Source organism: Tympanuchus pallidicinctus, unplaced genomic scaffold (assembly GCF_026119805.1).
Source record: "Tympanuchus pallidicinctus isolate F22 unplaced genomic scaffold, pur_lepc_1.0 scaffold47, whole genome shotgun sequence".
NCBI classification, from domain to species: Eukaryota; Metazoa; Chordata; class Aves; order Galliformes; family Phasianidae; genus Tympanuchus; species Tympanuchus pallidicinctus.
The window spans coordinates 753,020-897,198 of NW_026294766.1; the positions used below are offsets into that span (position 1 = coordinate 753,020).

The 144,179-nt window shown below is 41.8% G+C and overlaps 2 long non-coding RNA genes across 4 annotated transcripts; one reads left to right on the forward strand and one right to left on the reverse strand.

Annotated features, from left to right (window-relative positions):
* Window positions 1–11,375: 11,375 nt before the first annotated feature.
* On the reverse strand, window positions 11,376–75,882 carry LOC128090536 (uncharacterized). Of its 3 annotated transcripts, none has more exons than XR_008210971.1 (4): window positions 75,384–75,882; window positions 62,527–62,834; window positions 38,032–38,310; window positions 11,376–11,679 (listed from the first exon to the last, which is right to left on the reverse strand). It is a non-coding gene; the product is annotated as an uncharacterized LOC128090536 (long non-coding RNA). The 3 variants fall into 3 exon arrangements; XR_008210972.1 differs by lacking the exon at window positions 62,527–62,834 and adding an exon at window positions 66,708–67,015 and having other exon boundaries at window positions 11,377–11,679; XR_008210973.1 differs by lacking the exon at window positions 62,527–62,834 and adding an exon at window positions 58,346–58,653 and having other exon boundaries at window positions 11,378–11,679.
* Window positions 75,883–109,971: 34,089 nt separating this feature from the next.
* Window positions 109,972–114,832, forward strand: LOC128090537 (uncharacterized). The gene is made up of 2 exons (XR_008210974.1): window positions 109,972–110,619; window positions 114,800–114,832. It is a non-coding gene; the product is annotated as an uncharacterized LOC128090537 (long non-coding RNA).
* The last annotated feature ends 29,347 nt before the right edge of the window (window positions 114,833–144,179 follow it).

A 144,179-nucleotide genomic window follows, 5' to 3' on the forward strand; every position in this document is an offset into this window, starting at 1 on the left:
ATAGCTTTTACCTGAAATGAGCGTGTTTCTGAAGAAACAAAAATTGGATATGCTACTTTTGAACATTTTCTATTTTTTCTTTGTCAAATCCTAACCATTTTAAATGCATAGGTTTTCTTCAGTTTTGTTTATTTTGCTTGCTAAGTCAGGGCTTGAAACCGTGATTGAGCACCTAGTAGTAAGGCAGGGCCAAGCCAGGGGAGCTCAAGTGTATGCAGTGCACATGAATGACCAGTATGGGTATTGACAGGATCTTCCTCTTCCCAGACCTCATTTAAGTGTTGGCAGTGGAGCTGAGGGTATCTCATCTGGAGATCCCTGCATAGCTGAGGCCTTCCAAGGATAAGCAGGTTTTTTTTCCTTATTTCTGTCTCCATGACTGCTCTGTTTAGCAAGTTTTCACTCACTGCAGCCTGGGGTCTTGCTACTCTGCTATCACTGTCGTGCTTTTCATTGTGTTACAACCACTAATTTAAGTGACTTGCTAAAACTTACAGGGCAAGGACAGTATTTAAGTGAGCCAGGAGATATTTGGCCTTGTATTTCATCTTCTTCTTCTTACAAAGTACCCTTGTGTGAGGAAGTTTGTGTGAGGAACATTTGTTTTGTGGAAGCTGATTCAGGAGAACTCAATTTTTAACATTCCAAAGGGAAATCTCTCTGGAGTTATGACTACAAGCAGGCAAGCAAGAACTGAATCTAATGTAGAAGTTTAGGACCATATGAAAAGACAGCTACATTAGTGAACTGGACTGCCTGCATGAGTATGCTCCCTGGGATTCAACAAAATCTAAAGTTGCACTTTATTTCTTTGATTACCATTCACTCACTACTTCAAAATCTCAATTTTAATTCTATACAAATTTTCATTTTTCTGCTCTATGTGCAGATTTCCAGAAGAGTGCAATGCAACCAGCAACAGGTTTTGCAAGAATGGGATTTATTTATTTCTTTGATCCATAGTCCAACAATAATTTTTGTTTTGTCACAGCCAATTTTCCTTTCTCTTAATAATCTACTTGCACCTTGGAGGCATTTGTTAGAGGTAAACCCTATGGTTATCACTACACAGCCAGTAAACATAGTAGCTGGCACTCCAATTTTCATCACAAAGGGAACATTAAACATGTCCACACGGCAAATTAGAACCCCCACCCCCCTGTAGTACCTGATATAGTGATCCTGCCCCAGATATCAGGACAAAGGATGTTGTACCGAAGGCCAGGACATGCCCCAGCACAAGTGGAGGTGTTTGACTCAAGACAAAAACACAGCCTGTATCCTACCACTGAAGGCAGACCCACCACTCCTCATACCTTGTAAACACCTGTACTACTCCCCTTGAGGCTGTGAAGTCCACAGGACCACTGGTAGGAGCATCAACACTTCAGCGTGCTTCAGTGTCTGTGAGGGTATGTCATGACACCAGGTGGTGGAGTGCTGAAGTTCTGGGAACCAGTGAACCCAAACCTGAACTGAAGAAGATAAGCCTCCAGAAGCAACATCAAGTACTGTTCCAACACAACCATAAGAAGACCGTCAACAATCACCTTGCAACAATCACCTGTCAATCACATCATTGATAAGTACTGTACCTGCATCACGCACGATACACCTTGTACTTCATGTTTCCAAAACAGCAGGAGTTTACCCCTGACCTATTCAATCTTTGGCTCAGGCTGTGACCTGGCAACTCTGCTGCACTCCATCCCTTCCCAGCCTGAACCAATCATTGAACATTAGTTGAGAGGTCAAGGCTATCCCAGGGAGCTCAGGTGCAAGCAATGATTGGAAAAGGTGCTTTTATTTAAGTGTTAGCAGCAGAGGGAGCAGTATCTCTCTGAGTTTGCCCTTCTTTTGAGTTGTTACTAGTTTCTGGAAGGGGTGAGCTAATTTTTCTTCATTACCTGCTGCTATGGTTCTTGTAGGTTATGTATGGTTACCTGTTAGGTATGGTCATATGGTCTTGTATGGTTACCTGCTATGGCGCTTCTATCCCATTAGAAAGCACTGTCATGACATTCTTTTGCCATGTGACTTAGTTTAAAATATTTCCTTAAGGTGACAGCCTTTTCTCAGTTCTGTTGCTTTATTTGTCAGTGCTGCTCTGCAAACCTTGCTGTGACTCCGGGCTAGGCCTGGCCACTCATCAGGGTAGAGCTGCTGCCATGATAGATACAGCTGTAGGGGGTGCAAGTTGAGTTGGGATACACGTAGCATGTGGGTTACAGGTTGTGTATGCCTGAGTATCTAACTCACACTAAAATGTCTTGGCTGTATGCATGTGGTGGCTGGAATCCCTTGGCATTGTAGAAGCAAAGTTCAGAGCCAGAAAGTAAGGGAACGCAAAATTATGAAAAAAAGAAGAAATGATCTATGGAAAACTAATTGTTACAGATGTTCTTTGATCCTTGAAAATCATAAAAATAGTCTTGGGGAAAAAAGAAAAAAAGAAAAAAGCTGGTTTGGACTAACGGGCTTAAAGCAGGTCAGAAAAAGACTCGTGTAAATACTAAGGACAGAGAACTTTCTAAAAAGTAAGCAGCTAATCAGCAGTATTTAACCTGTAGGAAAAAATATTACTGTGATTTGACTAATTATAGAAATATTTATAAGGCCCCATTCATTCATTCATTCATGCATTCATTCATGCATTCATTCAGCCTGGCCCCATCCACCCCTTGGCCAGGCTGGGCTGCTCCAGGAGGCAGATGATGTGGCAGGGTGAGCAGGTGGAAGTGTGAGCAAAATTGTTTTAGAGGCAGAATGTTCTTGTTTCACAGTATTGCATATATGCAAGCCTGCATTCAAGATGGAAGAAAGGGGCCTAGAATTTCAAAGAGATATGATGCAAAGTGGACAATGAGGGTCATTGCAAAAACTGTCCTTCTTTAGGGAACAAAACTTGCCTCCTTTTGAGTTTAATGACAGTCCTGCTATTGATTTGTGCGTGCTCTATCTATTCATTTTTCTGCCTCCCTGATTTTTTTTTTTTTTCCACTTTTGCTCAGAGTAATGACTTGCTTCATTCCTTAACTTTATCCTCTCTTCCCAAAAAGTGTTGTCACTTAAACTGGCTTAGCATAGCTACTCTATTTATTCTATAACACCCCGAGTTTTACATTTCAGTTGAAAAATTCACTATCACTATAATCACCAGGAAGAAGAAATAGTTGCTTTAAACTTGTACAGAAGTAAGATCACTTCTGAAGAAGTAAGATCTCAATCCTGTCAGTCCTCCAACTGAGAGTGTGACAAATGGATGTCACAAAAGGAGAAAAAACACAATCATCTAGGAAATGTAAGGGTTAATGAAAGGTAATATGTCACTTCATGGCAATAGTAACACTTTTCTGATCATACAAAACAGGGACAGTCAGCAGTATGCTAGGGTTGCATTCAGGATGCAGTACTCCAGATGTGGTCTCACCAATGCAGAGCAGAGGGGCAGGATCATCTACCTTGACCTGCTGACCACCATTCTTTTGGTGCAGTCCAGGACAGGAGTGGCTTTCTGGGCTGTGAGGGTACACACTGCTAGTTCGTGTCCACTTGCTATTTACTAGTATCCCTATGCCCATTGTGGCAGGGCTGTTCTCTGTCCTTACATCCTTCAACTTGTACTGATACAAGGGGTTGGTTGCCATTACCCATGTGCAGTAGCTTGCACTTGGATTTTTTGAACCGCATGAGCTTCTCCTTGTCCCACTGACAAAGCTGTCTAAGTCTCTCTGAGTGGCATCCCATCCCTCAGTCATCTTGACCTTATCACATAGCTTGTTGTCATCCACAAACTTGATGAGAATGTACTTGATCCCACTGTCAATGTCACTGCTGAAGATATTAAAGAGCATTGGTCCCACTACTGACCCCTGAGGAGCACCACTTGTTACTTTCTCTAGCCAGACATTGAGCCCATGACCACCACTCTCAAGGTATGACTAGACTAAACTTTGTTCATCAGTCCACCTTTCAAATCCACACATTTTGAATTTGAAAAGAAGGATATGATGGGGACTATGTCCAAGTCTCTACTGACATTAAGATAGATGACATCAAGCATTTTCCTCATCCGCTCATGTAGTTATGCCATCATGAAATGCACTAGTTCTCTTTTCAAAATTAGTTCTTTTTTGTAACACTGAACAGTATGAATTGTATTTTCTTTACGTAGCAGTAGCTAATAGCTTTTACCTGAAATGAGCTTGTTTCTGAAGAAACAACAATTGGATTTGCTACTTTTGAACATTTTCTATTTTCTCTTTGTCAAATCCTAACCATTTTAAATGCATAGGTTTTCTTCAGTTTTGTTTATTTTGCTTGCTAAGTCAGGGCTTGAAACCGTGATTGAGCACCTAGTAGTAAGGCAGGGCCAAGCCAGGGGAGCTCAAGTGTATGCAGTGCACATGAATGACCAGTATGGGTATTGACAGGATCTTCCTCTTCCCAGACCTCATTTAAGTGTTGGCAGTGGAGCTGAGGGTATCTCATCTGGAGATCCCTGCATAGCTGAGGCCTTCCAAGGATAAGCAGGTTTTTTTTTTCCTTATTTCTGTCTCCATGACTGCTCTGTTTAGCAAGTTTTCACTCACTGCAGCCTGGGGTCTTGCTACTCTGCTATCACTGTCGTGCTTTTCATTGTGTTACAACCACTAATTTAAGTGACTTGCTAAAACTTACAGGGCAAGGACAGTATTTAAGTGAGCCAGGAGATATTTGGCCTTGTATTTCATCTTCTTCTTCTTACAAAGTACCCTTGTGTGAGGAAGTTTGTGTGAGGAACATTTGTTTTGTGGAAGCTGATTCAGGAGAACTCAATTTTTAACATTCCAAAGGGAAATCTCTCTGGAGTTATGACTACAAGCAGGCAAGCAAGAACTGAATCTAATGTAGAAGTTTAGGACCATATGAAAAGACAGCTACATTAGTGAACTGGACTGCCTGCATGAGTATGCTCCCTGGGATTCAACAAAATCTAAAGTTGCACTTTATTTCTTTGATTACCATTCACTCACTACTTCAAAATCTCAATTTTAATTCTATACAAATTTTCATTTTTCTGCTCTATGTGCAGATTTCCAGAAGAGTGCAATGCAACCAGCAACAGGTTTTGCAAGAATGGGATTTATTTATTTCTTTGATCCATAGTCCAACAATAATTTTTGTTTTGTCACAGCCAATTTTCCTTTCTCTTAATAATCTACTTGCACCTTGGAGGCATTTGTTAGAGGTAAACCCTATGGTTATCACTACACAGCCAGTAAACATAGTAGCTGGCACTCCAATTTTCATCACAAAGGGAACATTAAACATGTCCACACGGCAAATTAGAACCCCCACCCCCCTGTAGTACCGGATATAGTGATCCTGCCCCAGATATCAGGACAAAGGATGTTGTACCAAAGGCCAGGACATGCCCCAGCACAAGTGGAGGTGTTTGACTCAAGACAAAAACACAGCCTGTATCCTACCACTGAAGGCAGGCCCACCACTCCTCATACCTTGTAAACATCTGTACTACTCCCCTTGAGGCTGTGAAGTCCACAGGACCACTGGTAGGAGCATCAACACTTCAGCGTGCTTCAGTGTCTGTGAGGGTATGTCATGACACCAGGTGGTGGAGTGCTGAAGTTCTGGGAACCAGTGAACCCAAACCTGAACTGAAGAAGATAAGCCTCCAGAAGCAACATCAAGTACTGTTCCAACACAACCATAAGAAGACCGTCAACAATCACCTTGCAACAATCACCTGTCAATCACATCATTGATAGGTACTGTACCTGCATCACGCACGATACACGTTGTACTTCATGTTTCCAAAACAGCAGGAGTTTACCCCTGACCTACTCAATCTTTGGCTCAGGCTGTGACCTGGCAACTCTGCTGCACTCCATCCCTTCCCAGCCTGAACCAATCATTGAACATTAGTTGAGAGGTCAAGGCTATTCCAGGGAGCTGAGGTGCAAGCAATGATTGGAAAAGGTGCTTTTGTTTAAGTGTTAGCAGCAGAGGGAGCAGTATCTCTCTGAGTTTGCCCTTCTTTTGAGTTGTTACTAGTTTCTGGAAGGGGTGAGCTAATTTTTCTTCATTACCTGCTGCTATGGTTCTTGTAGGTTATGTATGGTTACCTGTTAGGTATGGTCATATGGTCTTGTATGGTTACCTGCTATGGCGCTTATATCCCATTAGAAAGCACTGTCATGACATTCTTTTGCTATGTGACTTAGTTTAAAATATTTCCTTAAGGTGACAGCCTTTTCTCAGTTCTGTTGCTTTATTTGTCAGTGCTGCTCTGCAAACCTTGCTGTGACTCCGGGCTAGGCCTGGCCACTCATCAGGGTAGAGCTGCTGCCGTGATAGATACAGCTGTAGGGGGTGCAAGTTGAGTTGGGATACACGTAGCATGTGGGTTACAGGTTGTGTATGCCTGAGTATCTAACTCACACTAAAATGTCTTGGCTGTATGCATGTGGTGGCTGGAATCCCTTGGCATTGTAGAAGCAAAGTTCAGAGCCAGAAAGTAAGGGAACGCAAAATTATGAAAAAAAGAAGAAATGATCTATGGAAAACTAATTGTTATAGATGTTATTTGATCCTTAAAATCATAAAAATAGTCTTGGGGAAAAAAGAAAAAAAGAAAAAAGCTGGTTTGGACTAACGGGCTGAAAGTTTGGTTTCATTATATTATTGAAGTTAAGGGAAATAATGTAAAATTGATTTTCAAATGGATTCTAAGATTTCATATGTGTTTTTAATCCCTCTTTAGAGGAAGACAGCATGTCAAGTGATGCAGTTTTACACAGTCGATTGAGGCCATGATCTTGGCTTTATAAACAAATACAGCAACAGTGGTAGTGAGAATCCATGATTTTATTTTCATGCAGCTTGAATGGTCTTTTCGTACTTTTATTTAATTATTATTACTAGTTATCATTTTTATTTATTTATTTTTTTAATTGATGCAAGTTCTGAAAATAATCAACTGGTTTTCCTTGGCCAAAACAAAACACCATGAGGTTTCCCTCAGGTGGCCGTGGCCTCTTTATTGTTAGTTACTACTAGTGGCTTCTTCTCTACTAATCAGTTTGTGGATGACCTGTTGAAGGATAATGAAGTTTCCTTAGTTGAGTGAAGTATCAGAATATCAGTGAAAAAGGTGTCTGTAGTAAATATTTTTCATGTTTGCATTAAAAATCATAATACAAGCAGATTTCTGAGATGGACGTATACTGAAGTCACTTGGAAGCAGACACACAAACAGAACAACCAAGCTTAAACAACCAACTCAGCCCTCCCAAAACCCCCTGGCCCACCCCCCCACCCCCCCCACACACACACACACAAAAAACAACAAACAAACAAAAACTAAAGCAACAGCCATGCAGATAGACAAACAAAAATAAAAACAAAAAAAAGAAAAAAAAAGAAATGAAGAACAAGAAAAAAAACACACAGTGGAAACTACGAAAAAGACAATGAGAGATACAGAATGATGGGGAAGAAAACTGTCAGCAATACCTGTAGACAGACAATACCTTCTAGAACTAACAATGCAAAGGCAGATATACATATGCAATAATAACACCAAAAACAAGATCACTACTGTATTATAATTAATAAGCCATTCCCTTCTCTGAGGCAGTTCTTTTGTTTCTTACATAATCCTGGAATGCAATGAAATAGCAAGTATCAACTAGTAACAGTGTTACACTATCTCCAGCTCTAAAATTAGACTCCTTATCTGGTTTGGACTAACGGGCTTACAGCAGGTCAGAAAAAGACTTGTGTAAATACTAAGGACAGAGAACTGTCTAAAAAGTAAGCAGCTAATCAGCAGTATTTAACCTGTAGGAAAAAATATGTATATGCTTTACTGTGCTTTGACTAATCATAGAAATATTTATAAGGCCCCATCCATACAGAATTCAGAGATTTACAGTACAAGGTAGTAAGAATCCCAAATGAATTTTTGTCCTTTTCTCAGAGCTGAAGTTAGAAAAGCACTGGACTGGGCTCCCCAGGGAGGTGGTTGAGTCACCATCCCTGGATGTTTTAAAATCCGTTTGGATGCGGTGCTCAGGAACATGATTTAGCAGAGGGTTGTTAGAGTAAAAGTAGTGTGGTTAGGTTATGGTTGGACTTGACGATTTTTAAGGTCTTTTCCAACCTGAGTGATTCTATGAGTGGAAGTGAGAAAACGACCTGCCAGAAATCACAAAACATACATAGAAATGGTCTGTAGCTCTGTCAAGGGTTGAAGCCTAGCAAGAAACCTTTTTGAACGTCTTTGAACTATTTCTGAAAACTTTCTGAATTCTGCCTCTCCTCCATTCTTTACATAGCTACAATGTATTAGCCAGCTATAATTATCTCAAATTTCTTTTTGTACTGTTTGTAATTGCTACAGTTTTCCAGAGCACATCGTGTATCAAACCTAACTAGATAATCCTCACTGTAAGGGGCTATGAGTCCTTTCCATTTTGATTGGAGAAGGTAAAGCCATGGAGATATTTTATTGAATTTATGATTATCAATTTATGATCAGATATGATACAAACTATGGAGCACTTACAAAGCTTTGCTTTCTGTGCTTTGATTGCTTCTGCATTTGCCAAAACTCTCTGTCCTTATTACTCTAGTTTTCCAACCAAATATGTGATAATCTCCAAGAAATACCAGTTTCCTTGATAATAACTTGCATTTTCTCCAAAAAATGCAGACTTAAACTGTTCAATAGGACATTTTCCGCCAAAAATAGGATACATTCTCCCCAAAGGAACAGTTTTCTCTCATGCATATTCCATTTCCTCCCAAAAATACCGCATTTCAACCCTAAAGACCACATTTTCATCCAAAATATTTTGGATATTTTCTCCCAGAAACACCAGCGTCATCCCAACTTGATGACATCTTGGACCAGCAATACCACTTTTCTCTCCCTAATATTACAGTTTCCTCCAAAAAGAGATCTTCTTCCAGACTTATCGGCATTCTCTCAAACAGATGACATTGCCCCCCAGAAAGAAGACGTTTTCTCCCTGAAATACCAGCTTTCAAAGGAATAGCTCCAATTTCCTCCCTAGTAGACTACTTTGCACACCTTCATATGACACTTACTCCCAACAATACGGCATTTATCACAGAAATGCCACTTGACTCCCAAATGTGGGACATTTCCTGCCAGAAATACCCCTTGGCTCTTCAATAGAGGATGTTTTCTCCCAGAAATACCAGCTTTCTCCCACATAGATGATGACCCCTCCCCCACTCCCCCAAAATATGATACTGTCTCCTGGGAATACCACTTTTCTTAGAAATACCTCAGGCCTTCTCCAAACAATATGACAATACGACAATCCTCAAGGTGACATCTTCTCCCCAAAACATGACATTTTCTCCCAGAAATGCCAGTCTTCCCCCACCCCAGGTACCGCATTTTCTTCCAAAAATAAGACCTTCTCTCCCCGAAATAATGGCTTGCTCCAATAAAAAGACATTATCTCCCAGAAATACCAGTTTTCGCCCAAACATAGGACAGTTTCGACCACAAGTATCACATTCCAACCTGAAAGAGGACACTTTCTTCCAAACATACGGTATTTCCTCCCAGAAATCCCACCCTTCACCCAAATACATGGCATTTTCTCCCACAAGTACTACTTTTCCCTCAAAAATAGGACACTTTCTCCCCAAACAAGGATCTTTTCTCCCTGAAATACCAGTCTTCTCCCCAAAGGGATGACGTTTTCTACCAGAAATACAGGTTTTCTTAGGTATACTTCATGTTTCTTCCACAAAATACTACATGACAGTAGCAAATGTGACATTTTCCAACAAAAACATGATATTTCCTCCCAGAAATACCAGCTTTCTCGCAAATATGTGATCTTTTCTGCCTAAAGAAGACAGTTTCTCCCGGAAACACAGTTCTCTCACAGACATAGGAACTTTCCCCCCCAAGATAAGACATTTTCTCCCAGAAATACCAGTTCTCTTAGGAACGCCTCCCATTTTCTACCAAAAATACGACTTCACACTCCTCAATAGGACACTTATTCCCAGAAATAGGGCATTTTATCACAGAAATACCAGTTTCTCCCCCCAAAGTACGACGACATTTTCTCTCAGAAACAAGACATTTTCTCCCAGGAATACCAGTACCCTTAGAAATTCCTCACATTTCATCCCAAGAGCACTACTTTACACTCCTCAATATCATGTTCACTCCCATCAAAATGACATTTGATCACAGATATTCCAGTTTTCTAACAAAGATGGGACATATTCCCCCGGAAATACCAGCTTATTTTTTAAAATGCGGCATTTTCTCCCCAAAATCCCAGCTTTCGCACAAATAGATGTCATTTTCCAACAAAGCATGCTGTCTTCCCCCAGAAATTGCAGTTTTCTGAGAAATACCTTCCATTTTCTCTCAAAAGGACTACTTTACACTCCTGAAGAGGACATTTTCTCCCATATAGACCCTATTTTCTCCCCAAAGGACCGGTTTGCACTCCAAAAAGAAGACAGTTGCTCTCAAATAGAAGACATTCCTTCCCAGAATTTCCCCCTTTGCTCCAACAAGTAGGTCATTTTCTCACAGAAATACCACATTTCAGTTGCAAAGCTGACCTTTTCTTCCAAAAATAGGATATTTTCTCCCAGAAAATATTCTCCCATTTTCTTACAACTACCACAGGTTTTCTCCCCAAAATATCAGAGGACAAGACCACATTTTGCACTTGCAACCAAGAATAGGACATTTTCTCACAGAAATACTACTCTTCTCCCACATATAGGAGATTGTCTCCCAACTGGATGGCGTTTTTGGTAAGAAATACCACTTTTCTGCCCTGAATAGGACATTCTCTCCCAGAAAAATAGAGTGCTCTTAGAAATACCTCCCATTTCCTCCCAAACAGACTGCATGACACTCCTCATCATGACACTCACTCCCAGACTTTTGGCATTTGATCACAGAAATACCATTTGTACCCTCAATATATGGCATTTTCCCTCATGAAACACCAATTTTCTCACAAATGCGTGGCACTTTCTTTCATTGGTGTCTTGCACAGTGCCTGATCCCCCCCACAGTTTCTTGCCCAGAGCTGTCCATGACCTCTCTGTCTTTGCACTGATGGAGTCACACCGTGGTTCTGAGCTCTTCACGATTTTCTCAAATCTTGTTTTGGATGATCACATGCAGCACAGGAGGCTCCATGCCCTCCATGCCCTTAATGCCTGCCCTGCCCCATTCTACTGGGGCTGCACATTCACCCTAGCCTTCCTTTTACTGCATATGCATTTGCACAAGCCCCTCCTGTCTTTGATATTCTGCCTGGGCAGATTCCGCTGTGTTTGTGCTGTAGTCTTTCTTAAATGCACCTCGGCAGGTACACATAGCAGGACAATATCCAATAGCTGCAATTATACATTAGGTGTCAGAGCATGAGCTTGTTTCAAGCCAGGTAAAGAAAAAGCAAGTACTATTGGCTTGGTGATTAGACAATTGCTGTCAACAGCTAAAGAAGCTCAAATAAGTCTCCAGGCAGGCCTAAGCAAGCTCAGAGCCATGTGTTGCTGGCATATTAGAAAGCTGTAGCCTGTGACAAGAAACTGCAACGCCTTTTTTACTGGCTTGTATAGCCACCATGAGTCCCACTCTGGTGGAATTCACTACAAAAGACAAAGATGAGATTTTGCTGAATTTCCTGGGGTGAAACCAACCAATAGGATAGCACGGTTGTTCTTTCATCGCAGTAGAGACGAGATGAAATGGTGTGGTCACTGCCATCACCCCTGTTGGAGACCATGCAGAAGGCAGGCATCTTGTAAGCTATGTGGCACTAAGGACACACCTGTAAGCTATGTGGCACTAATGAGAGGCATAATGGCAACTTGTAGTCTTTTTTAATTTGGACAAAAATTCATAACTGGTGAGCATTATGTTTTATCAAAATAATTCTGGAATACCAAAATTTTGTATTTATTCATACGTTGTACAAGAGCTGCACTGAAATTAATGCCTCCTGTTCTATTATGTTTGCTCATGGTTTCAGAAGTGGGTGTTTCTGGTTCGGCGGTAGAAGTGGAACCTTTCTGTTCCTATTTCATTACACTTTGTGGCCATCTTGACGGCAGCAGAGGTGCAAGTGTGTGTGACAAAGTGGTGCGTGACGTGGAAGTATCTATGAAGCAAAGGTTTGGATTTGAATTCCACAGCAGGGAAAAAATGGCATCCATTACTATTCCTCAACACTTGCTGAACGTTTATGGAGACCAAACAGTGGATGTGAGCACACGGAGTGCATTTCAACAGTGGCAACAGCAATGTGAAAAGCAAGCCACCTTCTGGATGGCCATGCACAGCTGTCACACCGTGAAATAAAGAGTGTCTCAAGCAGCTCGTCTGCATAAATTGGCTGATGACAGTGATTATGTTGAAAAAAAAAAAAGGCTTTGTAGCTGAGAACTTTCTCTATCAAACTCTGTTATTGTGCCCTTTGTATCAGTTTTCGTTTCCGTGGAAATAAATAAATAAATAGGAACCATTACTTTTAGATGATCCATGTATCTGATTCCAGGTTTCTAGTTTAATCACAGTGCAGTTTTATGCCGTACTGATTTCTTTGCTAGCAGTTTATGATGATGCTTTTCACAGAATTCATAGAGGGGCCTGAATAATTCACAGTCAAGTATACAAAGACACAAAGATAGTACATATCAGAGAGTTCAAAGATCATGCAAGAGGACTAAGGAGGTGATTGTCTGCCTGGTGAGGCCACAACATGAGCGCTGCGTGCAGTTTTGGGCACTCACTCCAAGGAAGACCTTGAGGCCATGGAATGTGTCCGGAGAGGGGCAACGAAGGTGGAGAATGGTCTGGAATCCAAGTCTTTTGGGGAGTGGCTGAGGGAGCTAGGATTGTTGAGTCTGGAGAAGATAAGGCTCCAAGGGAGACCTTATCACTCTCTGCAACTCCCTGAAACATGTTTGAGGTGTGGTGAAGGTCAGCTTCTTCTCCCAGGGAACAGTGTTTCTTAGTGGTTGCGGAGTTTCTCTTTTTACGTATCTATTCATTTCACATAATAACCAGCTCAACTGGAGTGGTTTTAAAGCAGGAAATTGAAGCAAAACTGTCTGATCTCAGGTTTTAGCATACTGTGTATTCTATTTAGAAAAGTCTGATGAGCAGATTAACATCTGTTGAATACATGTAAAATACACGTAAAACGCAGTTTTACTCAACACATAGTAAAAGAAAAGCTCAACATTCCTACCTAAGATGAAGATAGGATATTATAGAATTACCGTGTATGAACAGTATTCGTATGGTGAAATTTCTCTAGTATAGACTTAGGTTTTACTTCTGGGTCCCATTACTCTGCTTACTGTTCAGATAAGTAGCAACCATAATCTTCTGACTACTTTAGAATATTCAGAATTTTTTAATCACCAGGCAGTAACTCACTTCATCTTTGACAGGATACACTGGCAGTAGGCTCACAGAAGTATGAGACTCGGTGAGCATATGGATTTGAAGACATTTGTTTATTCTGAAAACCACATTGGCTTTTGCTGAGATAGTGCAAACTAAGGATCAAATGCTTTCTACAAAGAAATGAGGATCGGGAAAGTTTATTAGAGGACTTAGGAAATCATACACTTTCTTTTACCATCAATATCGAAGTAGCAACTGCATTGACAAAAAATGCCAGTGTTGTTTTTTTTCTCTCATTCATTAGTGTTCTTAGTGACTTTCTCCTCTACATAATTTGCAGCCTTAATTAAAACAGAACAAAACAAAAAGAAAACCCTCTCGTTTACAGAACAAAAGAAGATCTGTTCACTTGCTTAGCACACTGAAATCAGGAATTTCAAGACTTCCATTATTGCAGGCGGAAGCTGATCATGAATGTGTTTTTGTTTCTTGGTGTTCCTTCACCGAAATAGAATTCAAAACCCATGCTGCGACACTGCAATATTGTTCACTGCAAGAAACTAGTTTGCTCTGCCTCAGTGCGTTTCTCTGTCGAATTTGCTCTGGGTATATACAATGCTTGTTTATGTCCTTAAAATATTCCCGAAAGAGATGGATTTCACTGCATCTCTAGTAAATCTGGCCAGAATGATTTAATTCTCTCCCTTATGCAGCAAGACAACATTTCCATTAGAACTTTCGTAGGCTCATTTGACTAGCAGATAATGATGGACATAGTATCTAATCACAAGCATGGAGATATACGCATATATTTATTTCATATCCTCAGATTAGCTATAATTACATCATTTCACTTCAAGTTTTATTTCTAGCCACAGATCACTCTTTTAGCCTTAAGCGCTTTTACCAGATTGACTTCTGGCAGAAATACTCGGTAGGTGATGCCTCGGGTTAAAGAATGGCACGACTTCGCTCTCACGGCTCGAAACCGGCATTCGCGCTGAATCGCTCCGGAGCGTTTGCACTCGCTGCCCGAGAAATCGCGCTTCTCCCCGGGTGCCGATTCCAGCGCTTAGCCGCGGTCTCGATGTTGTTCGCTCGCCGCGGAACAGCGACTGCCGGCGCATGCTTTTCCCCGAGTCGCGGGCTCTTCTCCGCGCATCGCAAAGGAGCGCTTTTGACTTCGCCCGGAGTACGTATATGCAGGACGCCCTTCGCCTGGCTCGGAATGCCGTGTCCGTGCCTCTCCTTTAAGCGACAGTTCGTCGCAGTGTGCTTCTCCGTGGCTCCACTTCTGCGTTCCGTGACGAAGAGTGGCAGGGAGAACTTTCCCTAAAGAGGCAGCTGGACGTTCGTGGAGCGACAGCTGTAGTGCTCTCAGGGAGCACATTCGAAAAAGGCGAGAGGGAGTCTTCCAGCACTGCGCAGAGAAAACCCCCCTTCGGAGGGACCGCGGCACGCTGAATTCGCCCCTTCTCGGCATCGGAGCGGCACGACTTCGCTCTCACGGCTCGAAACCGGCATTCGCGCTGAATCGCTCCGGAGCGTTTGCACTCGCTGCCCGAGAAATCGCGCTTCTCCCCGGGTGCCGATTCCAGCGCTTAGCCGCGGTCTCGATGTTGTTCGCTCGCCGCGGAACAGCGACTGCCGGCGCATGCTTTTCCCCGAGTCGCGGGCTCTTCTCCGCGCATCGCAAAGGAGCGCTTTTGACTTCGCCCGGAGTACGTATATGCAGGACGCCCTTCGCCTGGCTCGGAATGCGGTGCCCGTGCCTCTCCTTTAAGCGACAGTTCGTCGCAGTGTGCTTCTCCGTGGCTCCACTTCTGCGTTCCGTGACGAAGAGTGGCAGGGAGAACTTTCCCTAAAGAGGCAGCTGGACGTTCGTGGAGCGACAGCTGTAGTGCTCTCAGGGAGCACATTCGAAAAAGGCGAGAGGGAGTCTTCCAGCACTGCGCAGAGAAAACCCCCCTTCGGAGGGACCGCGGCACGCTGAATTCGCCCCTTCTCGGCATCGGAGCGGCACGACTTCGCTCTCACGGCTCGAAACCGGCATTCGCGCTGAATCGCTCCGGAGCGTTTGCACTCGCTGCCCGAGAAATCGCGCTTCTCCCCGGGTGCCGATTCCAGCGCTTAGCCGCGGTCTCGATGTTGTTCGCTCGCCGCGGAACAGCGACTGCCGGCGCATGCTTTTCCCCGAGTCGCGGGCTCTTCTCCGCGCATCGCAAAGGAGCGCTTTTGACTTCGCCCGGAGTACGTATATGCAGGACGCCCTTCGCCTGGCTCGGAATGCCGTGTCCGTGCCTCTCCTTTAAGCGACAGTTCGTCGCAGTGTGCTTCTCCGTGGCTCCACTTCTGCGTTCCGTGACGAAGAGTGGCAGGGAGAACTTTCCCTAAAGAGGCAGCTGGACGTTCGTGGAGCGACAGCTGTAGTGCTCTCAGGGAGCACATTCGAAAAAGGCGAGAGGGAGTCTTCCAGCACTGCGCAGAGAAAACCCCCCTTCGGAGGGACCGCGGCACGCTGAATTCGCCCCTTCTCGGCATCGGAGCGGCACGACTTCGCTCTCACGGCTCGAAACCGGCATTCGCGCTGAATCGCTCCGGAGCGTTTGCACTCGCTGCCCGAGAAATCGCGCTTCTCCCCGGGTGCCGATTCCAGCGCTTAGCCGCGGTCTCGATGTTGTTCGCTCGCCGCGGAACAGCGACTGCCGGCGCATGCTTTTCCCCGAGTCGCGGGCTCTTCTCCGCGCATCGCAAAGGAGCGCGGATGATGGACATAGTATCTAATCACAAGCATGGAGATATACGCATATATTTATTTCATATCCTCAGATTAGCTATAATTACATCATTTCACTTCAAGTTTTATTTCTAGCCACAGATCACTCTTTTAGCCTTAAGCGCTTTTACCAGATTGACTTCTGGCAGAAATACTCGGTAGGTGATGCCTCGGGTTAAAGAATGGCACGACTTCGCTCTCACGGCTCGAAACCGGCATTCGCGCTGAATCGCTCCGGAGCGTTTGCACTCGCTGCCCGAGAAATCGCGCTTCTCCCCGGGTGCCGATTCCAGCGCTTAGCCGCGGTCTCGATGTTGTTCGCTCGCCGCGGAACAGCGACTGCCGGCGCATGCTTTTCCCCGAGTCGCGGGCTCTTCTCCGCGCATCGCAAAGGAGCGCTTTTGACTTCGCCCGGAGTACGTATATGCAGGACGCCCTTCGCCTGGCTCGGAATGCGGTGCCCGTGCCTCTCCTTTAAGCGAGAGTTCGTCGCAGTGTGCTTCTCCGTGGCTCCACTTCTGCGTTCCGTGACGAAGAGTGGCAGGGAGAACGTTCCCTAAAGAGGCAGCTGGACGTTCGTGGAGCGACAGATGTAGTGCTCTCAGGGAGCATATTACATTATAATATATATATAGCATACATATTATGTTGAGGAGAAGGTCACTAAGAACACTAATGAATGAGAAAAAAAAAACAACACTGGCATTTACTGTCAATGCAGTTCCTACTTCGATATTGATAGTGAAAGAAAGTGTATGATTTCCTAAGTCCTCTAATAAACTTTCCCGATACGGTGAAGTGAAACATACTCATCAGGTACTCATCTTCCACTTCAGAATCTTCAATTTAGCCTTGAGGATACCCCTTCTGGCTGAAGTTTCAGTAACGCTATAAAAAGGTGCTCTTTAAATCTCCGTTTTCATTATGAAATGATGATTGAAAACTATTTTTTGAAAACTCCCCAAAGCCATGAAGAGTAGCGATCTCAAGATTACAGAGACAATAGACCTGAGAAATGAGTGTTATCAGGAGGATATAAAGGAAAACAAGTTCCCTACTCTTGCTTACCAACACGTGTTTTTTTTCCTATGCACTTCAGGTGCATAACTACAGGAAAACTGAAATGTGGTATTTCTGTGAGAAAATGACCTACTTGTTGGAGCAAAGGGGGAAATTCTGGGAAGGAATGTCTTCTATTTGAGAGCAACTATCTTCTTTTTGGAGTGCAAACCGGTCCTTTGGGGAGAAAATAGGGTCTATATGGGAGAAAATGTCCTCTTCAGGAGTGTAAAGTAGTCCTTTTGAGAGAAAATGGAAGGTATTTCTCAGAAAACTGCAATTTCTGGGAGAAGACAGCATGCTTTGTTGGAAAATGACATCTATTTGTGCGAAAGCTGGGATTTTGGGGAGAAAATGCCGCATTTTAAAAAATAAGCTGGTATTTCCGGGGGAATATGTCCCATCTTTGTTAGAAAACTGGAATATCTGTGATCAAATGTCATTTTGATGGGAGTGAACATGATATTGAGGAGTGTAAAGTAGTGCTCTTGGGATGAAATGTGAGGAATTTCTAAGGGTACTGGTATTCCTGGGAGAAAATGTCTTGTTTCTGAGAGAAAATGTCGTCGTACTTTGGGGGGAGAAACTGGTATTTCTGTGATAAAATGCCCTATTTCTGGGAATAAGTGTCCTATTGAGGAGTGTGAAGTCGTATTTTTGGTAGAAAATGGGAGGCGTTCCTAAGAGAACTGGTATTTCTGGGAGAAAATGTCTTGTTTCTGAGAGAAAATGTCGTCGTACTTTGGGGGGAGAAACTGGTATTTCTGTGATAAAATGCCCTATTTCTGGGAATAAGTGTCCTATTGAGGAGTGTGAAGTCGTATTTTTGGTAGAAAATGGGAGGCGTTCCTAAGAGAACTGGTATTTCTGGGAGAAAATGTCTTATCTTGGGGGGGAAAGTTCCTATGTCTGTGAGAGAACTGTGTTTCCGGGAGAAACTGTCTTCTTTAGGCAGAAAAGATCACATATTTGCGAGAAAGCTGGTATTTCTGGGAGGAAATATCATGTTTTTGTTGGAAAATGTCACATTTGCTACTGTCATGTAGTATTTTGTGGATGAAACATGAAGTATACCTAAGAAAACCTGTATTTCTGGTAGAAAACGTCATCCCTTTGGGGAGAAGACTGGTATTTCAGGGAGAAAAGATCCTGGTTTGGGGAGAAAGTGTCCTATTTTTGATGGAAAAGTAGTACTTGTGGGAGAAAATGCCATGTATTTGGGTGAAGGGTGGGATTTCTGGGAGGAAATACCGTATGTTTGGAAGAAAGTGTCCTCTTTCAGGTTGGAATGTGATACTTGTGGTCGAAACTGTCCTATGTTTGGGCGAAAACTGGTATTTCTGGGAGGTAATGTCTTTTTATTGGAGCAAGCCATTATTTCGGGGAGAGAAGGTCTTATTTTTGGAAGAAAATGCGGTACCTGGGGTGGGGGAAGACTGGCATTTCTGGGAGAAAATGTCATGTTTTGGGGAGAAGATGTCACCTTGAGGATTGTCGTATTGTCATATTGTTTGGAGAAGGCCTGAGGTATTTCTAAGAAAAGTGGTATTCCCAGGAGACAGTATCATATTTTGGGGGAGTGGGGGAGGGGTCATCATCTATGTGGGAGAAAGCTGGTATTTCTGGGAGAAAACATCCTCTATTGAAGAGCCAAGGGGTATTTCTGGCAGGAAATGTCCCACATTTGGGAGTCAAGTGGCATTTCTGTGATAAATGCCGTATTGTTGGGAGTAAGTGTCATATGAAGGTGTGCAAAGTAGTCTACTAGGGAGGAAATTGGAGCTATTCCTTTGAAAGCTGGTATTTCAGGGAGAAAACGTCTTCTTTCTGGGGGGCAATGTCATCTGTTTGAGAGAATGCCGATAAGTCTGGAAGAAGATCTCTTTTTGGAGGAAACTGTAATATTAGGGAGAGAAAAGTGGTATTGCTGGTCCAAGATGTCATCAAGTTGGGATGACGCTGGTGCTTCTGGGAGAAAATATCCAAAATATTTTGGATGAAAATGTGGTCTTTAGGGTTGAAATGCGGTATTTTTGGGAGGAAATGGAATATGCATGAGAGAAAACTGTTCCTTTGGGGAGAATGTATCCTATTTTTGGCGGAAAATGTCCTATTGAACAGTTTAAGTCTGCATTTTTTGGAGAAAATGCAAGTTATTATCAAGGAAACTGGTATTTCTTGGAGATTATCACATATTTGGTTGGAAAAGTAGAGTAATAAGGACAGAGAGTTTTGGCAAATGCAGAAGCAATCAAAGCACAGAAAGCAAAGCTTTGTAAGTGCTCCATAGTTTGTATCATATCTGATCATAAATTGATAATCATAAATTCAATAAAATATCTCCATGGCTTTACCTTCTCCAATCAAAATGGAAAGGACTCATAGCCCCTTACAGTGAGGATTATCTAGTTAGGTTTGATACACGATGTGCTCTGGAAAACTGTAGCAATTACAAACAGTACAAAAAGAAATTTGAGATAATTATAGCTGGCTAATACATTGTAGCTATGTAAAGAATGGAGGAGAGGCAGAATTCAGAAAGTTTTCAGAAATAGTTCAAAGACGTTCAAAAAGGTTTCTTGCTAGGCTTCAACCCTTGACAGAGCTACAGACCATTTCTATGTATGTTTTGTGATTTCTGGCAGGTCGTTTTCTCACTTCCACTCATAGAATCACTCAGGTTGGAAAAGACCTTAAAAATCGTCAAATCCAACCATAACCTAACCACACTACTTTTACTCTAACAACCCTCTGCTAAATCATGTTCCTGAGCACCGCATCCAAACGGATTTTAAAACATCCAGGGATGGTGACTCAACCACCTCCCTGGGGAGCCCAGTCCAGTGCTTTTCTAACTTCAGCTCTGAGAAAAGGACAAAAATTCATTTGGGATTCTTACTACCTTGTACTGTAAATCTCTGAATTCTGTATGGATGGGGCCTTATAAATATTTCTATGATTAGTCAAAGCACAGTAAAGCATATACATATTTTTTCCTACAGGTTAAATACTGCTGATTAGCTGCTGACTTTTTAGACAGTTCTCTGTCCTTAGTATTTACACAAGTCTTTTTCTGACCTGCTGTAAGCCCGTTAGTCCAAACCAGATAAGGAGTCTAATTTTAGAGCTGGAGATAGTGTAACACTGTTACTAGTTGATACTTGCTATTTCATTGCATTCCAGGATTATGTAAGAAACAAAAGAACTGCCTCAGAGAAGGGAATGGCTTATTAATTATAATACAGTAGTGATCTTGTTTTTGGTGTTATTATTGCATATGTATATCTGCCTTTGCATTGTTAGTTCTAGAAGGTATTGTCTGTCTACAGGTATTGCTGACAGTTTTCTTCCCCATCATTCTGTATCTCTCATTGTCTTTTTCGTAGTTTCCACTGTGTGTTTTTTTCTTGTTCTTCATTTCTTTTTTTTTCTTTTTTTGTTTTTGTTTTTATTTTTGTTTGTCTATCTGTATGGCTGTTGCTTTAGTTTTTGTTTGTTTGTTGTTTTTTTTTTTTGTGTGTGTGTGTGGGGGGGGGTGGGACAGGGGGTTTTGGGAGGGCTGAGTTGGTTGTTTAAGCTTGGTTGTTCTGTTTGTGTGTCTGCTTCCAAGTGACTTCAGTATACGTCCATCTCAGAAATCTGCTTGTATTATGATTTTTAATGCAAACATGAAAAATATTTACTACAGACAGGTAGAACATTATTTAAGCATATTGAAATACAACCATTTGAAATCTCCTTTGAACTTCAGAATCGCATGCCTTGTGTGCATTTTATCCTTTACAGAGATCAGCTATCTGTTGGATAGCTGTCATTCACCTGTCATTGACCTGGTAGGAAGTTCCTATATGTGAAGTCTGAAAAACGCTCAAAAATAGGTCTTGGGGAATACCACTATGACTCACTTTCCAAATAGAAATATGTTATTGCTACAACTGGATCATTATCCTCTTCAATAAATTTAAAAAAAAAAAAACCAAACTATTTTCAAAACTCTTTCCTCTCCGCCAAATTTGACTGAAAGGGGCCTAGAATTCAAAGAGATATGATGTCAAGTGTCAATGACGCCCCCTGTCATTGTGGAAGTTAAGTTCTGCAACAAACTGAGAGCAACAGACTAATGTTAATCAAATCCAGACTAAATGGTGTCTTTTTTCTGTCTGCCTTCCTTTTCCAAGACACACAAACTGCATTTCAGGTATTGCTGTCAAGAGCCTCAAAAGTTATGCTTTTAAAAAAAGAGTTATCTGCTCATGGGTAAGGTATTCTGCAATGTATTCATGTAGATTTGTACAGGCAGGTTCTGTCCTTCCATCTGCAATATAAAGGAGTTCATTCTTCTCTCAAACAAATGCCATTGTATGTACTTTGATGAAGCAGGTAAAATAAAATTTGTCTATTTTTTCTTCCAGCTCTCTGAGGTGGTGTATTAAAACATGTTGCTTCTCCTCACAGACACTGAATTGATTACATGGATTTCTCCATTTTGCTGCTGAGAGGTTACAGATCAGTAGCACTATGCTGTTTACTGATGTCGGAGTATCAAACCCTCATTTCAGAAGACTTCTGACAACACAGCATTAGTATACAGCTCCCAGAAAGCTGAAATAACTCAGTACTCAGTAAAGTATCACACATGCTTGTCTTTGCAAGTCAGAGAAATAATGTGTGTGCATCTTAAAGCCAAGCAGAAGCTTAGTTACATATGTTTCCTTGGGACAAATCTACTTTCAGTTATTTTAACATGCTTAATAGAATTGTTTCGTGTATATATATGTTTCATGCATATGTCCATGTTTCCATAGAATAATCAGGCTATAATTGCTATGCCTGGAGTGTTTGCTGATTTTATCACGAAATATCTTGCATTTTACTCATGTTTTTACCTCTTACTCCTGTTAATATGCGACATCATCTAGTAACAACATTCATGTAGACAAGTGATTTCACTATGGGTTAAACAACCGTTGGATAAAAAGCTATCAGACATTCCCATTACTATGTGCTCCAAATACTTTGAGAATAACTGAAAATTCATGAAGAAAAAAAATGGCTGGTGGCTGAGAAAGGTTAAAGATACATGGTGCTGTATGTCCCCTAATGAAACTGCAAAATGAATACAAAGGAAGATACTGAGCAGGCTCCCACCTAGCATCTGCACAGTAAGCTACACAGTAAAAAGCCAATCAACATCTTCATATGGTCATATGGTCTTGTATGGTTACCTGCAAGTAAGCAGCTAATCAGCAGTATTTAACCTGTAGGGAAAAAAATTACTGTGCTTTGACTAATTATAGAAATATTTATAAGGCCCCATTCATTCATTCATTCATGTATTCATGCATTCATTCAGCCTGGCCCCATCCACCCCTTGGCCAGGCTGGGCTGCTCCAGGAGGCAGATGATGTGGCAGGGTGAGCAGGTGGAAGTGTGAGCAAAATTGTTTTAGAGGCAGAATGTTCTTGTTTCACAGTATTGCATATATGCAAGCCTGCATTCAAGATGGAAGAAAGGGGCCTAGAATTTCAAAGAGATATGATGCAAAGTGGACAATGAGGGTCATTGCAAAAATTGTCCTTCTTTAGGGAACAAAACTTGCCTCCTTTTGAGTTTAATGACAGTCCTGCTATTGATTTGTGCGTGCCCTATCTATTCATTTTGCTGCTCCCCTGAGTTTGTTTTTTTTTTTTCCACTTTTGCTCAGAGTAATGACTTGCTTCATTCCTTAACTTTATCCTCTCTTCCCAAAAAGTGTTGTCACTTAAAATGGCTCAGCATAGCTACTCTATTTATTCTATAACACCCCGAGTTTTACATTTCAGTTGAAAAATTCACTATCACTATAATCACCAGGAAGAAGAAATAGTTGCTTTAAACTTGTAAAGAAGTAAGATCACTTCTGAAGAAGTAAGATCTCAATCCTGTCAGTCCTCCAACTGAGAGTGTGACAAATGGATGTCACAAAAGGAGAAAAAAAACAATCATCTAGGAAATGTAAGGGTTAATGAAAGGTAATATGTCACTTCATGGCAATAGTAACACTTTTCTGATCATACAAAACAGGGACAGTCAGCAGTATGCTAGGGTTGCATTCAGGATGCAGTACTCCAGATGTGGTCTCACCAATGCAGAGCAGAGGGGCAGGATCATCTACCTTGACCTGCTGACCACCATTCTTTTGGTGCAGTCCAGGACAGGAGTGGCTTTCTGGGCTGTGAGGGTACACACTGCTAGTTCGTGTCCACTTGCTATTTACTAGTATCCCTATGCCCATTGTGGCAGGGCTGTTCTCTGTCCTTACATCCTTCAACTTGTACTGATACAAGGGGTTGGTTGCCATTACCCATGCGCAGTAGCTTGCACTTGGATTTTTTGAACCTCATGAGCTTTCTCCTTGTCCCACTGACAAAGCTGTCTAAGTCTCTCTGAGTGGCATCCCATCCCTCAGTCATCTTGACCTTATCACATAGCTTGTTGTCATCCACAAACTTGATGAGAATGTACTTGATCCCACTGTCAATGTTACTGCTGAAGATATTAAAGAGCATTGGTCCCACTACTGACCCCTGAGGAGCACCACTTGTTACTTTCTCTAGCCAGACATTGAGCCCATGACCACCACTCTCGAGGTATGACTAGACTAAACTTTGTTCATCAGTCCACCTTTCAAATCCACACATTTTGAATTTGAAAAGAAGGATATGATGGGGACTATGTCCAAGTCTCTACTGACATTAAGATAGATGACATCAAGCATTTTCCTCATCCGCTCATGTAGTTATGCCATCATGAAATGCACTAGTTCTCTTTTCAAAATTAGTTCTTTTTTGTAACACTGAACAGTATGAATTGTATTTTCTTTACGTAGCAGTAGCTAATAGCTTTTACCTGAAATGAGCGTGTTTCTGAAGAAACAAAAATTGGATATGCTACTTTTGAACATTTTCTATTTTTTCTTTGTCAAATCCTAACCATTTTAAATGCATAGGTTTTCTTCAGTTTTGTTTATTTTGCTTGCTAAGTCAGGGCTTGAAACCGTGATTGAGCACCTAGTAGTAAGGCAGGGCCAAGCCAGGGGAGCTCAAGTGTATGCAGTGCACATGAATGACCAGTATGGGTATTGACAGGATCTTCCTCTTCCCAGACCTCATTTAAGTGTTGGCAGTGGAGCTGAGGGTATCTCATCTGGAGATCCCTGCATAGCTGAGGCCTTCCAAGGATAAGCAGGTTTTTTTTCCTTATTTCTGTCTCCATGACTGCTCTGTTTAGCAAGTTTTCACTCACTGCAGCCTGGGGTCTTGCTACTCTGCTATCACTGTCGTGCTTTTCATTGTGTTACAACCACTAATTTAAGTGACTTGCTAAAACTCACAGGGCAAGGACAGTATTTAAGTGAGCCAGGAGATATTTGGCCTTGTATTTCATCTTCTTCTTCTTACAAAGTACCCTTGTGTGAGGAAGTTTGTGTGAGGAACATTTGTTTTGTGGAAGCTGATTCAGGAGAACTCAATTTTTAACATTCCAAAGGGAAATCTCTCTGGAGTTATGACTACAAGCAGGCAAGCAAGAACTGAATCTAATGTAGAAGTTTAGGACCATATGAAAAGACAGCTACATTAGTGAACTGGACTGCCTGCATGAGTATGCTCCCTGGGATTCAACAAAATCTAAAGTTGCACTTTATTTCTTTGATTACCATTCACTCACTACTTCAAAATCTCAATTTTAATTCTATACAAATTTTCATTTTTCTGCTCTATGTGCAGATTTCCAGAAGAGTGCAATGCAACCAGCAACAGGTTTTGCAAGAATGGGATTTATTTATTTCTTTGATCCATATTCCAACAACAATTTTTGTTTTGTCACAGCCAATTTTCCTTTCTCTTAATAATCTACTTGCACCTTGGAGGCATTTGTTAGAGGTAAACCCTGTGGTTATCACTACACAGCCAGTAAACATAGTAGCTGGCACTCCAATTTTCATCACAAAGGGAACATTAAATATGTCCACACGGCAAATTAGAACCCCCACCCCCCTGTAGTACCTGATATAGTGATCCTGCCCCAGATATCAGGACAAAGGATGTTGTGCCGAAGGCCAGGACATGCCCCAGCACAAGTGGAGGTGTTTGACTCAAGACAAAAACACAGCCTGTATCCTACCACTGAAGGCAGACCCACCACTCCTCATACCTTGTAAACACCTGTACTACTCCCCTTGAGGCTGTGAAGTCCACAGGACCACTGGTAGGAGCATCAACACTTCAGCGTGCTTCAGTGTCTGTGAGGGTATGTCATGACACCAGGTGGTGGAGTGCTGAAGTTCTGGGAACCAGTGAACCCAAACCTGAACTGAAGAAGATAAGCCTCCAGAAGCAACATCAAGTACTGTTCCAACACAACCATAAGAAGACTGTCAACAATCACCTTGCAACAATCACCTGTCAATCACATCATTGATAGGTACTGTACCTGCATCACGCACGATACACGTTGTACTTCATGTTTCCAAAACAGCAGGAGTTTACCCCTGACCTACTCAATCTTTGGCTCAGGCTGTGACCTAGCAACTCTGCTGCACTCCATCCCTTCCCAGCCTGAACCAATGATTGAACATTAGTTGAGAGGTCAAGGCTATCCCAGGGAACTGAGGTGCAAGCAATGATTGGAAAAGGTGCTTTTATTTAAGTGTTAGCAGCAGAGGGAGCAGTATCTCTCTGAGTTTGCTCTTCTTTTGAGTTGTTACTAGTTTCTGGAAGGGGTGAGCTAATTTTTCTTCATTACCTGCTGCTATGGTTCTTGTAGGTTATGTATGGTTACCTGTTAGGTATGGTCATATGGTCTTGTATGGTTACCTGCTATGGCGCTTCTATCCCATTAGAAAGCACTGTCGTGACATTCTTTTGCCATGTGACTTAGTTTAAAATATTTCCTTAAGGTGACAGCCTTTTCTCAGTCCTGTTGCTTTATTTGTCAGTGCTGCTCTGCAAACCTTGCTGTGACTCCGGGCTAGGCCTGGCCACTCATCAGGGTAGAGCTGCTGCCGTGATAGATACAGCTGTAGGGGGTGCAAGTTGAGTTGGGATACACGTAGCATGTGGGTTACAGGTTGTGTATGCCTGAGTATCTAACTCACACTAAAATGTCTTGGCTGTATGCATGTGGTGGCTGGAATCCCTTGGCATTGTAGAAGCAAAGTTCAGAGCCAGAAAGTAAGGGAACGCAAAATTATGAAAAAAAGAAGAAATGATCTATGGAAAACTAATTGTTACAGATGTTCTTTGATCCTTGAAAATCATAAAAATAGTCTTGGGGAAAAAAGAAAAAAAGAAAAAAGCTGGTTTGGACTAACGGGCTTAAAGCAGGTCAGAAAAAGACTCGTGTAAATACTAAGGACAGAGAACTTTCTAAAAAGTAAGCAGCTAATCAGCAGTATTTAACCTGTAGGGAAAAAATTACTGTGCTTTGACTAATTATAGAAATATTTATAAGGCCCCATTCATTCATTCATTCATGCATTCATTCATGCATTCATTCAGCCTGGCCCCATCCACCCCTTGGCCAGGCTGGGCTGCTCCAGGAGGCAGATGATGTGGCAGGGTGAGCAGGTGGAAGTGTGAGCAAAATTGTTTTAGAGGCAGAATGTTCTTGTTTCACAGTATTGCATATATGCAAGCCTGCATTCAAGATGGAAGAAAGGGGCCTAGAATTTCAAAGAGATATGATGCAAAGTGGACAATGAGGGTCATTGCAAAAATTGTCCTTCTTTAGGGAACAAAACTTGCCTCCTTTTGAGTTTAATGACAGTCCTGCTATTGATTTGTGCGTGCCCTATCTATTCATTTTTCTGCTCCCCTGAGTTTGTTTTTTTTTTTTTCCACTTTTGCTCAGAGTAATGACTTGCTTCATTCCTTAACTTGATCCTCTCTTCCCAAAAAGTGTTGTCACTTAAAATGGCTCAGCATAGCTACTCTATTTATTCTATAACACCCCGAGTTTTACATTTCAGTTGAAAAATTCACTATCACTATAATCACCAGGAAGAAGAAATAGTTGCTTTAAACTTGTAAAGAAGTAAGATCACTTCTGAAGAAGTAAGATCTCAATCCTGTCAGTCCTCCAACTGAGAGTGTGACAAATGGATGTCACAAAAGGAGAAAAAACACAATCATCTAGGAAATGTAAGGGTTAATGAAAGGTAATATGTCACTTCATGGCAATAGTAACACTTTTCTGATCATACAAAACAGGGACAGTCAGCAGTATGCTAGGGTTGCATTCAGGATGCAGTACTCCAGATGTGGTCTCACCAATGCAGAGCAGAGGGGCAGGATCATCTACCTTGACCTGCTGACCACCATTCTTTTGGTGCAGTCCAGGACAGGAGTGGCTTTCTGGGCTGTGAGGGTACACACTGCTAGTTCGTGTCCACTTGCTATTTACTAGTATCCCTATGCCCATTGTGGCAGGGCTGTTCTCTGTCCTTACATCCTTCAACTTGTACTGATACAAGGGGTTGGTTGCCATTACCCATGCGCAGTAGCTTGCACTTGGATTTTTTGAACCTCCTGAGCTTCTCCTTGTCCCACTGACAAAGCTGTCTAAGTCTCTCTGAGTGGCATCCCATCCCTCAGTCATCTTGACCTTATCACATAGCTTGTTGTCATCCACAAACTTGATGAGAATGTACTTGATCCCACTGTCAATGTCACTGCTGAAGATATTAAAGAGCATTGGTCCCACTACTGACCCCTGAGGAGCACCACTTGTTACTTTCTCTAGCCAGACATTGAGCCCATGACCACCACTCTCGAGGTATGACTAGACTAAACTTTGTTCATCAGTCCACCTTTCAAATCCACACATTTTGAATTTGAAAAGAAGGATATGATGGGGACTATGTCCAAGTCTCTACTGACATTAAGATAGATGACATCAAGCATTTTCCTCATCCGCTCATGTAGTTATGCCATCATGAAATGCACTAGTTCTCTTTTCAAAATTAGTTCTTTTTTGTAACACTGAACAGTATGAATTGTATTTTCTTTACGTAGCAGTAGCTAATAGCTTTTACCTGAAATGAGCGTGTTTCTGAAGAAACAAAAATTGGATTTGCTACTTTTGAACATTTTCTATTTTTTCTTTGTCAAATCCTAACCATTTTAAATGCATAGGTTTTCTTCAGTTTTGTTTATTTTGCTTGCTAAGTCAGGGCTTGAAACCGTGATTGAGCACCTAGTAGTAAGGCAGGGCCAAGCCAGGGGAGCTCAAGTGTATGCAGTGCACATGAATGACCAGTATGGGTATTGACAGGATCTTCCTCTTCCCAGACCTCATTTAAGTGTTGGCAGTGGAGCTGAGGGTATCTCATCTGGAGATCCCTGCATAGCTGAGGCCTTCCAAGGATAAGCAGGTTTTTTTTCCTTATTTCTGTCTCCATGACTGCTCTGTTTAGCAAGTTTTCACTCACTGCAGCCTGGGGTCTTGCTACTCTGCTATCACTGTCGTGCTTTTCATTGTGTTACAACCACTAATTTAAGTGACTTGCTAAAACTCACAGGGCAAGGACAGTATTTAAGTGAGCCAGGAGATATTTGGCCTTGTATTTCATCTTCTTCTTCTTACAAAGTACCCTTGTGTGAGGAAGTTTGTGTGAGGAACATTTGTTTTGTGGAAGCTGATTCAGGAGAACTCAATTTTTAACATTCCAAAGGGAAATCTCTCTGGAGTTATGACTACAAGCAGGCAAGCAAGAACTGAATCTAATGTAGAAGTTTAGGACCATATGAAAAGACAGCTACATTAGTGAACTGGACTGCCTGCATGAGTATGCTCCCTGGGATTCAACAAAATCTAAAGTTGCACTTTATTTCTTTGATTACCATTCACTCACTACTTCAAAATCTCAATTTTAATTCTATACAAATTTTCATTTTTCTGCTCTATGTGCAGATTTCCAGAAGAGTGCAATGCAACCAGCAACAGGTTTTGCAAGAATGGGATTTATTTATTTCTTTGATCCATATTCCAACAACAATTTTTGTTTTGTCACAGCCAATTTTCCTTTCTCTTAATAATCTACTTGCACCTTGGAGGCATTTGTTAGAGGTAAACCCTGTGGTTATCACTACACAGCCAGTAAACATAGTAGCTGGCACTCCAATTTTCATCACAAAGGGAACATTAAATATGTCCACACGGCAAATTAGAACCCCCACCCCCCTGTAGTACCTGATATAGTGATCCTGCCCCAGATATCAGGACAAAGGATGTTGTGCCGAAGGCCAGGACATGCCCCAGCACAAGTGGAGGTGTTTGACTCAAGACAAAAACACAGCCTGTATCCTACCACTGAAGGCAGACCCACCACTCCTCATACCTTGTAAACACCTGTACTACTCCCCTTGAGGCTGTGAAGTCCACAGGACCACTGGTAGGAGCATCAACACTTCAGCGTGCTTCAGTGTCTGTGAGGGTATGTCATGACACCAGGTGGTGGAGTGCTGAAGTTCTGGGAACCAGTGAACCCAAACCTGAACTGAAGAAGATAAGCCTCCAGAAGCAACATCAAGTACTGTTCCAACACAACCATAAGAAGACTGTCAACAATCACCTTGCAACAATCACCTGTCAATCACATCATTGATAGGTACTGTACCTGCATCACGCACGATACACGTTGTACTTCATGTTTCCAAAACAGCAGGAGTTTACCCCTGACCTATTCAATCTTTGGCTCAGGCTGTGACCTAGCAACTCTGCTGCACTCCATCCCTTCCCAGCCTGAACCAATGATTGAACATTAGTTGAGAGGTCAAGGCTATCCCAGGGAGCTGAGGTGCAAGCAATGATTGGAAAAGGTGCTTTTATTTAAGTGTTAGCAGCAGAGGGAGCAGTATCTCTCTGAGTTTGCTCTTCTTTTGAGTTGTTACTAGTTTCTGGAAGGGGTGAGCTAATTTTTCTTCATTACCTGCTGCTATGGTTCTTGTAGGTTATGTATGGTTACCTGTTAGGTATGGTCATATGGTCTTGTATGGTTACCTGCTATGGCGCTTCTATCCCATTAGAAAGCACTGTCGTGACATTCTTTTGCCATGTGACTTAGTTTAAAATATTTCCTTAAGGTGACAGCCTTTTCTCAGTCCTGTTGCTTTATTTGTCAGTGCTGCTCTGCAAACCTTGCTGTGACTCCGGGCTAGGCCTGGCCACTCATCAGGGTAGAGCTGCTGCCGTGATAGATACAGCTGTAGGGGGTGCAAGTTGAGTTGGGATACACGTAGCATGTGGGTTACAGGTTGTGTATGCCTGAGTATCTAACTCACACTAAAATGTCTTGGCTGTATGCATGTGGTGGCTGGAATCCCTTGGCATTGTAGAAGCAAAGTTCAGAGCCAGAAAGTAAGGGAACGCAAAATTATGAAAAAAAGAAGAAATGATCTATGGAAAACTAATTGTTACAGATGTTCTTTGATCCTTGAAAATCATAAAAATAGTCTTGGGGAAAAAAGAAAAAAAGAAAAAAGCTGGTTTGGACTAACGGGCTTAAAGCAGGTCAGAAAAAGACTCGTGTAAATACTAAGGACAGAGAACTTTCTAAAAAGTAAGCAGCTAATCAGCAGTATTTAACCTGTAGGGAAAAAATTACTGTGCTTTGACTAATTATAGAAATATTTATAAGGCCCCATTCATTCATTCATTCATGCATTCATTCATGCATTCATTCAGCCTGGCCCCATCCACCCCTTGGCCAGGCTGGGCTGCTCCAGGAGGCAGATGATGTGGCAGGGTGAGCAGGTGGAAGTGTGAGCAAAATTGTTTTAGAGGCAGAATGTTCTTGTTTCACAGTATTGCATATATGCAAGCCTGCATTCAAGATGGAAGAAAGGGGCCTAGAATTTCAAAGAGATATGATGCAAAGTGGACAATGAGGGTCATTGCAAAAATTGTCCTTCTTTAGGGAACAAAACTTGCCTCCTTTTGAGTTTAATGACAGTCCTGCTATTGATTTGTGCGTGCCCTATCTATTCATTTTTCTGCTCCCCTGAGTTTGTTTTTTTTTTTTTTCCACTTTTGCTCAGAGTAATGACTTGCTTCATTCCTTAACTTTATCCTCTCTTCCCAAAAAGTGTTGTCACTTAAACTGGCTTAGCATATCTACTCTATTTATTCTATAACACCCCGAGTTTTACATTTCAGTTGAAAAATTCACTATCACTATAATCACCAGGAAGAAGAAATAGTTGCTTTAAACTTGTAAAGAAGTAAGATCACTTCTGAAGAAGTAAGATCTCAATCCTGTCAGTCCTCCAACTGAGAGTGTGACAAATGGATGTCACAAAAGGAGAAAAAACACAATCATCTAGGAAATGTAAGGGTTAATGAAAGGTAATATGTCACTTCATGGCAATAGTAACACTTTTCTGATCATACAAAACAGGGACAGTCAGCAGTATGCTAGGGTTGCATTCAGGATGCAGTACTCCAGATGTGGTCTCACCAATGCAGAGCAGAGGGGCAGGATCATCTACCTTGACCTGCTGACCACCATTCTTTTGGTGCAGTCCAGGACAGGAGTGGCTTTCTGGGCTGTGAGGGTACACACTGCTAGTTCGTGTCCACTTGCTATTTACTAGTATCCCTATGCCCATTGTGGCAGGGCTGTTCTCTGTCCTTACATCCTTCAACTTGTACTGATACAAGGGGTTGGTTGCCATTACCCATGCGCAGTAGCTTGCACTTGGATTTTTTGAACCTCATGAGCTTTCTCCTTGTCCCACTGACAAAGCTGTCTAAGTCTCTCTGAGTGGCATCCCATCCCTCAGTCATCTTGACCTTATCACATAGCTTGTTGTCATCCACAAACTTGATGAGAATGTACTTGATCCCACTGTCAATGTCACTGCTGAAGATATTAAAGAGCATTGGTCCCACTACTGACCCCTGAGGAGCACCACTTGTTACTTTCTCTAGCCAGACATTGAGCCCATGACCACCACTCTCGAGGTATGACTAGACTAAACTTTGTTCATCAGTCCACCTTTCAAATCCACACATTTTGAATTTGAAAAGAAGGATATGATGGGGACTATGTCCAAGTCTCTACTGACATTAAGATAGATGACATCAAGCATTTTCCTCATCCGCTCATGTAGTTATGCCATCATGAAATGCACTAGTTCTCTTTTCAAAATTAGTTCTTTTTTGTAACACTGAACAGTATGAATTGTATTTTCTTTACGTAGCAGTAGCTAATAGCTTTTACCTGAAATGAGCGTGTTTCTGAAGAAACAAAAATTGGATTTGCTACTTTTGAACATTTTCTATTTTTTCTTTGTCAAATCCTAACCATTTTAAATGCATAGGTTTTCTTCAGTTTTGTTTATTTTGCTTGCTAAGTCAGGGCTTGAAACCGTGATTGAGCACCTAGTAGTAAGGCAGGGCCAAGCCAGGGGAGCTCAAGTGTATGCAGTGCACATGAATGACCAGTATGGGTATTGACAGGATCTTCCTCTTCCCAGACCTCATTTAAGTGTTGGCAGTGGAGCTGAGGGTATCTCATCTGGAGATCCCTGCATAGCTGAGGCCTTCCAAGGATAAGCAGGTTTTTTTTCCTTATTTCTGTCTCCATGACTGCTCTGTTTAGCAAGTTTTCACTCACTGCAGCCTGGGGTCTTGCTACTCTGCTATCACTGTCGTGCTTTTCATTGTGTTACAACCACTAATTTAAGTGACTTGCTAAAACTCACAGGGCAAGGACAGTATTTAAGTGAGCCAGGAGATATTTGGCCTTGTATTTCATCTTCTTCTTCTTACAAAGTACCCTTGTGTGAGGAAGTTTGTGTGAGGAACATTTGTTTTGTGGAAGCTGATTCAGGAGAACTCAATTTTTAACATTCCAAAGGGAAATCTCTCTGGAGTTATGACTACAAGCAGGCAAGCAAGAACTGAATCTAATGTAGAAGTTTAGGACCATATGAAAAGACAGCTACATTAGTGAACTGGACTGCCTGCATGAGTATGCTCCCTGGGATTCAACAAAATCTAAAGTTGCACTTTATTTCTTTGATTACCATTCACTCACTACTTCAAAATCTCAATTTTAATTCTATACAAATTTTCATTTTTCTGCTCTATGTGCAGATTTCCAGAAGAGTGCAATGCAACCAGCAACAGGTTTTGCAAGAATGGGATTTATTTATTTCTTTGATCCATATTCCAACAACAATTTTTGTTTTGTCACAGCCAATTTTCCTTTCTCTTAATAATCTACTTGCACCTTGGAGGCATTTGTTAGAGGTAAACCCTATGGTTATCACTACACAGCCAGTAAACATAGTAGCTGGCACTCCAATTTTCATCACAAAGGGAACATTAAATATGTCCACACGGCAAATTAGAACCCCCACCCCCCTGTAGTACCTGATATAGTGATCCTGCCCCAGATATCAGGACAAAGGATGTTGTGCCGAAGGCCAGGACATGCCCCAGCACAAGTGGAGGTGTTTGACTCAAGACAAAAACACAGCCTGTATCCTACCACTGAAGGCAGACCCACCACTCCTCATACCTTGTAAACACCTGTACTACTCCCCTTGAGGCTGTGAAGTCCACAGGACCACTGGTAGGAGCATCAACACTTCAGCGTGCTTCAGTGTCTGTGAGGGTATGTCATGACACCAGGTGGTGGAGTGCTGAAGTTCTGGGAACCAGTGAACCCAAACCTGAACTGAAGAAGATAAGCCTCCAGAAGCAACATCAAGTACTGTTCCAACACAACCATAAGAAGACTGTCAACAATCACCTTGCAACAATCACCTGTCAATCACATCATTGATAGGTACTGTACCTGCATCACGCACGATACACGTTGTACTTCATGTTTCCAAAACAGCAGGAGTTTACCCCTGACCTATTCAATCTTTGGCTCAGGCTGTGACCTAGCAACTCTGCTGCACTCCATCCCTTCCCAGCCTGAACCAATGATTGAACATTAGTTGAGAGGTCAAGGCTATCCCAGGGAGCTGAGGTGCAAGCAATGATTGGAAAAGGTGCTTTTATTTAAGTGTTAGCAGCAGAGGGAGCAGTATCTCTCTGAGTTTGCTCTTCTTTTGAGTTGTTACTAGTTTCTGGAAGGGGTGAGCTAATTTTTCTTCATTACCTGCTGCTATGGTTCTTGTAGGTTATGTATGGTTACCTGTTAGGTATGGTCATATGGTCTTGTATGGTTACCTGCTATGGCGCTTATATCCCATTAGAAAGCACTGTCGTGACATTCTTTTGCCATGTGACTTAGTTTAAAATATTTCCTTAAGGTGACAGCCTTTTCTCAGTTCTGTTGCTTTATTTGTCAGTGCTGCTCTGCAAACCTTGCTGTGACTCCGGGCTAGGCCTGGCCACTCATCAGGGTAGAGCTGCTGCCGTGATAGATACAGCTGTAGGGGGTGCAAGTTGAGTTGGGATACACGTAGCATGTGGGTTACAGGTTGTGTATGCCTGAGTATCTAACTCACACTAAAATGTCTTGGCTGTATGCATGTGGTGGCTGGAATCCCTTGGCATTGTAGAAGCAAAGTTCAGAGCCAGAAAGTAAGGGAACGCAAAATTATGAAAAAAAGAAGAAATGATCTATGGAAAACTAATTGTTACAGATGTTCTTTGATCCTTGAAAATCATAAAAATAGTCTTGGGGAAAAAAGAAAAAAAGAAAAAAGCTGGTTTGGACTAACGGGCTTAAAGCAGGTCAGAAAAAGACTCGTGTAAATACTAAGGACAGAGAACTTTCTAAAAAGTAAGCAGCTAATCAGCAGTATTTAACCTGTAGGGAAAAAATTACTGTGCTTTGACTAATTATAGAAATATTTATAAGGCCCCATTCATTCATTCATTCATTCATGCATTCATGCATTCATTCAGCCTGGCCCCATCCACCCCTTGGCCAGGCTGGGCTGCTCCAGGAGGCAGATGATGTGGCAGGGTGAGCAGGTGGAAGTGTGAGCAAAATTGTTTTAGAGGCAGAATGTTCTTGTTTCACAGTATTGCATATATGCAAGCCTGCATTCAAGATGGAAGAAAGGGGCCTAGAATTTCAAAGAGATATGATGCAAAGTGGACAATGAGGGTCATTGCAAAAATTGTCCTTCTTTAGGGAACAAAACTTGCCTCCTTTTGAGTTTAATGACAGTCCTGCTATTGATTTGTGCGTGCCCTATCTATTCATTTTTCTGCTCCCCTGATTTTTTTTTTTTCTTTCCACTTTTGCTCAGAGTAATGACTTGCTTCATTCCTTAACTTTATCCTCTCTTCCCAAAAAGTGTTGTCACTTAAACTGGCTTAGCATATCTACTCTATTTATTCTATAAAACCCCGAGTTTTACATTTCAGTTGAAAAATTCACTATCACTATAATCACCAGGAAGAAGAAATAGTTGCTTTAAACTTGTACAGAAGTAAGATCACTTCTGAAGAAGTAAGATCTCAATCCTGTCAGTCCTCCAACTGAGAGTGTGACAAATGGATGTCACAAAAGGAGAAAAAACACAATCATCTAGGAAATGTAAGGGTTAATGAAAGGTAATATGTCACTTCATGGCAATAGTAACACTTTTCTGATCATACAAAACAGGGACAGTCAGCAGTATGCTAGGGTTGCATTCAGGATGCAGTACTCCAGATGTGGTCTCACCAATGCAGAGCAGAGGGGCAGGATCATCTACCTTGACCTGCTGACCACCATTCTTTTGGTGCAGTCCAGGACAGGAGTGGCTTTCTGGGCTGTGAGGGTACACACTGCTAGTTCGTGTCCACTTGCTATTTACTAGTATCCCTATGCCCATTGTGGCAGGGCTGTTCTCTGTCCTTACATCCTTCAACTTGTACTGATACAAGGGGTTGGTTGCCATTACCCATGCGCAGTAGCTTGCACTTGGATTTTTTGAACCTCCTGAGCTTCTCCTTGTCCCACTGACAAAGCTGTCTAAGTCTCTCTGAGTGGCATCCCATCCCTCAGTCATCTTGACCTTATCACATAGCTTGTTGTCATCCACAAACTTGATGAGAATGTACTTGATCCCACTGTCAATGTCACTGCTGAAGATATTAAAGAGCATTGGTCCCACTACTGACCCCTGAGGAGCACCACTTGTTACTTTCTCTAGCCAGACATTGAGCCCATGACCACCACTCTCAAGGTATGACTAGACTAAACTTTGTTCATCAGTCCACCTTTCAAATCCACACATTTTGAATTTGAAAAGAAGGATATGATGGGGACTATGTCCAAGTCTCTACTGACATTAAGATAGATGACATCAAGCATTTTCCTCATCCGCTCATGTAGTTATGCCATCATGAAATGCACTAGTTCTCTTTTCAAAATTAGTTCTTTTTTGTAACACTGAACATTATACATTGTATTTTCTTTACGTAGCAGTAGCTAATAGCTTTTACCTGAAATGAGCGTGTTTCTGAAGAAACAAAAATTGGATTTGCTACTTTTGAACATTTTCTATTTTTTCTTTGTCAAATCCTAACCATTTTAAATGCATAGGTTTTCTTCAGTTTTGTTTATTTTGCTTGCTAAGTCAGGGCTTGAAACCGTGATTGAGCACCTAGTAGTAAGGCAGGGCCAAGCCAGGGGAGCTCAAGTGTATGCAGTGCACATGAATGACCAGTATGGGTATTGACAGGATCTTCCTCTTCCCAGACCTCATTTAAGTGTTGGCAGTGGAGCTGAGGGTATCTCATCTGGAGATCCCTGCATAGCTGAGGCCTTCCAAGGATAAGCAGGTTTTTTTTTCCTTATTTCTGTCTCCATGACTGCTCTGTTTAGCAAGTTTTCACTCACTGCAGCCTGGGGTCTTGCTACTCTGCTATCACTGTCGTGCTTTTCATTGTGTTACAACCACTAATTTAAGTGACTTGCTAAAACTCACAGGGCAAGGACAGTATTTAAGTGAGCCAGGAGATATTTGGCCTTGTATTTCATCTTCTTCTTCTTACAAAGTACCCTTGTGTGAGGAAGTTTGTGTGAGGAACATTTGTTTTGTGGAAGCTGATTCAGGAGAACTCAATTTTTAACATTCCAAAGGGAAATCTCTCTGGAGTTATGACTACAAGCAGGCAAGCAAGAACTGAATCTAATGTAGAAGTTTAGGACCATATGAAAAGACAGCTACATTAGTGAACTGGACTGCCTGCATGAGTATGCTCCCTGGGATTCAACAAAATCTAAAGTTGCACTTTATTTCTTTGATTACCATTCACTCACTACTTCAAAATCTCAATTTTAATTCTATACAAATTTTCATTTTTCTGCTCTATGTGCAGATTTCCAGAAGAGTGCAATGCAACCAGCAACAGGTTTTGCAAGAATGGGATTTATTGATTTCTTTGATCCATATTCCAACAATAATTTTTGTTTTGTCACAGCCAATTTTCCTTTCTCTTAATAATCTACTTGCACCTTGGAGGCATTTGTTAGAGGTAAACCCTATGGTTATCACTACACAGCCAGTAAACATAGTAGCTGGCACTCCAATTTTCATCACAAAGGGAACATTAAACATGTCCACACGGCAAATTAGAACCCCCACCCCCCTGTAGTACCTGATATAGTGATCCTGCCCCAGATATCAGGACAAAGGATGTTGTACCAAAGGCCAGGACATGCCCCAGCACAAGTGGAGGTGTTTGACTCAAGACAAAAACACAGCCTGTATCCTACCACTGAAGGCAGACCCACCACTCCTCATACCTTGTAAACATCTGTACTACTCCCCTTGAGGCTGTGAAGTCCACAGGACCACTGGTAGGAGCATCAACACTTCAGCGTGCTTCAGTGTCTGTGAGGGTATGTCATGACACCAGGTGGTGGAGTGCTGAAGTTCTGGGAACCAGTGAACCCAAACCTGAACTGAAGAAGATAAGCCTCCAGAAGCAACATCAAGTACTGTTCCAACACAACCATAAGAAGACTGTCAACAATCACCTTGCAACAATCACCTGTCAATCACATCATTGATAGGTACTGTACCTGCATCACGCACGATACACGTTGTACTTCATGTTTCCAAAACAGCAGGAGTTTACCCCTGACCTATTCAATCTTTGGCTCAGGCTGTGACCTAGCAACTCTGCTGCACTCCATCCCTTCCCAGCCTGAACCAATGATTGAACATTAGTTGAGAGGTCAAGGCTATCCCAGGGAGCTGAGGTGCAAGCAATGATTGGAAAAGGTGCTTTTATTTCAGTGTTAGCAGCAGAGGGAGCAGTATCTCTCTGAGTTTGCTCTTCTTTTGAGTTGTTACTAGTTTCTGGAAGGGGTGAGCTAATTTTTCTTCATTACCTGCTGCTATGGTTCTTGTAGGTTATGTATGGTTACCTGTTAGGTATGGTCATATGGTCTTGTATGGTTACCTGCTATGGCGCTTATATCCCATTAGAAAGCACTGTCGTGACATTCTTTTGCCATGTGACTTAGTTTAAAATATTTCCTTAAGGTGACAGCCTTTTCTCAGTTCTGTTGCTTTATTTGTCAGTGCTGCTCTGCAAACCTTGCTGTGACTCCGGGCTAGGCCTGGCCACTCATCAGGGTAGAGCTGCTGCCGTGATAGATACAGCTGTAGGGGGTGCAAGTTGAGTTGGGATACACGTAGCATGTGGGTTACAGGTTGTGTATGCCTGAGTATCTAACTCACACTAAAATGTCTTGGCTGTATGCATGTGGTGGCTGGAATCCCTTGGCATTGTAGAAGCAAAGTTCAGAGCCAGAAAGTAAGGGAACGCAAAATTATGAAAAAAAGAAGAAATGATCTATGGAAAACTAATTGTTACAGATGTTCTTTGATCCTTGAAAATCATAAAAATAGTCTTGGGGAAAAAAGAAAAAAAGAAAAAAGCTGGTTTGGACTAACGGGCTGAAAGTTGGGTTTCATTATATTATTGAAGTTAAGGGAAATAAAGTAAAATTGATTTTCAAATGGATTCTAAGATTTCATATGTGTTTTTAATCCCTCTTTAGAGGAAGACAGCATGTCAAGTGATGCAGTTTTACACCATCGATTGAGGCCATGATCTTGGCTTTATAAACAAATACAGCAACAGTGGTAGTGAGAATCCATGATTTTATTTTCATGCAGCTTGAATGGTCTTTTCGTACTTTTATTTAATTATTATTACTAGTTATCATTTTTATTTATTTATTTTTTTAATTGATGCAAGTTCTGAAAATGATCAGCTGGGTTCCCTTGGCCAAAACAAAACACCATGAGGTTTCCCTCAGGTGGCCGTGGCCTCTTAATTGTTTGTTACTACTAGTGGCTTCTTCTCTACTAATCAGTTTGTGGATGACCTGTTGAAGAATAATGAGGTTTCCTTAGTTGAGTGAAGTATCAGAATATCAGTGAAAAAGGTGTCTGTAGTAAATATTTTTCATGTTTGCATTAAAAATCATAATACAAGCAGATTTCTGAGATGGACGTATACTGAAGTCACTTGGAAGCAGACACACAAACAGAACAACCAAGCTTAAACAACCAACTCAGCCCTCCCAAAACCCCCTGTCCCACCCCCCCCCACACACACACACAAAAAAAACAACAAACAAACAAAAACTAAAGCAACAGCCATACAGATAGACAAACAAAAATAAAAACAAAAACAAAAAAAGAAAAAAAAAGAAATGAAGAACAAGAAAAAAAACACACAGTGGAAACTACGAAAAAGACAATGAGAGATACAGAATGATGGGGAAGAAAACTGTCAGCAATACCTGTAGACAGACAATACCCCATCCATACAGAATTGAGAGATTTACAGTACAAGGTAGTAAGAATCCCAAATGAATTTTTGTCCTTTTCTCAGAGCTGAAGTTAGAAAAGCACTGGACTGGGCTCCCCAGGGAGGTGGTTGAGTCACCATCCCTGGATGTTTTAAAATCCGTTTGGATGCGGTGCTCAGGAACATGATTTAGCAGAGGGTTGTTAGAGTAAAAGTAGTGTGGTTAGGTTATGGTTGGATTTGACGATTTTTAAGGTCTTTTCCAACCTGAGTGATTCTATGAGTGGAAGTGAGAAAACGACCTGCCAGAAATCACAAAACATACATAGAAATGGTCTGTAGCTCTGTCAAGGGTTGAAGCCTAGCAAGAAACCTTTTTGAACGACTTTGAACTATTTCTGAAAACTTTCTGAATTCTGCCTCTCCTCCATTCTTTACATTGCTACAATGTACTAGCCAGCTATAATTATCTCAAATTTCTTTTTGTACTGTTTGTAATTGCTACAGTTTTCCAGAGCACATCGTGTATCAAACCTAACTAGATAATCCTCACTGTAAGGGGCTATGAGTCCTTTCCATTTTGATTGGAGAAGGTAAAGCCATGGAGATATTTTATTGAATTTATGATTATCAATTTATGATCAGATATGATACAAACTATGGAGCACTTACAAAGCTTTGCTTTCTGTGCTTTGATTGCTTCTGCATTTGCCAAAACTCTCTGTCCTTATTACTCTAGTTTTCCAACCAAATATGTGATAATCTCCAAGAAATACCAGTTTCCTTGATAATAACTTGCATTTTCTCCAAAAAATGCAGGCTTAAACTGTTCAATAGGACATTTTCCGCCAAAAATAGGATACATTCTCCCCAAAGGAACAGTTTTCTCTCATGCATATTCCATTTCCTCCCAAAAATACCGCATTTCAACCCTAAAGACCACATTTTCATCCAAAATATTTTGGATATTTTCTCCCAGAAACACCAGTGTCATCCCAACTTGATGACATCTTGGACCAGCAATACCACTTTTCTCTCCCTAATATTACAGTTTCCTCCAAAAAGAGATCTTCTTCCAGACTTATCGGCATTCTCTCAAACAGATGACATTGCCCCCCAGAAAGAAGACGTTTTCTCCCTGAAATACCAGCTTTCAAAGGAATAGCTCCAATTTCCTCCCTAGTAGACTACTTTGCACACCTTCATATGACACTTACTCCCAACAATATGGCATTTATCACAGAAATGCCACTTGACTCCCAAATGTGGGACATTTCCTGCCAGAAATACCCCTTGGCTCTTCAATAGAGGATGTTTTCTCCCAGAAATACCAGCTTTCTCCCACATAGATGATGACCCCTCCCCCACTCCCCCAAAATATGATACTGTCTCCTGGGAATACCACTTTTCTTACCTCAGGCCTTCTCCAAACAATATGACAATACGACAATCCTCAAGGTGACATCTTCTCCCCAAAAGATGACATTTTCTCCCAGAAATGCCAGTCTTCCCCCACCCCAGGTACCGCATTTTCTTCCAAAAATAAGACCTTCTCTCCCCGAAATAATGGCTTGCTCCAATAAAATGACATTATCTCCCAGAAATACATGTTTTCCCCAAACATAGGACAGTTTCGACCACAAGTATCACATTCCAACCTGAAAGAGGACACTTTCTTCCAAACATACGGTATTTCCTCCCAGAAATCCCACCCTTCACCCAAATACATGGCATTTTCTCCCACAAGTACTACTTTTCCATCAAAAATAGGACACTTTCTCCCCAAACCAGGATCTTTTCTCCCTGAAATACCAGTCTTCTCCCCAAAGGGATGACGTTTTCTACCAGAAATACAGGTTTTCTTAGGTATACTTCATGTTTCATCCACAAAATACTACATGACAGTAGCAAATGTGACATTTTCCAACAAAAACATGATATTTCCTCCCAGAAATACCAGCTTTCTCGCAAATATGTGATCTTTTCTGCCTAAAGAAGACAGTTTCTCCCGGAAACACAGTTCTCTCACAGACATAGGAACTTTCCCCCCCAAGATAAGACATTTTCTCCCAGAAATACCAGTTCTCTTAGGAACGCCTCCCATTTTCTACCAAAAATACGACTTCACACTCCTCAATAGGACACTTATTCCCAGAAATAGGGCATTTTATCACAGAAATACCAGTTTCTCCCCCCAAAGTACGACGACATTTTCTCTCAGAAACAAGACATTTTCTCCCAGGAATACCAGTACCCTTAGAAATTCCTCACATTTCATCCCAAGAGCACTACTTTACACTCCTCAATATCATGTTCACTCCCATCAAAATGACATTTGATCACAGATATTCCAGTTTTCTAACAAAGATGGGACATATTCCCCCGGAAATACCAGCTTATTTTTTAAAATGCGGCATTTTCTCCCCAAAATCCCAGCTTTCGCACAAATAGATGTCATTTTCCAACAAAGCATGCTGTCTTCCCCCAGAAATTGCAGTTTTCTGAGAAATACCTTCCATTTTCTCTCAAAAGGACTACTTTACACTCCTGAAGAGGACATTTTCTCCCATATAGACCCTATTTTCTCCCCAAAGGACCGGTTTGCACTCCAAAAAGAAGACAGTTGCTCTCAAATAGAAGACATTCCTTCCCAGAATTTCCCCCTTTGCTCCAACAAGTAGGTCATTTTCTCACAGAAATACCACATTTCAGTTGCAAAGCTGACCTTTTCTTCCAAAAATAGGATATTTTCTCCCAGAAAATATTCTCCCATTTTCTTACAACTACCACAGGTTTTCTCCCCAAAATATCAGAGGACAAGACCACATTTTGCACTTGCAACCAAGAATAGGACATTTTCTCACAGAAATACTACTCTTCTCCCACATATAGGAGATTGTCTCCCAACTGGATGGCGTTTTTGGTAAGAAATACCACTTTTCTGCCCTGAACAGGACATTCTCTCCCAGAAAAATAGAGTGCTCTTAGAAATACCTCCCATTTCCTCCCAAACAGACTGCATGACACTCCTCATCATGACACTCACTCCCAGACTTTTGGCATTTGATCACAGAAATACCATTTGTACCCTCAATATATGGCATTTTCCCTCATGAAACACCAATTTTCTCACAAATGCGTGGCACTTTCTTTCATTGGTGTCTTGCACAGTGCCTGATCCCCCCCACAGTTTCTTGCCCAGAGCTGTCCATGACCTCTCTGTCTTTGCACTGATGGAGTCACACCGTGGTTCTGAGCTCTTCACGATTTTCTCAAATCTTGTTTTGGATGATCACATGCAGCACAGGAGGCTCCATGCCCTTAATGCCCTTAATGCCTGCCCTGCCCCATTCTACTGGGGCTGCACATTCACCCTAGCCTTCCTTTTACTGCATATGCATTTGCACAAGCCCCTCCTGTCTTTGATATTCTGCCTGGGCAGATTCCGCTGTGTTTGTGCTGTAGTCTTTCTTAAATGCACCTCGGCAGGTACACATAGCAGGACAATATCCAATAGCTGCAATTATACATTAGGTGTCAGAGCATGAGCTTGTTTCAAGCCAGGTAAAGAAAAAGCAAGTACTATTGGCTTGGTGATTAGACAATTGCTGTCAACAGCTAAAGAAGCTCAAATAAGTCTCCAGGCAGGCCTAAGCAAGCTCAGAGCCATGTGTTGCTGGCATATTAGAAAGCTGTAGCCTGTGACAAGAAACTGCAACGCCTTTTCTACTGGCTTGTATAGCCACCATGAGTCCCACTCTGGTGGAATTCACTACAAAAGACAAAGATGAGATTTTGCTGAATTTCCTGGGGTGAAACCAACCAATAGGATAGCACGGTTGTTCTTTCATCGCAGTAGAGACGAGATGAAATGGTGTGGTCACTGCCATCACCCCTGTTGGAGACCATGCAGAAGGCAGGCATCTTGTAAGCTATGTGGCACTAAGGACACACCTGTAAGCTATGTGGCACTAATGAGAGGCATAATGGCAACTTGTAGTCTTTTTTAATTTGGACAAAAATTCATAACTGGTGAGCATTATGTTTTATCAAAATAATTCTGGAATACCAAAATTTTGTATTTATTCATACGTTGTACAAGAGCTGCACTGAAATTAATGCCTCCTGTTCTATTATGTTTGCTCATGGTTTCAGAAGTGGGTGTTTCTGGTTCGGCGGTAGAAGTGGAACCTTTCTGTTCCTATTTCATTACACTTTGTGGCCATCTTGACGGCAGCAGAGGTGCAAGTGTGTGTGACAAAGTGGTGCGTGACGTGGAAGTATCTATGAAGCAAAGGTTTGGATTTGAATTCCACAGCAGGGAAAAAATGGCATCCATTACTATTCCTCAACACTTGCTGAACGTTTATGGAGACCAAACAGTGGATGTGAGCACACGGAGTGCATTTCAACAGTGGCAACAGCAATGTGAAAAGCAAGCCACCTTCTGGATGGCCATGCACAGCTGTCACACCGTGAAATAAAGAGTGTCTCAAGCAGCTCGTCTGCATAAATTGGCTGATGACAGTGATTATGTTGAAAAAAAAAAAAGGCTTTGTAGCTGAGAACTTTCTCTATCAAACTCTGTTATTGTGCCCTTTGTATCAGTTTTCGTTTCCGTGGAAATAAATAAATAAATAGGAACCATTACTTTTAGATGATCCATGTATCTGATTCCAGGTTTCTAGTTTAATCACAGTGCAGTTTTATGCCGTACTGATTTCTTTGCTAGCAGTTTATGATGATGCTTTTCACAGAATTCATAGAGGGGCCTGAATAATTCACAGTCAAGTATACAAAGACACAAAGATAGTACATATCAGAGAGTTCAAAGATCATGCAAGAGGACTAAGGAGGTGATTGTCTGCCTGGTGAGGCCACAACATGAGCGCTGCGTGCAGTTTTGGGCACTCACTCCAAGGAAGACCTTGAGGCCATGGAATGTGTCCGGAGAGGGGCAACGAAGGTGGAGAATGGTCTGGAATCCAAGTCTTTTGGGGAGTGGCTGAGGGAGCTAGGATTGTTGAGTCTGGAGAAGATAAGGCTCCAAGGGAGACCTTATCACTCTCTGCAACTCCCTGAAACATGTTTGAGGTGTGGTGAAGGTCAGCTTCTTCTCCCAGGGAACAGTGTTTCTTAGTGGTTGCGGAGTTTCTCTTTTTACGTATCTATTCATTTCACATAATAACCAGCTCAACTGGAGTGGTTTTAAAGCAGGAAATTGAAGCAAAACTGTCTGATCTCAGGTTTTAGCATACTGTGTATTCTATTTAGAAAAGTCTGATGAGCAGATTAACATCTGTTGAATACATGTAAAATACACGTAAAACGCAGTTTTACTCAACACATAGTAAAAGAAAAGCTCAACATTCCTACCTAAGATGAAGATAGGATATTATAGAATTACCGTGTATGAACAGTATTCGTATGGTGAAATTTCTCTAGTATAGACTTAGGTTTTACTTCTGGGTCCCATTACTCTGCTTACTGTTCAGATAAGTAGCAACCATAATCTTCTGACTACTTTAGAATATTCAGAATTTTTTAATCACCAGGCAGTAACTCACTTCATCTTTGACAGGATACACTGGCAGTAGGCTCACAGAAGTATGAGACTCGGTGAGCATATGGATTTGAAGACATTTGTTTATTCTGAAAACCACAATGGCTTTTGCTGAGATAGTGCAAACTAAGGATCAAATGCTTTCTACAAAGAAATGAGGATAGGGAAAGTTTATTAGAGGACTTAGGAAATCATACACTTTCTTTCACCATCAATATCGAAGTAGCAACTGCATTGACAGAAAATGCCAGTGTTGTTTTTTTTCTCTCATTCATTAGTGTTCTTAGTGACTTTCTCCTCTACATAATTTGCAGCCTTAATTAAAACAGAACAAAACAAAAAGAAAACCCTCTCGTTTACAGAACAAAAGAAGATCTGTTCACTTGCTTAGCACACTGAAATCAGGAATTTCAAGACTTCCATTATTGCAGGCGGAAGCTGATCACGAATGTGTTTTTGTTTCTTGGTGTTCCTTCACCGAAATAGAATTCAAAACCCATGCTGCGACACTGCAATATTGTTCACTGCAAGAAACTAGTTTGCTCTGCCTCAGTGCGTTTCTCTGTCGAATTTGCTCTGGGTATATACAATGCTTGTTTATGTCCTTAAAATATTTCCGAAAGAGATGGATTTCACTGCATCTCTAGTAAATCTGGCCAGAATGATTTAATTCTCTCCCTTATGCAGCAAGACAACATTTCCATTAGAACTTTCGTAGGCTCATTTGACTAGCAGATAATGATGGACATAGTACCTAATCACAAGCATGGAGATATACGCATATATTTATTTCATATCCTCAGATTAGCTATAATTACATCATTTCACTTCAAGTTTTATTTCTAGCCACAGATCACTCTTTTAGCCTTAAGCGCTTTTACCAGATTGACTTCTGGCAGAAATACACGGTAGGTGATGCCTCGGGTTAAAGAATGGCACGACTTCGCTCTCACGGCTCGAAACCGGCATTCGCGCTGAATCGCTCCGGAGCGTTTGCACTCGCTGCCCGAGAAATCGCGCTTCTCCCCGGGTGCCGATTCCAGCGCTTAGACGCGGTCTCGATGTTGTTCGCTCGCCGCGGAACAGCGACTGCCGGCGCATGCTTTTCCCCGAGTCGCGGGCTCTTCTCCGCGCATCGCAAAGGAGCGCTTTTGACTTCGCCCGGAGTACGTATATGCAGGACGCCCTTCGCCTGGCTCGGAATGCGGTGCCCGTGCCTCTCCTTTAAGCGACAGTTCGTCGCAGTGTGCTTCTCCGTGGCTCCACTTCTGCGTTCCGTGACGAAGAGTGGCAGGGAGAACTTTCCCTAAAGAGGCAGCTGGACGTTCGTGGAGCGACAGCTGTAGTGCTCTCAGGGAGCACATTCGAAAAAGGCGAGAGGGAGTCTTCCAGCACTGCGCAGAGAAAACCCCCCTTCGGAGGGACCGCGGCACGCTGAATTCGCCCCTTCTCGGCATCGGAGCGGCACGACTTCGCTCTCACGGCTCGAAACCGGCATTCGCGCTGAATCGCTCCGGAGCGTTTGCACTCGCTGCCCGAGAAATCGCGCTTCTCCCCGGGTGCCGATTCCAGCGCTTAGCCGCGGTCTCGATGTTGTTCGCTCGCCGCGGAACAGCGACTGCCGGCGCATGCTTTTCCCCGAGTCGCGGGCTCTTCTCCGCGCATCGCAAAGGAGCGCTTTTGACTTCGCCCGGAGTACGTATATGCAGGACGCCCTTCGCCTGGCTCGGAATGCGGTGCCCGTGCCTCTCCTTTAAGCGACAGTTCGTCGCAGTGTGCTTCTCCGTGGCTCCACTTCTGCGTTCCGTGACGAAGAGTGGCAGGGAGAACTTTCCCTAAAGAGGCAGCTGGACGTTCGTGGAGCGACAGATGTAGTGCTCTCAGGGAGCATATTACATTATAATATATATATAGCATACATATTATGTTGAGGAGAAGGTCACTAAGAACACTAATGAATGAGAGAAAAAAAACAACACTGGCATTTACTGTCAATGCAGTTCCTACTTCGATATTGATAGTGAAAGAAAGTGTATGATTTCCTAAGTCCTCTAATAAACTTTCCCGATACGGTGAAGTGAAACATACTCATCAGGTACTCATCTTCCACTTCAGAATCTTCAATTTAGCCTTGAGGATACCCCTTCTGGCTGAAGTTTCAGTAACGCTATAAAAAGGTGCTCTTTAAATCTCCATTTTCATTATGAAATGATGATTGAAAACTATTTTTTGAAAACTCCCCAAAGCCATGAAGAGTAGCGATCTCAAGATTACAGAGACAATAGACCTGAGAAATGAGTGTTATCAGGAGGATACAAAGGAAAACAAGTTCCCTACTCTTGCTTACCAACACGTGTTTTTTTTCCTATGCACTTCAGGTGCATAACTACAGGAAAACTGAAATGTGGTATTTCTGTGAGAAAATGACCTACTTGTTGGAGCAAAGGGGGAAATTCTGGGAAGGAATGTCTTCTATTTGAGAGCAACTGTCTTCTTTTTGGAGTGCAAACCGGTCCTTTGGGGAGAAAATAGGGTCTATATGGGAGAAAATGTCCTCTTCAGGAGTGTAAAGTAGTCCTTTTGAGAGAAAATGGAAGGTATTTCTCAGAAAACTGCAATTTCTGGGAGAAGACAGCATGCTTTGTTGGAAAATGACATCTATTTGTGCGAAAGCTGGGATTTTGGGGAGAAAATGCCGCATTTTAAAAAATAAGCTGGTATTTCCGGGGGAATATGTCCCATCTTTGTTAGAAAACTGGAATATCTGTGATCAAATGTCATTTTGATGGGAGTGAACATGATATTGAGGAGTGTAAAGTAGTGCTCTTGGGATGAAATGTGAGGAATTTCTAAGGGTACTGGTATTCCTGGGAGAAAATGTCTTGTTTCTGAGAGAAAATGTCGTCGTACTTTGGGGGGAGAAACTGGTATTTCTGTGATAAAATGCCCTATTTCTGGGAATAAGTGTCCTATTGAGGAGTGTGAAGTCGTATTTTTGGTAGAAAATGGGAGGCGTTCCTAAGAGAACTGGTATTTCTGGGAGAAAATGTCTTATCTTGGGGGGGAAAGTTCCTATGTCTGTGAGAGAACTGTGTTTCCGGGAGAAACTGTCTTCTTTAGGCAGAAAAGATCACATATTTGCGAGAAAGCTGGTATTTCTGGGAGGAAATATCATGTTTTTGTTGGAAAATGTCACATTTGCTACTGTCATGTAGTATTTTGTGGAAGAAACATGAAGTATACCTAAGAAAACCTGTATTTCTGGTAGAAAACGTCATCCCTTTGGGGAGAAGACTGGTATTTCAGGGAGAAAAGATCCTTGTTTGGGGAGAAAGTGTCCTATTTTTGAGGGAAAAGTAGTACTTGTGGGAGAAAATGCCATGTATTTGGGTGAAGGGTGGGATTTCTGGGAGGAAATACCGTATGTTTGGAAGAAAGTGTCCTCTTTCAGGTTGGAATGTGATACTTGTGGTCGAAACTGTCCTATGTTTGAGCGAAAACTGGTATTTCTGGGAGATAATGTCTTTTTATTGGAGCAAGCCATTATTTCAGGGAGAGAAGGTCTTATTTTTGGAAGAAAATGCGGCACCTGGGGTGCGGGGGGGGGGAACTGGCATTTCTGGGAGAAAATGTCATGTTTTGGGGAGAAGATGTCACCTTGAGGATTGTCGTATTGTCATATTGTTTGGAGAAGGCCTGAGGTATTTCTAAGAAAAGTGGTATTCCCAGGAGACAGTATCATATTTTGGGGGAGTGGGGGAGGGGTCATCATCTATGTGGGAGAAAGCTGGTATTTCTGGGAGAAAACATCCTCTATTGAAGAGCCAAGGGGTATTTCTGGCAGGAAATGTCCCACATTTGGGAGTCAAGTGGCATTTCTGTGATAAATGCCGTATTGTTGGGAGTAAGTGTCATATGAAGGTGTGCAAAGTAGTCTACTAGGGAGGAAATTGGAGCTATTCCTTTGAAAGCTGGTATTTCAGGGAGAAAACGTCTTCTTTCTGGGGGGCAATGTCATCTGTTTGAGAGAATGCCGATAAGTCTGGAAGAAGATCTCTTTTTGGAGGAAACTGTAATATTAGGGAGAGAAAAGTGGTATTGCTGGTCCAAGATGTCATCAAGTTGGGATGACGCTGGTGTTTCTGGGAGAAAATATCCAAAATATTTTGGATGAAAATGTGGTCTTTAGGGTTGAAATGCGGTATTTTTGGGAGGAAATGGAATATGCATGAGAGAAAACTGTTCCTTTGGGGAGAATGTATCCTATTTTTGGCGGAAAATGTCCTATTGAACAGTTTAAGTCTGCATTTTTTGGAGAAAATGCAAGTTATTATCAAGGAAACTGGTATTTCTTGGAGATTATCACATATTTGGTTGGAAAACTAGAGTAATAAGGACAGAGAGTTTTGGCAAATGCAGAAGCAATCAAAGCACAGAAAGCAAAGCTTTGTAAGTGCTCCATAGTTTGTATCATATCTGATCATAAATTGATAATCATAAATTCAATAAAATATCTCCATGGCTTTACCTTCTCCAATCAAAATGGAAAGGACTCATAGCCCCTTACAGTGAGGATTATCTAGTTAGGTTTGATACACGATGTGCTCTGGAAAACTGTAGCAATTACAAACAGTACAAAAAGAAATTTGAGATAATTATAGCTGGCTAATACATTGTAGCTATGTAAAGAATGGAGGAGAGGCAGAATTCAGAAAGTTTTCAGAAATAGTTCAAAGACGTTCAAAAAGGTTTCTTGCTAGGCTTCAACCCTTGACAGAGCTACAGACCATTTCTATGTATGTTTTGTGATTTCTGGCAGGTCGTTTTCTCACTTCCACTCATAGAATCACTCAGGTTGGAAAAGACCTTAAAAATCGTCAAGTCCAACCATAACCTAACCACACTACTTTTACTCTAACAACCCTCTGCTAAATCATGTTCCTGAGCACCGCATCCAAACGGATTTTAAAACATCCAGGGATGGTGACTCAACCACCTCCCTGGGGAGCCCAGTCCAGTGCTTTTCTAACTTCAGCTCTGAGAAAAGGACAAAAATTCATTTGGGATTCTTACTACCTTGTACTGTAAATCTCTGAATTCTGTATGGATGGGGCCTTATAAATATTTCTATGATTAGTCAAAGCACAGTAAAGCATATACATATTTTTTCCTACAGGTTAAATACTGCTGATTAGCTGCTTACTTTTTAGACAGTTCTCTGTCCTTAGTATTTACACAAGTCTTTTTCTGACCTGCTGTAAGCCCGTTAGTCCAAACCAGATAAGGAGTCTAATTTTAGAGCTGGAGATAGTGTAACACTGTTACTAGTTGATACTTGCTATTTCATTGCATTCCAGGATTATGTAAGAAACAAAAGAACTGCCTCAGAGAAGGGAATGGCTTATTAATTATAATACAGTAGTGATCTTGTTTTTGGTGTTATTATTGCATATGTATATCTGCCTTTGCATTGTTAGTTCTAGAAGGTATTGTCTGTCTACAGGTATTGCTGACAGTTTTCTTCCCCATCATTCTGTATCTCTCATTGTCTTTTTCGTAGTTTCCACTGTGTGTTTTTTTTCTTGTTCTTCATTTCTTTTTTTTTTCTTTTTGTTTTTATTTTTGTTTGTCTATCTGTATGGCTGTTGCTTTAGTTTTTGTTTGTTTGTTGTTTTTTTTGTGTGTGTGTGTGGGGGGGGGGGGGGGTGGGACAGGGGGTTTTGGGAGGGCTGAGTTGGTTGTTTAAGCTTGGTTGTTCTGTTTGTGTGTCTGCTTCCAAGTGACTTCAGTATACGTCCATCTCAGAAATCTGCTTGTATTATGATTTTTAATGCAAACATGAAAAATATTTACTACAGACACCTTTTTCACTGATATTCTGATACTTCACTCAACTAAGGAAACCTCATTATTCTTCAACAGGTCATCTACAAACTGATTAGTAGAGAAGAAGCCACTAGTAGTAACAAACAATTAAGAGGCCACGGCCACCTGAGGGAAACCTCATGGTGTTTTGTTTTGGCCAAGGAAAACCAGTTGATCATTTTCAGAACTTGCATCAATTAAACAAATAAATAAATAAAAATGATAACTAGTAATAATAATTAAATAAAAGTACGAAAAGACCATTCAAGCTGCATGAAAATAAAATCATGGATTCTCACTACCACTGTTGCTGTATTTGTTTATAAAGCCAAGATCATGGCCTCAATCGACTGTGTAAAACTGCATCACTTGACATGCTGTCTTCCTCTAAAGAGGGATTAAAAACACATATGAAATCTTAGAATCCATTTGAAAATCAATTTTACTTTATTTCCCTTAACTTCAATAATATAATGAAACCCAACCTTCAGTTAAAAGGATGGGTAACGTGAGCAAACGTGGATTCATAGCTGGTATAACTAAGTGATATTATTCTGTAGACTTCAAAGGTGTCTGCCTTCTGAATATCACCAGATTTTACAAAAGATCATTCAGATCAACGCTTTAAATGTATGCTATCAAAATAAGCTCAACTAGCTTACAGAAATGACTAGGCATTTTCACTTTCAATACATATGATTTAAAATGATACCTTTAAAGTAGAGACCAAGCTCGGTGTGGCTTCCATCATTTCTAGCCTCGCTATATTAACTACATCTCAAGAAGAAGGATTGCGCTCTTATGGAAAAATTAGGTAGCGAATGTCAGTCTTACTGAGTAGACTAACGGTCATCACTTTATCTAAAAATAAGAAAACACGGATCACACAAATATACGTTTTCTTGTCGGGAAAAAAGCAAGGATTTTCAGAAGGAGCGTGAAATCACAAGCAGCATGGATGTTCAGATTTTGTATATTCAAAGGCACAAAAAGAATTCTCATAGAAAATATCCATAGAAAATATGTAATCCTTTATCGCCTTTGGAGAAACTGCATGTATGCAAGAGCAGTTGGTGAATCAGATGCTAGGGGAGTACTGCTTTGTCTTATCCACAAGTCAGTTCTTTCCACTTAAACACAACAACTTATAAACAGAATTAGGTAATGTTGGAGGAAGATCAAAGAACTGGATTGAGTACCAAAAAACATTCAATGCTGCCAAACTCTTTTAAAACAGCTCAAAGGAAAATATTTGATTTGACTGTTCATCAGAAATACTTGAAGGAAAGATATCTTTATACTCTAGGTCATCAAAAGCCCAAAAGGTAATGCTAAGTCCCAGTGCTACTGATGATACAAAAAATGAAAAATTGTCTTTTAATGCAAATATAAATTACATATTTTTTCTGAGATATCAAAGGAAGAGAAAGAGGCTGGAGGGTCACCTTAGATAGTCAACCTGTCTCCGATATTGTGAGCTCCTCCATCAAGACAAAAAAGAAGGGCTGTTGCTCTAGGTGACAACCTTCTGAGGCAAAAAGAGGGCCTGATATGTAAACCAGATCCAACACATCGGGAAGTCTTTGGTTTCCCTGCAGAATGGGTAAGAGACATTATTAGAAATCTCACAAGCCTAGTACAGTCATCTGATTACCCTTTTGTGTGCGTGTGTGTGTGTGTGTACTGGCAGTAGTTGTCAAATTCACAGGGGTCAGGCAATGTAAACAGAAGTAGGAGGAGGCTTTAGAAGTTAGGAAAAAGTGCTGATACCTTGTACAATTTGGAGATAACTACTTTGTTCCTACAGTATCCTGATTACCATTATTGTGCTAGGATGTAGCTGTCAACTGAACTCTGCACCCCTTTGTGGCCGTGTCTATTAGCACGGATGAGTCTGCTCAGTGTTGTCATGGCTAGTGAAATTGGGCCACATCAGTTTTCTGCAATGAGGAACTATAAAAATGAACACGGGATAAGGAAGGTAAAGCTTATGAATTATTGGAAGGTCTTCTTAAATGAAAAGAAGATAATTACTGAAAAATAGATTTCAGATTTTTCTAAGGAAGTGCAGAATAGGTAGAACATTATTTAAGCATATTGAAATACAACCATTTGAAATCTCCTTTGAACTTCAGAATCGCATGCCTTGTGTGCATTTTATCCTTTACAGAGATCAGCTATCTGTTGGATAGCTGTCATTCACCTGTCATTGACCTGGTAGGAAGTTCCTATACGTGAAGTCTGAAAAACGCTCAAAAATAGGTCTTGGGGAATACCACTATGACTCACTTTCCAAATAGAAATATGTTATTGCTACAACTGGATCATTATCCTCTTCAATAAATTTAAAAAAAAAAAAACAAACTATTTTCAAAACTCTTTCCTCTCCGCCAAATTTGACTGAAAGGGGCCTAGAATTCAAAGAGATATGATGTCAAGTGTCAATGACGCCCCCTGTCATTGTGGAAGTTAAGTTCTGCAACAAACTGAGAGCAACAGACTAATGTTAATCAAATCCAGACTAAATGGTGTCTTTTTTCTGTCTGCCTTCCTTTTCCAAGACACACAAACTGCATTTCAGGTATTGCTGTCAAGAGTGTCAAAAGTTGCGCTTTTAAAAAAAGAGTTATCTGCTCATGGCTAAGGAAGGTGTTCTGCCATGTATTCATGTAGATTTGTACAGGCAGGTTCTGTCCTTCCATCTGCAATATAAAGGAGTTCATTCTTCTCTCAAACAAATGCCATTGTATGTACTTTGATGAAGCAGGTAAATAAAATTTGTCTATTTTTTCTTCCAGCTCTCTGAGGTGGTGTATTAAAACATGTTGCTTCTCCTCACAGACACTGAATTGATTACATGGATTTCTCCATTTTGCTGCTGAGAGGTTACAGATCAGTAGCACTATGCTGTTTACTGATGTCGGAGTATCAAACCCTCATTTCAGAAGACTTCTGACAACACAGCATTAGTATACAGCTCCCAGAAAGCTGAAATAACTCAGTACTCAGTAAAGTATCACACATGCTTATCTTTGCAAGTCAGAGAAATAATGTGTGTGCATCTTAAAGCCAAGCAGAAGCTTAGTTACATATGTTTCCTTGGGACAAATCTACTTTCAGTTATTTTAACATGCTTAATAGAATTGTTTCATGTATATATATGTTTCATGCATATGTCCATGTTTCCATAGAATAATCAGGCTATAATTGCTATGCCTGGAGTGTTTGCTGATTTTATCACGAAATATCTTGCATTTTACTCATGTTTTTACCTCTTACTCCTGTTAATATGCGACATCATCTAGTAACAACATTCATGTAGACAAGTGATTTCACTATGGGTTAAACAACCGTTGGATAAAAAGCTATCAGACATTCCCATTACTATGTGCTCCAAATACTTTGAGAATAACTGAAAATTCATGAAGAAAAAAAATGGCTGGTGGCTGAGAAAGGTTAAAGATACATGGTGCTGTATGTCCCCTAATGAAACTGCAAAATGAATACAAAGAAAGATACTGAGCAGGCCCCCACCTAGCATCTGCACAGTAAGCTACACAGTAAAAAGCCAATCAACATCTTCATATGGTCATATGGTCTTGTATGGTTACCTGCAAGTAAGCAGCTAATCAGCAGTATTTAAGCTGTAGGGAAAAATATTACTGTGCTTTGACTAATTATAGAAATATTTATAAGGCCCCATTCATTCATTCATTCATGCATTCATGTCATGCATTCATTCAGCCTTGGCCCCATCCACCCCTTGGCCAGGCTGGGCTGCTCCAGGAGGCAGATGATGTGGCAGGGTGAGCAGGTGGAAGTGTGAGCAAAATTGTTTTAGAGGCAGAATGTTCTTGTTTCACAGTATTGCATATATGCAAGCCTGCATTCAAGATGGAAGAAAGGGGCCTAGAATTTCAAAGAGATATGATGCAAAGTGGACAATGAGGGTCATTGCAAAAACTGTCCTTCTTTAGGGAACAAAACTTGCCTCCTTTTGAGTTTAATGACAGTCCTGCTATTGATTTGTGCGTGCCCTATCTATTCATTTTTCTGCCTCCCTGATTTTTTTTTTTTTTTCCACTTTTGCTCAGATTAATGACTTGCTTCATTCCTTAACTTTATCCTCTCTTCCCAAAAAGTGTTGTCACTTAAACTGGCTTAGCATAGCTACTCTATTTATTCTATAACACCCCGAGTTTTACATTTCAGTTGAAAAATTCACTATCACTATAATCACCAGGAAGAAGAAATAGTTGCTTTAAACTTGTACAGAAGTAAGATCACTTCTGAAGAAGTAAGATCTCAATCCTGTCAGTCCTCCAACTGAGAGTGTGACAAATGGATGTCACAAAAGGAGAAAAAACACAATCATCTAGGAAATGTAAGGGTTAATGAAAGGTAATATGTCACTTCATGGCAATAGTAACACTTTTCTGATCATACAAAACAGGGACAGTCAGCAGTATGCTAGGGTTGCATTCAGGATGCAGTACTCCAGATGTGGTCTCACCAATGCAGAGCAGAGGGGCAGGATCATCTACCTTGACCTGCTGACCACCATTCTTTTGGTGCAGTCCAGGACAGGAGTGGCTTTCTGGGCTGTGAGGGTACACACTGCTAGTTCGTGTCCACTTGCTATTTACTAGTATCCCTATGCCCATTGTGGCAGGGCTGTTCTCTGTCCTTACATCCTTCAACTTGTACTGATACAAGGGGTTGGTTGCCATTACCCATGCGCAGTAGCTTGCACTTGGATTTTTTGAACCTCATGAGCTTTCTCCTTGTCCCACTGACAAAGCTGTCTAAGTCTCTCTGAGTGGCATCCCATCCCTCAGTCATCTTGACCTTATCACATAGCTTGTTGTCATCCACAGACTTGATGAGAATGTACTTGATCCCACTGTCAATGTCACTGCTGAAGATATTAAAGAGCATTGGTCCCACTACTGACCCCTGAGGAGCACCACTTGTTACTTTCTCTAGCCAGACATTGAGCCCATGACCACCACTCTCAAGGTATGACTAGACTAAACTTTGTTCATCAGTCCACCTTTCAAATCCACACATTTTGAATTTGAAAAGAAGGATATGATGGGGACTACGTCCAAGTCTCTACTGACATTAAGATAGATGACATCAAGCATTTTCCTCATCCGCTCATGTAGTTATGCCATCATGAAATGCACTAGTTCTCTTTTCAAAATTAGTTCTTTTTTGTAACACTGAACAGTATAAATTGTATTTTCTTTACGTAGCAGTAGCTAATAGCTTTTACCTGAAATGAGCGTGTTTCTGAAGAAACAAAAATTGGATATGCTACTTTTGAACATTTTCTATTTTTCCTTTGTCAAATCCTAACCATTTTAAATGCATAGGTTTTCTTCAGTTTTGTTTATTTTGCTTGCTAAGTCAGGGCTTGAGACCGTGATTGAGCACCTAGTAGTAAGGCAGGGCCAAGCCAGGGGAGCTCAAGTGTATGCAGTGCACATGAATGACCAGTATGGGTATTGACAGGATCTTCCTCTTCCCAGACCTCATTTAAGTGTTGGCAGTGGAGCTGAGGGTATCTCATCTGGAGATCCCTGCATAGCTGAGGCCTTCCAAGGATAAGCAGGTTTTTTTTCCTTATTTCTGTCTCCATGACTGCTCTGTTTAGCAAGTTTTCACTCACTGCAGCCTGGGGTCTTGCTACTCTGCTATCACTGTCGTGCTTTTCATTGTGTTACAACCACTAATTTAAGTGACTTGCTAAAACTCACAGGGCAAGGACAGTATTTAAGTGAGCCAGGAGATATTTGGCCTGGTATTTCACCTTCTTCTTCTTACAAAGTACCCTTGTGTGAGGAAGTTTGTGTGAGGAACATTTGTTTTGTGGAAGCTGATTCAGGAGAACTCAATTTTTAACATTCCAAAGGGAAATCTCTCTGGAGTTATGACTACAAGCAGGCAAGCAAGAACTGAATCTAATGTAGAAGTTTAGGACCATATGAAAAGACAGCTACATTAGTGAACTGGACTGCCTGCATGAGTATGCTCCCTGGGATTCAACAAAATCTAAAGTTGCACTTTATTTCTTTGATTACCATTCACTCACTACTTCAAAATCTCAATTTTAATTCTATACAAATTTTCATTTTTCTGCTCTATGTGCAGATTTCCAGAAGAGTGCAATGCAACCAGCAACAGGTTTTGCAAGAATGGGATTTATTTATTTCTTTGATCCATAGTCCAACAATAATTTTTGTTTTGTCACAGCCAATTTTCCTTTCTCTTAATAATCTACTTGCACCTTGGAGGCATTTGTTAGAGGTAAACCCTATGGTTATCACTACACAGCCAGTAAACATAGTAGCTGGCACTCCAATTTTCATCACAAAGGGAACATTAAACATGTCCACACGGCAAATTAGAACCCCCACCCCCCTGTAGTACCGGATATAGTGATCCTGCCCCAGATATCAGGACAAAGGATGTTGTACCAAAGGCCAGGACACGCCCCAGCACAAGTGGAGGTGTTTGACTCAAGACAAAAACACAGCCTGTATCCTACCACTGAAGGCAGGCCCACCACTCCTCATACCTTGTAAACATCTGTACTACTCCCCTTGAGGCTGTGAAGTCCACAGGACCACTGGTAGGAGCATCAACACTTCAGTGTGCTTCAGTATCTGTGAGGGTATGTCATGACACCAGGTGGTGGAGTGCTGAAGTTCTGGGAACCAGTGAACCCAAACCTGAACTGAAGAAGATAAGCCTCCAGAAGCAACATCAAGTACTGTTCCAACACAACCATAAGAAGACCGCCAACAATCACCTTGCAACAATCACCTGTCAATCAAATCATTGATAAGTACTGTACCGGCATCACGATACACGTTGTACTTCATGTTTCCAAAACAGCAGGAGTTTACCCCTGACCTACTCAATCTTTGGTTCAGGCTGTGACCTAGCAACTCTGCTGCACTCCATCCCTTCACAGCCTGAACCAATGATTGAACATTAGTTGAGAGGTCAAGGCTATCCCAGGGAGCTCAGGTGCAAGCAATGATTGGAAAAGGTGCTTTTATTTAAGTGTTAGCAGCAGAGGGAGCAGTATCTCTCTGAGTTTGCTCTTCTTTTGAGTTGTTACTAGTTTCTGGAAGGGGTGAGCTAATTTTTCTTCATTACCTGCTGCTATGGTTCTTGTAGGTTATGTGTGGTTACCTGTTAGGTATGGTCATATGGTCTTGTATGGTTACCTGCTATGGCGCTTCTATCCCATTAGAAAGCACTGTCATGACATTCTTTTGCCATGTGACTTAGTTTAAAATATTTCCTTAAGGTGACAGCCTTTTCTCAGTTCTGTTGCTTTATTTGTCAGTGCTGCTCTGCAAACCTTGCTGTGACTCCGGGCTAGGCCTGGCCACTCATCAGGGTAGAGCTGCTGCCGTGATAGATACAGCTGTAGGGGGTGCAAGTTGAGTTGGGATACACGTAGCATGTGGGTTACAGGTTGTGTATGCCTGAGTATCTAACTCACACTAAAATGTCTTGGCTGTATGCATGTGGTGGCTGGAATCCCTTGGCATTGTAGAAGCAAAGTTCAGAGCCAGAAAGTAAGGGAACGCAAAATTATGAAAAAAAGAAGAAATGATCTATGGAAAACTAATTGTTACAGATGTTCTTTGATCCTTGAAAATCATAAAAATAGTCTTGGGGAAAAAAGAAAAAAAGAAAAAAGCTGGTTTGGACTAACGGGCTTAAAGCAGGTCAGAAAAAGACTCGTGTAAATACTAAGGACAGAGAACTTTCTAAAAAGTAAGCAGCTAATCAGCAGTATTTAACCTGTAGGGAAAAATATTACTGTGCTTTGACTAATTATAGAAATATTTATAAGGCCCCATTCATTCATTCATTCATGCATTCATTCATGCATTCATTCAGCCTGGCCCCATCCACCCCTTGGCCAGGCTGGGCTGCTCCAGGAGGCAGATGATGTGGCAGGGTGAGCAGGTGGAAGTGTGAGCAAAATTGTTTTAGAGGCAGAATGTTCTTGTTTCACAGTATTGCATATATGCAAGCCTGCATTCAAGATGGAAGAAAGGGGCCTAGAATTTCAAAGAGATATGATGCAAAGTGGACAATGAGGGTCATTGCAAAAACTGTCCTTCTTTAGGGAACAAAACTTGCCTCCTTTTGAGTTTAATGACAGTCCTGCTATTGATTTGTGCGTGCCCTATCTATTCATTTTTCTGCCTCCCTGATTTTTTTTTTTTTTCCACTTTTGCTCAGATTAATGACTTGCTTCATTCCTTAACTTTATCCTCTCTTCCCAAAAAGTGTTGTCACTTAAACTGGCTTAGCATAGCTACTCTATTTATTCTATAACACCCCGAGTTTTACATTTCAGTTGAAAAATTCACTATCACTATAATCACCAGGAAGAAGAAATAGTTGCTTTAAACTTGTACAGAAGTAAGATCACTTCTGAAGAAGTAAGATCTCAATCCTGTCAGTCCTCCAACTGAGAGTGTGACAAATGGATGTCACAAAAGGAGAAAAAACACAATCATCTAGGAAATGTAAGGGTTAATGAAAGGTAATATGTCACTTCATGGCAATAGTAACACTTTTCTGATCATACAAAACAGGGACAGTCAGCAGTATGCTAGGGTTGCATTCAGGATGCAGTACTCCAGATGTGGTCTCACCAATGCAGAGCAGAGGGGCAGGATCATCTACCTTGACCTGCTGACCACCATTCTTTTGGTGCAGTCCAGGACAGGAGTGGCTTTCTGGGCTGTGAGGGTACACACTGCTAGTTCGTGTCCACTTGCTATTTACTAGTATCCCTATGCCCATTGTGGCAGGGCTGTTCTCTGTCCTTACATCCTTCAACTTGTACTGATACAAGGGGTTGGTTGCCATTACCCATGCGCAGTAGCTTGCACTTGGATTTTTTGAACCTCATGAGCTTTCTCCTTGTCCCACTGACAAAGCTGTCTAAGTCTCTCTGAGTGGCATCCCATCCCTCAGTCATCTTGACCTTATCACATAGCTTGTTGTCATCCACAAACTTGATGAGAATGTACTTGATCCCACTGTCAATGTCACTGCTGAAGATATTAAAGAGCATTGGTCCCACTACTGACCCCTGAGGAGCACCACTTGTTACTTTCTCTAGCCAGACATTGAGCCCATGACCACCACTCTCAAGGTATGACTAGACTAAACTTTGTTCATCAGTCCACCTTTCAAATCCACACATTTTGAATTTGAAAAGAAGGATATGATGGGGACTACGTCCAAGTCTCTACTGACATTAAGATAGATGACATCAAGCATTTTCCTCATCCGCTCATGTAGTTATGCCATCATGAAATGCACTAGTTCTCTTTTCAAAATTAGTTCTTTTTTGTAACACTGAACAGTATAAATTGTATTTTCTTTACGTAGCAGTAGCTAATAGCTTTTACCTGAAATGAGCGTGTTTCTGAAGAAACAAAAATTGGATATGCTACTTTTGAACATTTTCTATTTTTTCTTTGTCAAATCCTAACCATTTTAAATGCATAGGTTTTCTTCAGTTTTGTTTATTTTGCTTGCTAAGTCAGGGCTTGAAACCGTGATTGAGCACCTAGTAGTAAGGCAGGGCCAAGCCAGGGGAGCTCAAGTGTATGCAGTGCACATGAATGACCAGTATGGGTATTGACAGGATCTTCCTCTTCCCAGACCTCATTTAAGTGTTGGCAGTGGAGCTGAGGGTATCTCATCTGGAGATCCCTGCATAGCTGAGGCCTTCCAAGGATAAGCAGGTTTTTTTTCCTTATTTCTGTCTCCATGACTGCTCTGTTTAGCAAGTTTTCACTCACTGCAGCCTGGGGTCTTGCTACTCTGCTATCACTGTTGTGCTTTTCATTGTGTTACAACCACTAATTTAAGTGACTTGCTAAAACTCACAGGGCAAGGACAGTATTTAAGTGAGCCAGGAGATATTTGGCCTGGTATTTCATCTTCTTCTTCTTACAAAGTACCCTTGTGTGAGGAAGTTTGTGTGAGGAACATTTGTTTTGTGGAAGCTGATTCAGGAGAACTCAATTTTTAACATTCCAAAGGGAAATCTCTCTGGAGTTATGACTACAAGCAGGCAAGCAAGAACTGAATCTATTGTAGAAGTTTAGGACCATATGAAAAGACAGCTACATTAGTGAACTGGACTGCCTGCATGAGTATGCTCCCTGGGATTCAACAAAATCTAAAGTTGCACTTTATTTCTTTGATTACCATTCACTCACTACTTCAAAATCTCAATTTTAATTCTATACAAATTTTCATTTTTCTGCTCTATGTGCAGATTTCCAGAAGAGTGCAATGCAACCAGCAACAGGTTTTGCAAGAATGGGATTTATTTATTTCTTTGATCCATAGTCCAACAATAATTTTTGTTTTGTCACAGCCAATTTTCCTTTCTCTTAATAATCTACTTGCACCTTGGAGGCATTTGTTAGAGGTAAACCCTATGGTTATCACTACACAGCCAGTAAACATAGTAGCTGGCACTCCAATTTTCATCACAAAGGGAACATTAAACATGTCCACACGGCAAATTAGAACCCCCACCCCCCTGTAGTACCGGATATAGTGATCCTGCCCCAGATATCAGGACAAAGGATGTTGTACCAAAGGCCAGGACACGCCCCAGCACAAGTGGAGGTGTTTGACTCAAGACAAAAACACAGCCTGTATCCTACCACTGAAGGCAGGCCCACCACTCCTCATACCTTGTAAACATCTGTACTACTCCCCTTGAGGCTGTGAAGTCCACAGGACCACTGGTAGGAGCATCAACACTTCAGTGTGCTTCAGTATCTGTGAGGGTATGTCATGACACCAGGTGGTGGAGTGCTGGGAGTTCTGGGAACCAGTGAACCCAAACCTGAACTGAAGAAGATAAGCCTCCAGAAGCAACATCAAGTACTGTTCCAACACAACCATAAGAAGACCGCCAACAATCACCTTGCAACAATCACCTGTCAATCAAATCATTGATAAGTACTGTACCGGCATCACGATACACGTTGTACTTCATGTTTCCAAAACAGCAGGAGTTTACCCCTGACCTACTCAATCTTTGGTTCAGGCTGTGACCTAGCAACTCTGCTGCACTCCATCCCTTCACAGCCTGAACCAATGATTGAACATTAGTTGAGAGGTCAATGCTATCCCAGGGAGCTCAGGTGCAAGCAATGATTGGAAAAGGTGCTTTTATTTAAGTGTTAGCAGCAGAGGGAGCAGTATCTCTCTGAGTTTGCTCTTCTTTTGAGTTGTTACTAGTTTCTGGAAGGGGTGAGCTAATTTTTCTTCATTACCTGCTGCTATGGTTCTTGTAGGTTATGTATGGGTTACCTGTTAGGTATGGTCATATGGTCTTGTATGGTTACCTGCTATGGCGCTTCTATCCCATTAGAAAGCACTGTCATGACATTCTTTTGCCATGTGACTTAGTTTAAAATATTTCCTTAAGGTGACAGCCTTTTCTCAGTTCTGTTGCTTTATTTGTCAGTGCTGCTCTGCAAACCTTGCTGTGACTCCGGGCTAGGCCTGGCCACTCATCAGGGTAGAGCTGCTGCCGTGATAGATACAGCTGTAGGGGGTGCAAGTTGAGTTGGGATACACGTAGCATGTGGGTTACAGGTTGTGTATGCCTGAGTATCTAACTCACACTAAAATGTCTTGGCTGTATGCATGTGGTGGCTGGAATCCCTTGGCATTGTAGAAGCAAAGTTCAGAGCCAGAAAGTAAGGGAACGCAAAATTATGAAAAAAAGAAGAAATGATCTATGGAAAACTAATTGTTACAGATGTTCTTTGATCCTTGAAAATCATAAAAATAGTCTTGGGGAAAAAAGAAAAAAAGAAAAAAGCTGGTTTGGACTAACGGGCTTAAAGCAGGTCAGAAAAAGACTCGTGTAAATACTAAGGACAGAGAACTTTCTAAAAAGTAAGCAGCTAATCAGCAGTATTTAAGCTGTAGGGAAAAATATTACTGTGCTTTGACTAATTATAGAAATATTTATAAGGCCCCATTCATTCATTCATTCATGCATTCATTCATGCATTCATTCAGCCTGGCCCCATCCACCCCTTGGCCAGGCTGGGCTGCTCCAGGAGGCAGATGATGTGGCAGGGTGAGCAGGTGGAAGTGTGAGCAAAATTGTTTTAGAGGCAGAATGTTCTTGTTTCACAGTATTGCATATATGCAAGCCTGCATTCAAGATGGAAGAAAGGGGCCTAGAATTTCAAAGAGATATGATGCAAAGTGGACAATGAGGGTCATTGCAAAAACTGTCCTTCTTTAGGGAACAAAACTTGCCTCCTTTTGAGTTTAATGACAGTCCTGCTATTGATTTGTGCGTGCCCTATCTATTCATTTTTCTGCCTCCCTGATTTTTTTTTTTTTTCCACTTTTGCTCAGATTAATGACTTGCTTCATTCCTTAACTTTATCCTCTCTTCCCAAAAAGTGTTGTCACTTAAACTGGCTTAGCATAGCTACTCTATTTATTCTATAACACCCCGAGTTTTACATTTCAGTTGAAAAATTCACTATCACTATAATCACCAGGAAGAAGAAATAGTTGCTTTAAACTTGTACAGAAGTAAGATCACTTCTGAAGAAGTAAGATCTCAATCCTGTCAGTCCTCCAACTGAGAGTGTGACAAATGGATGTCACAAAAGGAGAAAAAACACAATCATCTAGGAAATGTAAGGGTTAATGAAAGGTAATATGTCACTTCATGGCAATAGTAACACTTTTCTGATCATACAAAACAGGGACAGTCAGCAGTATGCTAGGGTTGCATTCAGGATGCAGTACTCCAGATGTGGTCTCACCAATGCAGAGCAGAGGGGCAGGATCATCTACCTTGACCTGCTGACCACCATTCTTTTGGTGCAGTCCAGGACAGGAGTGGCTTTCTGGGCTGTGAGGGTACACACTGCTAGTTCGTGTCCACTTGCTATTTACTAGTATCCCTATGCCCATTGTGGCAGGGCTGTTCTCTGTCCTTACATCCTTCAACTTGTACTGATACAAGGGGTTGGTTGCCATTACCCATGCGCAGTAGCTTGCACTTGGATTTTTTGAACCTCATGAGCTTTCTCCTTGTCCCACTGACAAAGCTGTCTAAGTCTCTCTGAGTGGCATCCCATCCCTCAGTCATCTTGACCTTATCACATAGCTTGTTGTCATCCACAAACTTGATGAGAATGTACTTGATCCCACTGTCAATGTCACTGCTGAAGATATTAAAGAGCATTGGTCCCACTACTGACCCCTGAGGAGCACCACTTGTTACTTTCTCTAGCCAGACATTGAGCCCATGACCACCACTCTCAAGGTATGACTAGACTAAACTTTGTTCATCAGTCCACCTTTCAAATCCACACATTTTGAATTTGAAAAGAAGGATATGATGGGGACTACGTCCAAGTCTCTACTGACATTAAGATAGATGACATCAAGCATTTTCCTCATCCGCTCATGTAGTTATGCCATCATGAAATGCACTAGTTCTCTTTTCAAAATTAGTTCTTTTTTGTAACACTGAACAGTATAAATTGTATTTTCTTTACGTAGCAGTAGCTAATAGCTTTTACCTGAAATGAGCGTGTTTCTGAAGAAACAAAAATTGGATATGCTACTTTTGAACATTTTCTATTTTTTCTTTGTCAAATCCTAACCATTTTAAATGCATAGGTTTTCTTCAGTTTTGTTTATTTTGCTTGCTAAGTCAGGGCTTGAAACCGTGATTGAGCACCTAGTAGTAAGGCAGGGCCAAGCCAGGGGAGCTCAAGTGTATGCAGTGCACATGAATGACCAGTATGGGTATTGACAGGATCTTCCTCTTCCCAGACCTCATTTAAGTGTTGGCAGTGGAGCTGAGGGTATCTCATCTGGAGATCCCTGCATAGCTGAGGCCTTCCAAGGATAAGCAGGTTTTTTTTCCTTATTTCTGTCTCCATGACTGCTCTGTTTAGCAAGTTTTCACTCACTGCAGCCTGGGGTCTTGCTACTCTGCTATCACTGTTGTGCTTTTCATTGTGTTACAACCACTAATTTAAGTGACTTGCTAAAACTCACAGGGCAAGGACAGTATTTAAGTGAGCCAGGAGATATTTGGCCTGGTATTTCATCTTCTTCTTCTTACAAAGTACCCTTGTGTGAGGAAGTTTGTGTGAGGAACATTTGTTTTGTGGAAGCTGATTCAGGAGAACTCAATTTTTAACATTCCAAAGGGAAATCTCTCTGGAGTTATGACTACAAGCAGGCAAGCAAGAACTGAATCTATTGTAGAAGTTTAGGACCATATGAAAAGACAGCTACATTAGTGAACTGGACTGCCTGCATGAGTATGCTCCCTGGGATTCAACAAAATCTAAAGTTGCACTTTATTTCTTTGATTACCATTCACTCACTACTTCAAAATCTCAATTTTAATTCTATACAAATTTTCATTTTTCTGCTCTATGTGCAGATTTCCAGAAGAGTGCAATGCAACCAGCAACAGGTTTTGCAAGAATGGGATTTATTTATTTCTTTGATCCATAGTCCAACAATAATTTTTGTTTTGTCACAGCCAATTTTCCTTTCTCTTAATAATCTACTTGCACCTTGGAGGCATTTGTTAGAGGTAAACCCTATGGTTATCACTACACAGCCAGTAAACATAGTAGCTGGCACTCCAATTTTCATCACAAAGGGAACATTAAACATGTCCACACGGCAAATTAGAACCCCCACCCCCCTGTAGTACCGGATATAGTGATCCTGCCCCAGATATCAGGACAAAGGATGTTGTACCAAAGGCCAGGACATGCCCCAGCACAAGTGGAGGTGTTTGACTCAAGACAAAAACACAGCCTGTATCCTACCACTGAAGGCAGGCCCACCACTCCTCATACCTTGTAAACATCTGTACTACTCCCCTTGAGGCTGTGAAGTCCACAGGACCACTGGTAGGAGCATCAACACTTCAGTGTGCTTCAGTATCTGTGAGGGTATGTCATGACACCAGGTGGTGGAGTGCTGAAGTTCTGGGAACCAGTGAACCCAAACCTGAACTGAAGAAGATAAGCCTCCAGAAGCAACATCAAGTACTGTTCCAACACAACCATAAGAAGACCGCCAACAATCACCTTGCAACAATCACCTGTCAATCAAATCATTGATAAGTACTGTACCGGCATCACGATACACGTTGTACTTCATGTTTCCAAAACAGCAGGAGTTTACCCCTGACCTACTCAATCTTTGGTTCAGGCTGTGACCTAGCAACTCTGCTGCACTCCATCCCTTCACAGCCTGAACCAATGATTGAACATTAGTTGAGAGGTCAATGCTATCCCAGGGAGCTGAGGTGCAAGCAATGATTGGAAAAGGTGCTTTTATTTAAGTGTTAGCAGCAGAGGGAGCAGTATCTCTCTGAGTTTGCTCTTCTTTTGAGTTGTTACTAGTTTCTGGAAGGGGTGAGCTAATTTTTCTTCATTACCTGCTGCTATGGTTCTTGTAGGTTATGTATGGGTTACCTGTTAGGTATGGTCATATGGTCTTGTATGGTTACCTGCTATGGCGCTTCTATCCCATTAGAAAGCACTGTCATGACATTCTTTTGCCATGTGACTTAGTTTAAAATATTTCCTTAAGGTGACAGCCTTTTCTCAGTTCTGTTGCTTTATTTGTCAGTGCTGCTCTGCAAACCTTGCTGTGACTCCGGGCTAGGCCTGGCCACTCATCAGGGTAGAGCTGCTGCCGTGATAGATACAGCTGTAGGGGGTGCAAGTTGAGTTGGGATACACGTAGCATGTGGGTTACAGGTTGTGTATGCCTGAGTATCTAACTCACACTAAAATGTCTTGGCTGTATGCATGTGGTGGCTGGAATCCCTTGGCATTGTAGAAGCAAAGTTCAGAGCCAGAAAGTAAGGGAACGCAAAATTATGAAAAAAAGAAGAAATGATCTATGGAAAACTAATTGTTACAGATGTTCTTTGATCCTTGAAAATCATAAAAATAGTCTTGGGGAAAAAAGAAAAAAAGAAAAAAGCTGGTTTGGACTAACGGGCTTAAAGCAGGTCAGAAAAAGACTCGTGTAAATACTAAGGACAGAGAACTTTCTAAAAAGTAAGCAGCTAATCAGCAGTATTTAAGCTGTAGGGAAAAATATTACTGTGCTTTGACTAATTATAGAAATATTTATAAGGCCCCATTCATTCATTCATTCATGCATTCATTCATGCATTCATTCAGCCTGGCCCCATCCACCCCTTGGCCAGGCTGGGCTGCTCCAGGAGGCAGATGATGTGGCAGGGTGAGCAGGTGGAAGTGTGAGCAAAATTGTTTTAGAGGCAGAATGTTCTTGTTTCACAGTATTGCATATATGCAAGCCTGCATTCAAGATGGAAGAAAGGGGCCTAGAATTTCAAAGAGATATGATGCAAAGTGGACAATGAGGGTCATTGCAAAAACTGTCCTTCTTTAGGGAACAAAACTTGCCTCCTTTTGAGTTTAATGACAGTCCTGCTATTGATTTGTGCGTGCCCTATCTATTCATTTTTCTGCCTCCCTGATTTTTTTTTTTTTTCCACTTTTGCTCAGATTAATGACTTGCTTCATTCCTTAACTTTATCCTCTCTTCCCAAAAAGTGTTGTCACTTAAACTGGCTTAGCATAGCTACTCTATTTATTCTATAACACCCCGAGTTTTACATTTCAGTTGAAAAATTCACTATCACTATAATCACCAGGAAGAAGAAATAGTTGCTTTAAACTTGTACAGAAGTAAGATCACTTCTGAAGAAGTAAGATTTCAATCCTGTCAGTCCTCCAACTGAGAGTGTGACAAATGGATGTCACAAAAGGAGAAAAAACACAATCATCTAGGAAATGTAAGGGTTAATGAAAGGTAATATGTCACTTCATGGCAATAGTAACACTTTTCTGATCATACAAAACAGGGACAGTCAGCAGTATGCTAGGGTTGCATTCAGGATGCAGTACTCCAGATGTGGTCTCACCAATGCAGAGCAGAGGGGCAGGATCATCTACCTTGACCTGCTGACCACCATTCTTTTGGTGCAGTCCAGGACAGGAGTGGCTTTCTGGGCTGTGAGGGTACACACTACTAGTTCGTGTCCACTTGCTATTTACTAGTATCCCTATGCCCATTGTGGCAGGGCTGTTCTCTGTCCTTACATCCTTCAACTTGTACTGATACAAGGGGTTGGTTGCCATTACCCATGCGCAGTAGCTTGCACTTGGATTTTTTGAACCTCATGAGCTTTCTCCTTGTCCCACTGACAAAGCTGTCTAAGTCTCTCTGAGTGGCATCCCATCCCTCAGTCATCTTGACCTTATCACATAGCTTGTTGTCATCCACAAACTTGATGAGAATGTACTTGATCCCACTGTCAATGTCACTGCTGAAGATATTAAAGAGCATTGGTCCCACTACTGACCCCTGAGGAGCACCACTTGTTACTTTCTCTAGCCAGACATTGAGCCCATGACCACCACTCTCAAGGTATGACTAGACTAAACTTTGTTCATCAGTCCACCTTTCAAATCCACACATTTTGAATTTGAAAAGAAGGATATGATGGGGACTACGTCCAAGTCTCTACTGACATTAAGATAGATGACATCAAGCATTTTCCTCATCCGCTCATGTAGTTATGCCATCATGAAATGCACTAGTTCTCTTTTCAAAATTAGTTCTTTTTTGTAACACTGAACAGTATAAATTGTATTTTCTTTACGTAGCAGTAGCTAATAGCTTTTACCTGAAATGAGCGTGTTTCTGAAGAAACAAAAATTGGATATGCTACTTTTGAACATTTTCTATTTTTTCTTTGTCAAATCCTAACCATTTTAAATGCATAGGTTTTCTTCAGTTTTGTTTATTTTGCTTGCTAAGTCAGGGCTTGAAACCGTGATTGAGCACCTAGTAGTAAGGCAGGGCCAAGCCAGGGGAGCTCAAGTGTATGCAGTGCACATGAATGACCAGTATGGGTATTGACAGGATCTTCCTCTTCCCAGACCTCATTTAAGTGTTGGCAGTGGAGCTGAGGGTATCTCATCTGGAGATCCCTGCATAGCTGAGGCCTTCCAAGGATAAGCAGGTTTTTTTTCCTTATTTCTGTCTCCATGACTGCTCTGTTTAGCAAGTTTTCACTCACTGCAGCCTGGGGTCTTGCTACTCTGCTATCACTGTTGTGCTTTTCATTGTGTTACAACCACTAATTTAAGTGACTTGCTAAAACTCACAGGGCAAGGACAGTATTTAAGTGAGCCAGGAGATATTTGGCCTGGTATTTCATCTTCTTCTTCTTACAAAGTACCCTTGTGTGAGGAAGTTTGTGTGAGGAACATTTGTTTTGTGGAAGCTGATTCAGGAGAACTCAATTTTTAACATTCCAAAGGGAAATCTCTCTGGAGTTATGACTACAAGCAGGCAAGCAAGAACTGAATCTATTGTAGAAGTTTAGGACCATATGAAAAGACAGCTACATTAGTGAACTGGACTGCCTGCATGAGTATGCTCCCTGGGATTCAACAAAATCTAAAGTTGCACTTTATTTCTTTGATTACCATTCACTCACTACTTCAAAATCTCAATTTTAATTCTATACAAATTTTCATTTTTCTGCTCTATGTGCAGATTTCCAGAAGAGTGCAATGCAACCAGCAACAGGTTTTGCAAGAATGGGATTTATTTATTTCTTTGATCCATAGTCCAACAATAATTTTTGTTTTGTCACAGCCAATTTTCCTTTCTCTTAATAATCTACTTGCACCTTGGAGGCATTTGTTAGAGGTAAACCCTATGGTTATCACTACACAGCCAGTAAACATAGTAGCTGGCACTCCAATTTTCATCACAAAGGGAACATTAAACATGTCCACACGGCAAATTAGAACCCCCACCCCCCTGTAGTACCGGATATAGTGATCCTGCCCCAGATATCAGGACAAAGGATGTTGTACCAAAGGCCAGGACATGCCCCAGCACAAGTGGAGGTGTTTGACTCAAGACAAAAACACAGCCTGTATCCTACCACTGAAGGCAGGCCCACCACTCCTCATACCTTGTAAACATCTGTACTACTCCCCTTGAGGCTGTGAAGTCCACAGGACCACTGGTAGGAGCATCAACACTTCAGTGTGCTTCAGTATCTGTGAGGGTATGTCATGACACCAGGTGGTGGAGTGCTGAAGTTCTGGGAACCAGTGAACCCAAACCTGAACTGAAGAAGATAAGCCTCCAGAAGCAACATCAAGTACTGTTCCAACACAACCATAAGAAGACCGCCAACAATCACCTTGCAACAATCACCTGTCAATCAAATCATTGATAAGTACTGTACCGGCATCACGATACACGTTGTACTTCATGTTTCCAAAACAGCAGGAGTTTACCCCTGACCTACTCAATCTTTGGTTCAGGCTGTGACCTAGCAACTCTGCTGCACTCCATCCCTTCACAGCCTGAACCAATGATTGAACATTAGTTGAGAGGTCAATGCTATCCCAGGGAGCTGAGGTGCAAGCAATGATTGGAAAAGGTGCTTTTATTTAAGTGTTAGCAGCAGAGGGAGCAGTATCTCTCTGAGTTTGCTCTTCTTTTGAGTTGTTACTAGTTTCTGGAAGGGGTGAGCTAATTTTTCTTCATTACCTGCTGCTATGGTTCTTGTAGGTTATGTATGGGTTACCTGTTAGGTATGGTCATATGGTCTTGTATGGTTACCTGCTATGGCGCTTCTATCCCATTAGAAAGCACTGTCATGACATTCTTTTGCCATGTGACTTAGTTTAAAATATTTCCTTAAGGTGACAGCCTTTTCTCAGTTCTGTTGCTTTATTTGTCAGTGCTGCTCTGCAAACCTTGCTGTGACTCCGGGCTAGGCCTGGCCACTCATCAGGGTAGAGCTGCTGCCGTGATAGATACAGCTGTAGGGGGTGCAAGTTGAGTTGGGATACACGTAGCATGTGGGTTACAGGTTGTGTATGCCTGAGTATCTAACTCACACTAAAATGTCTTGGCTGTATGCATGTGGTGGCTGGAATCCCTTGGCATTGTAGAAGCAAAGTTCAGAGCCAGAAAGTAAGGGAACGCAAAATTATGAAAAAAAGAAGAAATGATCTATGGAAAACTAATTGTTACAGATGTTCTTTGATCCTTGAAAATCATAAAAATAGTCTTGGGGAAAAAAGAAAAAAAGAAAAAAGCTGGTTTGGACTAACGGGCTTAAAGCAGGTCAGAAAAAGACTCGTGTAAATACTAAGGACAGAGAACTTTCTAAAAAGTAAGCAGCTAATCAGCAGTATTTAAGCTGTAGGGAAAAATATTACTGTGCTTTGACTAATTATAGAAATATTTATAAGGCCCCATTCATTCATTCATTCATGCATTCATTCATGCATTCATTCAGCCTGGCCCCATCCACCCCTTGGCCAGGCTGGGCTGCTCCAGGAGGCAGATGATGTGGCAGGGTGAGCAGGTGGAAGTGTGAGCAAAATTGTTTTAGAGGCAGAATGTTCTTGTTTCACAGTATTGCATATATGCAAGCCTGCATTCAAGATGGAAGAAAGGGGCCTAGAATTTCAAAGAGATATGATGCAAAGTGGACAATGAGGGTCATTGCAAAAACTGTCCTTCTTTAGGGAACAAAACTTGCCTCCTTTTGAGTTTAATGACAGTCCTGCTATTGATTTGTGCGTGCCCTATCTATTCATTTTTCTGCCTCCCTGATTTTTTTTTTTTTTCCACTTTTGCTCAGATTAATGACTTGCTTCATTCCTTAACTTTATCCTCTCTTCCCAAAAAGTGTTGTCACTTAAACTGGCTTAGCATAGCTACTCTATTTATTCTATAACACCCCGAGTTTTACATTTCAGTTGAAAAATTCACTATCACTATAATCACCAGGAAGAAGAAATAGTTGCTTTAAACTTGTACAGAAGTAAGATCACTTCTGAAGAAGTAAGATTTCAATCCTGTCAGTCCTCCAACTGAGAGTGTGACAAATGGATGTCACAAAAGGAGAAAAAACACAATCATCTAGGAAATGTAAGGGTTAATGAAAGGTAATATGTCACTTCATGGCAATAGTAACACTTTTCTGATCATACAAAACAGGGACAGTCAGCAGTATGCTAGGGTTGCATTCAGGATGCAGTACTCCAGATGTGGTCTCACCAATGCAGAGCAGAGGGGCAGGATCATCTACCTTGACCTGCTGACCACCATTCTTTTGGTGCAGTCCAGGACAGGAGTGGCTTTCTGGGCTGTGAGGGTACACACTACTAGTTCGTGTCCACTTGCTATTTACTAGTATCCCTATGCCCATTGTGGCAGGGCTGTTCTCTGTCCTTACATCCTTCAACTTGTACTGATACAAGGGGTTGGTTGCCATTACCCATGCGCAGTAGCTTGCACTTGGATTTTTTGAACCTCATGAGCTTTCTCCTTGTCCCACTGACAAAGCTGTCTAAGTCTCTCTGAGTGGCATCCCATCCCTCAGTCATCTTGACCTTATCACATAGCTTGTTGTCATCCACAAACTTGATGAGAATGTACTTGATCCCACTGTCAATGTCACTGCTGAAGATATTAAAGAGCATTGGTCCCACTACTGACCCCTGAGGAGCACCACTTGTTACTTTCTCTAGCCAGACATTGAGCCCATGACCACCACTCTCAAGGTATGACTAGACTAAACTTTGTTCATCAGTCCACCTTTCAAATCCACACATTTTGAATTTGAAAAGAAGGATATGATGGGGACTACGTCCAAGTCTCTACTGACATTAAGATAGATGACATCAAGCATTTTCCTCATCCGCTCATGTAGTTATGCCATCATGAAATGCACTAGTTCTCTTTTCAAAATTAGTTCTTTTTTGTAACACTGAACAGTATAAATTGTATTTTCTTTACGTAGCAGTAGCTAATAGCTTTTACCTGAAATGAGCGTGTTTCTGAAGAAACAAAAATTGGATATGCTACTTTTGAACATTTTCTATTTTTTCTTTGTCAAATCCTAACCATTTTAAATGCATAGGTTTTCTTCAGTTTTGTTTATTTTGCTTGCTAAGTCAGGGCTTGAAACCGTGATTGAGCACCTAGTAGTAAGGCAGGGCCAAGCCAGGGGAGCTCAAGTGTATGCAGTGCACATGAATGACCAGTATGGGTATTGACAGGATCTTCCTCTTCCCAGACCTCATTTAAGTGTTGGCAGTGGAGCTGAGGGTATCTCATCTGGAGATCCCTGCATAGCTGAGGCCTTCCAAGGATAAGCAGGTTTTTTTTTTCCTTATTTCTGTCTCCATGACTGCTCTGTTTAGCAAGTTTTCACTCACTGCAGCCTGGGGTCTTGCTACTCTGCTATCACTGTCGTGCTTTTCATTGTGTTACAACCACTAATTTAAGTGACTTGCTAAAACTTACAGGGCAAGGACAGTATTTAAGTGAGCCAGGAGATATTTGGCCTTGTATTTCATCTTCTTCTTCTTACAAAGTACCCTTGTGTGAGGAAGTTTGTGTGAGGAACATTTGTTTTGTGGAAGCTGATTCAGGAGAACTCAATTTTTAACATTCCAAAGGGAAATCTCTCTGGAGTTATGACTACAAGCAGGCAAGCAAGAACTGAATCTAATGTAGAAGTTTAGGACCATATGAAAAGACAGCTACATTAGTGAACTGGACTGCCTGCATGAGTATGCTCCCTGGGATTCAACAAAATCTAAAGTTGCACTTTATTTCTTTGATTACCATTCACTCACTACTTCAAAATCTCAATTTTAATTCTATACAAATTTTCATTTTTCTGCTCTATGTGCAGATTTCCAGAAGAGTGCAATGCAACCAGCAACAGGTTTTGCAAGAATGGGATTTATTTATTTCTTTGATCCATAGTCCAACAATAATTTTTGTTTTGTCACAGCCAATTTTCCTTTCTCTTAATAATCTACTTGCACCTTGGAGGCATTTGTTAGAGGTAAACCCTATGGTTATCACTACACAGCCAGTAAACATAGTAGCTGGCACTCCAATTTTCATCACAAAGGGAACATTAAACATGTCCACACGGCAAATTAGAACCCCCACCCCCCTGTAGTACCGGATATAGTGATCCTGCCCCAGATATCAGGACAAAGGATGTTGTACCAAAGGCCAGGACATGCCCCAGCACAAGTGGAGGTGTTTGACTCAAGACAAAAACACAGCCTGTATCCTACCACTGAAGGCAGGCCCACCACTCCTCATACCTTGTAAACATCTGTACTACTCCCCTTGAGGCTGTGAAGTCCACAGGACCACTGGTAGGAGCATCAACACTTCAGCGTGCTTCAGTGTCTGTGAGGGTATGTCATGACACCAGGTGGTGGAGTGCTGAAGTTCTGGGAACCAGTGAACCCAAACCTGAACTGAAGAAGATAAGCCTCCAGAAGCAACATCAAGTACTGTTCCAACACAACCATAAGAAGACCGTCAACAATCACCTTGCAACAATCACCTGTCAATCACATCATTGATAGGTACTGTACCTGCATCACGCACGATACACGTTGTACTTCATGTTTCCAAAACAGCAGGAGTTTACCCCTGACCTACTCAATCTTTGGCTCAGGCTGTGACCTGGCAACTCTGCTGCACTCCATCCCTTCCCAGCCTGAACCAATCATTGAACATTAGTTGAGAGGTCAAGGCTATTCCAGGGAGCTGAGGTGCAAGCAATGATTGGAAAAGGTGCTTTTGTTTAAGTGTTAGCAGCAGAGGGAGCAGTATCTCTCTGAGTTTGCCCTTCTTTTGAGTTGTTACTAGTTTCTGGAAGGGGTGAGCTAATTTTTCTTCATTACCTGCTGCTATGGTTCTTGTAGGTTATGTATGGTTACCTGTTAGGTATGGTCATATGGTCTTGTATGGTTACCTGCTATGGCGCTTATATCCCATTAGAAAGCACTGTCATGACATTCTTTTGCTATGTGACTTAGTTTAAAATATTTCCTTAAGGTGACAGCCTTTTCTCAGTTCTGTTGCTTTATTTGTCAGTGCTGCTCTGCAAACCTTGCTGTGACTCCGGGCTAGGCCTGGCCACTCATCAGGGTAGAGCTGCTGCCATGATAGATACAGCTGTAGGGGGTGCAAGTTGAGTTGGGATACACGTAGCATGTGGGTTACAGGTTGTGTATGCCTGAGTATCTAACTCACACTAAAATGTCTTGGCTGTATGCATGTGGTGGCTGGAATCCCTTGGCATTGTAGAAGCAAAGTTCAGAGCCAGAAAGTAAGGGAACGCAAAATTATGAAAAAAAGAAGAAATGATCTATGGAAAACTAATTGTTATAGATGTTATTTGATCCTTAAAATCATAAAAATAGTCTTGGGGAAAAAAGAAAAAAAGAAAAAAGCTGGTTTGGACTAACGGGCTGAAAGTTTGGTTTCATTATATTATTGAAGTTAAGGGAAATAATGTAAAATTGATTTTCAAATGGATTCTAAGATTTCATATGTGTTTTTAATCCCTCTTTAGAGGAAGACAGCATGTCAAGTGATGCAGTTTTACACAGTCGATTGAGGCCATGATCTTGGCTTTATAAACAAATACAGCAACAGTGGTAGTGAGAATCCATGATTTTATTTTCATGCAGCTTGAATGGTCTTTTCGTACTTTTATTTAATTATTATTACTAGTTATCATTTTTATTTATTTATTTTTTTAATTGATGCAAGTTCTGAAAATAATCAACTGGTTTTCCTTGGCCAAAACAAAACACCATGAGGTTTCCCTCAGGTGGCCGTGGCCTCTTTATTGTTAGTTACTACTAGTGGCTTCTTCTCTACTAATCAGTTTGTGGATGACCTGTTGAAGGATAATGAAGTTTCCTTAGTTGAGTGAAGTATCAGAATATCAGTGAAAAAGGTGTCTGTAGTAAATATTTTTCATGTTTGCATTAAAAATCATAATACAAGCAGATTTCTGAGATGGACGTATACTGAAGTCACTTGGAAGCAGACACACAAACAGAACAACCAAGCTTAAACAACCAACTCAGCCCTCCCAAAACCCCCTGGCCCACCCCCCCCCCCCCACACACACACACACAAAAAACAACAAACAAACAAAAACTAAAGCAACAGCCATGCAGATAGACAAACAAAAATAAAAACAAAAAAAAGAAAAAAAAAGAAATGAAGAACAAGAAAAAAAACACACAGTGGAAACTACGAAAAAGACAATGAGAGATACAGAATGATGGGGAAGAAAACTGTCAGCAATACCTGTAGACAGACAATACCTTCTAGAACTAACAATGCAAAGGCAGATATACATATGCAATAATAACACCAAAAACAAGATCACTACTGTATTATAATTAATAAGCCATTCCCTTCTCTGAGGCAGTTCTTTTGTTTCTTACATAATCCTGGAATGCAATGAAATAGCAAGTATCAACTAGTAACAGTGTTACACTATCTCCAGCTCTAAAATTAGACTCCTTATCTGGTTTGGACTAACGGGCTTACAGCAGGTCAGAAAAAGACTTGTGTAAATACTAAGGACAGAGAACTGTCTAAAAAGTAAGCAGCTAATCAGCAGTATTTAACCTGTAGGAAAAAATATGTATATGCTTTACTGTGCTTTGACTAATCATAGAAATATTTATAAGGCCCCATCCATACAGAATTCAGAGATTTACAGTACAAGGTAGTAAGAATCCCAAATGAATTTTTGTCCTTTTCTCAGAGCTGAAGTTAGAAAAGCACTGGACTGGGCTCCCCAGGGAGGTGGTTGAGTCACCATCCCTGGATGTTTTAAAATCCGTTTGGATGCGGTGCTCAGGAACATGATTTAGCAGAGGGTTGTTAGAGTAAAAGTAGTGTGGTTAGGTTATGGTTGGACTTGACGATTTTTAAGGTCTTTTCCAACCTGAGTGATTCTATGAGTGGAAGTGAGAAAACGACCTGCCAGAAATCACAAAACATACATAGAAATGGTCTGTAGCTCTGTCAAGGGTTGAAGCCTAGCAAGAAACCTTTTTGAACGTCTTTGAACTATTTCTGAAAACTTTCTGAATTCTGCCTCTCCTCCATTCTTTACATAGCTACAATGTATTAGCCAGCTATAATTATCTCAAATTTCTTTTTGTACTGTTTGTAATTGCTACAGTTTTCCAGAGCACATCGTGTATCAAACCTAACTAGATAATCCTCACTGTAAGGGGCTATGAGTCCTTTCCATTTTGATTGGAGAAGGTAAAGCCATGGAGATATTTTATTGAATTTATGATTATCAATTTATGATCAGATATGATACAAACTATGGAGCACTTACAAAGCTTTGCTTTCTGTGCTTTGATTGCTTCTGCATTTGCCAAAACTCTCTGTCCTTATTACTCTAGTTTTCCAACCAAATATGTGATAATCTCCAAGAAATACCAGTTTCCTTGATAATAACTTGCATTTTCTCCAAAAAATGCAGACTTAAACTGTTCAATAGGACATTTTCCGCCAAAAATAGGATACATTCTCCCCAAAGGAACAGTTTTCTCTCATGCATATTCCATTTCCTCCCAAAAATACCGCATTTCAACCCTAAAGACCACATTTTCATCCAAAATATTTTGGATATTTTCTCCCAGAAACACCAGCGTCATCCCAACTTGATGACATCTTGGACCAGCAATACCACTTTTCTCTCCCTAATATTACAGTTTCCTCCAAAAAGAGATCTTCTTCCAGACTTATCGGCATTCTCTCAAACAGATGACATTGCCCCCCAGAAAGAAGACGTTTTCTCCCTGAAATACCAGCTTTCAAAGGAATAGCTCCAATTTCCTCCCTAGTAGACTACTTTGCACACCTTCATATGACACTTACTCCCAACAATACGGCATTTATCACAGAAATGCCACTTGACTCCCAAATGTGGGACATTTCCTGCCAGAAATACCCCTTGGCTCTTCAATAGAGGATGTTTTCTCCCAGAAATACCAGCTTTCTCCCACATAGATGATGACCCCTCCCCCACTCCCCCAAAATATGATACTGTCTCCTGGGAATACCACTTTTCTTAGAAATACCTCAGGCCTTCTCCAAACAATATGACAATACGACAATCCTCAAGGTGACATCTTCTCCCCAAAACATGACATTTTCTCCCAGAAATGCCAGTTCCCCCCCCCCCCCCACCCCAGGTGCCGCATTTGCTTCCAAAAATAAGACCTTCTCTCCCCGAAATAATGGCTTGCTCCAATAAAAAGACATTATCTCCCAGAAATACATGTTTTCCCCAACCTGAAAGAGGACACTTTCTTCCAAACATACGGTATTTCCTCCCAGAAATCCCACCCTTCACCCAAATACATGGCATTTTCTCCCACAAGTACTACTTTTCCCTCAAAAATAGGACACTTTCTCCCCAAACAAGGATCTTTTCTCCCTGAAATACCAGTCTTCTCCCCAAAGGGATGACGTTTTCTACCAGAAATACAGGTTTTCTTAGGTATACTTCATGTTTCTTCCACAAAATACTACATGACAGTAGCAAATGTGACATTTTCCAACAAAAACATGATATTTCCTCCCAGAAATACCAGCTTTCTCGCAAATATGTGATCTTTTCTGCCTAAAGAAGACAGTTTCTCCCGGAAACACAGTTCTCTCACAGACATAGGAACTTTCCCCCCCAAGATAAGACATTTTCTCCCAGAAATACCAGTTCTCTTAGGAACGCCTCCCATTTTCTACCAAAAATACGACTTCACACTCCTCAATAGGACACTTATTCCCAGAAATAGGGCATTTTATCACAGAAATACCAGTTTCTCCCCCCAAAGTACGACGACATTTTCTCTCAGAAACAAGACATTTTCTCCCAGGAATACCAGTACCCTTAGAAATTCCTCACATTTCATCCCAAGAGCACTACTTTACACTCCTCAATATCATGTTCACTCCCATCAAAATGACATTTGATCACAGATATTCCAGTTTTCTAACAAAGATGGGACATATTCCCCCGGAAATACCAGCTTATTTTTTAAAATGCGGCATTTTCTCCCCAAAATCCCAGCTTTCGCACAAATAGATGTCATTTTTCCAACAAAGCATGCTGTCTTCTCCCAGAAATTGCAGTTTTCTGAGAAATACCTTCCATTTTCTCTCAAAAGGACTACTTTACACTCCTGAAGAGGACATTTTCTCCCATATAGACCCTATTTTCTCCCCAAAGGACCGGTTTGCACTCCAAAAAGAAGACAGTTGCTCTCAAATAGAAGACATTCCTTCCCAGAATTTCCCCCTTTGCTCCAACAAGTAGGTCATTTTCTCACAGAAATACCACATTTCAGTTTTCCTGTAGTTATGCACCTGAAGTGCATAGGAAAAAAAACACGTGTTGGTAAGCAAGAGTAGGGAACTTGTTTTCCTTTATATCCTCCTGATAACACTCATTTCTCAGGTCTATTGTCTCTGTAATCTTGAGATCGCTACTCTTCATGGCTTTGGGGAGTTTTCAAAAAATAGTTTTCAATCATCATTTCATAATGAAAATGGAGATTTAAAGAGCACCTTTTTATAGCGTTACTGAAACTTCAGCCAGAAGGGGTATCCTCAAGGCTAAATTGAAGATTCTGAAGTGGAAGATGAGTACCTGATGAGTATGTTTCACTTCACCGTATCGGGAAAGTTTATTAGAGGACTTAGGAAATCATACACTTTCTTTCACTATCAATATCGAAGTAGGAACTGCATTGACAGTAAATGCCAGTGTTGTTTTTTTTCTCTCATTCATTAGTGTTCTTAGTGACCTTCTCCTCAACATAATATGTATGCTATATATATATTATAATGTAATATGCTCCCTGAGAGCACTACATCTGTCGCTCCACGAACGTCCAGCTGCCTCTTTAGGGAAAGTTCTCCCTGCCACTGTTCGTCACGGAACGCAGAAGTGGAGCCACGGAGAAGCACACTGCGACGAACTGTCGCTTAAAGGAGAGGCACGGACACGGCATTCCGAGCCAGGCGAAGGGCGTCCTGCATATACGTACTCCGGGCGAAGTCAAAAGCGCTCCTTTGCGATGCGCGGAGAAGAGCCCGCGACTCGGGGAAAAGCATGCGCCGGCAGTCGCTGTTCCGCGGCGAGCGAACAACATCGAGACCGCGGCTAAGCGCTGGAATCGGCACCCGGGGAGAAGCGCGATTTCTCGGGCAGCGAGTGCAAACGCTCCGGAGCGATTCAGCGCGAATGCCGGTTTCGAGCCGTGAGAGCGAAGTCGTGCCGCTCCGATGCCGAGAAGGGGCGAATTCAGCGTGCCGCGGTCCCTCCGAAGGGGGGTTTTCTCTGCGCAGTGCTGGAAGACTCCCTCTCGCCTTTTTCGAATGTGCTCCCTGAGAGCACTACAGCTGTCGCTCCACGAACGTCCAGCTGCCTCTTTAGGGAAAGTTCTCCCTGCCACTGTTCGTCACGGAACGCAGAAGTGGAGCCACGGAGAAGCACACTGCGACGAACTGTCGCTTAAAGGAGAGGCACGGACACGGCATTCCGAGCCAGGCGAAGGGCGTCCTGCATATACGTACTCCGGGCGAAGTCAAAAGCGCTCCTTTGCGATGCGCGGAGAAGAGCCCGCGACTCGGGGAAAAGCATGCGCCGGCAGTCGCTGTTCCGCGGCGAGCGAACAACATCGAGACCGCGGCTAAGCGCTGGAATCGGCACCCGGGGAGAAGCGCGATTTCTCGGGCAGCGAGTGCAAACGCTCCGGAGCGATTCAGCGCGAATGCCGGTTTCGAGCCGTGAGAGCGAAGTCGTGCCGCTCCGATGCCGAGAAGGGGCGAATTCAGCGTGCCGCCGTCCCTCCGAAGGGGGGTTTTCTCTGCGCAGTGCTGGAAGACTCCCTCTCGCCTTTTTCGAATGTGCTCCCTGAGAGCACTACAGCTGTCGCTCCACGAACGTCCAGCTGCCTCTTTAGGGAAAGTTCTCCCTGCCACTCTTCGTCACGGAACGCAGAAGTGGAGCCACGGAGAAGCACACTGCGACGAACTGTCGCTTAAAGGAGAGGCACGGACACGGCATTCCGAGCCAGGCGAAGGGCGTCCTGCATATACGTACTCCGGGCGAAGTCAAAAGCGCTCCTTTGCGATGCGCGGAGAAGAGCCCGCGACTCGGGGAAAAGCATGCGCCGGCAGTCGCTGTTCCGCGGCGAGCGAACAACATCGAGACCGCGGCTAAGCGCTGGAATCGGCACCCGGGGAGAAGCGCGATTTCTCGGGCAGCGAGTGCAAACGCTCCGGAGCGATTCAGCGCGAATGCCGGTTTCGAGCCGTGAGAGCGAAGTCGTGCCATTCTTTAACCCGAGGCATCACCTACCGAGTATTTCTGCCAGAAGTCAATCTGGTAAAAGCGCTTAAGGCTAAAAGAGTGATCTGTGGCTAGAAATAAAACTTGAAGTGAAATGATGTAATTATAGCTAATCTGAGGATATGAAATAAATATATGCGTATATCTCCATGCTTGTGATTAGATACTATGTCCATCATTATCTGCTAGTCAAATGAGCCTACGAAAGTTCTAATGGAAATGTTGTCTTGCTGCATAAGGGAGAGAATTAAATCATTCTGGCCAGATTTACTAGAGATGCAGTGAAATCCATCTCTTTCGGGAATATTTTAAGGACATAAACAAGCATTGTATATACCCAGAGCAAATTCGACAGAGAAACGCACTGAGGCAGAGCAAACTAGTTTCTTGCAGTGAACAATATTGCAGTGTCGCAGCATGGGTTTTGAATTCTATTTCGGTGAAGGAACACCAAGAAACAAAAACACATTCATGATCAGCTTCCGCCTGCAATAATGGAAGTCTTGAAATTCCTGATTTCAGTGTGCTAAGCAAGTGAACAGATCTTCTTTTGTTCTGTAAACGAGAGGGTTTTCTTTTTGTTTTGTTCTGTTTTAATTAAGGCTGCAAATTATGTAGAGGAGAAAGTCACTAAGAACACTAATGAATGAGAGAAAAAAAACAACACTGGCATTTTTTGTCAATGCAGTTGCTACTTCGATATTGATGGTAAAAGAAAGTGTATGATTTCCTAAGTCCTCTAATAAACTTTCCCGATCCTCATTTCTTTGTAGAAAGCATTTGATCCTTAGTTTGCACTATCTCAGCAAAAGCCAATGTGGTTTTCAGAATAAACAAATGTCTTCAAATCCATATGCTCACCGAGTCTCATACTTCTGTGAGCCTACTGCCAGTGTATCCTGTCAAAGATGAAGTGAGTTACTGCCTGGTGATTAAAAAATTCTGAATATTCTAAAGTAGTCAGAAGATTATGGTTGCTACTTATCTGAACAGTAAGCAGAGTAATGGGACCCAGAAGTAAAACCTAAGTCTATACTAGAGAAATTTCACCATACGAATACTGTTCATACACGGTAATTCTATAATATCCTATCTTCATCTTAGGTAGGAATGTTGAGCTTTTCTTTTACTATGTGTTGAGTAAAACTGCGTTTTACGTGTATTTTACATGTATTCAACAGATGTTAATCTGCTCATCAGACTTTTCTAAATAGAATACACAGTATGCTAAAACCTGAGATCAGACAGTTTTGCTTCAATTTCCTGCTTTAAAACCACTCCAGTTGAGCTGGTTATTATGTGAAATGAATAGATACGTAAAAAGAGAAACTCCGCAACCACTAAGAAACACTGTTCCCTGGGAGAAGAAGCTGACCTTCACCACACCTCAAACATGTTTCAGGGAGTTGCAGAGAGTGATAAGGTCTCCCTTGGAGCCTTATCTTCTCCAGACTCAACAATCCTAGCTCCCTCAGCCACTCCCCAAAAGACTTGGATTCCAGACCATTCTCCACCTTCGTTGCCCCTCTCCGGACACATTCCATGGCCTCAAGGTCTTCCTTGGAGTGAGTGCCCAAAACTGCACGCAGCGCTCATGTTGTGGCCTCACCAGGCAGACAATCACCTCCTTAGTCCTCTTGCATGATCTTTGAACTCTCTGATATGTACTATCTTTGTGTCTTTGTATACTTGACTGTGAATTATTCAGGCCCCTCTATGAATTCTGTGAAAAGCATCATCATAAACTGCTAGCAAAGAAATCAGTACGGCATAAAACTGCACTGTGATTAAACTAGAAACCTGGAATCAGATACATGGATCATCTAAAAGTAATGGTTCCTATTTATTTATTTATTTCCACGGAAACGAAAACTGATACAAAGGGCACAATAACAGAGTTTGATAGAGAAAGTTCTCAGCTACAAAGCCTTTTTTTTTTTTCAACATAATCACTGTCATCAGCCAATTTATGCAGACGAGCTGCTTGAGACACTCTTTATTTCACGGTGTGACAGCTGTGCATGGCCATCCAGAAGGTGGCTTGCTTTTCACATTGCTGTTGCCACTGTTGAAATGCACTCCGTGTGCTCACATCCACTGTTTGGTCTCCATAAACGTTCAGCAAGTGTTGAGGAATAGTAATGGATGCCATTTTTTCCCTGCTGTGGAATTCAAATCCAAACCTTTGCTTCATAGATACTTCCACGTCACGCACCACTTTGTCACACACACTTGCACCTCTGCTGCCGTCAAGATGGCCACAAAGTGTAATGAAATAGGAACAGAAAGGTTCCACTTCTACCGCCGAACCAGAAACACCCACTTCTGAAACCATGAGCAAACATAATAGAACAGGAGGCATTAATTTCAGTGCAGCTCTTGTACAACGTATGAATAAATACAAAATTTTGGTATTCCAGAATTATTTTGATAAAACATAATGCTCACCAGTTATGAATTTTTGTCCAAATTAAAAAAGACTACAAGTTGCCATTATGCCTCTCATTAGTGCCACATAGCTTACAGGTGTGTCCTTAGTGCCACATAGCTTACAAGATGCCTGCCTTCTGCATGGTCTCCAACAGGGGTGATGGCAGTGACCACACCATTTCATCTCGTCTCTACTGCGATGAAAGAACAACCGTGCTATCCTATTGGTTGGTTTCACCCCAGGAAATTCAGCAAAATCTCATCTTTGTCTTTTGTAGTGAATTCCACCAGAGTGGGACTCATGGTGGCTATACAAGCCAGTAAAAAAGGCGTTGCAGTTTCTTGTCACAGGCTACAGCTTTCTAATATGCCAGCAACACATGGCTCTGAGCTTGCTTAGGCCTGCCTGGAGACTTATTTGAGCTTCTTTAGCTGTTGACAGCAATTGTCTAATCACCAAGCCAATAGTACTTGCTTTTTCTTTACCTGGCTTGAAACAAGCTCATGCTCTGACACCTAATGTATAATTGCAGCTATTGGATATTGTCCTGCTATGTGTACCTGCCGAGGTGCATTTAAGAAAGACTACAGCACAAACACAGCGGAATCTGCCCAGGCAGAATATCAAAGACAGGAGGGGCTTGTGCAAATGCATATGCAGTAAAAGGAAGGCTAGGGTGAATGTGCAGCCCCAGTAGAATGGGGCAGGGCAGGCATTAAGGGCATGGAGGGCATGGAGCCTCCTGTGCTGCATGTGATCATCCAAAACAAGATTTGAGAAAATCGTGAAGAGCTCAGAACCACGGTGTGACTCCATCAGTGCAAAGACAGAGAGGTCATGGACAGCTCTGGGCAAGAAACTGTGGGGGGGATCAGGCACTGTGCAAGACACCAATGAAAGAAAGTGCCACGCATTTGTGAGAAAATTGGTGTTTCATGAGGGAAAATGCCATATATTGAGGGTACAAATGGTATTTCTGTGATCAAATGCCAAAAGTCTGGGAGTGAGTGTCATGATGAGGAGTGTCATGCAGTCTGTTTGGGAGGAAATGGGAGGTATTTCTAAGAGCACTCTATTTTTCTGGGAGAGAATGTCCTGTTCAGGGCAGAAAAGTGGTATTTCTTACCAAAAACGCCATCCAGTTGGGAGACAATCTCCTATATGTGGGAGAAGAGTAGTATTTCTGTGAGAAAATGTCCTATTCTTGGTTGCAAGTGCAAAATGTGGTCTTGTCCTCTGATATTTTGGGGAGAAAACCTGTGGTAGTTGTAAGAAAATGGGAGAATATTTTCTGGGAGAAAATATCCTATTTTTGGAAGAAAAGGTCAGCTTTGCAACTGAAATGTGGTATTTCTGTGAGAAAATGACCTACTTGTTGGAGCAAAGGGGGAAATTCTGGGAAGGAATGTCTTCTATTTGAGAGCAACTGTCTTCTTTTTGGAGTGCAAACCGGTCCTTTGGGGAGAAAATAGGGTCTATATGGGAGAAAATGTCCTCTTCAGGAGTGTAAAGTAGTCCTTTTGAGAGAAAATGGAAGGTATTTCTCAGAAAACTGCAATTTCTGGGGGAAGACAGCATGCTTTGTTGGAAAATGACATCTATTTGTGCGAAAGCTGGGATTTTGGGGAGAAAATGCCGCATTTTAAAAAATAAGCTGGTATTTCCGGGGGAATATGTCCCATCTTTGTTAGAAAACTGGAACATCTGTGATCAAATGTCATTTTGATGGGAGTGAACATGATATTGAGGAGTGTAAAGTAGTGCTCTTGGGATGAAATGTGAGGAATTTCTAAGGGTACTGGTATTCCTGGGAGAAAATGTCTTGTTTCTGAGAGAAAATGTCGTCGTACTTTGGGGGGAGAAACTGGTATTTCTGTGATAAAATGCCCTATTTCTGGGAATAAGTGTCCTATTGAGGAGTGTGAAGTCGTATTTTTGGTAGAAAATGGGAGGCGTTCCTAAGAGAACTGGTATTTCTGGGAGAAAATGTCTTATCTTGGGGGGGAAAGTTCCTATGTCTGTGAGAGAACTGTGTTTCCGGGAGAAACTGTCTTCTTTAGGCAGAAAAGATCACATATTTGCAAGAAAGCTGGTATTTCTGGGAGGAAATATCATGTTTTTGTTGGAAAATGTCACATTTGCTACTGTCATGTAGTATTTTGTGGAAGAAACATGAAGTATACCTAAGAAAACCTGTATTTCTGGTAGAAAACGTCATCCCTTTGGGGAGAAGACTGGTATTTCAGGGAGAAAAGATCCTTGTTTGGGGAGAAAGTGTCCTATTTTTGAGGGAAAAGTAGTACTTGTGGGAGAAAATGCCATGTATTTGGGTGAAGGGTGGGATTTCTGGGAGGAAATACCGTATGTTTGGAAGAAAGTGTCCTCTTTCAGGTTGGAATGTGATACTTGTGGTCGAAACTGTCCTATGTTTGGGCGAAAACTGGTATTTCTGGGAGATAATGTCTTTTTATTGGAGCAAGCCATTATTTCGGGGAGAGAAGGTCTTATTTTTGGAAGAAAATGCGGTACCTGGGGTGGGGGAAGACTGGCATTTCTGGGAGAAAATGTCATGTTTTGGGGAGAAGATGTCACCTTGAGGATTGTCGTATTGTCATATTGTTTGGAGAAGGCCTGAGGTATTTCTAAGAAAAGTGGTATTCCCAGGAGACAGTATCATATTTTGGGGGAGTGGGGGAGGGGTCATCATCTATGTGGGAGAAAGCTGGTATTTCTGGGAGAAAACATCCTCTATTGAAGAGCCAAGGGGTATTTCTGGCAGGAAATGTCCCACATTTGGGAGTCAAGTGGCATTTCTGTGATAAATGCCGTATTGTTGGGAGTAAGTGTCATATGAAGGTGTGCAAAGTAGTCTACTAGGGAGGAAATTGGAGCTATTCCTTTGAAAGCTGGTATTTCAGGGAGAAAACGTCTTCTTTCTGGGGGGCAATGTCATCTGTTTGAGAGAATGCCGATAAGTCTGGAAGAAGATCTCTTTTTGGAGGAAACTGTAATATTAGGGAGAGAAAAGTGGTATTGCTGGTCCAAGATGTCATCAAGTTGGGATGACGCTGGTGTTTCTGGGAGAAAATATCCAAAATATTTTGGATGAAAATGTGGTCTTTAGGGTTGAAATGCGGTATTTTTGGGAGGAAATGGAATATGCATGAGAGAAAACTGTTCCTTTGGGGAGAATGTATCCTATTTTTGGCGGAAAATGTCCTATTGAACAGTTTAAGTCTGCATTTTTTGGAGAAAATGCAAGTTATTATCAAGGAAACTGGTATTTCTTGGAGATTATCACATATTTGGTTGGAAAACTAGAGTAATAAGGACAGAGAGTTTTGGCAAATGCAGAAGCAATCAAAGCACAGAAAGCAAAGCTTTGTAAGTGCTCCATAGTTTGTATCATATCTGATCATAAATTGATAATCATAAATTCAATAAAATATCTCCATGGCTTTACCTTCTCCAATCAAAATGGAAAGGACTCATAGCCCCTTACAGTGAGGATTATCTAGTTAGGTTTGATACACGATGTGCTCTGGAAAACTGTAGCAATTACAAACAGTACAAAAAGAAATTTGAGATAATTATAGCTGGCTAATACATTGTAGCTATGTAAAGAATGGAGGAGAGGCAGAATTCAGAAAGTTTTCAGAAATAGTTCAAAGACGTTCAAAAAGGTTTCTTGCTAGGCTTCAACCCTTGACAGAGCTACAGACCATTTCTATGTATGTTTTGTGATTTCTGGCAGGTCGTTTTCTCACTTCCACTCATAGAATCACTCAGGTTGGAAAAGACCTTAAAAATCGTCAAATCCAACCATAACCTAACCACACTACTTTTACTCTAACAACCCTCTGCTAAATCATGTTCCTGAGCACCGCATCCAAACGGATTTTAAAACATCCAGGGATGGTGACTCAACCACCTCCCTGGGGAGCCCAGTCCAGTGCTTTTCTAACTTCAGCTCTGAGAAAAGGACAAAAATTCATTTGGGATTCTTACTACCTTGTACTGTAAATCTCTGAATTCTGTATGGATGGGGCCTTATAAATATTTCTATGATTAGTCAAAGCACAGTAAAGCATATACATATTTTTTCCTACAGGTTAAATACTGCTGATTAGCTGCTTACTTTTTAGACAGTTCTCTGTCCTTAGTATTTACACAAGTCTTTTTCTGACCTGCTGTAAGCCCGTTAGTCCAAACCAGATAAGGAGTCTAATTTTAGAGCTGGAGATAGTGTAACACTGTTACTAGTTGATACTTGCTATTTCATTGCATTCCAGGATTATGTAAGAAACAAAAGAACTGCCTCAGAGAAGGGAATGGCTTATTAATTATAATACAGTAGTGATCTTGTTTTTGGTGTTATTATTGCATATGTATATCTGCCTTTGCATTGTTAGTTCTAGAAGGTATTGTCTGTCTACAGGTATTGCTGACAGTTTTCTTCCCCATCATTCTGTATCTCTCATTGTCTTTTTCGTAGTTTCCACTGTGTGTTTTTTTTCTTGTTCTTCATTTCTTTTTTTTTCTTTTTTTTGTTTTTATTTTTGTTTGTCTATCTGTATGGCTGTTGCTTTAGTTTTTGTTTGTTTGTTGTTTTTTGTGTGTGTGTGTGGGGGGGGGGGGTGGGACAGGGGGTTTTGGGAGGGCTGAGTTGGTTGTTTAAGCTTGGTTGTTCTGTTTGTGTGTCTGCTTCCAAGTGACTTCAGTATACGTCCATCTCAGAAATCTGCTTGTATTATGATTTTTAATGCAAACATGAAAAATATTTACTACAGACACCTTTTTCACTGATATTCTGATACTTCACTCAACTAAGGAAACTTCATTATCCTTCAACAGGTCATCCACAAACTGATTAGTAGAGAAGAAGCCACTAGTAGTAACTAACAATAAAGAGGCCACGGCCACCTGAGGGAAACCTCATGGTGTTTTGTTTTGGCCAAGGAAAACCAGTTGATTATTTTCAGAACTTGCATCAATTAAAAAAATAAATAAATAAAAATGATAACTAGTAATAATAATTAAATAAAAGTACGAAAAGACCATTCAAGCTGCATGAAAATAAAATCATGGATTCTCACTACCACTGTTGCTGTATTTGTTTATAAAGCCAAGATCATGGCCTCAATCGACTGTGTAAAACTGCATCACTTGACATGCTGTCTTCCTCTAAAGAGGGATTAAAAACACATATGAAATCTTAGAATCCATTTGAAAATCAATTTTACTTTATTTCCCTTAACTTCAATAATATAATGAAACCCAACTTTCAGCCCGTTAGTCCAAACCAGCTTTTTTCTTTTTTTCTTTTTTCCCCAAGACTATTTTTATGATTTTCAAGGATCAAAGAACATCTGTAACAATTAGTTTTCCATAGATCATTTCTTCTTTTTTTCATAATTTTGCGTTCCCTTACTTTCTGGCTCTGAACTTTGCTTCTACAATGCCAAGGGATTCCAGCCACCACATGCATACAGCCAAGACATTTTAGTGTGAGTTAGATACTCAGGCATACACAACCTGTAACCCACATGCTACGTGTATCCCAACTCAACTTGCACCCCCTACAGCTGTATCTATCACGGCAGCAGCTCTACCCTGATGAGTGGCCAGGCCTAGCCCGGAGTCACAGCAAGGTTTGCAGAGCAGCACTGACAAATAAAGCAACAGAACTGAGAAAAGGCTGTCACCTTAAGGAAATATTTTAAACTAAGTCACATGGCAAAAGAATGTCACGACAGTGCTTTCTAATGGGATATAAGCGCCATAGCAGGTAACCATACAAGACCATATGACCATACCTAACAGGTAACCATACATAACCTACAAGAACCATAGCAGCAGGTAATGAAGAAAAATTAGCTCACCCCTTCCAGAAACTAGTAACAACTCAAAAGAAGAGCAAACTCAGAGAGATACTGCTCCCTCTGCTGCTAACACTTAAACAAAAGCACCTTTTCCAATCATTGCTTGCACCTCAGCTCCCTGGAATAGCCTTGACCTCTCAACTAATGTTCAATCATTGGTTCAGGCTGGGAAGGGATGGAGTGCAGCAGAGTTGCTAGGTCACAGCCTGAGCCAAAGATTGAATAGGTCAGGGGTAAACTCCTGCTGTTTTGGAAACATGAAGTACAACGTGTATCGTGCGTGATGCAGGTACAGTACCTATCAATGATGTGATTGACAGGTGATTGTTGCAAGGTGATTGTTGGCGGTCTTCTTATGGTTGTGTTGGAACAGTACTTGATGTTGCTTCTGGAGGCTTATCTTCTTCAGTTCAGGTTTGGGTTCACTGGTTCCCAGAACTTCAGCACTCCACCACCTGGTGTCATGACATACCCTCACAGACACTGAAGCACGCTGAAGTGTTGATGCTCCTACCAGTGGTCCTGTGGACTTCACAGCCTCAAGGGGAGTAGTACAGATGTTTACAAGGTATGAGGAGTGGTGGGTCTGCCTTCAGTGGTAGGATACAGGCTGTGTTTTTGTCTTGAGTCAAACACCTCCACTTGTGCTGGGGCATGTCCTGGCCTTTGGTACAACATCCTTTGTCCTGATATCTGGGGCAGGATCACTATATCAGGTACTACAGGGGGGTGGGGGTTCTAATTTGCCGTGTGGACATGTTTAATGTTCCCTTTGTGATGAAAATTGGAGTGCCAGCTACTATGTTTACTGGCTGTGTAGTGATAACCATAGGGTTTACCTCTAACAAATGCCTCCAAGGTGCAAGTAGATTATTAAGAGAAAGGAAAATTGGCTGTGACAAAACAAAAATTATTGTTGGACTATGGATCAAAGAAATAAATAAATCCCATTCTTGCAAAACCTGTTGCTGGTTGCATTGCACTCTTCTGGAAATCTGCACATAGAGCAGAAAAATGAAAATTTGTATAGAATTAAAATTGAGATTTTGAAGTAGTGAGTGAATGGTAATCAAAGAAATAAAGTGCAACTTTAGATTTTGTTGAATCCCAGGGAGCATACTCATGCAGGCAGTCCAGTTCACTAATGTAGCTGTCTTTTCATATGGTCCTAAACTTCTACATTAGATTCAGTTCTTGCTTGCCTGCTTGTAGTCATAACTCCAGAGAGATTTCCCTTTGGAATGTTAAAAATTGAGTTCTCCTGAATCAGCTTCCACAAAACAAATGTTCCTCACACAAACTTCCTCACACAAGGGTACTTTGTAAGAAGAAGAAGATGAAATACAAGGCCAAATATCTCCTGGCTCACTTAAATACTGTCCTTGCCCTGTGAGTTTTAGCAAGTCACTTAAATTAGTGGTTGTAACACAATGAAAAGCACGACAGTGATAGCAGAGTAGCAAGACCCCAGGCTGCAGTGAGTGAAAACTTGCTAAACAGAGCAGTCATGGAGACAGAAATAAGGAAAAAAAAACCTGCTTATCCTTGGAAGGCCTCAGCTATGCAGGGATCTCCAGATGAGATACCCTCAGCTCCACTGCCAACACTTAAATGAGGTCTGGGAAGAGGAAGATCCTGTCAATACCCATACTGGTCATTCATGTGCACTGCATACACTTGAGCTCCCCTGGCTTGGCCCTGCCTTACTACTAGGTGCTCAATCACGGTTTCAAGCCCTGACTTAGCAAGCAAAATAAACAAAACTGAAGAAAACCTATGCATTTAAAATGGTTAGGATTTGACAAAGAAAAAATAGAAAATGTTCAAAAGTAGCAAATCCAATTTTTGTTTCTTCAGAAACACGCTCATTTCAGGTAAAAGCTATTAGCTACTGCTACGTAAAGAAAATACAATTTATACTGTTCAGTGTTACAAAAAAGAACTAATTTTGAAAAGAGAACTAGTGCATTTCATGATGGCATAACTACATGAGCGGATGAGGAAAATGCTTGATGTCATCTATCTTAATGTCAGTAGAGACTTGGACATAGTCCCCATCATATCCTTCTTTTCAAATTCAAAATGTGTGGATTTGAAAGGTGGACTGATGAACAAAGTTTAGTCTAGTCATACCTTGAGAGTGGTGGTCATGGGCTCAATGTCTGGCTAGAGAAAGTAACAAGTGGTGCTCCTCAGGGGTCAGTAGTGGGACCAATGCTCTTTAATATCTTCAGCAGTGACATTGACAGTGGGATCAAGTACATTCTCATCAAGTTTGTGGATGACAACAAGCTATGTGATAAGGTCAAGATGACTGAGGGATGGGATGCCACTCAGAGAGACTTAGACAGCTTTGTCAGTGGGACAAGGAGAAGCTCAGGAGGTTCAAAAAATCCAAGTGCAAGCTACTGCGCATGGGTAATGGCAACCAACCCCTTGTATCAGTACAAGTTGAAGGATGTAAGGACAGAGAACAGCCCTGCCACAATGGGCATAGGGATACTAGTAAATAGCAAGTGGACACGAACTAGCAGTGTGTACCCTCACAGCCCAGAAAGCCACTCCTGTCCTGGACTGCACCAAAAGAATGGTGGTCAGCAGGTCAAGGTAGATGATCCTGCCCCTCTGCTCTGCATTGGTGAGACCACATCTGGAGTACTGCATCCTGAATGCAACCCTAGCATACTGCTGACTGTCCCTGTTTTGTATGATCAGAAAAGTGTTACTATTGCCATGAAGTGACATATTACCTTTCATTAACCCTTACATTTCCTAGATGATTGTGTTTTTTCTCCTTTTGTGACATCCATTTGTCACACTCTCAGTTGGAGGACTGACAGGATTGAGATCTTACTTCTTCAGAAGTGATCTTACTTCTGTACAAGTTTAAAGCAACTATTTCTTCTTCCTGGTGATTATAGTGATAGTGAATTTTTCAACTGAAATGTAAAACTCGGGGTGTTATAGAATAAATAGAGTAGCTATGCTAAGCCAGTTTAAGTGACAACACTTTTTGGGAAGAGAGGATAAAGTTAAGGAATGAAGCAAGTCATTACTCTGAGCAAAAGTGGAAAAAAAAAAAAAATCAGGGAGGCAGAAAAATGAATAGATAGGGCACGCACAAATCAATAGCAGGACTGTCATTAAACTCAAAAGGAGGCAAGTTTTGTTCCCTAAAGAAGGACAGTTTTTGCAATGACCCTCATTGTCCACTTTGCATCATATCTCTTTGAAATTCTAGGCCCCTTTCTTCCATCTTGAATGCAGGCTTGCATATATGCAATACTGTGAAACAAGAACATTCTGCCTCTAAAACAATTTTGCTCACACTTCCACCTGCTCACCCTGCCACATCATCTGCCTCCTGGAGCAGCCCAGCCTGGCCAAGGGGTGGATGGGGCCAGGCTGAATGAATGCATGAATGCATGAATGAATGAATGAATGGGGCCTTATAAATATTTCTATAATTAGTCAAAGCACAGTAATATTTTTTCCTACAGGTTAAATACTGCTGATTAGCTGCTTACTTTTTAGAAAGTTCTCTGTCCTTAGTATTTACACGAGTCTTTTTCTGACCTGCTTTAAGCCCGTTAGTCCAAACCAGCTTTTTTCTTTTTTTCTTTTTTCCCCAAGACTATTTTTATGATTTTCAAGGATCAAAGAACATCTGTAACAATTAGTTTTCCATAGATCATTTCTTCTTTTTTTCATAATTTTGCGTTCCCTTACTTTCTGGCTCTGAACTTTGCTTCTACAATGCCAAGGGATTCCAGCCACCACATGCATACAGCCAAGACATTTTAGTGTGAGTTAGATACTCAGGCATACACAACCTGTAACCCACATGCTACGTGTATCCCAACTCAACTTGCACCCCCTACAGCTGTATCTATCACGGCAGCAGCTCTACCCTGATGAGTGGCCAGGCCTAGCCCGGAGTCACAGCAAGGTTTGCAGAGCAGCACTGACAAATAAAGCAACAGAACTGAGAAAAGGCTGTCACCTTAAGGAAATATTTTAAACTAAGTCACATGGCAAAAGAATGTCGTGACAGTGCTTTCTAATGGGATAGAAGCGCCATAGCAGGTAACCATACAAGACCATATGACCATACCTAACAGGTAACCATACATAACCTACAAGAACCATAGCAGCAGGTAATGAAGAAAAATTAGCTCACCCCTTCCAGAAACTAGTAACAACTCAAAAGAAGAGCAAACTCAGAGAGATACTGCTCCCTCTGCTGCTAACACTTAAACAAAAGCACCTTTTCCAATCATTGCTTGCACCTCAGCTCCCTGGAATAGCCTTGACCTCTCAACTAATGTTCAATGATTGGTTCAGGCTGGGAAGGGATGGAGTGCAGCAGAGTTGCCAGGTCACAGCCTGAGCCAAAGATTGAGTAGGTCAGGGGTAAACTCCTGCTGTTTTGGAAACATGAAGTACAACGTGTATCGTGCGTGATGCAGGTACAGTACCTATCAATGATGTGATTGACAGGTGATTGTTGCAAGGTGATTGTTGACGGTCTTCTTATGGTTGTGTTGGAACAGTACTTGATGTTGCTTCTGGAGGCTTATCTTCTTCAGTTCAGGTTTGGGTTCACTGGTTCCCAGAACTTCAGCACTCCACCACCTGGTGTCATGACATACCCTCACAGACACTGAAGCACGCTGAAGTGTTGATGCTCCTACCAGTGGTCCTGTGGACTTCACAGCCTCAAGGGGAGTAGTACAGATGTTTACAAGGTATGAGGAGTGGTGGGCCTGCCTTCAGTGGTAGGATACAGGCTGTGTTTTTGTCTTGAGTCAAACACCTCCACTTGTGCTGGGGCATGTCCTGGCCTTTGGTACAACATCCTTTGTCCTGATATCTGGGGCAGGATCACTATATCCGGTACTACAGGGGGGTGGGGGTTCTAATTTGCCGTGTGGACATGTTTAATGTTCCCTTTGTGATGAAAATTGGAGTGCCAGCTACTATGTTTACTGGCTGTGTAGTGATAACCACAGGGTTTACCTCTAACAAATGCCTCCAAGGTGCAAGTAGATTATTAAGAGAAAGGAAAATTGGCTGTGACAAAACAAAAATTGTTGTTGGACTATGGATCAAAGAAATAAATAAATCCCATTCTTGCAAAACCTGTTGCTGGTTGCATTGCACTCTTCTGGAAATCTGCACATAGAGCAGAAAAATGAAAATTTGTATAGAATTAAAATTGAGATTTTGAAGTAGTGAGTGAATGGTAATCAAAGAAATAAAGTGCAACTTTAGATTTTGTTGAATCCCAGGGAGCATACTCATGCAGGCAGTCCAGTTCACTAATGTAGCTGTCTTTTCATATGGTCCTAAACTTCTACATTAGATTCAGTTCTTGCTTGCCTGCTTGTAGTCATAACTCCAGAGAGATTTCCCTTTGGAATGTTAAAAATTGAGTTCTCCTGAATCAGCTTCCACAAAACAAATGTTCCTCACACAAACTTCCTCACACAAGGGTACTTTGTAAGAAGAAGAAGATGAAATACAAGGCCAAATATCTCCTGGCTCACTTAAATACTGTCCTTGCCCTGTGAGTTTTAGCAAGTCACTTAAATTAGTGGTTGTAACACAATGAAAAGCACGACAGTGATAGCAGAGTAGCAAGACCCCAGGCTGCAGTGAGTGAAAACTTGCTAAACAGAGCAGTCATGGAGACAGAAATAAGGAAAAAAAACCTGCTTATCCTTGGAAGGCCTCAGCTATGCAGGGATCTCCAGATGAGATACCCTCAGCTCCACTGTCAACACTTAAATGAGGTCTGGGAAGAGGAAGATCCTGTCAATACCCATACTGGTCATTCATGTGCACTGCATACACTTGAGCTCCCCTGGCTTGGCCCTGCCTTACTACTAGGTACTCAATCACGGTTTCAAGCCCTGACTTAGCAAGCAAAATAAACAAAACTGAAGAAAACCTATGCATTTAAAATGGTTAGGATTTGACAAAGAAAAAATAGAAAATGTTCAAAAGTAGCATATCCAATTTTTGTTTCTTCAGAAACACGCTCATTTCAGGTAAAAGCTATTAGCTACTGCTACGTAAAGAAAATACAATTTATACTGTTCAGTGTTACAAAAAAGAACTAATTTTGAAAAGAGAACTAGTGCATTTCATGATGGCATAACTACATGAGCGGATGAGGAAAATGCTTGATGTCATCTATCTTAATGTCAGTAGAGACTTGGACATAGTCCCCATCATATCCTTCTTTTCAAATTCAAAATGTGTGGATTTGAAAGGTGGACTGATGAACAAAGTTTAGTCTAGTCATACCTCGAGAGTGGTGGTCATGGGCTCAATGTCTGGCTAGAGAAAGTAACAAGTGGTGCTCCTCAGGGGTCAGTAGTGGGACCAATGCTCTTTACTATCTTCAGCAGTGACATTGACAGTGGGATCAAGTACATTCTCATCAAGTTTGTGGATGACAACAAGCTATGTGATAAGGTCAAGATGACTGAGGGATGGGATGCCACTCAGAGAGACTTAGACAGCTTTGTCAGTGGGACAAGGAGAAAGCTCATGCGGTTCAAAAAATCCAAGTGCAAGCTACTGCACATGGGTAATGGCAACCAACCCCTTGTATCAGTACAAGTTGAAGGATGTAAGGACAGAGAACAGCCCTGCCACAATGGGCATAGGGATACTAGTAAATAGCAAGTGGACACGAACTAGCAGTGTGTACCCTCACAGCCCAGAAAGCCACTCCTGTCCTGGACTGCACCAAAAGAATGGTGGTCAGCAGGTCAAGGTAGATGATCCTGCCCCTCTGCTCTGCATTGGTGAGACCACATCTGGAGTACTGCATCCTGAATGCAACCCTAGCATACTGCTGACTGTCTCTGTTTTGTATGATCAGAAAAGTGTTACTATTGCCATGAAGTGACATATTACCTTTCATTAACCCTTACATTTCCTAGATGATTGTGTTTTTTCTCCTTTTGTGACATCCATTTGTCACACTCTCAGTTGGAGGACTGACAGGATTGAGATCTTACTTCTTCAGAAGTGATCTTACTTCTGTACAAGTTTAAAGCAACTATTTCTTCTTCCTGGTGATTATAGTGATAGTGAATTTTTCAACTGAAATGTAAAACTCGGGGTGTTATAGAATAAATAGAGTAGCTATGCTGAGCCATTTTAAGTGACAACACTTTTTGGGAAGAGAGGATAAAGTTAAGGAATGAAGCAAGTCATTAATCTGAGCAAAAGTGGAAAAAAAAATAAATCAGGGAGGCAGAAAAATGAATAGATAGGGCACGCACAAATCAATAGCAGGACTGTCATTAAACTCAAAAGGAGGCAAGTTTTGTTCCCTAAAGAAGGACAATTTTTGCAATGACCCTCATTGTCCACTTTGCATCATATCTCTTTGAAATTCTAGGCCCCTTTCTTCCATCTTGAATGCAGGCTTGCATATATGCAATACTGTGAAACAAGAACATTCTGCCTCTAAAACAATTTTGCTCACACTTCCACCTGCTCACCCTGCCACATCATCTGCCTCCTGGAGCAGCCCAGCCTGGCCAAGGGGTGGATGGGGCCAGGCTGAATGAATGCATGAATGAATGCATGAATGAATGAATGAATGAATGGGGCCTTATAAATATTTCTATAATTAGGCAAAGCACAGTAATATTTTTCCCTACAGCTTAAATACTGCTGATTAGCTGCTTTCTTTTTAGAAAGTTCTCTGTCCTTAGTATTTACACGAGTCTTTTTCTGACCTGCTTTAAGCCCGTTAGTCCAAACCAGCTTTTTTCTTTTTTTCTTTTTTCCCCAAGACTATTTTTATGATTTTCAAGGATCAAAGAACATCTGTAACAATTAGTTTTCCATAGATCATTTCTTCTTTTTTTCATAATTTTGCGTTCCCTTACTTTCTGGCTCTGAACTTTGCTTCTACAATGCCAAGGGATTCCAGCCACCACATGCATACAGCCAAGACATTTTAGTGTGAGTTAGATACTCAGGCATACACAACCTGTAACCCACATGCTACGTGTATCCCAACTCAACTTGCACCCCCTACAGCTGTATCTATCACGGCAGCAGCTCTACCCTGATGAGTGGCCAGGCCTAGCCCGGAGTCACAGCAAGGTTTGCAGAGCAGCACTGACAAATAAAGCAACAGAACTGAGAAAAGGCTGTCACCTTAAGGAAATATTTTAAACTAAGTCACATAGCAAAAGAATGTCATGACAGTGCTTTCTAATGGGATATAAGCGCCATAGCAGGTAACCATACAAGACCATATGACCATACCTAACAGGTAACCATACATAACCTACAAGAACCATAGCAGCAGGTAATGAAGAAAAATTAGCTCACCCCTTCCAGAAACTAGTAACAACTCAAAAGAAGAGCAAACTCAGAGAGATACTGCTCCCTCTGCTGCTAACACTTAAATAAAAGCACCTTTTCCAATCATTGCTTGCACCTCAGCTCCCTGGGATAGCCTTGACCTCTCAACTAATGTTCAATCATTGGTTCAGGCTGTGAAGGGATGGAGTGCAGCAGAGTTGCTAGGTCACAGCCTGAGCCAAAGATTGAGTAGGTCAGGGGTAAACTCCTGCTGTTTTGGAAACATGAAGTACAAGGTGTATCGTGCGTGATGCAGGTACAGTACTTATCAATGATGTGATTGACAGGTGATTGTTGCAAGGTGATTGTTGACAGTCTTCTTATGGTTGTGTTGGAACAGTACTTGATGTTGCTTCTGGAGGCTTATCTTCTTCAGTTCAGGTTTGGGTTCACTGGTTCCCAGAACTTCAGCACTCCACCACCTGGTGTCATGACATACCCTCACAGACACTGAAGCACACTGAAGTGTTGATGCTCCTACCAGTGGTCCTGTGGACTTCACAGCCTCAAGGGGAGTAGTACAGATGTTTACAAGGTATGAGGAGTGGTGGGCCTGCCTTCAGTGGTAGGATACAGGCTGTGTTTTTGTCTTGAGTCAAACACCTCCACTTGTGCTGGGGCATGTCCTGGCCTTTGGTACAACATCCTTTGTCCTGATATCTGGGGCAGGATCACTATATCCGGTACTACAGGGGGGTGGGGGTTCTAATTTGCCGTGTGGACATGTTTAATGTTCCCTTTGTGATGAAAATTGGAGTGCCAGCTACTATGTTTACTGGCTGTGTAGTGATAACCATAGGGTTTACCTCTAACAAATGCCTCCAAGGTGCAAGTAGATTATTAAGAGAAAGGAAAATTGGCTGTGACAAAACAAAAATTATTGTTGGACTATGGATCAAAGAAATAAATAAATCCCATTCTTGCAAAACCTGTTGCTGGTTGCATTGCACTCTTCTGGAAATCTGCACATAGAGCAGAAAAATGAAAATTTGTATAGAATATTAAAATTGAGATTTTGAAGTAGTGAGTGAATGGTAATCAAAGAAATAAAGTGCAACTTTAGATTTTGTTGAATCCCAGGGAGCATACTCATGCAGGCAGTCCAGTTCACTAATGTAGCTGTCTTTTCATATGGTCCTAAACTTCTACATTAGATTCAGTTCTTGCTTGCCTGCTTGTAGTCATAACTCCAGAGAGATTTCCCTTTGGAATGTTAAAAATTGAGTTCTCCTGAATCAGCATCCACAAAACAAATGTTCCTCACACAAACTTCCTCACACAAGGGAACTTTGTAAGAAGAAGAAGGTGAAATACAAGGCCAAATATCTCCTGGCTCACTTAAATACTGTCCTTGCCCTGTGAGTTTTAGCAAGTCACTTAAATTAGTGGTTGTAACACAATGAAAAGCACGACAGTGATAGCAGAGTAGCAAGACCCCAGGCTGCAGTGAGTGAAAACTTGCTAAACAGAGCAGTCATGGAGACAGAAATAAGGAAAAAAAACCTGCTTATCCTTGGAAGGCCTCAGCTATGCAGGGATCTCCAGATGAGATACCCTCAGCTCCACTGCCAACACTTAAATGAGGTCTGGGAAGAGGAAGATCCTGTCAATACCCATACTGGTCATTCATGTGCACTGCATACACTTGAGCTCCCCTGGCTTGGCCCTGCCTTACTACTAGGTGCTCAATCACGGTTTCAAGCCCTGACTTAGCAAGCAAAATAAACAAAACTGAAGAAAACCTATGCATTTAAAATGGTTAGGATTTGACAAAGAAAAAATAGAAAATGTTCAAAAGTAGCATATCCAATTTTTGTTTCTTCAGAAACACGCTCATTTCAGGTAAAAGCTATTAGCTACTGCTACGTAAAGAAAATACAATTTATACTGTTCAGTGTTACAAAAAAGAACTAATTTTGAAAAGAGAACTAGTGCATTTCATGATGGCATAACTACATGAGCGGATGAGGAAAATGCTTGATGTCATCTATCTTAATGTCAGTAGAGACTTGGACGTAGTCCCCATCATATCCTTCTTTTCAAATTCAAAATGTGTGGATTTGAAAGGTGGACTGATGAACAAAGTTTAGTCTAGTCATACCTTGAGAGTGGTGGTCATGGGCTCAATGTCTGGCTAGAGAAAGTAACAAGTGGTGCTCCTCAGGGGTCAGTAGTGGGACCAATGCTCTTTAATATCTTCAGCAGCGACATTGACAGTGGGATCAAGTACATTCTCATCAAGTCTGTGGATGACAACAAGCTATGTGATAAGGTCAAGATGACTGAGGGATGGGATGCCACTCAGAGAGACTTAGACAGCTTTGTCAGTGGGACAAGGAGTGAAGCCTTTCGCCTGCGAAAGACCTCATACAGGTGTTCGCAATCGTTAGGGACTCATCGGTCTGTCCATTTACCTCGGTGCACACCAATGTGATGTATGGTAAAATGGCGTTTATTTGATCACAACAGAAACTTATATAGCCTTGTACAACTTCGTCTACGCCCCTCTGACTCCACGTACAACTTCCCTATCTAGTTACTATTAGCAACTACCCGAGGGTGGAATGCCTCAGGGTCGTCTCCTGGCCAATGGACATGTGGAATGTCCTGTTTCCTCCTTATTTGGTTTATCTTGTTCTTCCTTCTTATCTTCAGGCCATTTGTTGTCATGGTTTCGCAGGGGCCGAGGGGCCCCTGCCGACCCTGTTCGGCAACATTTCCCCCTCCCTATGCATAAGCGTAACTACTACATTCTAAGCTACTACATCCTGAGAGGACCCTAATCGCGTACAACCCGAAATCCCCGCATTGAGCCTATACATGCCATTGTCCTCTCAGTTAAGCCTTGCCCCGTTACATTGTAATGCGCCAAATAATTCTACTCTAATAACCCTATGACCTATTAATATAAAAATCCTAATGTCTTAAGCGTGAGTTCTACATAAAGCTATATATTGCATTCTTAGACGATGCTCATTCATTCATCTTAGCGCTTCCCACCAGTGGTGTTCTCCGTCCTTCTTTCCTCTCTCTAGGACACGATGTATCTCTTCTGTGTCGTGGTGAACGGTGATCAAGGTTTTCTGTCCATTGTCTCTGACGCGTTTCAACAATTGGTGCAGGTCATCATGTTGCAAAAGCTTCCTTACCAAGTTCCTTCCTTGGTAAGCCAAAGCGAGATTCATCCCACTTGGAGCACGTGATAGGTCTTTAATCACCACGTAATTATCCTGCAAAAACTAATGTGATGTCGCCGACACTTAATAATTAAAGCCACTTCCTACAATACTAGTAAAGTTATAGACAGAGAGATTAGAGATTAGAGTGATTGCTGATAGCTCTAGTGGCACTATCTATGCCCAATATATACCTACATTGTCTCAGGTACCTGTTGGAATGTACCTCAAAAATAACAAACATTTGTTCAATATCAAGGCAGATGTCTCAAGCCTTGAGAGCATTGCTCTCACAAACCAACCATATGGAATTGCTTGTTCTCCAGGCCTCAATCTGGCCACCTGTCCATGAAGGGAACCCATTCTGATGCCCACAATGCATACTGCACTGGCTTAAGCACCATGCACATCAAATTTGTTACATGCTGAAAGAGAAGGCCTGATGCTGTCAGGACTTCTAATGCATTTAAAGCGAGGAGTGATTTCAATTCCCGTTTCTCTGCACAATCTATCAGGTGTGTGATGCCTTTCAGATCAAGAAGTACCCCTTCCGGGTCTCTGTTATCATTCCCTACTATCGGGAAGGTCTCTAGTGCTCTTCCTTCCTTTATCAGGCTAGATTTAAACTTCCCACACTCTGTTAGTGCATCTCTCTTAACTCCCAAATGCGAATTCACCTCTCTCCTTTTGCTATCCTTTTCAGACACAGCTGGAACCTGAGGGCTCCGCACTGCTCCCACTGTGCCCATCTCCCTTTGACCATGCACTGATTGTTGTAGAGGCTTCTGATTGGTTGCATGCACACTCGATCTTGTAAAAGGATATGTGGGTCGAGTCAATGGGTCTGAACACTGTGACAAAGAGTGGGTCCACAGACTATCGTTATTTCTTTCTCTGGCGGGTGCAGCCTCAGCAGAGGGTGCCGGCCGGACGCCACCTACATCTTCAGGTGTAGTCAGGGTGGACAGTGCTGGCCGTACACTATCAACCAAGCACCTGTAAGTTACATCTCTTCCCTTTCTCTCTGCTGTTTTTTCTTCTACCGCCTCCTTAACTTTTGACCAATCCATACCCGAGCCTTGACCGTAGTTCCCACCCCCCTGAGTGTTACTGCATTCCACCTCCTGAGAGGAGACAGTAAGTGTCCCATCCCAGCTAACTTCTTTCCCTGCCCCCGCAGGTGGTATTAGATTACACAGAGACAGCGGTTGTTGTGGATACAGTGGAGGGGTTTCAACGACCTTGCATTCCTGCACTTTAGCCGTTTTGCAAGACAAAAGCGCAGACAGTTGAATGCCTTCTTCTACTTGTTTATGCGAAGCTGAAGTCGAGGGGGGGGTGAAGTGGGATGCCGAAGGTGCTGATGAGATGTTAGTCGCTATAGCTGAGGGCATATTTACGGTGTTCTCTTCCTCAGGGGACCTGCAAGAAAGTACGCTCCCCGCACAAGTAAGCATGATCCTGCCCAAGGGACGCTCTCCCATTCCCATGGTTAACGCCACTGTGGGCGAAGGGCTCACTGTGGTACGAGACCCCGACCTTGGGTAGGCAGAGCCGCATTGTCTGGCCCATTTGGTGTTCCGGGGGAGGGGCCCTGGGCCTAAGGCACCCTCCCTTCCTCGTTTCCCTGCGGCACTATGACAAACTTCTGACATTGGCGTACAGTGTGACTTGATCTCCCGCAGGCTTGGCAAGCCTGGTCTGGCCCTGCTTCCCCTTTAGGACATTGCGCCTGGTAATGCCCCGGGGACCCACAAGAGTAACAAAGGCCCCGGGCGCGACTACCAGATCCACTCTGTCCGTCCCTTTCCTTGTTGACTATCGCCATGACTAAAGGTTGGATGGCCGACGACATGGCCGCAGCTATTCCCTGGTCCGTGAGTGGAGCAATCTTCTGTCTATCTAAAACATATTTAATTATCTCTCCTGGTGTTGTTAATGTGGAGGGCGCTGCTCGTATAAGTTGCTGGACATCTGGGTGTGACTTCTGCCTAAAGCAATCTATAATCACGGGGTCCCGTGCTGAAGATGGAAGATCCGACCCTTCAACCGCCTTTATGAGGCGATTGGCAAAATCCACAAAGGACTCAGATGGCCCCTGTGTGATATCTGCCCAAGGGTCTGTGGGCTCCGCTAACCGGGCGACTTCTCTGAACGCTTGGAGAGCTGACGCCGTGATAGCAACCAACTCCCCCGGTCTCAAAAGCACGGCCTGGCCCTCTGGATTCCCGGCCATCCCATCCGCCAGGCCCTTTAAACGATCCAAGTTAGTCCGTTCCCCCCGCCCCTGGCCATTCGCAGGATGTCGAGGGTCTCGGGTGGCCGCCGCTATAACCGTCTGTAGCTGGACACTCCACGCATCCATCCACAGAGCGTATTGTGCGGGACCTAATATGACCCTCATTAGATTTGTGACATCATGCGGCAGCAGCGGGGAAGACATAAGAGCTTCCACTTCTGCTATAGTGATTGCGGATCGTAAACCCTTGGTCCTGACCGTGTCGGCCAACCGCGTAATCAGTTTTGGCTCCAGAGGGGTCCAAGCCGGTCCCTCTGTTTTTATCACCACAGGCATAGCCACCACGGACGGGGCCGCCGTTACAAGCTCCTCCTTGATTCTCGCCCAGTCAGTCAGGGCTGGCCCGGGGGCTGAGCCAGGGTATCCTGGCTCCGCCCCTCGTTCCACCCTTCGGGGCGTACTGTCCCGCCCCGCCGGTGACATAACTACATCCTCCCCCTCCGGCCCTCCCAACCCCTTCAAAGAAGGATATAGGCCACTCCCCACATAAGGAGGAGGGGCGGAGGGGGCTGCAGTGGCACAGCTGCAACCAATATCTGTTTTGCAAAGATAACAGGATGTGCCAACGGTTTTTTGCGCGGTCGCCTCAACGGTTTTAGGAGGCGTGGTCGCCTCTCCCGGCGCCGTCTTCGTTTCTTGCTGCGCAGCCATTCCCTCTTTCTCCTCGCCGGCCTGAGGCTCCGCGGTTGGCTTCCCTGTGGGACCTGTGGGAGAGACCTCCCTCCCCCCAAGCCCAACAAAAACTTCGCCTGCTCAGATGTAACCTGTTCCTCCCGCACTGCCTTCAGCGCCTTCAAAACCAGTCCCCAGGTCCTCAACTCTTCTGACTTCCCGAGTTCCATCACCCGCTGGGAAAGCGCTGCGGTGATGGGATCCCAGGACCCCGGGGAATACAAATCTGAGGGAGATGTTAGCAGTCCCTCCTTTTGTAAAAGAGACAACATTGCCCCTATTTCCTTCTTAGAAGGAGAATTTTTCCCGCAATGGGTCTTACACGCGGACGAAATCACCTTTATGACGGCCTCCATAGTCACTCCGCCGGACGTCTTCTCCCACGGATCACACAACCACCAGGCACCTCTTCCTATGGTTTCTGGGTCCTCGGCAGGTTGAATGGGCTCCCGGCCGCAGAGCCCCCTCCGACGCTACCCAGCTTCCACTCTCCTAAGCCGCAGCCCCCTCTACTAGGGTCATCGTCTCCTTCCCCAAGGGAGACGGAAGAGAGCAGGAACGCCACGCCGCCTGTGGCCGACCACTATTCCCTAACGATCACGTCGGGGTCACCAGATGAAGCCTTTCGCCTGCGAAAGACCTCATACAGGTGTTCGCAATCGTTAGGGACTCATCGGTCTGTCCATTTACCTCGGTGCACACCAATGTGATGTATGGTAAAATGGCGTTTATTTGATCACAACAGAAACTTATATAGCCTTGTACAACTTCGTCTACGCCCCTCTGACTCCACGTACAACTTCCCTATCTAGTTACTATTAGCAACTACCCGAGGGTGGAATGCCTCAGGGTCGTCTCCTGGCCAATGGACATGTGGAATGTCCTGTTTCCTCCTTATTTGGTTTATCTTGTTCTTCCTTCTTATCTTCAGGCCATTTGTTGTCATGGTTTCGCAGGGGCCGAGGGGCCCCTGCCGACCCTGTTCGGCAACAAGGAGAAAGCTCATGAGGTTCAAAAAATCCAAGTGCAAGCTACTGCGCATGGGTAATGGCAACCAACCCCTTGTATCAGTACAAGTTGAAGGATGTAAGGACAGAGAACAGCCCTGCCACAATGGGCATAGGGATACTAGTAAATAGCAAGTGGACACGAACTAGCAGTGTGTACCCTCACAGCCCAGAAAGCCACTCCTGTCCTGGACTGCACCAAAAGAATGGTGGTCAGCAGGTCAAGGTAGATGATCCTGCCCCTCTGCTCTGCATTGGTGAGACCACATCTGGAGTACTGCATCCTGAATGCAACCCTAGCATACTGCTGACTGTCCCTGTTTTGTATGATCAGAAAAGTGTTACTATTGCCATGAAGTGACATATTACCTTTCATTAACCCTTACATTTCCTAGATGATTGTGTTTTTTCTCCTTTTGTGACATCCATTTGTCACACTCTCAGTTGGAGGACTGACAGGATTGAGATCTTACTTCTTCAGAAGTGATCTTACTTCTGTACAAGTTTAAAGCAACTATTTCTTCTTCCTGGTGATTATAGTGATAGTGAATTTTTCAACTGAAATGTAAAACTCGGGGTGTTATAGAATAAATAGAGTAGCTATGCTAAGCCAGTTTAAGTGACAACACTTTTTGGGAAGAGAGGATAAAGTTAAGGAATGAAGCAAGTCATTAATCTGAGCAAAAGTGGAAAAAAAAAAAAAATCAGGGAGGCAGAAAAATGAATAGATAGGGCACGCACAAATCAATAGCAGGACTGTCATTAAACTCAAAAGGAGGCAAGTTTTGTTCCCTAAAGAAGGACAGTTTTTGCAATGACCCTCATTGTCCACTTTGCATCATATCTCTTTGAAATTCTAGGCCCCTTTCTTCCATCTTGAATGCAGGCTTGCATATATGCAATACTGTGAAACAAGAACATTCTGCCTCTAAAACAATTTTGCTCACACTTCCACCTGCTCACCCTGCCACATCATCTGCCTCCTGGAGCAGCCCAGCCTGGCCAAGGGGTGGATGGGGCCAGGCTGAATGAATGCATGAATGAATGCATGAATGAATGAATGAATGGGGCCTTATAAATATTTCTATAATTAGGCAAAGCACAGTAATATTTTTCCCTACAGCTTAAATACTGCTGATTAGCTGCTTACTTTTTAGAAAGTTCTCTGTCCTTAGTATTTACACGAGTCTTTTTCTGACCTGCTTTAAGCCCGTTAGTCCAAACCAGCTTTTTTCTTTTTTTCTTTTTTCCCCAAGACTATTTTTATGATTTTCAAGGATCAAAGAACATCTGTAACAATTAGTTTTCCATAGATCATTTCTTCTTTTTTTCATAATTTTGCGTTCCCTTACTTTCTGGCTCTGAACTTTGCTTCTACAATGCCAAGGGATTCCAGCCACCACATGCATACAGCCAAGACATTTTAGTGTGAGTTAGATACTCAGGCATACACAACCTGTAACCCACATGCTACGTGTATCCCAACTCAACTTGCACCCCCTACAGCTGTATCTATCACGGCAGCAGCTCTACCCTGATGAGTGGCCAGGCCTAGCCCGGAGTCACAGCAAGGTTTGCAGAGCAGCACTGACAAATAAAGCAACAGAACTGAGAAAAGGCTGTCACCTTAAGGAAATATTTTAAACTAAGTCACATGGCAAAAGAATGTCATGACAGTGCTTTCTAATGGGATATAAGCGCCATAGCAGGTAACCATACAAGACCATATGACCATACCTAACAGGTAACCATACATAACCTACAAGAACCATAGCAGCAGGTAATGAAGAAAAATTAGCTCACCCCTTCCAGAAACTAGTAACAACTCAAAAGAAGAGCAAACTCAGAGAGATACTGCTCCCTCTGCTGCTAACACTTAAATAAAAGCACCTTTTCCAATCATTGCTTGCACCTGAGCTCCCTGGGATAGCCTTGACCTCTCAACTAATGTTCAATCATTGGTTCAGGCTGGGAAGGGATGGAGTGCAGCAGAGTTGCTAGGTCACAGCCTGAACCAAAGATTGAGTAGGTCAGGGGTAAACTCCTGCTGTTTTGGAAACATGAAGTACAACGTGTATCGTGATGCCGGTACAGTACTTATCAATGATTTGATTGACAGGTGATTGTTGCAAGGTGATTGTTGGCGGTCTTCTTATGGTTGTGTTGGAACAGTACTTGATGTTGCTTCTGGAGGCTTATCTTCTTCAGTTCAGGTTTGGGTTCACTGGTTCCCAGAACTTCAGCACTCCACCACCTGGTGTCATGACATACCCTCACAGATACTGAAGCACGCTGAAGTGTTGATGCTCCTACCAGTGGTCCTGTGGACTTCACAGCCTCAAGGGGAGTAGTACAGATGTTTACAAGGTATGAGGAGTGGTGGGCCTGCCTTCAGTGGTAGGATACAGGCTGTGTTTTTGTCTTGAGTCAAACACCTCCACTTGTGCTGGGGCATGTCCTGGCCTTTGGTACAACATCCTTTGTCCTGATATCTGGGGCAGGATCACTATATCCGGTACTACAGGGGGGTGGGGGTTCTAATTTGCCGTGTGGACATGTTTAATGTTCCCTTTGTGATGAAAATTGGAGTGCCAGCTACTATGTTTACTGGCTGTGTAGTGATAACCATAGGGTTTACCTCTAACAAATGCCTCCAAGGTGCAAGTAGATTATTAAGAGAAAGGAAAATTGGCTGTGACAAAACAAAAATTATTGTTGGACTATGGATCAAAGAAATAAATAAATCCCATTCTTGCAAAACCTGTTGCTGGTTGCATTGCACTCTTCTGGAAATCTGCACATAGAGCAGAAAAATGAAAATTTGTATAGAATTAAAATTGAGATTTTGAAGTAGTGAGTGAATGGTAATCAAAGAAATAAAGTGCAACTTTAGATTTTGTTGAATCCCAGGGAGCATACTCATGCAGGCAGTCCAGTTCACTAATGTAGCTGTCTTTTCATATGGTCCTAAACTTCTACATTAGATTCAGTTCTTGCTTGCCTGCTTGTAGTCATAACTCCAGAGAGATTTCCCTTTGGAATGTTAAAAATTGAGTTCTCCTGAATCAGCTTCCACAAAACAAATGTTCCTCACACAAACTTCCTCACACAAGGGTACTTTGTAAGAAGAAGAAGATGAAATACAAGGCCAAATATCTCCTGGCTCACTTAAATACTGTCCTTGCCCTGTGAGTTTTAGCAAGTCACTTAAATTAGTGGTTGTAACACAATGAAAAGCACGACAGTGATAGCAGAGTAGCAAGACCCCAGGCTGCAGTGAGTGAAAACTTGCTAAACAGAGCAGTCATGGAGACAGAAATAAGGAAAAAAAACCTGCTTATCCTTGGAAGGCCTCAGCTATGCAGGGATCTCCAGATGAGATACCCTCAGCTCCACTGCCAACACTTAAATGAGGTCTGGGAAGAGGAAGATCCTGTCAATACCCATACTGGTCATTCATGTGCACTGCATACACTTGAGCTCCCCTGGCTTGGCCCTGCCTTACTACTAGGTGCTCAATCACGGTTTCAAGCCCTGACTTAGCAAGCAAAATAAACAAAACTGAAGAAAACCTATGCATTTAAAATGGTTAGGATTTGACAAAGAAAAAATAGAAAATGTTCAAAAGTAGCATATCCAATTTTTGTTTCTTCAGAAACACGCTCATTTCAGGTAAAAGCTATTAGCTACTGCTACGTAAAGAAAATACAATTTATACTGTTCAGTGTTACAAAAAAGAACTAATTTTGAAAAGAGAACTAGTGCATTTCATGATGGCATAACTACATGAGCGGATGAGGAAAATGCTTGATGTCATCTATCTTAATGTCAGTAGAGACTTGGACGTAGTCCCCATCATATCCTTCTTTTCAAATTCAAAATGTGTGGATTTGAAAGGTGGACTGATGAACAAAGTTTAGTCTAGTCATACCTTGAGAGTGGTGGTCATGGGCTCAATGTCTGGCTAGAGAAAGTAACAAGTGGTGCTCCTCAGGGGTCAGTAGTGGGACCAATGCTCTTTAATATCTTCAGCAGTGACATTGACAGTGGGATCAAGTACATTCTCATCAAGTTTGTGGATGACAACAAGCTATGTGATAAGGTCAAGATGACTGAGGGATGGGATGCCACTCAGAGAGACTTAGACAGCTTTGTCAGTGGGACAAGGAGAAAGCTCATGAGGTTCAAAAAATCCAAGTGCAAGCTACTGCGCATGGGTAATGGCAACCAACCCCTTGTATCAGTACAAGTTGAAGGATGTAAGGACAGAGAACAGCCCTGCCACAATGGGCATAGGGATACTAGTAAATAGCAAGTGGACACGAACTAGCAGTGTGTACCCTCACAGCCCAGAAAGCCACTCCTGTCCTGGACTGCACCAAAAGAATGGTGGTCAGCAGGTCAAGGTAGATGATCCTGCCCCTCTGCTCTGCATTGGTGAGACCACATCTGGAGTACTGCATCCTGAATGCAACCCTAGCATACTGCTGACTGTCCCTGTTTTGTATGATCAGAAAAGTGTTACTATTGCCATGAAGTGACATATTACCTTTCATTAACCCTTACATTTCCTAGATGATTGTGTTTTTTCTCCTTTTGTGACATCCATTTGTCACACTCTCAGTTGGAGGACTGACAGGATTGAGATCTTACTTCTTCAGAAGTGATCTTACTTCTGTACAAGTTTAAAGCAACTATTTCTTCTTCCTGGTGATTATAGTGATAGTGAATTTTTCAACTGAAATGTAAAACTCGGGGTGTTATAGAATAAATAGAGTAGCTATGCTAAGCCAGTTTAAGTGACAACACTTTTTGGGAAGAGAGGATAAAGTTAAGGAATGAAGCAAGTCATTAATCTGAGCAAAAGTGGAAAAAAAAATAAATCAGGGAGGCAGAAAAATGAATAGATAGGGCACGCACAAATCAATAGCAGGACTGTCATTAAACTCAAAAGGAGGCAAGTTTTGTTCCCTAAAGAAGGACAGTTTTTGCAATGACCCTCATTGTCCACTTTGCATCATATCTCTTTGAAATTCTAGGCCCCTTTCTTCCATCTTGAATGCAGGCTTGCATATATGCAATACTGTGAAACAAGAACATTCTGCCTCTAAAACAATTTTGCTCACACTTCCACCTGCTCACCCTGCCACATCATCTGCCTCCTGGAGCAGCCCAGCCTGGCCAAGGGGTGGATGGGGCCAGGCTGAATGAATGCATGAATGAATGCATGAATGAATGAATGAATGGGGCCTTATAAATATTTCTATAATTAGGCAAAGCACAGTAATATTTTTCCCTACAGCTTAAATACTGCTGATTAGCTGCTTACTTTTTAGAAAGTTCTCTGTCCTTAGTATTTACACGAGTCTTTTTCTGACCTGCTTTAAGCCCGTTAGTCCAAACCAGCTTTTTTCTTTTTTTCTTTTTTCCCCAAGACTATTTTTATGATTTTCAAGGATCAAAGAACATCTGTAACAATTAGTTTTCCATAGATCATTTCTTCTTTTTTTCATAATTTTGCGTTCCCTTACTTTCTGGCTCTGAACTTTGCTTCTACAATGCCAAGGGATTCCAGCCACCACATGCATACAGCCAAGACATTTTAGTGTGAGTTAGATACTCAGGCATACACAACCTGTAACCCACATGCTACGTGTATCCCAACTCAACTTGCACCCCCTACAGCTGTATCTATCACGGCAGCAGCTCTACCCTGATGAGTGGCCAGGCCTAGCCCGGAGTCACAGCAAGGTTTGCAGAGCAGCACTGACAAATAAAGCAACAGAACTGAGAAAAGGCTGTCACCTTAAGGAAATATTTTAAACTAAGTCACATGGCAAAAGAATGTCATGACAGTGCTTTCTAATGGGATAGAAGCGCCATAGCAGGTAACCATACAAGACCATATGACCATACCTAACAGGTAACCATACATAACCTACAAGAACCATAGCAGCAGGTAATGAAGAAAAATTAGCTCACCCCTTCCAGAAACTAGTAACAACTCAAAAGAAGAGCAAACTCAGAGAGATACTGCTCCCTCTGCTGCTAACACTTAAATAAAAGCACCTTTTCCAATCATTGCTTGCACCTGAGCTCCCTGGGATAGCCTTGACCTCTCAACTAATGTTCAATCATTGGTTCAGGCTGTGAAGGGATGGAGTGCAGCAGAGTTGCTAGGTCACAGCCTGAACCAAAGATTGAGTAGGTCAGGGGTAAACTCCTGCTGTTTTGGAAACATGAAGTACAACGTGTATCGTGATGCCGGTACAGTACTTATCAATGATTTGATTGACAGGTGATTGTTGCAAGGTGATTGTTGGCGGTCTTCTTATGGTTGTGTTGGAACAGTACTTGATGTTGCTTCTGGAGGCTTATCTTCTTCAGTTCAGGTTTGGGTTCACTGGTTCCCAGAACTTCAGCACTCCACCACCTGGTGTCATGACATACCCTCACAGATACTGAAGCACACTGAAGTGTTGATGCTCCTACCAGTGGTCCTGTGGACTTCACAGCCTCAAGGGGAGTAGTACAGATGTTTACAAGGTATGAGGAGTGGTGGGCCTGCCTTCAGTGGTAGGATACAGGCTGTGTTTTTGTCTTGAGTCAAACACCTCCACTTGTGCTGGGGCATGTCCTGGCCTTTGGTACAACATCCTTTGTCCTGATATCTGGGGCAGGATCACTATATCCGGTACTACAGGGGGGTGGGGGTTCTAATTTGCCGTGTGGACATGTTTAATGTTCCCTTTGTGATGAAAATTGGAGTGCCAGCTACTATGTTTACTGGCTGTGTAGTGATAACCATAGGGTTTACCTCTAACAAATGCCTCCAAGGTGCAAGTAGATTATTAAGAGAAAGGAAAATTGGCTGTGACAAAACAAAAATTATTGTTGGACTATGGATCAAAGAAATAAATAAATCCCATTCTTGCAAAACCTGTTGCTGGTTGCATTGCACTCTTCTGGAAATCTGCACATAGAGCAGAAAAATGAAAATTTGTATAGAATTAAAATTGAGATTTTGAAGTAGTGAGTGAATGGTAATCAAAGAAATAAAGTGCAACTTTAGATTTTGTTGAATCCCAGGGAGCATACTCATGCAGGCAGTCCAGTTCACTAATGTAGCTGTCTTTTCATATGGTCCTAAACTTCTACATTAGATTCAGTTCTTGCTTGCCTGCTTGTAGTCATAACTCCAGAGAGATTTCCCTTTGGAATGTTAAAAATTGAGTTCTCCTGAATCAGCTTCCACAAAACAAATGTTCCTCACACAAACTTCCTCACACAAGGGTACTTTGTAAGAAGAAGAAGATGAAATACAAGGCCAAATATCTCCTGGCTCACTTAAATACTGTCCTTGCCCTGTGAGTTTTAGCAAGTCACTTAAATTAGTGGTTGTAACACAATGAAAAGCACGACAGTGATAGCAGAGTAGCAAGACCCCAGGCTGCAGTGAGTGAAAACTTGCTAAACAGAGCAGTCATGGAGACAGAAATAAGGAAAAAAAACCTGCTTATCCTTGGAAGGCCTCAGCTATGCAGGGATCTCCAGATGAGATACCCTCAGCTCCACTGCCAACACTTAAATGAGGTCTGGGAAGAGGAAGATCCTGTCAATACCCATACTGGTCATTCATGTGCACTGCATACACTTGAGCTCCCCTGGCTTGGCCCTGCCTTACTACTAGGTGCTCAATCACGGTTTCAAGCCCTGACTTAGCAAGCAAAATAAACAAAACTGAAGAAAACCTATGCATTTAAAATGGTTAGGATTTGACAAAGAAAAAATAGAAAATGTTCAAAAGTAGCATATCCAATTTTTGTTTCTTCAGAAACACGCTCATTTCAGGTAAAAGCTATTAGCTACTGCTACGTAAAGAAAATACAATTTATACTGTTCAGTGTTACAAAAAAGAACTAATTTTGAAAAGAGAACTAGTGCATTTCATGATGGCATAACTACATGAGCGGATGAGGAAAATGCTTGATGTCATCTATCTTAATGTCAGTAGAGACTTGGACGTAGTCCCCATCATATCCTTCTTTTCAAATTCAAAATGTGTGGATTTGAAAGGTGGACTGATGAACAAAGTTTAGTCTAGTCATACCTTGAGAGTGGTGGTCATGGGCTCAATGTCTGGCTAGAGAAAGTAACAAGTGGTGCTCCTCAGGGGTCAGTAGTGGGACCAATGCTCTTTAATATCTTCAGCAGTGACATTGACAGTGGGATCAAGTACATTCTCATCAAGTTTGTGGATGACAACAAGCTATGTGATAAGGTCAAGATGACTGAGGGATGGGATGCCACTCAGAGAGACTTAGACAGCTTTGTCAGTGGGACAAGGAGAAAGCTCATGAGGTTCAAAAAATCCAAGTGCAAGCTACTGCGCATGGGTAATGGCAACCAACCCCTTGTATCAGTACAAGTTGAAGGATGTAAGGACAGAGAACAGCCCTGCCACAATGGGCATAGGGATACTAGTAAATAGCAAGTGGACACGAACTAGCAGTGTGTACCCTCACAGCCCAGAAAGCCACTCCTGTCCTGGACTGCACCAAAAGAATGGTGGTCAGCAGGTCAAGGTAGATGATCCTGCCCCTCTGCTCTGCATTGGTGAGACCACATCTGGAGTACTGCATCCTGAATGCAACCCTAGCATACTGCTGACTGTCCCTGTTTTGTATGATCAGAAAAGTGTTACTATTGCCATGAAGTGACATATTACCTTTCATTAACCCTTACATTTCCTAGATGATTGTGTTTTTTCTCCTTTTGTGACATCCATTTGTCACACTCTCAGTTGGAGGACTGACAGGATTGAGATCTTACTTCTTCAGAAGTGATCTTACTTCTGTACAAGTTTAAAGCAACTATTTCTTCTTCCTGGTGATTATAGTGATAGTGAATTTTTCAACTGAAATGTAAAACTCGGGGTGTTATAGAATAAATAGAGTAGCTATGCTAAGCCAGTTTAAGTGACAACACTTTTTGGGAAGAGAGGATAAAGTTAAGGAATGAAGCAAGTCATTAATCTGAGCAAAAGTGGAAAAAAAAAAAAATCAGGGAGGCAGAAAAATGAATAGATAGGGCACGCACAAATCAATAGCAGGACTGTCATTAAACTCAAAAGGAGGCAAGTTTTGTTCCCTAAAGAAGGACAGTTTTTGCAATGACCCTCATTGTCCACTTTGCATCATATCTCTTTGAAATTCTAGGCCCCTTTCTTCCATCTTGAATGCAGGCTTGCATATATGCAATACTGTGAAACAAGAACATTCTGCCTCTAAAACAATTTTGCTCACACTTCCACCTGCTCACCCTGCCACATCATCTGCCTCCTGGAGCAGCCCAGCCTGGCCAAGGGGTGGATGGGGCCAGGCTGAATGAATGCATGAATGAATGCATGAATGAATGAATGAATGGGGCCTTATAAATATTTCTATAATTAGTCAAAGCACAGTAATATTTTTCCCTACAGCTTAAATACTGCTGATTAGCTGCTTACTTTTTAGAAAGTTCTCTGTCCTTAGTATTTACACGAGTCTTTTTCTGACCTGCTTTAAGCCCGTTAGTCCAAACCAGCTTTTTTCTTTTTTTCTTTTTTCCCCAAGACTATTTTTATGATTTTCAAGGATCAAAGAACATCTGTAACAATTAGTTTTCCATAGATCATTTCTTCTTTTTTTCATAATTTTGCGTTCCCTTACTTTCTGGCTCTGAACTTTGCTTCTACAATGCCAAGGGATTCCAGCCACCACATGCATACAGCCAAGACATTTTAGTGTGAGTTAGATACTCAGGCATACACAACCTGTAACCCACATGCTACGTGTATCCCAACTCAACTTGCACCCCCTACAGCTGTATCTATCACGGCAGCAGCTCTACCCTGATGAGTGGCCAGGCCTAGCCCGGAGTCACAGCAAGGTTTGCAGAGCAGCACTGACAAATAAAGCAACAGAACTGAGAAAAGGCTGTCACCTTAAGGAAATATTTTAAACTAAGTCACATGGCAAAAGAATGTCATGACAGTGCTTTCTAATGGGATAGAAGCGCCATAGCAGGTAACCATACAAGACCATATGACCATACCTAACAGGTAACCATACATAACCTACAAGAACCATAGCAGCAGGTAATGAAGAAAAATTAGCTCACCCCTTCCAGAAACTAGTAACAACTCAAAAGAAGAGCAAACTCAGAGAGATACTGCTCCCTCTGCTGCTAACACTTAAATAAAAGCACCTTTTCCAATCATTGCTTGCACCTGAGCTCCCTGGGATAGCCTTGACCTCTCAACTAATGTTCAATCATTGGTTCAGGCTGTGAAGGGATGGAGTGCAGCAGAGTTGCTAGGTCACAGCCTGAACCAAAGATTGAGTAGGTCAGGGGTAAACTCCTGCTGTTTTGGAAACATGAAGTACAACGTGTATCGTGATGCCGGTACAGTACTTATCAATGATTTGATTGACAGGTGATTGTTGCAAGGTGATTGTTGGCGGTCTTCTTATGGTTGTGTTGGAACAGTACTTGATGTTGCTTCTGGAGGCTTATCTTCTTCAGTTCAGGTTTGGGTTCACTGGTTCCCAGAACTTCAGCACTCCACCACCTGGTGTCATGACATACCCTCACAGATACTGAAGCACGCTGAAGTGTTGATGCTCCTACCAGTGGTCCTGTGGACTTCACAGCCTCAAGGGGAGTAGTACAGATGTTTACAAGGTATGAGGAGTGGTGGGCCTGCCTTCAGTGGTAGGATACAGGCTGTGTTTTTGTCTTGAGTCAAACACCTCCACTTGTGCTGGGGCATGTCCTGGCCTTTGGTACAACATCCTTTGTCCTGATATCTGGGGCAGGATCACTATATCCGGTACTACAGGGGGGTGGGGGTTCTAATTTGCCGTGTGGACATGTTTAATGTTCCCTTTGTGATGAAAATTGGAGTGCCAGCTACTATGTTTACTGGCTGTGTAGTGATAACCATAGGGTTTACCTCTAACAAATGCCTCCAAGGTGCAAGTAGATTATTAAGAGAAAGGAAAATTGGCTGTGACAAAACAAAAATTATTGTTGGACTATGGATCAAAGAAATAAATAAATCCCATTCTTGCAAAACCTGTTGCTGGTTGCATTGCACTCTTCTGGAAATCTGCACATAGAGCAGAAAAATGAAAATTTGTATAGAATTAAAATTGAGATTTTGAAGTAGTGAGTGAATGGTAATCAAAGAAATAAAGTGCAACTTTAGATTTTGTTGAATCCCAGGGAGCATACTCATGCAGGCAGTCCAGTTCACTAATGTAGCTGTCTTTTCATATGGTCCTAAACTTCTACATTAGATTCAGTTCTTGCTTGCCTGCTTGTAGTCATAACTCCAGAGAGATTTCCCTTTGGAATGTTAAAAATTGAGTTCTCCTGAATCAGCTTCCACAAAACAAATGTTCCTCACACAAACTTCCTCACACAAGGGTACTTTGTAAGAAGAAGAAGATGAAATACAAGGCCAAATATCTCCTGGCTCACTTAAATACTGTCCTTGCCCTGTGAGTTTTAGCAAGTCACTTAAATTAGTGGTTGTAACACAATGAAAAGCACGACAGTGATAGCAGAGTAGCAAGACCCCAGGCTGCAGTGAGTGAAAACTTGCTAAACAGAGCAGTCATGGAGACAGAAATAAGGAAAAAAAACCTGCTTATCCTTGGAAGGCCTCAGCTATGCAGGGATCTCCAGATGAGATACCCTCAGCTCCACTGCCAACACTTAAATGAGGTCTGGGAAGAGGAAGATCCTGTCAATACCCATACTGGTCATTCATGTGCACTGCATACACTTGAGCTCCCCTGGCTTGGCCCTGCCTTACTACTAGGTGCTCAATCACGGTTTCAAGCCCTGACTTAGCAAGCAAAATAAACAAAACTGAAGAAAACCTATGCATTTAAAATGGTTAGGATTTGACAAAGAAAAAATAGAAAATGTTCAAAAGTAGCATATCCAATTTTTGTTTCTTCAGAAACACGCTCATTTCAGGTAAAAGCTATTAGCTACTGCTACGTAAAGAAAATACAATTTATACTGTTCAGTGTTACAAAAAAGAACTAATTTTGAAAAGAGAACTAGTGCATTTCATGATGGCATAACTACATGAGCGGATGAGGAAAATGCTTGATGTCATCTATCTTAATGTCAGTAGAGACTTGGACGTAGTCCCCATCATATCCTTCTTTTCAAATTCAAAATGTGTGGATTTGAAAGGTGGACTGATGAACAAAGTTTAGTCTAGTCATACCTTGAGAGTGGTGGTCATGGGCTCAATGTCTGGCTAGAGAAAGTAACAAGTGGTGCTCCTCAGGGGTCAGTAGTGGGACCAATGCTCTTTAATATCTTCAGCAGTGACATTGACAGTGGGATCAAGTACATTCTCATCAAGTTTGTGGATGACAACAAGCTATGTGATAAGGTCAAGATGACTGAGGGATGGGATGCCACTCAGAGAGACTTAGACAGCTTTGTCAGTGGGACAAGGAGAAAGCTCATGAGGTTCAAAAAATCCAAGTGCAAGCTACTGCGCATGGGTAATGGCAACCAACCCCTTGTATCAGTACAAGTTGAAGGATGTAAGGACAGAGAACAGCCCTGCCACAATGGGCATAGGGATACTAGTAAATAGCAAGTGGACACGAACTAGCAGTGTGTACCCTCACAGCCCAGAAAGCCACTCCTGTCCTGGACTGCACCAAAAGAATGGTGGTCAGCAGGTCAAGGTAGATGATCCTGCCCCTCTGCTCTGCATTGGTGAGACCACATCTGGAGTACTGCATCCTGAATGCAACCCTAGCATACTGCTGACTGTCCCTGTTTTGTATGATCAGAAAAGTGTTACTATTGCCATGAAGTGACATATTACCTTTCATTAACCCTTACATTTCCTAGATGATTGTGTTTTTTCTCCTTTTGTGACATCCATTTGTCACACTCTCAGTTGGAGGACTGACAGGATTGAGATCTTACTTCTTCAGAAGTGATCTTACTTCTGTACAAGTTTAAAGCAACTATTTCTTCTTCCTGGTGATTATAGTGATAGTGAATTTTTCAACTGAAATGTAAAACTCGGGGTGTTATAGAATAAATAGAGTAGCTATGCTAAGCCAGTTTAAGTGACAACACTTTTTGGGAAGAGAGGATAAAGTTAAGGAATGAAGCAAGTCATTAATCTGAGCAAAAGTGGAAAAAAAAAAAAAATCAGGGAGGCAGAAAAATGAATAGATAGGGCACGCACAAATCAATAGCAGGACTGTCATTAAACTCAAAAGGAGGCAAGTTTTGTTCCCTAAAGAAGGACAGTTTTTGCAATGACCCTCATTGTCCACTTTGCATCATATCTCTTTGAAATTCTAGGCCCCTTTCTTCCATCTTGAATGCAGGCTTGCATATATGCAATACTGTGAAACAAGAACATTCTGCCTCTAAAACAATTTTGCTCACACTTCCACCTGCTCACCCTGCCACATCATCTGCCTCCTGGAGCAGCCCAGCCTGGCCAAGGGGTGGATGGGGCCAGGCTGAATGAATGCATGAATGAATGCATGAATGAATGAATGAATGGGGCCTTATAAATATTTCTATAATTAGTCAAAGCACAGTAATATTTTTCCCTACAGCTTAAATACTGCTGATTAGCTGCTTACTTTTTAGAAAGTTCTCTGTCCTTAGTATTTACACGAGTCTTTTTCTGACCTGCTTTAAGCCCGTTAGTCCAAACCAGCTTTTTTCTTTTTTTCTTTTTTCCCCAAGACTATTTTTATGATTTTCAAGGATCAAAGAACATCTGTAACAATTAGTTTTCCATAGATCATTTCTTCTTTTTTTCATAATTTTGCGTTCCCTTACTTTCTGGCTCTGAACTTTGCTTCTACAATGCCAAGGGATTCCAGCCACCACATGCATACAGCCAAGACATTTTAGTGTGAGTTAGATACTCAGGCATACACAACCTGTAACCCACATGCTACGTGTATCCCAACTCAACTTGCACCCCCTACAGCTGTATCTATCACGGCAGCAGCTCTACCCTGATGAGTGGCCAGGCCTAGCCCGGAGTCACAGCAAGGTTTGCAGAGCAGCACTGACAAATAAAGCAACAGAACTGAGAAAAGGCTGTCACCTTAAGGAAATATTTTAAACTAAGTCACATGGCAAAAGAATGTCATGACAGTGCTTTCTAATGGGATAGAAGCGCCATAGCAGGTAACCATACAAGACCATATGACCATACCTAACAGGTAACCATACATAACCTACAAGAACCATAGCAGCAGGTAATGAAGAAAAATTAGCTCACCCCTTCCAGAAACTAGTAACAACTCAAAAGAAGAGCAAACTCAGAGAGATACTGCTCCCTCTGCTGCTAACACTTAAATAAAAGCACCTTTTCCAATCATTGCTTGCACCTGAGCTCCCTGGGATAGCCTTGACCTCTCAACTAATGTTCAATCATTGGTTCAGGCTGTGAAGGGATGGAGTGCAGCAGAGTTGCTAGGTCACAGCCTGAACCAAAGATTGAGTAGGTCAGGGGTAAACTCCTGCTGTTTTGGAAACATGAAGTACAACGTGTATCGTGATGCCGGTACAGTACTTATCAATGATTTGATTGACAGGTGATTGTTGCAAGGTGATTGTTGGCGGTCTTCTTATGGTTGTGTTGGAACAGTACTTGATGTTGCTTCTGGAGGCTTATCTTCTTCAGTTCAGGTTTGGGTTCACTGGTTCCCAGAACTTCAGCACTCCACCACCTGGTGTCATGACATACCCTCACAGATACTGAAGCACACTGAAGTGTTGATGCTCCTACCAGTGGTCCTGTGGACTTCACAGCCTCAAGGGGAGTAGTACAGATGTTTACAAGGTATGAGGAGTGGTGGGCCTGCCTTCAGTGGTAGGATACAGGCTGTGTTTTTGTCTTGAGTCAAACACCTCCACTTGTGCTGGGGCATGTCCTGGCCTTTGGTACAACATCCTTTGTCCTGATATCTGGGGCAGGATCACTATATCCGGTACTACAGGGGGGTGGGGGTTCTAATTTGCCGTGTGGACATGTTTAATGTTCCCTTTGTGATGAAAATTGGAGTGCCAGCTACTATGTTTACTGGCTGTGTAGTGATAACCATAGGGTTTACCTCTAACAAATGCCTCCAAGGTGCAAGTAGATTATTAAGAGAAAGGAAAATTGGCTGTGACAAAACAAAAATTATTGTTGGACTATGGATCAAAGAAATAAATAAATCCCATTCTTGCAAAACCTGTTGCTGGTTGCATTGCACTCTTCTGGAAATCTGCACATAGAGCAGAAAAATGAAAATTTGTATAGAATTAAAATTGAGATTTTGAAGTAGTGAGTGAATGGTAATCAAAGAAATAAAGTGCAACTTTAGATTTTGTTGAATCCCAGGGAGCATACTCATGCAGGCAGTCCAGTTCACTAATGTAGCTGTCTTTTCATATGGTCCTAAACTTCTACATTAGATTCAGTTCTTGCTTGCCTGCTTGTAGTCATAACTCCAGAGAGATTTCCCTTTGGAATGTTAAAAATTGAGTTCTCCTGAATCAGCTTCCACAAAACAAATGTTCCTCACACAAACTTCCTCACACAAGGGTACTTTGTAAGAAGAAGAAGATGAAATACAAGGCCAAATATCTCCTGGCTCACTTAAATACTGTCCTTGCCCTGTGAGTTTTAGCAAGTCACTTAAATTAGTGGTTGTAACACAATGAAAAGCACGACAGTGATAGCAGAGTAGCAAGACCCCAGGCTGCAGTGAGTGAAAACTTGCTAAACAGAGCAGTCATGGAGACAGAAATAAGGAAAAAAAACCTGCTTATCCTTGGAAGGCCTCAGCTATGCAGGGATCTCCAGATGAGATACCCTCAGCTCCACTGCCAACACTTAAATGAGGTCTGGGAAGAGGAAGATCCTGTCAATACCCATACTGGTCATTCATGTGCACTGCATACACTTGAGCTCCCCTGGCTTGGCCCTGCCTTACTACTAGGTGCTCAATCACGGTTTCAAGCCCTGACTTAGCAAGCAAAATAAACAAAACTGAAGAAAACCTATGCATTTAAAATGGTTAGGATTTGACAAAGAAAAAATAGAAAATGTTCAAAAGTAGCATATCCAATTTTTGTTTCTTCAGAAACACGCTCATTTCAGGTAAAAGCTATTAGCTACTGCTACGTAAAGAAAATACAATTTATACTGTTCAGTGTTACAAAAAAGAACTAATTTTGAAAAGAGAACTAGTGCATTTCATGATGGCATAACTACATGAGCGGATGAGGAAAATGCTTGATGTCATCTATCTTAATGTCAGTAGAGACTTGGACGTAGTCCCCATCATATCCTTCTTTTCAAATTCAAAATGTGTGGATTTGAAAGGTGGACTGATGAACAAAGTTTAGTCTAGTCATACCTTGAGAGTGGTGGTCATGGGCTCAATGTCTGGCTAGAGAAAGTAACAAGTGGTGCTCCTCAGGGGTCAGTAGTGGGACCAATGCTCTTTAATATCTTCAGCAGTGACATTGACAGTGGGATCAAGTACATTCTCATCAAGTTTGTGGATGACAACAAGCTATGTGATAAGGTCAAGATGACTGAGGGATGGGATGCCACTCAGAGAGACTTAGACAGCTTTGTCAGTGGGACAAGGAGAAAGCTCATGAGGTTCAAAAAATCCAAGTGCAAGCTACTGCGCATGGGTAATGGCAACCAACCCCTTGTATCAGTACAAGTTGAAGGATGTAAGGACAGAGAACAGCCCTGCCACAATGGGCATAGGGATACTAGTAAATAGCAAGTGGACACGAACTAGCAGTGTGTACCCTCACAGCCCAGAAAGCCACTCCTGTCCTGGACTGCACCAAAAGAATGGTGGTCAGCAGGTCAAGGTAGATGATCCTGCCCCTCTGCTCTGCATTGGTGAGACCACATCTGGAGTACTGCATCCTGAATGCAACCCTAGCATACTGCTGACTGTCCCTGTTTTGTATGATCAGAAAAGTGTTACTATTGCCATGAAGTGACATATTACCTTTCATTAACCCTTACATTTCCTAGATGATTGTGTTTTTTCTCCTTTTGTGACATCCATTTGTCACACTCTCAGTTGGAGGACTGACAGGATTGAGATCTTACTTCTTCAGAAGTGATCTTACTTCTGTACAAGTTTAAAGCAACTATTTCTTCTTCCTGGTGATTATAGTGATAGTGAATTTTTCAACTGAAATGTAAAACTCGGGGTGTTATAGAATAAATAGAGTAGCTATGCTAAGCCAGTTTAAGTGACAACACTTTTTGGGAAGAGAGGATAAAGTTAAGGAATGAAGCAAGTCATTAATCTGAGCAAAAGTGGAAAAAAAAAAAAAAATCAGGGAGGCAGAAAAATGAATAGATAGGGCACGCACAAATCAATAGCAGGACTGTCATTAAACTCAAAAGGAGGCAAGTTTTGTTCCCTAAAGAAGGACAGTTTTTGCAATGACCCTCATTGTCCACTTTGCATCATATCTCTTTGAAATTCTAGGCCCCTTTCTTCCATCTTGAATGCAGGCTTGCATATATGCAATACTGTGAAACAAGAACATTCTGCCTCTAAAACAATTTTGCTCACACTTCCACCTGCTCACCCTGCCACATCATCTGCCTCCTGGAGCAGCCCAGCCTGGCCAAGGGGTGGATGGGGCCAGGCTGAATGAATGCATGAATGAATGCATGAATGAATGAATGAATGGGGCCTTATAAATATTTCTATAATTAGTCAAAGCACAGTAATATTTTTCCCTACAGGTTAAATACTGCTGATTAGCTGCTTACTTTTTAGAAAGTTCTCTGTCCTTAGTATTTACACGAGTCTTTTTCTGACCTGCTTTAAGCCCGTTAGTCCAAACCAGCTTTTTTCTTTTTTTCTTTTTTCCCCAAGACTATTTTTATGATTTTCAAGGATCAAAGAACATCTGTAACAATTAGTTTTCCATAGATCATTTCTTCTTTTTTTCATAATTTTGCGTTCCCTTACTTTCTGGCTCTGAACTTTGCTTCTACAATGCCAAGGGATTCCAGCCACCACATGCATACAGCCAAGACATTTTAGTGTGAGTTAGATACTCAGGCATACACAACCTGTAACCCACATGCTACGTGTATCCCAACTCAACTTGCACCCCCTACAGCTGTATCTATCACGGCAGCAGCTCTACCCTGATGAGTGGCCAGGCCTAGCCCGGAGTCACAGCAAGGTTTGCAGAGCAGCACTGACAAATAAAGCAACAGAACTGAGAAAAGGCTGTCACCTTAAGGAAATATTTTAAACTAAGTCACATGGCAAAAGAATGTCATGACAGTGCTTTCTAATGGGATAGAAGCGCCATAGCAGGTAACCATACAAGACCATATGACCATACCTAACAGGTAACCATACATAACCTACAAGAACCATAGCAGCAGGTAATGAAGAAAAATTAGCTCACCCCTTCCAGAAACTAGTAACAACTCAAAAGAAGAGCAAACTCAGAGAGATACTGCTCCCTCTGCTGCTAACACTTAAATAAAAGCACCTTTTCCAATCATTGCTTGCACCTCAGCTCCCTGGGATAGCCTTGACCTCTCAACTAATGTTCAATCATTGGTTCAGGCTGTGAAGGGATGGAGTGCAGCAGAGTTGCTAGGTCACAGCCTGAACCAAAGATTGAGTAGGTCAGGGGTAAACTCCTGCTGTTTTGGAAACATGAAGTACAACGTGTATCGTGATGCCGGTACAGTACTTATCAATGATTTGATTGACAGGTGATTGTTGCAAGGTGATTGTTGGCGGTCTTCTTATGGTTGTGTTGGAACAGTACTTGATGTTGCTTCTGGAGGCTTATCTTCTTCAGTTCAGGTTTGGGTTCACTGGTTCCCAGAACTTCAGCACTCCACCACCTGGTGTCATGACATACCCTCACAGATACTGAAGCACACTGAAGTGTTGATGCTCCTACCAGTGGTCCTGTGGACTTCACAGCCTCAAGGGGAGTAGTACAGATGTTTACAAGGTATGAGGAGTGGTGGGCCTGCCTTCAGTGGTAGGATACAGGCTGTGTTTTTGTCTTGAGTCAAACACCTCCACTTGTGCTGGGGCATGTCCTGGCCTTTGGTACAACATCCTTTGTCCTGATATCTGGGGCAGGATCACTATATCCGGTACTACAGGGGGGTGGGGGTTCTAATTTGCCGTGTGGACATGTTTAATGTTCCCTTTGTGATGAAAATTGGAGTGCCAGCTACTATGTTTACTGGCTGTGTAGTGATAACCATAGGGTTTACCTCTAACAAATGCCTCCAAGGTGCAAGTAGATTATTAAGAGAAAGGAAAATTGGCTGTGACAAAACAAAAATTATTGTTGGACTATGGATCAAAGAAATAAATAAATCCCATTCTTGCAAAACCTGTTGCTGGTTGCATTGCACTCTTCTGGAAATCTGCACATAGAGCAGAAAAATGAAAATTTGTATAGAATTAAAATTGAGATTTTGAAGTAGTGAGTGAATGGTAATCAAAGAAATAAAGTGCAACTTTAGATTTTGTTGAATCCCAGGGAGCATACTCATGCAGGCAGTCCAGTTCACTAATGTAGCTGTCTTTTCATATGGTCCTAAACTTCTACATTAGATTCAGTTCTTGCTTGCCTGCTTGTAGTCATAACTCCAGAGAGATTTCCCTTTGGAATGTTAAAAATTGAGTTCTCCTGAATCAGCTTCCACAAAACAAATGTTCCTCACACAAACTTCCTCACACAAGGGTACTTTGTAAGAAGAAGAAGATGAAATACAAGGCCAAATATCTCCTGGCTCACTTAAATACTGTCCTTGCCCTGTGAGTTTTAGCAAGTCACTTAAATTAGTGGTTGTAACACAATGAAAAGCACGACAGTGATAGCAGAGTAGCAAGACCCCAGGCTGCAGTGAGTGAAAACTTGCTAAACAGAGCAGTCATGGAGACAGAAATAAGGAAAAAAAACCTGCTTATCCTTGGAAGGCCTCAGCTATGCAGGGATCTCCAGATGAGATACCCTCAGCTCCACTGCCAACACTTAAATGAGGTCTGGGAAGAGGAAGATCCTGTCAATACCCATACTGGTCATTCATGTGCACTGCATACACTTGAGCTCCCCTGGCTTGGCCCTGCCTTACTACTAGGTGCTCAATCACGGTTTCAAGCCCTGACTTAGCAAGCAAAATAAACAAAACTGAAGAAAACCTATGCATTTAAAATGGTTAGGATTTGACAAAGAAAAAATAGAAAATGTTCAAAAGTAGCATATCCAATTTTTGTTTCTTCAGAAACACGCTCATTTCAGGTAAAAGCTATTAGCTACTGCTACGTAAAGAAAATACAATTTATACTGTTCAGTGTTACAAAAAAGAACTAATTTTGAAAAGAGAACTAGTGCATTTCATGATGGCATAACTACATGAGCGGATGAGGAAAATGCTTGATGTCATCTATCTTAATGTCAGTAGAGACTTGGACGTAGTCCCCATCATATCCTTCTTTTCAAATTCAAAATGTGTGGATTTGAAAGGTGGACTGATGAACAAAGTTTAGTCTAGTCATACCTTGAGAGTGGTGGTCATGGGCTCAATGTCTGGCTAGAGAAAGTAACAAGTGGTGCTCCTCAGGGGTCAGTAGTGGGACCAATGCTCTTTAATATCTTCAGCAGTGACATTGACAGTGGGATCAAGTACATTCTCATCAAGTTTGTGGATGACAACAAGCTATGTGATAAGGTCAAGATGACTGAGGGATGGGATGCCACTCAGAGAGACTTAGACAGCTTTGTCAGTGGGACAAGGAGAAAGCTCATGAGGTTCAAAAAATCCAAGTGCAAGCTACTGCGCATGGGTAATGGCAACCAACCCCTTGTATCAGTACAAGTTGAAGGATGTAAGGACAGAGAACAGCCCTGCCACAATGGGCATAGGGATACTAGTAAATAGCAAGTGGACACGAACTAGCAGTGTGTACCCTCACAGCCCAGAAAGCCACTCCTGTCCTGGACTGCACCAAAAGAATGGTGGTCAGCAGGTCAAGGTAGATGATCCTGCCCCTCTGCTCTGCATTGGTGAGACCACATCTGGAGTACTGCATCCTGAATGCAACCCTAGCATACTGCTGACTGTCCCTGTTTTGTATGATCAGAAAAGTGTTACTATTGCCATGAAGTGACATATTACCTTTCATTAACCCTTACATTTCCTAGATGATTGTGTTTTTTCTCCTTTTGTGACATCCATTTGTCACACTCTCAGTTGGAGGACTGACAGGATTGAGATCTTACTTCTTCAGAAGTGATCTTACTTCTGTACAAGTTTAAAGCAACTATTTCTTCTTCCTGGTGATTATAGTGATAGTGAATTTTTCAACTGAAATGTAAAACTCGGGGTGTTATAGAATAAATAGAGTAGCTATGCTAAGCCAGTTTAAGTGACAACACTTTTTGGGAAGAGAGGATAAAGTTAAGGAATGAAGCAAGTCATTAATCTGAGCAAAAGTGGAAAAAAAAAAAAAATCAGGGAGGCAGAAAAATGAATAGATAGGGCACGCACAAATCAATAGCAGGACTGTCATTAAACTCAAAAGGAGGCAAGTTTTGTTCCCTAAAGAAGGACAGTTTTTGCAATGACCCTCATTGTCCACTTTGCATCATATCTCTTTGAAATTCTAGGCCCCTTTCTTCCATCTTGAATGCAGGCTTGCATATATGCAATACTGTGAAACAAGAACATTCTGCCTCTAAAACAATTTTGCTCACACTTCCACCTGCTCACCCTGCCACATCATCTGCCTCCTGGAGCAGCCCAGCCTGGCCAAGGGGTGGATGGGGCCAGGCTGAATGAATGCATGAATGAATGCATGAATGAATGAATGAATGGGGCCTTATAAATATTTCTATAATTAGTCAAAGCACAGTAATATTTTTCCCTACAGGTTAAATACTGCTGATTAGCTGCTTACTTTTTAGAAAGTTCTCTGTCCTTAGTATTTACACGAGTCTTTTTCTGACCTGCTTTAAGCCCGTTAGTCCAAACCAGCTTTTTTCTTTTTTTCTTTTTTCCCCAAGACTATTTTTATGATTTTCAAGGATCAAAGAACATCTGTAACAATTAGTTTTCCATAGATCATTTCTTCTTTTTTTCATAATTTTGCGTTCCCTTACTTTCTGGCTCTGAACTTTGCTTCTACAATGCCAAGGGATTCCAGCCACCACATGCATACAGCCAAGACATTTTAGTGTGAGTTAGATACTCAGGCATACACAACCTGTAACCCACATGCTACGTGTATCCCAACTCAACTTGCACCCCCTACAGCTGTATCTATCACGGCAGCAGCTCTACCCTGATGAGTGGCCAGGCCTAGCCCGGAGTCACAGCAAGGTTTGCAGAGCAGCACTGACAAATAAAGCAACAGAACTGAGAAAAGGCTGTCACCTTAAGGAAATATTTTAAACTAAGTCACATGGCAAAAGAATGTCATGACAGTGCTTTCTAATGGGATAGAAGCGCCATAGCAGGTAACCATACAAGACCATATGACCATACCTAACAGGTAACCATACATAACCTACAAGAACCATAGCAGCAGGTAATGAAGAAAAATTAGCTCACCCCTTCCAGAAACTAGTAACAACTCAAAAGAAGAGCAAACTCAGAGAGATACTGCTCCCTCTGCTGCTAACACTTAAATAAAAGCACCTTTTCCAATCATTGCTTGCACCTCAGCTCCCTGGGATAGCCTTGACCTCTCAACTAATGTTCAATCATTGGTTCAGGCTGTGAAGGGATGGAGTGCAGCAGAGTTGCTAGGTCACAGCCTGAACCAAAGATTGAGTAGGTCAGGGGTAAACTCCTGCTGTTTTGGAAACATGAAGTACAACGTGTATCGTGATGCCGGTACAGTACTTATCAATGATTTGATTGACAGGTGATTGTTGCAAGGTGATTGTTGGCGGTCTTCTTATGGTTGTGTTGGAACAGTACTTGATGTTGCTTCTGGAGGCTTATCTTCTTCAGTTCAGGTTTGGGTTCACTGGTTCCCAGAACTTCAGCACTCCACCACCTGGTGTCATGACATACCCTCACAGATACTGAAGCACACTGAAGTGTTGATGCTCCTACCAGTGGTCCTGTGGACTTCACAGCCTCAAGGGGAGTAGTACAGATGTTTACAAGGTATGAGGAGTGGTGGGCCTGCCTTCAGTGGTAGGATACAGGCTGTGTTTTTGTCTTGAGTCAAACACCTCCACTTGTGCTGGGGCATGTCCTGGCCTTTGGTACAACATCCTTTGTCCTGATATCTGGGGCAGGATCACTATATCCGGTACTACAGGGGGGTGGGGGTTCTAATTTGCCGTGTGGACATGTTTAATGTTCCCTTTGTGATGAAAATTGGAGTGCCAGCTACTATGTTTACTGGCTGTGTAGTGATAACCATAGGGTTTACCTCTAACAAATGCCTCCAAGGTGCAAGTAGATTATTAAGAGAAAGGAAAATTGGCTGTGACAAAACAAAAATTATTGTTGGACTATGGATCAAAGAAATAAATAAATCCCATTCTTGCAAAACCTGTTGCTGGTTGCATTGCACTCTTCTGGAAATCTGCACATAGAGCAGAAAAATGAAAATTTGTATAGAATTAAAATTGAGATTTTGAAGTAGTGAGTGAATGGTAATCAAAGAAATAAAGTGCAACTTTAGATTTTGTTGAATCCCAGGGAGCATACTCATGCAGGCAGTCCAGTTCACTAATGTAGCTGTCTTTTCATATGGTCCTAAACTTCTACATTAGATTCAGTTCTTGCTTGCCTGCTTGTAGTCATAACTCCAGAGAGATTTCCCTTTGGAATGTTAAAAATTGAGTTCTCCTGAATCAGCTTCCACAAAACAAATGTTCCTCACACAAACTTCCTCACACAAGGGTACTTTGTAAGAAGAAGAAGATGAAATACAAGGCCAAATATCTCCTGGCTCACTTAAATACTGTCCTTGCCCTGTGAGTTTTAGCAAGTCACTTAAATTAGTGGTTGTAACACAATGAAAAGCACGACAGTGATAGCAGAGTAGCAAGACCCCAGGCTGCAGTGAGTGAAAACTTGCTAAACAGAGCAGTCATGGAGACAGAAATAAGGAAAAAAAACCTGCTTATCCTTGGAAGGCCTCAGCTATGCAGGGATCTCCAGATGAGATACCCTCAGCTCCACTGCCAACACTTAAATGAGGTCTGGGAAGAGGAAGATCCTGTCAATACCCATACTGGTCATTCATGTGCACTGCATACACTTGAGCTCCCCTGGCTTGGCCCTGCCTTACTACTAGGTGCTCAATCACGGTTTCAAGCCCTGACTTAGCAAGCAAAATAAACAAAACTGAAGAAAACCTATGCATTTAAAATGGTTAGGATTTGACAAAGAAAAAATAGAAAATGTTCAAAAGTAGCATATCCAATTTTTGTTTCTTCAGAAACACGCTCATTTCAGGTAAAAGCTATTAGCTACTGCTACGTAAAGAAAATACAATTTATACTGTTCAGTGTTACAAAAAAGAACTAATTTTGAAAAGAGAACTAGTGCATTTCATGATGGCATAACTACATGAGCGGATGAGGAAAATGCTTGATGTCATCTATCTTAATGTCAGTAGAGACTTGGACGTAGTCCCCATCATATCCTTCTTTTCAAATTCAAAATGTGTGGATTTGAAAGGTGGACTGATGAACAAAGTTTAGTCTAGTCATACCTTGAGAGTGGTGGTCATGGGCTCAATGTCTGGCTAGAGAAAGTAACAAGTGGTGCTCCTCAGGGGTCAGTAGTGGGACCAATGCTCTTTAATATCTTCAGCAGTGACATTGACAGTGGGATCAAGTACATTCTCATCAAGTTTGTGGATGACAACAAGCTATGTGATAAGGTCAAGATGACTGAGGGATGGGATGCCACTCAGAGAGACTTAGACAGCTTTGTCAGTGGGACAAGGAGAAAGCTCATGAGGTTCAAAAAATCCAAGTGCAAGCTACTGCGCATGGGTAATGGCAACCAACCCCTTGTATCAGTACAAGTTGAAGGATGTAAGGACAGAGAACAGCCCTGCCACAATGGGCATAGGGATACTAGTAAATAGCAAGTGGACACGAACTAGCAGTGTGTACCCTCACAGCCCAGAAAGCCACTCCTGTCCTGGACTGCACCAAAAGAATGGTGGTCAGCAGGTCAAGGTAGATGATCCTGCCCCTCTGCTCTGCATTGGTGAGACCACATCTGGAGTACTGCATCCTGAATGCAACCCTAGCATACTGCTGACTGTCCCTGTTTTGTATGATCAGAAAAGTGTTACTATTGCCATGAAGTGACATATTACCTTTCATTAACCCTTACATTTCCTAGATGATTGTGTTTTTTCTCCTTTTGTGACATCCATTTGTCACACTCTCAGTTGGAGGACTGACAGGATTGAGATCTTACTTCTTCAGAAGTGATCTTACTTCTGTACAAGTTTAAAGCAACTATTTCTTCTTCCTGGTGATTATAGTGATAGTGAATTTTTCAACTGAAATGTAAAACTCGGGGTGTTATAGAATAAATAGAGTAGCTATGCTAAGCCAGTTTAAGTGACAACACTTTTTGGGAAGAGAGGATAAAGTTAAGGAATGAAGCAAGTCATTAATCTGAGCAAAAGTGGAAAAAAAAAAAAAATCAGGGAGGCAGAAAAATGAATAGATAGGGCACGCACAAATCAATAGCAGGACTGTCATTAAACTCAAAAGGAGGCAAGTTTTGTTCCCTAAAGAAGGACAGTTTTTGCAATGACCCTCATTGTCCACTTTGCATCATATCTCTTTGAAATTCTAGGCCCCTTTCTTCCATCTTGAATGCAGGCTTGCATATATGCAATACTGTGAAACAAGAACATTCTGCCTCTAAAACAATTTTGCTCACACTTCCACCTGCTCACCCTGCCACATCATCTGCCTCCTGGAGCAGCCCAGCCTGGCCAAGGGGTGGATGGGGCCAGGCTGAATGAATGCATGAATGAATGCATGAATGAATGAATGAATGGGGCCTTATAAATATTTCTATAATTAGTCAAAGCACAGTAATATTTTTCCCTACAGGTTAAATACTGCTGATTAGCTGCTTACTTGCAGGTAACCATACAAGACCATATGACCATATGAAGATGTTGATTGGCTTTTTACTGTGTAGCTTACTGTGCAGATGCTAGGTGGGGGCCTGCTCAGTATCTTTCTTTGTATTCATTTTGCAGTTTCATTAGGGGACATACAGCACCATGTATCTTTAACCTTTCTCAGCCACCAGCCATTTTTTTTCTTCATGAATTTTCAGTTATTCTCAAAGTATTTGGAGCACATAGTAATGGGAATGTCTGATAGCTTTTTATCCAACGGTTGTTTAACCCATAGTGAAATCACTTGTCTACATGAATGTTGTTACTAGATGATGTCGCATATTAACAGGAGTAAGAGGTAAAAACATGAGTAAAATGCAAGATATTTCGTGATAAAATCAGCAAACACTCCAGGCATAGCAATTATAGCCTGATTATTCTATGGAAACATGGACATATGCATGAAACATATATATACATGAAACAATTCTATTAAGCATGTTAAAATAACTGAAAGTAGATTTGTCCCAAGGAAACATATGTAACTAAGCTTCTGCTTGGCTTTAAGATGCACACACATTATTTCTCTGACTTGCAAAGATAAGCATGTGTGATACTTTACTGAGTACTGAGTTATTTCAGCTTTCTGGGAGCTGTATACTAATGCTGTGTTGTCAGAAGTCTTCTGAAATGAGGGTTTGATACTCCGACATCAGTAAACAGCATAGTGCTACTGATCTGTAACCTCTCAGCAGCAAAATGGAGAAATCCATGTAATCAATTCAGTGTCTGTGAGGAGAAGCAACATGTTTTAATACACCACCTCAGAGAGCTGGAAGAAAAAATAGACATTTTATTTACCTGCTTCATCAAAGTACATACAATGGCATTTGTTTGAGAGAAGAATGAACTCCTTTATATTGCAGATGGAAGGACAGAACCTGCCTGTACAAATCTACATGAATACATGGCAGAACACCTTCCTTAGCCATGAGCAGATAACTCTTTTTTTAAAAGCGCAACTTTTGACACTCTTGACAGCAATACCTGAAATGCAGTTTGTGTGTCTTGGAAAAGGAAGGCAGACAGAAAAAAGACACCATTTAGTCTGGATTTGATTAACATTAGTCTGTTGCTCTCAGTTTGTTGCAGAACTTAACTTCCACAATGACAGGGGGCGTCATTGACACTTGACATCATATCTCTTTGAATTCTAGGCCCCTTTCAGTCAAATTTGGCGGAGAGGAAAGAGTTTTGAAAATAGTTTGTTTTTTTTTTTTTTAAATTTATTGAAGAGGATAATGATCCAGTTGTAGCAATAACATATTTCTATTTGGAAAGTGAGTCATAGTGGTATTCCCCAAGACCTATTTTTGAGCGTTTTTCAGACTTCACGTATAGGAACTTCCTACCAGGTCAATGACAGGTGAATGACAGCTATCCAACAGATAGCTGATCTCTGTAAAGGATAAAATGCACACAAGGCATGCGATTCTGAAGTTCAAAGGAGATTTCAAATGGTTGTATTTCAATATGCTTAAATAATGTTCTACCTATTCTGCACTTCCTTAGAAAAATCTGAAATCTATTTTTCAGTAATTATCTTCTTTTCATTTAAGAAGACCTTCCAATAATTCATAAGCTTTACCTTCCTTATCCCGTGTTCATTTTTATAGTTCCTCATTGCAGAAAACTGATGTGGCCCAATTTCACTAGCCATGACAACACTGAGCAGACTCATCCGTGCTAATAGACACGGCCACAAAGGGGTGCAGAGTTCAGTTGACAGCTACATCCTAGCACAATAATGGTAATCAGGATACTGTAGGAACAAAGTAGTCATCTCCAAATTGTACAAGGTATCAGCACTTTTTCCTAACTTCTAAAGCCTCCTCCTACTTCTGTTTACATTGCCTGACCCCTGTGAATTTGACAACTACTGCCAGTACACACACACACACACACGCACACAAAAGGGTAATCAGATGACTGTACTAGGCTTGTGAGATTTCTAATAATGTCTCTTACCCATTCTGCAGGGAAACCAAAGACTTCCCGATGTGTTGGATCTGGTTTACATATCAGGCCCTCTTTTTGCCTCAGAAGGTTGTCACCTAGAGCAACAGCCCTTCTTTTTTGTCTTGATGGAGGAGCTCACAATATCGGAGACAGGTTGACTATCTAAGGTGACCCTCCAGCCTCTTTCTCTTCCTTTGATATCTCAGAAAAAATATGTAATTTATATTTGCATTAAAAGACAATTTTTCATTTTTTGTATCATCAGTAGCACTGGGACTTAGCATTACCTTTTGGGCTTTTGATGACCTAGAGTATAAAGATATCTTTCCTTCAAGTATTTCTGATGAACAGTCAAATCAAATATTTTCCTTTGAGCTGTTTTAAAAGAGTTTGGCAGCATTGAATGTTTTTTGGTACTCAATCCAGTTCTTTGATCTTCCTCCAACATTACCTAATTCTGTTTATAAGTTGTTGTGTTTAAGTGGAAAGAACTGACTTGTGGATAAGACAAAGCAGTACTCCCCTAGCATCTGATTCACCAACTGCTCTTGCATACATGCAGTTTCTCCAAAGGCGATAAAGGATTACATATTTTCTATGGATATTTTCTATGAGAATTCTTTTTGTGCCTTTGAATATACAAAATCTGAACATCCATGCTGCTTGTGATTTCACGCTCCTTCTGAAAATCCTTGCTTTTTTCCCGACAAGAAAACGTATATTTGTGTGATCCGTGTTTTCTTATTTTTAGATAAAGTGATGACCGTTAGTCTACTCAGTAAGACTGACATTCGCTACCTAATTTTTCCATAAGAGCGCAATCCTTCTTCTTGAGATGTAGTTAATATAGCGAGGCTAGAAATGATGGAAGCCACACCGAGCTTGGTCTCTACTTTAAAGGTATCATTTTAAATCATATGTATTGAAAGTGAAAATGCCTAGTCATTTCTGTAAGCTAGTTGAGCTTATTTTGATAGCATACATTTAAAGCGTTGATCTGAATGATCTTTTGTAAAATCTGGTGATATTCAGAAGGCAGACACCTTTGAAGTCTACAGAATAATATCACTTAGTTATACCAGCTATGAATCCACGTTTGCTCACGTTACCCATCCTTTTAACTGAAGGTTGGGTTTCATTATATTATTGAAGTTAAGGGAAATAAAGTAAAATTGATTTTCAAATGGATTCTAAGATTTCATATGTGTTTTTAATCCCTCTTTAGAGGAAGACAGCATGTCAAGTGATGCAGTTTTACACAGTCGATTGAGGCCATGATCTTGGCTTTATAAACAAATACAGCAACAGTGGTAGTGAGAATCCATGATTTTATTTTCATGCAGCTTGAATGGTCTTTTCGTACTTTTATTTAATTATTATTACTAGTTATCATTTTTATTTATTTATTTGTTTAATTGATGCAAGTTCTGAAAATGATCAACTGGTTTTCCTTGGCCAAAACAAAACACCATGAGGTTTCCCTCAGGTGGCCGTGGCCTCTTAATTGTTTGTTACTACTAGTGGCTTCTTCTCTACTAATCAGTTTGTAGATGACCTGTTGAAGAATAATGAGGTTTCCTTAGTTGAGTGAAGTATCAGAATATCAGTGAAAAAGGTGTCTGTAGTAAATATTTTTCATGTTTGCATTAAAAATCATAATACAAGCAGATTTCTGAGATGGACGTATACTGAAGTCACTTGGAAGCAGACACACAAACAGAACAACCAAGCTTAAACAACCAACTCAGCCCTCCCAAAACCCCCTGTCCCACCCCCCCCCACACACACACACAAAAAAAAAACAAACAAACAAAAACTAAAGCAACAGCCATACAGATAGACAAACAAAAATAAAAACAAAACGAAAAAAAAAAGAAATGAAGAACAAGAAAAAAAACACACAGTGGAAACTACGAAAAAGACAATGAGAGATACAGAATGATGGGGAAGAAAACTGTCAGCAATACCTGTAGACAGACAATACCTTCTAGAACTAACAATGCAAAGGCAGATATACATATGCAATAATAACACCAAAAACAAGATCACTACTGTATTATAATTAATAAGCCATTCCCTTCTCTGAGGCAGTTCTTTTGTTTCTTACATAATCCTGGAATGCAATGAAATAGCAAGTATCAACTAGTAACAGTGTTACACTATCTCCAGCTCTAAAATTAGACTCCTTATCTGGTTTGGACTAACGGGCTTACAGCAGGTCAGAAAAAGACTTGTGTAAATACTAAGGACAGAGAACTGTCTAAAAAGTAAGCAGCTAATCAGCAGTATTTAACCTGTAGGAAAAAATATGTATATGCTTTACTGTGCTTTGACTAATCATAGAAATATTTATAAGGCCCCATCCATACAGAATTCAGAGATTTACAGTACAAGGTAGTAAGAATCCCAAATGAATTTTTGTCCTTTTCTCAGAGCTGAAGTTAGAAAAGCACTGGACTGGGCTCCCCAGGGAGGTGGTTGAGTCACCATCCCTGGATGTTTTAAAATCCGTTTGGATGCGGTGCTCAGGAACATGATTTAGCAGAGGGTTGTTAGAGTAAAAGTAGTGTGGTTAGGTTATGGTTGGATTTGACGATTTTTAAGGTCTTTTCCAACCTGAGTGATTCTATGAGTGGAAGTGAGAAAACGACCTGCCAGAAATCACAAAACATACATAGAAATGGTCTGTAGCTCTGTCAAGGGTTGAAGCCTAGCAAGAAACCTTTTTGAACGTCTTTGAACTATTTCTGAAAACTTTCTGAATTCTGCCTCTCCTCCATTCTTTACATAGCTACAATGTATTAGCCAGCTATAATTATCTCAAATTTCTTTTTGTACTGTTTGTAATTGCTACAGTTTTCCAGAGCACATTGTGTATCAAACCTAACTAGATAATCCTCACTGTAAGGGGCTATGAGTCCTTTCCATTTTGATTGGAGAAGGTAAAGCCATGGAGATATTTTATTGAATTTATGATTATCAATTTATGATCAGATATGATACAAACTATGGAGCACTTACAAAGCTTTGCTTTCTGTGCTTTGATTGCTTCTGCATTTGCCAAAACTCTCTGTCCTTATTACTCTAGTTTTCCAACCAAATATGTGATAATCTCCAAGAAATACCAGTTTCCTTGATAATAACTTGCATTTTCTCCAAAAAATGCAGACTTAAACTGTTCAATAGGACATTTTCCGCCAAAAATAGGATACATTCTCCCCAAAGGAACAGTTTTCTCTCATGCATATTCCATTTCCTCCCAAAAATACCGCATTTCAACCCTAAAGACCACATTTTCATCCAAAATATTTTGGATATTTTCTCCCAGAAACACCAGCGTCATCCCAACTTGATGACATCTTGGACCAGCAATACCACTTTTCTCTCCCTAATATTACAGTTTCCTCCAAAAAGAGATCTTCTTCCAGACTTATCGGCATTCTCTCAAACAGATGACATTGCCCCCCAGAAAGAAGACGTTTTCTCCCTGAAATACCAGCTTTCAAAGGAATAGCTCCAATTTCCTCCCTAGTAGACTACTTTGCACACCTTCATATGACACTTACTCCCAACAATACGGCATTTATCACAGAAATGCCACTTGACTCCCAAATGTGGGACATTTCCTGCCAGAAATACCCCTTGGCTCTTCAATAGAGGATGTTTTCTCCCAGAAATACCAGCTTTCTCCCACATAGATGATGACCCCTCCCCCACTCCCCCAAAATATGATACTGTCTCCTGGGAATACCACTTTTCTTAGAAATACCTCAGGCCTTCTCCAAACAATATGACAATACGACAATCCTCAAGGTGACATCTTCTCCCCAAAACATGACATTTTCTCCCAGAAATGCCAGTCTTCCCCCACCCCAGGTGCCGCATTTTCTTCCAAAAATAAGACCTTCTCTCCCCGAAATAATGGCTTGCTCCAATAAAAAGACATTATCTCCCAGAAATACATGTTTTCCCCAACCTGAAAGAGGACACTTTCTTCCAAACATACGGTATTTCCTCCCAGAAATCCCACCCTTCACCCAAATACATGGCATTTTCTCCCACAAGTACTACTTTTCCCTCAAAAATAGGACACTTTCTCCCCAAACAAGGATCTTTTCTCCCTGAAATACCAGTCTTCTCCCCAAAGGGATGACGTTTTCTACCAGAAATACAGGTTTTCTTAGGTATACTTCATGTTTCTTCCACAAAATACTACATGACAGTAGCAAATGTGACATTTTCCAACAAAAACATGATATTTCCTCCCAGAAATACCAGCTTTCTCGCAAATATGTGATCTTTTCTGCCTAAAGAAGACAGTTTCTCCCGGAAACACAGTTCTCTCACAGACATAGGAACTTCCCCCCCCAAGATAAGACATTTTCTCCCAGAAATACCAGTTCTCTTAGGAACGCCTCCCATTTTCTACCAAAAATACGACTTCACACTCCTCAATAGGACACTTATTCCCAGAAATAGGGCATTTTATCACAGAAATACCAGTTTCTCCCCCCAAAGTACGACGACATTTTCTCTCAGAAACAAGACATTTTCTCCCAGGAATACCAGTACCCTTAGAAATTCCTCACATTTCATCCCAAGAGCACTACTTTACACTCCTCAATATCATGTTCACTCCCATCAAAATGACATTTGATCACAGATATTCCAGTTTTCTAACAAAGATGGGACATATTCCCCCGGAAATACCAGCTTATTTTTTAAAATGCGGCATTTTCTCCCCAAAATCCCAGCTTTCTCACAAATAGATGTCATTTTCCAACAAAGCATGCTGTCTTCTCCCAGAAATTGCAGTTTTCTGAGAAATACCTTCCATTTTCTCTCAAAAGGACTACTTTACACTCCTGAAGAGGACATTTTCTCCCATATAGACCCTATTTTCTCCCCAAAGGACCGGTTTGCACTCCAAAAAGAAGACAGTTGCTCTCAAATAGAAGACATTCCTTCCCAGAATTTCCCCCTTTGCTCCAACAAGTAGGTCATTTTCTCACAGAAATACCACATTTCAGTTTTCCTGTAGTTATGCACCTGAAGTGCATAGGAAAAAAAACACGTGTTGGTAAGCAAGAGTAGGGAACTTGTTTTCCTTTGTATCCTCCTGATAACACTCATTTCTCAGGTCTATTGTCTCTGTAATCTTGAGATCGCTACTCTTCATGGCTTTGGGGAGTTTTCAAAAAATAGTTTTCAATCATCATTTCATAATGAAAATGGAGATTTAAAGAGCACCTTTTTATAGCGTTACTGAAACTTCAGCCAGAAGGGGTATCCTCAAGGCTAAATTGAAGATTCTGAAGTGGAAGATGAGTACCTGATGAGTATGTTTCACTTCACCGTATCGGGAAAGTTTATTAGAGGACTTAGGAAATCATACACTTTCTTTCACTATCAATATCGAAGTAGGAACTGCATTGACAGTAAATGCCAGTGTTGTTTTTTTTCTCTCATTCATTAGTGTTCTTAGTGACCTTCTCCTCAACATAATATGTATGCTATATATATATTATAATGTAATATGCTCCCTGAGAGCACTACATCTGTCGCTCCACGAACGTCCAGCTGCCTCTTTAGGGAAAGTTCTCCCTGCCACTGTTCGTCACGGAACGCAGAAGTGGAGCCACGGAGAAGCACACTGCGACGAACTGTCGCTTAAAGGAGAGGCACGGGCACCGCATTCCGAGCCAGGCGAAGGGCGTCCTGCATATACGTACTCCGGGCGAAGTCAAAAGCGCTCCTTTGCGATGCGCGGAGAAGAGCCCGCGACTCGGGGAAAAGCATGCGCCGGCAGTCGCTGTTCCGCGGCGAGCGAACAACATCGAGACCGCGGCTAAGCGCTGGAATCGGCACCCGGGGAGAAGCGCGATTTCTCGGGCAGCGAGTGCAAACGCTCCGGAGCGATTCAGCGCGAATGCCGGTTTCGAGCCGTGAGAGCGAAGTCGTGCCATTCTTTAACCCGAGGCATCACCTACCGAGTATTTCTGCCAGAAGTCAATCTGGTAAAAGCGCTTAAGGCTAAAAGAGTGATCTGTGGCTAGAAATAAAACTTGAAGTGAAATGATGTTATTATAGCTAATCTGAGGATATGAAATAAATATATGCGTATATCTCCATGCTTGTGATTAGATACTATGTCCATCATTATCTGCTAGTCAAATGAGCCTACGAAAGTTCTAATGGAAATGTTGTCTTGCTGCATAAGGGAGAGAATTAAATCATTCTGGCCAGATTTACTAGAGATGCAGTGAAATCCATCTCTTTCGGGAATATTTTAAGGACATAAACAAGCATTGTATATACCCAGAGCAAATTCGACAGAGAAACGCACTGAGGCAGAGCAAACTAGTTTCTTGCAGTGAACAATATTGCAGTGTCGCAGCATGGGTTTTGAATTCTATTTCGGTGAAGGAACACCAAGAAACAAAAACACATTCCTGATCAGCTTCCGCCTGCAATAATGGAAGTCTTGAAATTCCTGATTTCAGTGTGCTAAGCAAGTGAACAGATCTTCTTTTGTTCTGTAAACGAGAGGGTTTTCTTTTTGTTTTGTTCTGTTTTAATTAAGGCTGCAAATTATGTAGAGGAGAAAGTCACTAAGAACACTAATGAATGAGAGAAAAAAAACAACACTGGCATTTTTTGTCAATGCAGTTGCTACTTCGATATTGATGGTAAAAGAAAGTGTATGATTTCCTAAGTCCTCTAATAAACTTTCCCGATCCTCATTTCTTTGTAGAAAGCATTTGATCCTTAGTTTGCACTATCTCAGCAAAAGCCAATGTGGTTTTCAGAATAAACAAATGTCTTCAAATCCATATGCTCACCGAGTCTCATACTTCTGTGAGCCTACTGCCAGTGTATCCTGTCAAAGATGAAGTGAGTTACTGCCTGGTGATTAAAAAATTCTGAATATTCTAAAGTAGTCAGAAGATTATGGTTGCTACTTATCTGAACAGTAAGCAGAGTAATGGGACCCAGAAGTAAAACCTAAGTCTATACTAGAGAAATTTCACCATACGAATACTGTTCATACACGGTAATTCTATAATATCCTATCTTCATCTTAGGTAGGAATGTTGAGCTTTTCTTTTACTATGTGTTGAGTAAAACTGCGTTTTACGTGTATTTTACATGTATTCAACAGATGTTAATCTGCTCATCAGACTTTTCTAAATAGAATACACAGTATGCTAAAACCTGAGATCAGACAGTTTTGCTTCAATTTCCTGCTTTAAAACCACTCCAGTTGAGCTGGTTATTATGTGAAATGAATAGATACGTAAAAAGAGAAACTCCGCAACCACTAAGAAACACTGTTCCCTGGGAGAAGAAGCTGACCTTCACCACACCTCAAACATGTTTCAGGGAGTTGCAGAGAGTGATAAGGTCTCCCTTGGAGCCTTATCTTCTCCAGACTCAACAATCCTAGCTCCCTCAGCCACTCCCCAAAAGACTTGGATTCCAGACCATTCTCCACCTTCGTTGCCCCTCTCCGGACACATTCCATGGCCTCAAGGTCTTCCTTGGAGTGAGTGCCCAAAACTGCACGCAGCGCTCATGTTGTGGCCTCACCAGGCAGACAATCACCTCCTTAGTCCTCTTGCATGATCTTTGAACTCTCTGATATGTACTATCTTTGTGTCTTTGTATACTTGACTGTGAATTATTCAGGCCCCTCTATGAATTCTGTGAAAAGCATCATCATAAACTGCTAGCAAAGAAATCAGTACGGCATAAAACTGCACTGTGATTAAACTAGAAACCTGGAATCAGATACATGGATCATCTAAAAGTAATGGTTCCTATTTATTTATTTATTTCCACGGAAACGAAAACTGATACAAAGGGCACAATAACAGAGTTTGATAGAGAAAGTTCTCAGCTACAAAGCCTTTTTTTTTTTTCAACATAATCACTGTCATCAGCCAATTTATGCAGACGAGCTGCTTGAGACACTCTTTATTTCACGGTGTGACAGCTGTGCATGGCCATCCAGAAGGTGGCTTGCTTTTCACATTGCTGTTGCCACTGTTGAAATGCACTCCGTGTGCTCACATCCACTGTTTGGTCTCCATAAACGTTCAGCAAGTGTTGAGGAATAGTAATGGATGCCATTTTTTCCCTGCTGTGGAATTCAAATCCAAACCTTTGCTTCATAGATACTTCCACGTCACGCACCACTTTGTCACACACACTTGCACCTCTGCTGCCGTCAAGATGGCCACAAAGTGTAATGAAATAGGAACAGAAAGGTTCCACTTCTACCGCCGAACCAGAAACACCCACTTCTGAAACCATGAGCAAACATAATAGAACAGGAGGCATTAATTTCAGTGCAGCTCTTGTACAACGTATGAATAAATACAAAATTTTGGTATTCCAGAATTATTTTGATAAAACATAATGCTCACCAGTTATGAATTTTTGTCCAAATTAAAAAAGACTACAAGTTGCCATTATGCCTCTCATTAGTGCCACATAGCTTACAGGTGTGTCCTTAGTGCCACATAGCTTACAAGATGCCTGCCTTCTGCATGGTCTCCAACAGGGGTGATGGCAGTGACCACACCATTTCATCTCGTCTCTACTGCGATGAAAGAACAACCGTGCTATCCTATTGGTTGGTTTCACCCCAGGAAATTCAGCAAAATCTCATCTTTGTCTTTTGTAGTGAATTCCACCAGAGTGGGACTCATGGTGGCTATACAAGCCAGTAGAAAAGGCGTTGCAGTTTCTTGTCACAGGCTACAGCTTTCTAATATGCCAGCAACACATGGCTCTGAGCTTGCTTAGGCCTGCCTGGAGACTTATTTGAGCTTCTTTAGCTGTTGACAGCAATTGTCTAATCACCAAGCCAATAGTACTTGCTTTTTCTTTACCTGGCTTGAAACAAGCTCATGCTCTGACACCTAATGTATAATTGCAGCTATTGGATATTGTCCTGCTATGTGTACCTGCCGAGGTGCATTTAAGAAAGAGTACAGCACAAACACAGCGGAATCTGCCCAGGCAGAATATCAAAGACAGGAGGGGCTTGTGCAAATGCATATGCAGTAAAAGGAAGGCTAGGGTGAATGTGCAGCCCCAGTAGAATGGGGCAGGGCAGGCATTAAGGGCATGGAGGGCATGGAGCCTCCTGTGCTGCATGTGATCATCCAAAACAAGATTTGAGAAAATCGTGAAGAGCTCAGAACCACGGTGTGACTCCATCAGTGCAAAGACAGAGAGGTCATGGACAGCTCTGGGCAAGAAACTGTGGGGGGGATCAGGCACTGTGCAAGACACCAATGAAAGAAAGTGCCACGCATTTGTGAGAAAATTGGTGTTTCATGAGGGAAAATGCCATATATTGAGGGTACAAATGGTATTTCTGTGATCAAATGCCAAAAGTCTGGGAGTGAGTGTCATGATGAGGAGTGTCATGCAGTCTGTTTGGGAGGAAATGGGAGGTATTTCTAAGAGCACTCTATTTTTCTGGGAGAGAATGTCCTATTCAGGGCAGAAAAGTGGTATTTCTTACCAAAAACGCCATCCAGTTGGGAGACGATCTCCTATATGTGGGAGAAGAGTAGTATTTCTGTGAGAAAATGTCCTATTCTTGGTTGCAAGTGCAAAATGTGGTCTTGTCCTCTGATATTTTGGGGAGAAAACCTGTGGTAGTTGTAAGAAAATGGGAGAATATTTTCTGGGAGAAAATATCCTATTTTTGGAAGAAAAGGTCAGCTTTGCAACTGAAATGTGGTATTTCTGTGAGAAAATGACCTACTTGTTGGAGCAAAGGGGGAAATTCTGGGAAGGAATGTCTTCTATTTGAGAGCAACTGTCTTCTTTTTGGAGTGCAAACCGGTCCTTTGGGGAGAAAATAGGGTCTATATGGGAGAAAATGTCCTCTTCAGGAGTGTAAAGTAGTCCTTTTGAGAGAAAATGGAAGGTATTTCTCAGAAAACTGCAATTTCTGGGAGAAGACAGCATGCTTTGTTGGAAAATGACATCTATTTGTGAGAAAGCTGGGATTTTGGGGAGAAAATGCCGCATTTTAAAAAATAAGCTGGTATTTCCGGGGGAATATGTCCCATCTTTGTTAGAAAACTGGAACATCTGTGATCAAATGTCATTTTGATGGGAGTGAACATGATATTGAGGAGTGTAAAGTAGTGCTCTTGGGATGAAATG